The sequence below is a fragment of the Harpia harpyja genome, chromosome 1 (assembly GCF_026419915.1).
Source record: "Harpia harpyja isolate bHarHar1 chromosome 1, bHarHar1 primary haplotype, whole genome shotgun sequence".
Classification (NCBI taxonomy): Eukaryota; Metazoa; Chordata; class Aves; order Accipitriformes; family Accipitridae; genus Harpia; species Harpia harpyja.
In genome coordinates, this window is record NC_068940.1 from 97,938,293 (window position 1) to 98,082,471 (window position 144,179).

The following is a 144,179-nucleotide window of genomic DNA, read 5'->3' on the forward strand; positions in this document are numbered from 1 at the left end:
TTGTTTTGATGTGAAAGACCTTCTTATTTCCAACCTGCCCCAAAGTGCCACTGAGTTATTTCAAAAACAAACCCCCTTTTATCCTGAAAACTATTTTCTCCCAAAAAGTATGGAGCTGTGTTGTCTCTTGGGTCCATTAAATCTCTTTCTGGATGAAAGCTCAGGAATTAAGTCAAGACAGACTTTCATGTCCTCTACATTTTTTTCAACATTTCCAGAGAACGAGTACAGCTTGATGGTCCCAGTGAAAGTGGCAGCACTCATTTCTGGAGCACAGCAGGCTCTCTTCTGAACATTGTGGAACATGGGAAGCCTCCGCTTTGCACTGAGAAATCAAATTTACCTTGAAATTGAAAAGTTGGAGCTGAGCAGCCAGGACCGAAGGGGGAGTTGCATGATGAATTCTGTAGTTTTAAGACTTATTGGTGTGGTATATTACAAATGGGTTGCATTTCCCTTCTAAATTCTGCTTTGGTGTCTGGCTACTAAGTAAACATCTATATGTAATTCGTCTCATAACCCAGCCTTAAAATCCCCCTTATTTTTGAAAAGTCAAGTCCCCCAGGTGAGCTGTCTTGAAGATAAAATGAGAAAGTACAACCTTTCTAATAACTTCTAATATTGTATTTTTATGCTGTTTTTTATAACTCAGGAGAAGTGAACTTTTCTGCTTTTGTGCTGTATAGAATAAAACCACTTGCCAGTTTATTGCAGGTCTGACTCTAACCTATTCTGTAATTAGGATTTTTAAATGATTTTATTTTATTTCTTCTACGTATAATACCCAGCTGATCTCAGGAAAGCAGTTTTCCAGGTAATTCAAATAAAATGTAGTCCCCCTTGTTCTGCCTTTTAGAAGAACGAACCTATCTATCTGAGCAATAGTAAGGTATAATTACATTGAATAGGCTGATTGCAAAGAGACTGTCAGTCCACTGCTGTCTGTTTTGTGAGGCCTTTTAGTGTTGGGAGCCTACAACCAAATTAACATGTTTAAAATGTTGGGTAAGTACCAGATGAAATTTCGGCAACCATGGGCTGGTTCTTCCTTTGCAGGTCCTTCCACTCTACGACTGGAAAGTCACATTAACAATATATAGATAACATTCTTACATACATTAGGCTAAAACTAAGGCCTGCTTGGCTCAAATGTTTGATGTAATAAAGTAATTTGGCTTAATATAGAGCTAATCAAGGCTCCGTCATGATGTGACCCAAGAAAATAACTACCTTCTAACAGTAAGCTCCACAGGCAGTAGGCAATTATGCTTTCTCTCTTGCAAAAATGTGTATTTAGAGTGTAGCAGATAACTGCACTGGATATATTCTTGGTAACCAAGATAATGCCCTTCTTACTTTTCTGCACAAATAATCTGGTTTTGTAAAGCATTCCGATGTAAAAATGATGTTAATAAGTATGCTGCAATAACCTCCAGTGGCAATACCATTGCAATTTATCAAGTAAGAGTCTAAAATGCCTACATCTGCATTTTTGTGATTTTCAAAAGGTCCATTTTGACCTCAAAGTGTTACCCTTGACTAAAATAACCTATCCTTGAGTTTTGCTGAGTTTCCAGAAACTGATGAAAATTTTCATGTGAACTGAGACAGCCTTCTCAAGTCATGCATCTGGTTTGTCTGTCTATTCCCTACAAACAGATAATCTCCTGAAAATGCAGTTCATTATCTAGACTGGAAACCAAAGTGTCCATAGGCTCTGTGGTTGTTGATTTCAGCTGCCAGGAGATCAAAAAAACTGAAAGGTTTGCTGCTTTGAGAGTTTTATTCCTTTTGAGGCTTCTTTAAAGAATAAACTGTTACAAAATCTCCTTGCTGGCAGAAAAAAATATTTAACCCATGAATATTTTTTTTTTCATACTGTATTATAGTGCTGTGATATTTAGGAGCTAACTATGGTTATATATGTTACTAAGCCCTCATACGTATGAACGATATAGTATTCAAAATTATAAAATATTTGAGAATAACATGGTTATGGCAATGGTTTTGTTTTTCTTCCTGACAGTGGAACTATTTTTTGCTTAAAAGCTTTAATTTCTTATGCAGGAGGGAATTTCTCCAGGGAAAATCATACACATTAGTTAGAGGGAAGGAAAAATTTGTACTCATAAATTTTAATGTGTAATTTATTTGCTTGTTTCTGTGGATTAGTCTGAAGAAAAATGTGAAGGGCAAAAGCCAGCATAGCTTGATTAATGGTCCAAAAGGCCTTTCAGGGATTTGGAATCTGGATTAATTAATTAAAAGCATCTAGAATTTTAAGAAGGCCCTTCTAAATGTTTTACCATCAAACAATACCTTTGTAAATTGCATAATAATAATTCTTACCGTATGGTGAACATAACTGTATTCCAAAGGCCTCATTCCAATTTCACTTGCTCTTGTTTAACTCTCTATTCAATACATGGCAGTATATTCTTGTCACGTACAGCAGTAGATGAAATACAAATTGGTCACTAGAGATAAGAAAAACAAAAACATGTGCTACTAACCCCTAGTTCATATAAACAGTACAGTACTAAAAAAAAGTTATAAAATATTTGAAATTAATATGGTTATGGTAATGGCACCTCTTCTGTCTACCTCTATTTATAACAACTAGCTAGGTCCCTAAGAGGTCACTAGCTAGAAGGAAAGTAAGAACTACCTCTAAACTCAAATCAAAGATTACATTTTAGTTAAAGAATTGGCAGCATTGGTTACTCCTGCCAAGTAGAGATTAAAGTTTATTTTGCAGGCTGAAGCTCAACTTGATAGAGTGAGAATATGCAGTAAGGCTCTATCGGAAACAAACCCCAGATAGCTGGTACACCTAACTAGGCATGCCACCTCTTACTAGCACATAATGTTGTGATATGAGGATCTCCTGATTACAAAACCCATATTTTTTTCAGTTATATTTTAAAAAAATGCTATAGATAAGAAACATGTACTCTCAAAGGCATTGTGAGAGAATAATTAATTTAAAGAAATATTTACTGTCTGACTGTGCCTCATTCAATTCCTGTAATAGTATCTAAATCTAATTGTGGGGAGCTTTATTTAGGTTAGAAAAAAAAATTAGCAAACAAACAAATAAAAAGCAAGAAAAAACAAATCTGAACTAAACAAAAAAATCTAGGCAAGAATTTTTCCTGTTTTCACGCAACCTTCAACCCCACCTTATTTAGATAAGCCTACAGCAAACAGGCTAATGTGGAACTTCAGACCCAGTGGAAGGGAAAACAACTCAGAATAAATGTACAAATATAGCATGAGTTGCTAAACTAGAATGATGCATAGATGTCTGAATTGCTTCTGGCACGGGAGCTCATGAATTATATTTCCTCATGAAGAAACCCACGAAGTAATTTGGAATTCTCCCAACAGAGCTATCAGGTACCATATATGTATTGGAAAAAACTTACATGAATATCTGGATATGCCATGATCCTAATCCTCAGAACCAAAGATAACAAATCATATGTGATAAGAAAGCAGATGAAACATAAGAAAACAAACCTCTGAAAAATAAAAGAGAAAGTTGACCACAACAGACTAAGAGTAGTGCTATTTACTACAGCATTTTCAAACCGAAGTAAAGATTTCACATGCAGCAAGGCTTGACTCATCACAGGACATCAACACTGACATCTTGAAACCCTTTCGGTATGACAATATCATAAATTCTGGAAAAAAATACAGTTTCCAGAGAAGCAATCCTTCAGCATGGGTAAATGAGAAAATACAGAGCTCTGTCAACAAAAGGAAACCAGCCAAAATAAATGTTTTCAAAAAACATTTTCAAAAACTCCAACAAGCCCACAACTCTACCATGTGAAGCAAAATCAGTAAAAATCACATTAATAAAAGCAGTACAGAAAAATCCAAGAGGATTTACATGTATAGTAAGGAAATTGATACAAATGTTGAAAGAGGTGGTAGTAAATCACAAGGCCTACTACATTCATCTGTAATATTCTTAAGTTATAAGGGCTAAATAAATTATGAAGCTCAACCTGAGAAAAGTTCGACAATGGAATTAATAAGCCAAATATGCTACAAAAGCAACTTAAAGAGAATAAAGACAAAGCTTAGCAAGAGCAGGGTAGATCTTAACCAGTCTTCAACCACATTTTCAGCCATTAAAGACTATATCAATGATGCACCAAACAACAACAAATACTTAAAATATGCACTACAGATTTTAAGAAAGTATTTGATAGCCTCCTTCTTGGAATACTACATAAGCAAAAAGAAAATAAATATGATATGATGGTTTTATATCAGGGTATAGCTAGCACAGATGAAGTAAACACAGGCAATGACAGACAACATTAGCATTGATGGCAGAGAGGCTCTCTCAACATGGCATTTGGCACTGAATTTATAAGGTTTTAAGATGGAGTCGGATAGATAAAGTGAGAACAGAGTGATCTAACAGCAGAACATTACCTGAGTTTTGCTAATGATACAGCTCTTACATAAGACAATCAGCTAACAGGCAAGCAAAACAGAACACTGTAAAAAAAGATGGGTTAATAAGCAGTCACAAAAACTATATGGAGCACCAAATATTTTCTAATTTTGGCATTGTATTAGAGGGCAATGAGTATTATGACACTTTGCTTTCATGTAGACCCAAGAAATAATCAGACAGAAACTCTATTATGAATTGGGAAGTTGGCTGCATCATTCATTAAATCAAATGAAATTTGGTCACTGCAAATTTAGGAACTCAAGACCTAACTAATCTTTGTTTCAAATATAGTTTCCAAATTTACATCTGGATGTCTCCATAATTTTAAAAGCAAGTGCTTTAGGAAAATGGCAAATATTGAGCAGAGATTAATTTTAACAAATTCATAGGTTTATCCTCAAATTCAATAATTCCACTATGTGCTAAGAATGAAGCTGGAGGGTGCATTACTGCCTGACAGGAAAATGTGGAAAAGGGCCAATGAAAGTAACTTCTGGTGCAGCAAGGTTCAGGGAAACTTAGAGAACATAAATAGGATGAAGAAATGGGAATAGAAAAGCTTTATTTTTTTTTTCTAGCTCTTGTTTGACTGTATGGGAGAAGCCAGATTCAGACAAAAAATAAACCATTGACTATTTTGACACTCAGATCTCTGCAGTTATTGTTACCTTTCATGCCTTGGGGAAAACTCATTTTTGAAAGAAGCTGTTACCTCTCACAAGATTGCTCATTACAGCTCCAAAGTTATTGCTGATTTTCATGAATGCAGTTTCCTTTCACTTTTATAAGTGAGAAATAGTGACCTTGGGTATTTTGAACCTGCATTTATAAAGCTGATGATGCTGACGGAATGAATCACACGCTTGCATTTCCATTTCATTCATATGTCGTTTGAATTGGGTCTTTTTTACACATCATATCCTGAATATAGACCTTGGAAAATTGAATTGCTAGTTGAATTATAGTTCTAAGTGGCACTTTGGAATGCCTATTGAAAGTTCTTAGTTTTTTCTATTCGCCATATGCAGTACTAATTTTTGAAAGTCATTAGGGTTAGCTTATCCTTCTGAAGAACTATTTCTGGAAATGAAGAACTCATCCTCCCTCCCCTCTCCCCACGTGCAGCCCAGAAGAGTTGTTTTCACTAGTGAAGCGATAGATGCCGAGCCCGTGCGTGCCTGAGCCTCGCAGTTACACTCAGCCGGTGGACGGGATCAGTCAGGGAACGCAGACTGGTTCATTGCAGAATTGGCCTTGCAGGTAACCTGCTGGGCAGGTTGATTTCTAGGCACAGGTGAAGAATGCAATTCTCTAAAGCCACTGTGGGCCCACAACTTACTTTGAGCCCTAAAAAACTACAGTTGTTGCTCATTGACAGGAGACCGCTGGGTACATGTTGGGAGGAGGGGGTGCTGGTAACCCCTTCTCCTTCCACCAGAAGCAGAGCCAATGCTCCCACCTTCTCTTGCTGGCAGGCAACTCCTTGTGGCTGTTCTTTAGCTCGCCCCTGATCTCTGGCTTGGATTTTATCACGCTTCCTTCCCTTTTTTTTCATCAGGAATGGACAGGTCTGAGTCCTGGTTCCACAGTCTTGGAGCAGGAAAATGAAAATGAAACGGTGTCTACACTGCTGAGAGGCCCTGAGCTGGCACTGTGGACTGAAAGTATGTCTGTGCATGGAATGCAGATAAGCCCAGGCTTGGCTTTGGTCAGTAGGGGCCAGCCACGTTAAAGGCCTGCTGGAGTATGCCCTCCTGAAACGATTTCCAGCCTGGAGGAAGCATAAGTCCAGCCAGGCCAGAGCAGCAATAGAGGAGCTTCAGAAAGTCCCATCCATCTATACCAGCACGCTGCTGTCTGTATCGCATCTCTGACATAGCAAAGTAGATGAGCACAAGCCTGCTTTTAATTATGTTGGAGTTAAGTCCAAGGTGGTACCACAGCCTCATCTGAAGGCACTCAAGCGTTATGGCTGTATAAGCCCTGTGCCTAGAGCTGGGACCAAATCACTTCAGCATGCTGACTAGAAAGCTAGAGATCTTGTTTTCACTTTCTTTGGGGCTTTGTGTCTCTATATGACTGCTGCCAGCCCTAAGTGCATCAGTTCTTGCTTTGCTAATAAAAATAGTTTAGTGTTTCACTTTGTACTGGAAGAGTCTATGGAATATCTATAAATATATATTCCCTGCTCCTGGGCTAAGTCTCTTCTGAATGTGATTAACCTTGAAAAATATGGAAATTCCCAGTGCTTTTAGACCATAAATCTGTCAGGATGCATCCTTTTTCTCACTTTGTGCTATATGGCTTGAATATGAAAGGATTATTTTTTCATTCTGCCTTTTTCCAATCTGGAAAGACATGATATTTGTTTATTTATTTATTTATTTGAGTGAAAATTCATTTTCCCATTCTTGATATTACTGTTTATTTTATGATTGAGGTTATCATAAAGGGCATCTTTGAAATGTTTTTCTTTCTTCCTGATAGCTTTTTTGATTTTTTTCCCTGTGAAAATATTACTTTTTAGTTGAGTGAATTCTGTTATTTCTATTGTCTTTTCCATTAAGCTTTTTTAAAGTGAAGTGAGGGAGAAGGAATTGGAAGGAAGAAATAGCAGTTCAGCCAGCAAAAAAATTTTCAGAAGCATTGTTGAGCTACCATGACTGTATCTATCATATTTCTATTGTAATCTGTTTATTATTTCCTGGGTCAGGTATGGTCCTTAGAGATAAACAAGTCAATCTTTCTCCATCAGCTGCAACCTGTTCATTATGTTTGTTCATGTATTAATTTAGATATTATAGATTAGAAAAAGGAGAAAAGAGACAGCTTGCTTCAGATAAATTACTTTTAAGGGCAGGTCTAAGTTACAATTCCAGGAAAAAACATTTTTTTAATGTTAGAGTAGGTATTCTAGACCTGTATCAAGGAATTAAAATAAGAATAAGGCCTTACATTTCTTTTTTTTTTAAATGAGATTAATCAATAGTAGAGTATCTCATCCAAAACTTTGCTACATGCTCTAAAACTGAAGGTTCACGGATGATTGGAAACAAATTTATGTTTGTGCTGCTTTCCAATATCAAGTCATGTAGCTTTGGGCCATTTCTAATGTACATGATACGGAACTTCCTTTTTTAGCAAAAAATCTATGAAAGGATTTTGTCATACAAATTAACATCCTAGGCTTTCTGAAAGCAAACACCTTTTTTCTTAAAAACATAAAAATAAAAAGCATCTAAATCAAATCCAAACAAAAGAAAGTATGTGTATGTAATAGATTATTTGTACAATATTTTTATGTATAGACTTCAGTGCATAGCACAAAGGAATCTTGAAGACATTCTGAGCCACTTAGCTCGGGAAATCGGTGAGGTCCCAGTCAACAAAGCAAACCATGCTGGTGGGATCTCATGAGTTGGTATAGGATCTCCTTGTGCAGCTCTCTGAAGGAACTCAACCTTACTAAATATATGATGAAGTTCAGGGTAGTTCTCACATCCAAGCAAACAACAAACATTCGGGACAAAAAAAAAGATCGGTGTAACAAGTATCTGCTTCCTAAATTGCTGACTAGGTATGCATTAAGCATATTCTCATATCAACCTTATATTTTGGTGGGGAGACCAGCCCATCTCTTGTGTAATATGATTTTGAAAATAATAGATGAGACTAAAAAATAACAAAAGAAGTGGGGAAGTAAATATTTTCGGATGTGCCCACTCTGCAGCCAGCATGGAGCATTTGTCCTAATGAATTTGTTAAATGGACACAAAAAAGCAACTAAACAAGCTAAAGTTAGTAATAGGCAGCTGCAGGCTGAAAGCTTGCCCAGTTTCTGAAGAGTGGAAAGGTGAAAGATAGTAGAAACTTTATTCATGTTCTTTGTGTTTGTGTTTCCCTCAAAGAGGGTTTTGAAGAGTGTTAAGAGGAAGAAATATATTCATACATCCTATATTGTCCGCAATTCTGTTGACAGTCTGGCCAGCTGGCAGAAGTCAAGAGCTTTAGGAGTTTTTTCTGTGTGCTGTGTGTCCCAGAACTCTGACTTTCTGCATTTGCATCAATATGGCAAAATCTGTGATCTTCTTATAAACCTTCTTCGAACAAGATTTTGGTTTTGCATCTCAAAACATAGCACCCAAATGATGTTTACCCACTGTAAGTGCAAGAAAACTCTGTACATGTTCTCTTTGGCTTACATCAGGATAATTCAGAGCAAAATTCAGCCAATGTTTTGGGTACTTATTTTTCCAGCTTTTTGGCAAGGCACATCATAGTCTGTTTAGTTAATGCAGTCTTGGTAACAGAAGATCTTGCTTCATCCATTTGCTGTTGAAGGTTGGTGGTGTTCAGGGATTTGACCATTGCTGGATTTACTATGAAGCATTAATGGATTTGTAAAACAGCAAAATGGGAACTGGCTATCCTGCTTCACCAGTAATGATTGCCAAGAGTTTTAACAACCTCTTGAAAAGTAATGAAAATCCATTGTAGTTGTCTTTCCCTAATAGCAAAGATCCGAGTTATATCATTGTTTGCCTGGTCAGAGATTTTGTGAGTCCCAGGGCAATACATGGCCCCATATATTGGAAAATATAGCCCAAGGGAATATAGCAGCACAAGATGTCCACAATCTTCGTGCTCACAAAATAGAGGCAAAAATTTAAATTAAAAAAAAAGAAATAAAAAAGAAGTGGTTGAGGTTTTGCTTCAGTCACTGAATTTCCCATGTAATCAGAATGTCCAGAAAAATGCTTCCCAGGAGTATTTGGGCTGCTTCCTTACACAGGGCATAAGTAGCAGTATAGCTGTCGTTTGGTGCATGGGCAACAGAGTAATTTGTGTTAATGCCATTGTTGTAGATTGTGATTAGAATCCATTTGCTTCTTTGTCTTTTGCAGATAGGAAGTTTGCTCCCCTAAAAGCAACAGAATGAGAAAATGAAAACATCCTCTCCTGCAACACAGAGTGATGTCCGAGAATGGCAATGCTGAGGTCTGTGTGTAGATAGAGTCCAGTCCTCTTGCCATTGCAGAACTGCTCAGATTTACATTAGCATTGTCACTGGAGAAGATTTTGGGGTGGTTAGGAAATCTCTTACCTCTTTTTTTAACTAGTTTTGGTCAAATAGAGGGCCAGATATGCTTTACAGAGGATTTTTTTTTTTTCGTTTTCCATTGTCTGGAATGGAATTCTGCTTCATTTACTTGCATGTCTGCTCCTTGCTGTGTCCCACATTCGTGGTAATACTCCTATATAGACAAAAATTCTGTTGTTATCCAAAATACCTACATTTCTGCATAGGCATTTTCACATTTAAAAATAGAGGAATAGAGCACGCTACTCTGACAGCACTGTGAATGGGAATTGAGTACAAGTAATGCCAGAACCCAAAGCAAGATAACAACTGCATAGACTGTTGGTATTCTTATTATATATTTGTGCAACTAAATTAAAGTCACTGCATGAACCCGTTATTTTCATTAGCTCTGGAAGTGACTGGTTTTTTTCCTTCTATTGAAATATTTTTGTTACAAAAGTTGAGTTGTCAGATCCAAGATTTTCTGTTAAAAAAAGTAGGTTAAATCTTTGTAATCAGAAGCTAAATGTGATTATGATATCGGTCAGAATACTACCTAGAATGTTTGAAGTATTTTTGTAAATTAAGTCTAGAATTCATCTCACTCAGTAATCACCACTTAAAAGGTAGGCATGACACTTAAGCACCCTCCACCTCAGCGATGGGACAAAGGCACCTCCTGAAGAGAAACAGACATCCCAGACTGTTGGGATGAATCACTTCTCCCAAATGCCTGTTTCTATAAATTGCTGGTAGAAGGTGACTGGTAATTTCACTCGAATACTTTTCTCTTAGGTGAAGTGAATCCCATCTAAGATTAATAAATGCAGAGAAATATTGGAGGGGAAAACCCCCCAAACCAGATGTTCTGCAATGCAGGGCATTTGTGTGCCTTTCTACAAGTAAAATTATGCTTTGGATAATAAATGTGCCTATAAGTATCAGGTAGCTATGGGAATTTTTAAAGATTGTATGTTGCCGGAAGGATAACTAGAGACTGACTGCTAGTGCTAGCAGGATGGTAATCTTTCTCTCAACAAAAAAACTTGTAAGTTGCTATTCACACGTGAAACATTCTAGAGGACAACACTGAAGAATCAAATATAATAAAAACTGGATTGAAGTGATATGCTTAACACACTGGGCAGATTTCAGTAGTGAAAAAAAACTAGAGCCCACCAGACCCTGGGAATTTCTGAATGTTCTGTAATAAAGTTCATTTTCACCACATAGCAAATTATTTTCACCACATAGCAAATTATTACAACCTTAAAAGGCAATTTAATTTTTACCTCAGTCTAAAGTGACCCTTTTCCCCCCAACTAGCTTGTTGGCTAGCCTTATTTTTTCACACCTTCTGGGATAAGTAAATACTCAGAAACTGAAGCTTTAGGGATACATCTAAAGATTTAGGAACTTACTAGTTAGATGCCTTAATGCTAAACCGCTAAAGCCTGGTCCCTGAACAGACACCACTGGCACTCATCCTCGTACTGCACCTGAGGATGGATACCCAGCTCTTGTCACACTCACCATACAGACCCCTTGAGCAAACCAGGAGTAAGCTCTGAGGTTACATGTGAAACGTAGCCTGCCTTGCAGTACTTTTCGCAGGCCTGTGCAGAAGCACTGCTACGTACTCAAGTTCTACAGTCTGTAACCATTCTTTGAAGAGGTATGTATAGTTCTCTCTTCCTTTTATTTTTTTTTGCCTGAGTAAAACATTTTTCCTCTCAAAATATAGGTACTCTCCCTACTTATACACCTTTGTACTATAGAGCACACAGTCCTAAGTGAGAGAAGGAAATTCAAGTATGTCTTCAGCTTAACAGCTCCGCTCTGCACCAATCTTTTAGGAAAATGCCCTCACCACAAAGCTACGAGCTGCTCAGAAGGAGTGCTGCAAACTGCTCCAGCTGAATCTGTTCCAATGTTCAGAAAGAGGGTGATTAGGAAATATTATATACTTTTATTTGCTCAAATTATATACCTGGAAAAAAATGAGAAACTCTGGGGCTCAAGATGGTTTCATGAAGGCTACCAAGACAGAAAAAAAAGGGTAATTGTAGTAAGATTAAATTAAGCACACTTACGTTTCACTTCTTTTGATACAGTTTAATCATCTTGGAAAGTCTTGCCTATTTTGTTCCCCAAACTTGTCTGTTTTCCCACCTATATTAACTTGTCTCATGGAAGACACCTACTTCTGCTTCCAAACCTTGTCTTTGATATCTTCAGTACACTCAGGGAAAAAGGAAGGCAAAGTTATTTGAGCTACAAATTGCACAGAAGCAGCTCTGTAACCACAGGGGTGATGTATGTGGTCTGGCCCTGCCTGCCAGGAGTGTGTATGTGTTAAAAGATATGGGTTGATAAGATACAGCTATATAAGATGTTTTACATCAAAAGATACAGGTAAAAGATATTTATATCAACACCTAAAGTTACATGTTATGTTACTATTCTGGAGGCCTGGTGAACTTTGCATCCCATCAAATCAATCTTTAATCAATACTTTAGTACTAGAAAACTGAGAAAATATCATCAGATGTTAAGGAATTTCCTCAACAATTACTTGTTGATATTGCTATCACTGTCCTAACTTTGTCCAGTGTGACTCAGAAGTCCTCATGCCAAGTGATCTTATCTCTTTCCTTACCAGAAAACTTCTATGTTTTTACAGAGGAAAGCAAAGATAAATAGCATTTTCCCTCCCTTTCCTTTGTGAGCATGAAGCTTATTAAGGTATCAGAAGAAATATTAAAAGAAGGCTATTGTCCCACTGTTTGCTGTGTGTTATTGGCAGCTAAATGAGAGGAACAGGAATAACCTATAAACTCAGGAAAAACCCACTGCTTTGACACTCCACTCTCAAGGCATATATTCAAGAGGATTGCTTCTCTCCAAAAAGGATTACAATTTTTCCATTCATATTTCCTGATTCCTAAGAGTTGCTCATGCTAGGGCTATAGCGAGATATCTTAGCCCCTGAGGGCAAGATCTATGTTCAGTGAGATGATTTCATTTTCCCTCATGCTGATCTACAACATGAGAGTGCAATACCAAATATATGGCTCTAAATTTTCAGTTACACAAAATCAATCTGCATACCTGCAGCCAAGAATCATCATATCAACAGCATGAATGCACCAGTGATTTCTGATATCCAATATTTAACAGTTTTGCAGAGTAAGAGTGTAGTCTTCACTGACAGTTTAATAAAAGAAAAAAATATATACCAAATGTAAAACTCAAGTTGTTTTGGAGTAAAGTATCGTTTTTTTACAGAGTGAACTGCCACATCAGATTCATAAGTAACTTCAAAGTCTACCAAAGTAAATCCTCTTCAGGAATGCTGCTCAGCAGCACCAAAAACTGAAAACCTTCCCCTAAAAAGCCTGGGAAAACAAAAGCCCCTGATGTTACCTTAAATATAATGAATACTATAGGTACCTGCTAAAATAAGCTTCCAATATAATCTTGTCAATCACACCAATGATTTGTGCAAATGGCAAATTGCATTTGATTAATGGACAATTTAACTTCCATTTTCTTGAGTGAGTCCAGCAGGAGCTGATCCTCAGTTGACATTCACTTGGTTTCTGCCACTCTCTTACTAACACATTATTCCACAGAATGATAAATGTTGGTGCGCTAATGACTATAAAGACTTTAAAGAAGACTAGTAATATTTCTAGATAGTTGCTGTCTATGCTTTGAACAGGTGTTACTAGTGATCTTTTTTTTAGCTTACAGATTGGAGCTTTGGAGAGGTCTACTTTCAGATGCCCGCACAAATTAGTTTGTGTACTAGCACTGGAGTCTGCAACAAACACTGCTAGTTTGTGGATTATGAGATTATGAGATCAGATATATGAATGGAGAAATTTTGTTTCACTCTTGCCCCCTTTAAGTAATTCCTTATCTTAGAAATAAGTCCACTGTTTTCTCCATGGTCTTCTGTGCCAGATTGCTCCTGAGCCTGCCATTCCTGTCTGCAGGAACTCCCCTAATGCACAGCTGGGCCCTGTTCATGTAGTGTCGCAAAAAAAGAATATCCATTACATCCAGAAAGGAGTGGGATAAATGCAGCTGAAGACCAAAAGCTAGGGTGTTCTTTTTTCGATCACAAATTATTAAAATGAGCTCTTGTGCACAACAAGTAGGAGGATGTCAGACTTCACCTGTTTTTCAAAATCCTGGAGTTGGTGATGAGTTTCCTTCCCAGCCTTTTGCTAGTTGTACATTCATAGTGACTATAGGTGTGACTACTATCCTGAGCTCTTCAGACTCTGCCTATATGTCAGGCTTCCTTGCAGTTTAAGCCAATTTCTAATCAGAGTACAACTGATGTATTTAAATATGAATCACTACATTTGGGCAGAACGAGCATGGAAATCAGTTCATTTACATTTTCCAGGCTACGCAAAAGTCAGTAGACAAGAACACTATTTGTGTAGAGATTCTTGAATTAAATGACTGTGTTAGTCAGCATGTTCCTTAACACGGCATTCAAAAAGTTATTTCTTAGACTGTCTTCCAGCTGTTGTATAATATTCTGATTTCATTTATAATATGTACAGTCACACAAATTCTGTTGACGTCAGTTGTAGTTCACTCCTTATAATCAGTGCATAATACTCTTCTTGTGTTTAACACAGGGAAGTGGAGGAACTATTAATTTTTCTAAAATAATTAAGTTATCATCAAAATATAATGAAGATAAGAAAATTAAACAAACTCTCTTATGAGTCTGAATGAAATTTAAACTGAAAAAAATAGATGACTATTTACATCTGGTTTTTTTCCCAAAAGTAAATAACCTTATTTAAAAAAAAAGAAAGACAGTTCAGCTGGTGCCTTGACAAGTGTGTACATCTGTCACATTATGAGCAACCCCCAAACACTTAAATAAATGAATAATTAAGGACATCGTAAATCTTATGCCACCCACACAATTATGTCTCTTTAGTAATGTATCATTGCATAAAACAATAGACTTGGAACAGATTCCTCTGGTGTAGAAGTAACAGAGTGCTGACATCCAGCTTAAGCTACCTTTGTCCCCCATCAGCCCTTCTCCTGAGCCTAAATCAATGAATTTCACACTGAAATCAATGGAAATCTCTCACTGATGCTAAAAAGCCTCAAAATAATGCAGATCTCTTCATAGATGAAAGACAGGATCTAGCCTATTATTCTTATTCATGGCTATTCTAAGCTTTAAGTAGTAATTTTAATGTGTCCATTAAAAACAAAAAAAAATCTAGTGTGATAGATTGCTATTACAGAAAAAAATGAAATTAAGCCTGGAAAAAAGAAGATATGAAGGTAGTTAATTAATTAACTTTCAAGAAGGGGATCAGAAACAGCACGGTCAATGCAACCCTCATCATGCAAAAGCTTCCACTGGTCATTCATTTAAACCTTTTGCAAAACTGCTTTGATAAGACTGTGCTTTAGGAAGAAATTTCAGTGCTAATGCCAAGACTAAACCACAGACCCTTCTTTTTATTCAAGTCTATTAGAAGATTGAAGAATATCTGTTTTGCAGAATAGCTGTTTTGCAGAAGAGAATCTGAAAAAGTTTTTTTCAAAATATATTTCTTCTTTCTCCAATTTCAAAAAAAGACTACTTTTCATTGTTGGAGAAGACCAAATTTGTATCTTTTGGCATGACCACAGGGATGGTTACATCTTGCAGATAACATCTGTGAGAGCTGCCAAACCTTGTCAGAAGAGAAAATCCAATGACTAGAAGCATTATTTGTTTGACTGACTTTGAAGAACTCAACAATCCATGAGAAGACAGAAACAAAAGACTCATTTGCAAGGTACAGCCTTGGGTATGTGGGCTTTTCTGTGCACTTAGTTTCAGGCCCAGTTAGCCCAGCATATACAGCTGAGAAATTGCAGCCTATTTTCCAACTTCTAAATAGGGAAAGACCTGGGACCTGATCCAAATCTCAGTGAAGTCAATGGGCATCTTTCCACAGACTCCAATGGACTTTGAACCAGGCTCTTTGTTCTGAACACTGTTAGTAAGCAAAGCTGTGAGTATGAGTGGTTGCTCTACTAAGCCTCTTTAGGAAATAAACTTGTCTGTGAGATGTGGCTATGCACATGTGAGTGTGTGGGTGTGTATACAAATTACATACAAATTGGAAAAAAACATTTTCATGAGCAAGCTGCTTTCCTTACATGACTCGCTCCTGTCCCAGCTATTTTTGACTGAAAGTACTATAAACAGAGCAGGACAGATATTTGTATCATTCAGACAATGATTTCTCCTGGGTCAGCATAAGAACAAACAGAATTAAGTCTCCTCTTGAGTGAGGCATGGGATATGACTTGGTCTCCTCATATGCACATGCAACCTAAGCTTTCCTTGACCCCCTTGTTTTTGTTGCCATCTTTTCACAACTAATTGGCATCACCCATACCGGCCTTACATTCTGTCCCCACCTCCAAATGGCCAGTGGCTCCTTGCAATTCCTCCATTCTCTACCACTGCACCCAAATCCCACCCACCCTTTGGAAACTCCTGCCTGTATCCCTGTGTCCTGAATAAACTGTCTGTTTCTCCAGAGCAATTCTAATGACTCAGAAGGGGGTGGGTAAAGCCAATGGGAATTTGCCATTAATTCTCAATGGATTTCCACTGAATCTGCCCATCTCTCCCTTCCAGGCTCCAACTCACTCTCTTTTAGCTGTATCTGCAATGGAAAATCTTTGCAAATGCAGACTTAACCTTGTCCAGCCTATTTATTCCTTCTTTCACTGCCAGGCTCCCTTGATCATCATAGAGTCTAATTATTTTTTGCTCAACGTATTCATACTATGCAAAGGGACAGTTTGAGGACTTTGCATTAACTTAGCTCAGAAAATCATTTTACTATGCCATAAACAAAAAAGAAACATTATCCACACAAGCTATGTGTGAAGAGAGCAGGTCCCCAAATCTGCTGCTGAAAAAAACAGTGATAACCTCCTTGTGTTTGTCTTGCTGAGCTAGTTGGTAGGTACAGTGTTAGCTGCAAATACGTAAGTTTTGAGTTGTAACCTAAAAGGAGATTTTGTTTCAGCCTGAGTTTTGGCTGTAGGAAATAATGCACTGCACTCCACCAAGTATCTTGTAATTCATCCTGAAATCCCCCAGATTCATCAGTTTCACTGCTGTTTCCCATTCTATCCTTTTGTTGTAGAGCTACAGACTGCTCCCATACTGTTAATAGTCCATTCAGTTCTTCTTCTTAATCACTTGTAGATATGTGACTGAAGGTGATGGGTACGACTACGATGCAGGCCACTTCTCAATACGATAAATCAGCCTTTGTCAAGGTCTTCCATACCAGAGATAATTCAGTCAAAGGTACCACAAGACCATTGAGTAGGCAGCAATGCCCCTACTCAAAATTTAGGAGAAAAAGCTCATTTTTGTATAGGATTCAGGGATTTGGGGTTGATTGTCTGGTCAGTGGTGGGGTTTGGACTCTCCTTAGAATCATGTTATGCTCCAAATTTCTGTAATATAAGTTTTGTTTGTTCTTTAAAGACACCTCAGGGAAAAAGGTCTTTCTTGACAAAATTATCTGAGAGAAACCTGGATTCAGTTAAAGTCAATGGGAGTTCTGCCACTGAATTTACTGAGACCAACGTTGCACCTCAAGGACTGTAGATATCTTACAGCCCTGTTGGATCTGTTCTTGTTACATCTGATCAGAAAGTTCTTGTTAGGGAGAACATAGGAGCTAAAGCACTTATCTGTACTGGATCCTCTCCAGTAGCAATTCCCTTTTAGCTTCCAAGCAAGGCATGAAATATAAAAATGAGCACTCTTCTCACCTTCTGGACAGCCTCTCAGCCATCTGTCTGAAAAGCCACTATGTAGAGGCTTGAAAACTGCCTTTTTTTTTTTTTTTTTTTTTCACAAGTAGCTTTGCTTACGGCCTGAAAAGCAAGTTTCACTTGTTGAGTGGAACCACAGGATAGAGACTTTCCACAGTGACCTCTGTTTTGGGGCAAGACTTTTGTTACACTGAGGCTGAAGGGAATATTCAACACTCTAAACCTTAGGCATGTAGCAGGTGCCTAAATCAGGAGCCCAAGTCCAATGTGTCACCTCTGATGGCTCTAGAAGAGGGTGCAATGTGCATAAGTTAGGCACCTACCTCTCTTCATTGACTGTAAAATTCACTGTATTCAAGAGGAAGGGTAAAATTTACTTCCATGCAGGCAACCCAACCAAGAAACAAATCTTGATCTCCTAACAGTGATATTAAATACAGAATGTGGTCAGGAAACCATAAACTGTTGAAAAAGGTCAGGACTGAGAACCACCCAGAAGTCTGAATAGTTCTCAGAACTATTCGAATCCTTTTTATCTGCTAAATTGGGTTGGACAGTCTTGTGAGAACTGGTTTTTTTATGAGTTTTTTTAGTTCTTTCTGCTTCTGGATAAGCTGTAAATAGCCTGAGAAAAGGCTGTCTCATAGTATTTTGGCTATTCCCATTCTAGTCCCAAGAGACTTGGGGCAGTGTGAAAACAAACATGGAAAACAATTTTCGAGATTGCCTAAAAGCTTGAAGTTGAAAGAGAGGTGCACGATAAGAGACTTGAGGACAGAGGAGTAAGGTAGATGATGAGGCCATTTTTTTGATCTGAGATGACTCCTCTAATACAAGAAGTTAGGATGACAGTTGACAAGACCATAAAAATGCAAGAACAGCTCTACTCAGACCAAAGATTTGTCTAGCCTGGTATCTGACCAGCAGCAGGTGCCAAGTTAAAAGTACAAGAACAGGACAGCACATATTCATACCTCCCTGGGGCTGCTCCCAGTGCCTCGTGTTTTACGCCTTTCTTGAGCCGGTGACAGCATTCCAGTGCCGAGCACTGCTTGTTCAGGAGATGGGCCCCGCAGGCCCTTCCCACGGTGTGCAGGGAGATTGCAGTTCCTGCACATCTTTCTACCGGTGAATTCAATGCCCATCTACCAGCAGCTCTCCTCATAAGCCAGAAACAACCGCCGTTGCTCTGAGCTGATCTTTCCCTGTGCAGCAGACAGTTCACAGGGTGTGAGCATCTTACCAGCAAAGAATACTGGGAGGAGATTTGTCTTATTTACACCAGCCTAGAAAACAATTCAAAACCACTGTGGGAAATGAGGGAAGGGTTGAAGGAAAGATGGGAGATGCACCTCCCTCCCATTGACTGCTACTGTCAACAATATCTAATTTCTCCCTGTACTCAGGTCCTGGCTTGTGCGAACAAAACCAGGAGAGCTCTGTCTCCCAGGAGACAGGCATCAACACGGAGAGAGGAAGCTATGGCAATCAGGAGGCAGAATTACCTGTCAGGAAAGTATGCAGTCAGGCATGTGTGTGCGTGTGTTTCCTGCAAACTTTCCTGACACACCGGCCCTATAACATCCATCAGCACAGCTCACCCCAGCCCTACAGCCACCGCTCGCTGCTCCCTGGGAGGGGAAGCATAAGCCTGAGGACAGTGGAGCATCCGTGCCTAGGGCTGAGGGCCACATGGAAAGTGGAAAATTGCATGAAGCATTGTGTTAACAGCAAATCCTGATGCCACAAGAAGCAATTACAGTCTTTTAAATCAGAATTAAGCTTCATGAGGCAGAGAAGAAGGGAGGAAACTGGCTGATGTTAATCCAAAGTTTTTATTACTCTAACATGTTTATTACTGTATAATATATCTGTGTATTATAACAGATTATATTGCTACTAAAACAGAAATCAAAAAAAGTCCTGTCAGTAAAAAGGAGGCAACATTTAACTTACTTGTGTTATAAGTGTACTTTCTATCCTGATGTGTCAAGTGGTCCCCTTGTAGAGAATGGGGTGGGAAAGGACTCCCTTAGTTCCTGTAATTGTTAAAGTAGATGAGAGAGAATATGCAGCCATAAGAGGTATGACTTCTATCCTTGCATAGCTGACTCAAGAAGGTAAGGCCAGCAGAATTAAGAAACTGAATAAACCCCATGGCATTTATAAAATCCCACTCAGCAACACAGTGGGGTGCAGGAATATTCTCCTTACAGACAAATTGTCCTTCCTTTAATGGCTACGCAGCTGGCCAGCAGGGATTACTAACCTCATTAATATCTCATGTTTAGTTCTAGCTTATAAATAGAGCCACAATTATGCATGTACATGGTCTATGCAACTAAGTGTTCTTATCACTGTTTCCCTCCTGTCCTCTTCTCCAGTGTCTCCATTTATTTTATTTGTTTATTGTGTCTGAATTTAGACTGTTAGCTTTACAGATCAGAAACATTTGTTTGCACAGTTAGCATGATAAGATGATCTTGTTCTGACAGGAGCTGTTGTAATACCAATATAATACAAATGCTGCTAATTTGTTAATGTTATTAATCTGCTTGACAAAATCCTTTTGCAGTTGTTTTACTAACAAGGGAATAAGCACTATGGTGAGCAGTATCTGGATTAGAGCACTGGAGACTCAGGCCAGAAGCTACAGTATACTCTCACCTTTTCCCCCTACCTTCCTTAGATGATTTATGCTGCAATTTCAGCTGTCCTTGTAACTGTCTCAGTTCCTTGCGATCTTGGACTAAAGGCAATTGATTGTTCCTGGAATGAGCTCTCTTTATGATCACTTCTCCTGCTCTTGTATGTTGGGGAAGACACCAATGATATAAATGCTTACTGTGAACATAATTCTTTTTTGGTAGATCTGCTGAAATTGAACAATCAGTAGGAAAAAAGACAAAAAGTGGGTTTTTTTTTTCTTTCTTTAATATGAAAAATTTAAACAAAATGTTTTCATCTGTCCATCAAGAAAGTGTTTCATTTGAAAATCAGGTATCGCCCTCAACCGTGATGTAATGAAAAGATGAGTGTGACGTTAGCCTCTGTAAAACTGGAGGTAGGTAATCGCACTTGGTTAGACCCATAAGGTTGACTTCTCTGCGCTTTTTAAAAGGTTCCCACATTCTCCACCATGTTCCTGTCCTGCTCTGTATGAAGTGTAAAATACCAATATTGTCACTGAGACAAAGAGTCACTTTACAGGATGGCTGTTGCCCCTTCCTGTGCGCAACTATGCTTCAGTGACTTCATTTCTGTGATTAGTATTTTATAGTTAGTGGTAGACTATCAACAGGGGAGTGAGATGCTTGGAAAGTAGGAGCAGTGGATGCGGAGCTCTTAAGGAGAAAGGGGAATTTGATGTATGATGTTCTTCATTCCTAGGGTAAAAGCCTAACTGCTGTATCAAAGGCTACAACCTCTTCCAGTACTTTGTGAATCTAACTGATGATTTCTCTATCACTGTTTTGATCAGATTAGCTCTAAAATAATTAGAAAATAAGCCATTAATAACTTTTTGCAGTATGCAATAAATGTACAATGAGAAATAATTTTCATTAACAACTTTTCTCTGAATTCATTCTGCAATTACAAGTGGTTTGGTGTTATTCAAAAGCATAGTTTCTAGTTAATAAATGGCTCACATGGAAAAAATCATCCAATGTTAACATTAGCTACAGATGAACATAATTCTCCCTTAGCTAAGATGTTTTCAGACTGTTGTTGGACTCTTCATGATTTCATGTTACAAATGAAACATGATGATGACGGTGCTGCAGAAAAGTAGTTAAACAAACATCTTGTAGCTGTGAATTTACGCAGGACAGTAAAGCTCAGCTGCATCAACTTCTTTTATAGTATCAGAGTGCAACCCTGAGATTTTGCAGAAGTTTCTTGATATATTCCACATTAACATTTATTTCAGAGGATCTGAAAATGTTTTTTACTTTATACAAAATGGTAGTCAAGACATAGTATGCAACTAATGAAACAGCAACAAATAACCTCTAGCAGTCAGCAATCCAGCAAATCAGTTCTTTTTGCTTCTTTTTTTTTTTTTTTTTTTTTTGAGAAAGGATTACTATACCCTGAAGTTGTGAAAATGCATCTTGCAACAAAACCTTCTCATATTACTTCAGGATATCTATTTAATTCCTCTTTTGCCAGCTTCCCTTCTTCCTACACCCCTTCTTTTGATTTCAGACAGGTTGTGTGAGCAAAATTTTGGGACCAGCTAACAGATGTCTTCATATAAACCTTCACTTAGGGAAAAAAACAAAACATGTTGGCTGTGTCTGTACAAATAGCTTGGCCCATTCTGGAACTCTGGAAAGTGCTTTAAAATGATTTGTAGTTTTTCATAAAAGTCATCAGTTCACTCAAATCTTGAGTCCACCCCTTGAGCTCTTCTTTTTGTTATTACTTGGCCAATGATGAAGACTGAAGTCTTAGCTTGCCATGTGGACATAAAAAGCAGCCAGGATGCTGGCTTTCATGGGAAGAATCCACTTCTCGCTGACACTGTGTACATGTAGTCCTGCTCCTCTGCATCCTCCTCTTCCATCCCTGATTACATTCTCCTTCCGGGGCTCAGGACTGGGACAGGTAGTGAGAGAAAGTGCTTGACGTCCTGCTAGTTGGCACCTGGAGCTGGAGAAAGTGCTGCTCCATTGTGCTTACAAATACAGCACCATTTGCTATCTGTTGCATCTGTGTTCTGCCACGACACTGCAGACACGTTCTTTTTCTTCTCTATATATTTACAAATATTCCATTAGCTTAAAACAAATAATCAAACCCATCCATCAGGCATACATATGTATTCAGGGTTAATGTAGAGGTGGAAAGGGTAAAGGAAATGGATTACTAGAATAACACTGGCCAAACTGACAGTGGTAAGTTAGAAATGTATGACTTCTCCATAAGAATGTGCCTGAAGTCAGCCATTTAAGGTCATGCTTTTGTAGACTTAACTATAGGTTAAAAAGCGTTTTTACTTCCTCAAAGTAAAATGAACAAGGAATTTTCAGGAATTAGCATACCAACCTTTATGGAGAAGTTCCATGGAATTTAATTACAACTAAAAAAATGGGAGGGGAGATTATGTGAATTAATCAGGTTTATAAAACAAATTTTAAAATATAGAATTTTAAAATAATTAAATAATTATGCATAATTTCAAGCTTTTACAAAATTAATTAGATAATCATATCTCAACAGTACTGTTCTCTGGGAAGTTTCAAATAAATTTAGAAAGGTTATTATTCTCTGTTCAAAAAGGATAGAAATATTCAGTATGGATTTTTTTACTGACTAAAAATGTGTGCTTGACAACCTCATTGAGTACACTGGCACTTCACAGATTTGATGACAATGGTTTGAAACCCAGAAATATCAGGTAGAGATCAAACCAGAACGGAGTGAAAACAAAGGAGAGCGGTCTGTGCCATACCCTTGAAACAAGAAGATGCCTGCTTTCTTGAAAGCTTTAGGGATGTTGGTTTTCCAGATTCAATACAAAAAAACCTTATTTTGCTCCTATTTAGAGCTGCCATCTAATCTGGGTTCACCACTGCAGTCTTCAAAAGGCACTGAGCATGTTTAATCATTTATGGAATAAATTTATGCATAACTGTAAAGCTCTTAACATCTAGACTGCAATTTTTTTGTTTCATTTCATTCTTCCTCAAAAAGGTACTTACTGTTTCCAGTTCTCTGTAACTAACTCGCCAATTTCAAATGAAACAAGAGTACATCGAAAGTAGATAAAACTCACTTGATATTGTTTTGTAACTCTAAGAAACAGTTCCAGCACTTTCTGTGTCATACACACCCATAATTATTAACTGTTTAATAAAAAGTGCAAATATACTGCAAATGAACTGGTTTGCTTGCTAAAAGCCCATCAATGTCATGATGATAAGACTAAAGCAGCATTACTAAACATTTTTTCTATATAGCTATTCTGGCAGAAATTAATGTAGTTGGAGTTGATTAATGTGGACCAGCATTTCCCATTTAAGACTCTGAGGTTGCCTACAATGTTTAATAGAATAGAACAGAACAGAACAGAACAGAACAGAACAGAATAGAATAGAATAGAATAGAATAGAATAGAATAGTTCAGTTGGAAGGGACCTACAATGATGATGTAGTCCAACCGCCTGACCAGTTCAGGGCTGACCAAAAGTTAAAGCAGGTTATTAAGGGCATTGCCCAAATGCCTCTTAAACACTGACAGGCATGGCGGGATTGGGGGGTGGGAGTGGTTGGGGGGGGGTGCATATAAGAATTGCATACTAAAACAATCATTCCACTGAGAAATTAGGGGACCTCTGTGGTTTGGAGGATTGTCCTGGCTTCATTCCCAGGTAAATCTTCCAACATCTGGATATGTTGCAAAGTTCTGAAAAATCAGTCAGCAATAGAAACTTGCTAGTATTTCATAGCTAGGTAACTCTCCTGAGATTTTATTTGTACACAGTATGCTGCAATCCATGCCCGCACAGTTTGAGCTGTTCTTTCAATGCAATTGCTCTTTTCTCTTGATGGTGCTGAAAACATTAAGAAGATTTCACTCTTCTCTCAATATACCTGTTGTATGGAAGGAAAAGTAATGGCATGGGAGAGCAGGGGAGAGAGAGTCTGCATGAAGCACAGAAGAAGGAAACAGAAGTAACAGAGAAAAAAATATTCAGGACATAATATAAAAATAATGCATAGTTAGCAAAACCTGGAATCCCGAACACATGCCAGAAGAGCATGCTGAAATGCATGACAAACACTTCAATGATATTAAGAGGATATCTACCTATAGGATATCTACGGATGTTATTTTACCATTTTCACAAATTGAAATGACATCCAGAAGTAAGTTACGTAATGGTTGAAAAATTAAGCTTTCAAAAAGTAAGAAATACAAGATGTGCATAGGTGTCGTGCACAGGTGTTATGGTGAGGTCCAGGAGACCTAAATCTCAGTGAAGACCCTAGTACTGAACTCTGATTATTGCTGGACTAATGAATGGCCCCAACAGAGCTCACTCATCCCACAGAGAGTGGCAGCTCATGGCAGGAAAATGTACGCCTGTGCTCCCCCGTGATTTTCACAAGTCCTTTTTAGCACTAGTGGCAGGGTGCTGAGGCTGGACCCTCCAAGCAGGTGGAACCCACCCTGTAGTCAAGCACCTCCATGCTCAGGATGCAACTGTGGGATCACCGTGATAGCTATTCCCTCACTATTTCATTCCTTATACTTAACACATTTCACCCCATTTATTGTTTCCTTGAATTTCCTTCCTCCCTCTCTCCACACCCCCTTCCTCTTCCCTCTCTCCTTTGTCACCTCCTGTCCTTGCTCCCTGCCTCCCATCTCCTGTTTCCATGAGTGCCTCTCCAGGTAACTGTGACACGCTTTACCAGAAAGCAGCAGGAAAAGCGTAATAGCAGTGATCTTTGCTTGGATACAAAATACCCACATGCTTCTGTCATTCCCGATCTGTTTTCTTAAGCTCCCATTTTCCAGACTTTACCTTACCAGTACGCAGCAAAGCAGCACTGCAGTGCATGGCCTTCACTGCCCACCCAGAGCCAGCTCCCTCCCATGCTGGTCTGGGAGCACTCGCCCACGCACCAGCGGTGGCTGCAATGCTCTATGGACACAGACAAGAGGGCGAGGATCTCTGCCTTTGCTTTGGGTCCGGTCCCCTACCTTTTTTAACTCTCCACCCATAAACTTGTCTTCCCTTGCTCTTCTTAAGATGATTATTATCACAGGTAGCTCTGTCTTGAGACTTCTCAAGCTTATCATGCTAGAGAGGGAAAGACCCTCTCTTTATATGAAGTTTATGCTGGTTTCTTCTCCTTTTCACTGCTTACATTCTGATGAGATGACAAGGTCTACAAATCACTTAGGGACCCTTCGTTATACTGATCACGAGAACATTTTGGCCAAAAGACCTTCCCAGACCTTCCTTATGCCACCTCTGAAACCAGAGCCATGTAAGCTGAATGATGAGGACAATCAAGAGTTTGTGTGTTTGCAACCTGGTGGGCAAGAGTGCCAACAGTGAAAAAGCTGCTGCACACTTGAGGTGTGGGTGTGCTGTAGTTCATTTGGTATTTTCCTATTTGAGAGCGGGTTGCCTTGTCTTTTTCCACCCAGTTCAGTTTTATGGGAGGAAACAAGCCATTGTTTTGAGCTGAAGGCTGAACTACAAGGAAAGGGAGGCTTGAGCTAGGACTTGGTGGTTGTCTGTTTTCTTGCCTTAGGTAACAGAGGAAAGTGGCTTCCTTGTAGCAGGAAAGCATCAATTAATATTTAAAGATGGTGATGAAGGCTTCTTTTTCTACAGTCTCCTCTGTGACTGAGGAGATCATAAGTGTTCAGTCCTGGCTAGTGTAATGCCGGTTTATCTCCCAGATATAGCCCCCACGTACATAAAAACCCATGGAAGGTTGCCTGACTCCTGTCATCAAGGCACCATGGGAGGTGCTGATGTGTTTTGTTGGCTTTAGCCAGGCATGGAGGCTTCCTACAGGAGGTGGCATCCAGTTCCTAGAGGATGACGTGCATGAGTCATGTTGGTAGGCCTGGCCTGAAAGCCTAGGATGTCAGAGAAGTTCTCCCCATGATATCCTTCAAAAGAGCAGTCTCCCTCTTGCTAGTAGTCTGTGGGGACAGAGACGCCCTTGGCGGTACAGTGGAAATAAATGGCATCACAGATGCTGAAGTTCAGCCTGGCTTCCCTCTCTCTCTGCTACAAAAGTCTGGTTGATCATGTCAAAGGCAGGAGGCTGCACCTGCTATGCCAGGCTGCACGGCAGGTCACAGGGTGTGCAACGTGGAGATGAGGGGGTAAGTGCTGGAAAGCCCTCGCAGGACGGTAGAAAGCTAGTGGGATAGACGCCTTTCTGGGAGCATCTGTCTGGCATTCAATGTTGATTTCATTGAGACTGTCTGAAGCATTCTCACCAAAGTGTCTTAAAATTGCAGTTTATAGGTTGCTAGAAAGTACTGTAGGAAGTCCTAAGCAATTAGGCTCCAGGCGTTTCAGCTTGGAACACAAAATTAGATAGTTAGCTTTTGACCTTCATCCCTAGGTTCCTACAAAGGGCTGATAATAATGTAGCACCTCAGCTGGGTGCTGTGAAAATTAATCCATTACATTTGTGAAGTACCCAAACACTCTGAAACTGAGCACATCAGAACAGCCGTTGAGAAAATTGACAAATCTCTGTTCTGAGGAGGGTTTGGATAGCATGAATTAAGTAAGATCTCTAAGGTCACATACTGAATGAAAATAAAAGGAAATATTATATATCTGTGCACTGAATGAGGCATAGATACTGGGGGAAAAATATGATCATGTAATGAAGGTCTGAATTGCAATGCACATGCCAGAAGGCCAACAGAAAGTTACAGACAACCTTAAGTCTTCCATTCTGAAACTTTTGAATGCTTCTCCTCTCCTCTCCTCTCTTGTGCTTTCTTTCTATTGTGGGTTAACCCTGACAGGCAGCTCAGCCCCACACAGCCACTCGCTCACTCCCCCACAGTGGGATGGGGGAAAGAATTGGAAGGGTAAAAGTGAGAAAACTTCTGGTTTCAGATAAAGACAGTTTAACAGGTAAAGCAAAAGCTGAGCACACAAGCAAAGCAAAACATGGAATTCATTCCTACTTCCCATCAGCAGGCAGGTGTTCAGCCATCTCCAGGACAGGAGGGCTCCATCACACATAACAGTGACTTGGGAAGACAAACGCCATCACTCCGAACATCCCCACCTTCCTTCTTCTTCCCCCAGCTTTATATACTGAGCATGACGCCATATGGTCTGGAATATCCCTTTGGTCAGTGGGGGTCAGCTGTCCCAGCTGTGTCCCCTCCCAACTTCTTGTGCACTCCCAGCCTCCTTGCTGAAGAGGCAGCTGTGTAAGCACTACTCAGCAATAGCTAAAAGCTCGATGCGTTATCAACACTGTTTTGGTCAGAAATCTAAAGCACAGCACCATATGAGCTGCTATGAAGAAAATTAACTCTATACCAGCCAAACCCAGTACACTTTCTTTCTTTCTTTTCCTTTCTTTTTCTTTTTTATTTCCATCCTTCCTTTCTCCCCTCTGTTTTTCCATCTTTCTCTTTCTAGAATAGCATTTTTGAATGTCGTACCTTTTCTGCCACAATGAAAGTGACTCCACTTGGAAAAGCCAACACAGAGTTGCTGGGGAAATGGATTTCAAGTACATTTTGCTTTTGTTCTTTTCCATAAGCGAGGTTACATGGGTGAATTACAACTTCCAAGATGCACTGTGGTCTTTATTCTTCTCAAAAGCAGCATGGTATATCATTGGAGAAAAAAAAGAAAATATCAGTTGCAGTGGGATTCCAGTTTCTGGGTGGCAATATGATGATTGTACCAAAGCCAAAATATTGTCCATGTAAATATTTATATTCAAAATTGTGTGAAAAACGGACGTGAAAAATATAAAAACTAGAGATAAGAGATAATAGATTATCTTCTACTAATACTATTTTTCTTAGTTAAAAACCCTAAACATACTCTGTTCAAGGCTACATGTCCTGGGTTCAGCTGGGATGGAGTTAATTTTCTTTCTAGTAGCTGGTACAGTGTTATGTTTTGGATTTAGTATGAGAAGAACACTGATAACACACTGATGTTTTCAGTTGTTGCTAAGTAGAGTTTAGACTAAGTCAAGGATTTTTCAGCAAGAAGGCTGGAGGGGCACAAGAAGTTGGGAGGGGACACAGCCAGGACAGCTGACCAAACTGGCCAAAGGGGTATTCCATACCATGTGACATCATGCCCAGTATATAAACTGGGGGGAGTTGGCCTGGGGGGGGATCGCTGCTCAGGAACTAACTGGGCATCAGTCGGCGAGTGATGAGCAATTGCATTGTGCATCACTTGTTTTGTATGTTCCAATTATTTTGTTATTATCATTGTCATTTAATTATTGTTATTATTATCCTTGTAATTTTATTATTGTTATTATTATCATTATTTTCTTCCTTTCTGTCCTATTAAACCATCTTTATCTCAACCCACAAGTTCTACTTTTTTTTCCCCGATTTCTCTCCCCCATCCCACTGGGAGGGGTGGGGATTAAGTGAGCAGCTGTGTGGTGCTGAGGTGCTGGCTGGGGTTAAACCATGACACCACAGAAGACAGTGCTATGACCGACAGCCAGGTTTCCAGTTCTGCTTCAATATTGGAAAAATGTGTGATGTTCCAGGGAGTTCTTCTGCCTCTGAACAAGATATCAAAAAAAGGAGAAAAGCTTGATGTTGATGCAGAATCTGGGAGACAGATGTTCCATTCCCTCCTTCAGCACAGACTTCCTGCATAACTCTGAACATGTTGTTTGGGTCTCGGTTGCAGGAAAGGCTCTGATAGCCTGATGCAGAGACTTGCAATGCCCAACTCCTAAGTTGCTGGTCTCCAAAGTAGGAGTCAATAACACAAAGATAGGTTCTAGATCTCTCCAATGCACAAAGCACGCACAAACAGGATCGTAACTGGCAAGTTGCATGAAGCAGGGGGCTGCCTGGAATAATCAACAGGCTAGAGTGAGCCTATTTTGAATTCTACCTCATGCTAGGTCCTGGCTCAGGGCTGTAGAGAGGTGCCTCTTAAGACAGCAATAGTCTGGCTAGCTCTATCACCTGGTGTGCCAAATCTCTTTAAAAATGGTTTGGGCGATACGAATTACTTTTACAGCCATTATTGTGCTCACTGCTTTTGTTACCTCTGAGATCCAGATTTAGTTTCTTCCTCTGCTGTATCTCTCGCATCTTTGGAAGTGCCCTAATTAGCAACTATCAGCTATTGTATGACTGGGGAATTCTTTGTCCCCCTAGTGAGGCTCTACTGCTTTGCATAAAGCAGGTGTTCAGGGGGTAAGAGATAAAGTCCCTAATTTTTGAATCTGGAATGACATTTGGAACAACCTCTCCACCAAGGTGCTTTACTCTGTTAAGACCTGAGATGCTACGGGACATTTGCAGAAGCAAAACATGGTGCAGCAAGGAAGCTCATAATCAAGAATGCAGAATCCGTGAGGTTTTGACACCTACAACAGGAAGCAATGGCTGAATTGGAGTTTCGGGGCTCACAGTTTTGTATTTGCCCTTTATATGCCACACAATGGCTTTTTTCTTTTATTGTTATTTTAATAGTTTATTCTTTTGTTGTTTAATCTGTTTGAGTCTCAATCTCTCATCTATGAAACCAGGGGGATGGGCCTACCTCAACTATCAGCTGAGCTCTGAAAGCAAAGGCTGGTCCTACAATTACTCTTTTTGTGGTTGATCCTATTTAGATTTTAAAATTCTAGGAGCCTATACTTTTCTGTAGAATAAAAGGTTTGTACTTTGGAAAATTTTGTTGTGGGTTTCAGTAGCAAGTTTTTAAGCAATTGATTCAATTACATGAGATGCTTATGGAAAACTCAGCTCTTCCTGTAGGATTTGCTTTGCTAGATAATGCAAGCTAAAACACAATTTCCTCTCTCTATAGTATATGGGGTTTAATGAGGTTGCAACTAAAAAGAAAGCTATACTGCTTTTATTCTAATATGAGCAGACTGTAAAGTTTGTCTAGAAAGAATAGTAGAATAGTGACATATCCTAGATCGGAAGTGACATCTTGAGACCAAAGGCAGTGAAACTAGAGCTATTCAGAATAGAAAGGATTTTCTCTCATGCTAACAAAAATGTTCTGGGTTTTCATGGCTCTTTATCATTCATTACTTAACTTCAGGAACTGAACTAACCCTTTAAAAAAATATTTGGCATTCATCACATTTGAAAACAGGTATTAAAAATTTACAACAAACATCTTTATTTTCTCAAAATAATGATTCAACAAAACAAGGTAAGAGTTGATATTTCTGGGTTTTCTTAATTTACAGAGAAAAAAAAAAAAGACAAACAAAACACCCAAAGAATCTTCTACCCAAATCCCCATTTTTTTACAAATGGTATATAGCAGATATTTATCAGCAGTGTGATCACAAAGGGCTCACAGCCTTAAGAAACCCCATATAAACGTTTGCAGACTACCTTTAAGACAGGCCTTCAAATTTGCAGCCAAGTATCTCCAATAAACCCCTTCATCTTAAATCTTAGTATGGGAGTCCATAAGAGATGAGACATTTATTTAAAAGGCTGAGATCTCAGTTGACATATGCTTTACAGGCTATAACTGATGTTTCTTTCCATGTTCAGCAAATGAAAAACATTATAAAGAAATGTGTATACAAATATGAATCTAACATGAAAATTTCAGCTCTAGAAATTGGAGCTATGAAAACAATTTTTATTACTATTTTGAGGTCAGCTGATGTCAAACAGAAATAACCTTAATCAAAATTATGTTGACACAGTATTTCAACAAGTTTATACCACCTTTTTCATCTAGTTATTTTAATACAGCTTGTTTTCATATCTTTGTGCATTTGGGGGCAGGAAGTGGTGGAAAATACTTCACTAGCTGGGGTGGGAAGTGGAGGGTATCTTACATACCAAGTTCATTCACGGGTGTGCCTATGCATATACAATGAAATAAAGAAATAAGAGGCAGTACATGAGAGATACTACAATTTTATTTTAGAAACTGTTAAAAGAAAGTTTATTTTTTGTTTAATTAGCAACTGGCATATACACAAAAGAGAAGAATTGCCTATTTCCTGCCCTACTGGTTTGTTCGAAGATGCAGTAACTGTATTTATTCAGGCTTCCCTCAGTATCTTGAGCAGATGCCACAATGTAATCTCAAGGAAATTTTAAGAAGAGCATCTCTTCATTTTCTGCAGCCTGGGAGACCAAATGCTGCCTTCAGACTCAGGAGAGTGGAATTCAGCCCCTGGCCCACGGACTGACCTCAGGAAAGCCATGTCATCTCTCTGAGAAACTTCAGCTTTGCTGCTTGTTTGGGCTTGCTGGGGTCTTGCGAATGCCGTGCACAGAGGTACAACTTCAACATGAGAAATGACAAGTGCTCCCTCACAGAACAAAGTTTTTCAGGGAGATGGGCTTAAGCCCCATTAGGTGAAGAAGAACGCTGCTCCCCTGCACAGTGATTGGATACTCTTAATTGCAAGGCTCTGGAGCAAAATAGTAATTTTTCCTCTCAGTGGACTCTACCCAAGGGAGGTCCAAGTGATGAAGTGCCTGCCTGACACCCTGAGCTCCGGTGCACACACTGGGGCAACCGAGAAGCCTTAGGTCATAGATCTCTCTTCAGTGTTTTCTAGAGGTTGGTTTCAGCTGTCCCCACTCATACTGTTGGCTGTTGCAGTTCTTCTGAGATGGGACAATTCCCCACATTCACTTCATAGGCACTGGGGAGAGACTATTATTACTTCATAATACCACCGATTAATGGATAGAGACAGGAAAAAGCAATGCACAAGTGTCTGAGAAACGACCAGAAAGATGTTTGTAACTGGGGACAAAGAGAACTGATGCGGCATGGTTTGACCCAGGATGAGTAGGAACAACTAGAAGACAGAGCTCTGTAAGTGGTATGAAAGCTTGTATTTAATGTAATAGAAGAAGTTGCATTGGAGGTATTGAGAAATAAGAATGACTTGATCAAAACATTTGGCATGGCAGAAGTCTATGCATAGGTATACAGTCTGGAGAGAGGTCAAGAAGAAAACCAGACAGCTAAAGAGGAGGATCAGTGATCACAGTAAAAAATGAATTCTCCCAGGACTGCTGTCTTCTACTCTGGCAGGCACTCCCTACAGAGTGCTCAGTGTATTCAGTACCAATTTGGAGGCACTTCTTAAACTTTCTTATGAGACATACTGCACATAAAAGCACAACGGAGAACCTGAACTCTGTCACTTTATAGTCAGGCTTATTTTTAGACAAACAAAATGTTTTAAAGGGGTGCCTTTTTTACATGAATTAAATAGTTGAAGCACTATAGAGCAAGTTGCTAAAATAAAAATTTTGCAATACTCATTCTGTCATAACTTTGTTTGAAGTAGGTGAGTGCAGATCAGGTAGAAAGGCATGAAAGCCATCCAGTGGCTAATATTTTGTCCCATGATCAAGCACCAGTACCAAAGCCTTCAAACAGAGTATCTGGGCTATTTCACTTCATCTGGAATGAGGAATTGAAAACAAAGACCTGTGCTAGCATTCAGGAATGTATTTAGTTTTCTTTGACCCGATACCCAATTATATGTTTTAAAATCTGGGGGATAAATTCTACATCTTCTGTTTGTGGATGGAACTGGTTTATAGCTGTTTATCTGATTTGTTTATAATGCAGTAGGAAGGATTTGGAAATTAGATTTATCTTTCAGAGAAAGTTATTATAGAGGAATGAAGAAGTTTGGAACAGAAATAATAAACAAGTATATGTATTCATCTTAGCAATACTGACCTTGCAAGAAATTAATTTATATTTCTGTTTCTGGGTAATTCCAGAGAAAACTTTACTAAATAATACACAGCTTGTTACTGAAATACATTTTATAAGTATAAATATTTGGAGTTAACTAAACAGTTTGAGCATTTGTATTGGGACCCAATCCAGCCTTGTGGTGTTAAGGCTGCTTAGTCTTCACCTAGCAGCACGTTTTCAGGGTGGGATCCTAAAATCATAGCCGAAGTCTAGAAACACATTGACACATGCTTTTGGAAATCACAGTCTTCCAGGAAAATGAACAGGAGCTGGCAACAATTCTCATCGGGGCAGTCTGCAAGTACCAGGATAGAGCCCAGAATTTTCTGAAATACATTTTTCTTTTGTCCACTAGCAACTGGTGTTGGGGCTTACAGGACTGTTTCCTTTTAAACCTTTCCTTTTAGCCATTCTTTGGCCAATATTTTTTAAACTTAGCCTCTGCCAGATTTTTCTTGATTTAAAAAAAGAAAATTAACTGTGAGAGAGATCCGGATAGTCTTTAGAAATAATACAGTCAAAGCCAGCCATACTGTTGCCATAACCATACATGCCTAATGAGATTCAAGGAAGCGAATAGTCCTTTCTGTATACACAGTTTTTTCCAAGACACCCCATATCTACTTTGCTGCAGTAGCCATACCAGCTCAAACTTGTGAGCAATGTTAAAGTCTGTGAAGAAGTATCCCATGTTCCCATACCAATATGGAAGCAATTGGTTCTTCCTATCAAGTTACTTACTGATTACTGTAGAAAACTACATGTTCCCAAATAACTAACTGGTGTTGCTTAAATTGGTTACTTCCCATTCATTGATAACAGCAACAAGAAGCTTTCCGAAGATGATGTTCACAGCCTATCCCAAATCATTGATGACATTCATATGAGGATAGCTCCCCTTCAGGAGACAATCTTTGAGGATACATATACATACACACCCATGCTCTTGAGCCAGAGGCTTTTCAGTCCCAACAGTATCTGCAAAAGACATTCCTCCTTTGTGTGCTCTATACTTGACCTGGGAGGAAATCCCTTTCTCCCGAGTGTGTTTTTGCCTGTAGCATTACACCTCAGAGTATCATTCTTTTCTTCCTCATGTCCATTTGCAAAGCAGTATATTGGTTTTCCTTTAGAGACCTGTATTTTCTTTTTTGTTTACATTCTGCCTACTTTTTGTTCAATCACTTTGTAATGTTCAGACTGTTTAAGGGATTGTGTTAAATGGACATTCCTCGCCTTTGTTTGGCTTAGGAGAACATGATACACCACAGGAATATCACATGTATGCTGCCAAGAGCTAATAAAGAGCGTCTTGGAAGATCTTTCGGTTCGACCTCTGACACAGGTGAGCCATGCTGCAGACAGTAACTGAGTGCTAATGCAAATTTTGTTTTGGGAGTAGCGAAATACTGCGGGTCATTCCTGATACGTTGCAAGTCTTTGGAGCTCCTGTTGTGAATATTATTTTAAACTTCAAGGATGAGGGGACTCCTAGACTGTATAGAGTTATGTTGTACCTGATTAATTTATGGAATAAGTGGTGTAAGAATCAATCTATTTGCCAAATAAAATATCAATCTAAATGGATCTTTCTGTGCTCGCTAGTTTGGGAACACAGTGTACCACGGACTTGGCTAATACATATTGCTAGTTCCTGTTTCTGCCCCTTAATAAAATCTTTTGAGGTTGATATGATTTCAGTTTTCCATTTCCTCACAATTAAGTGGGCACCAAAAAGTGCTTAAGCAAACTTAAAATGGCAAATATATTCTCATAAAAAAATATTAATAATCTTTCCTGTCAACAATAAATGTGCACTTTAAACCAGTAAACAAGGTATTTACTAATTTGTATACATTTACATAAAGTGTATGAAAATCCAAAGAGCAAATTAAAATTTTAATGTGAAAAAAAATAACTAAAAGGCAGAGTTTTGATGCTGCTTGCCCTTTTCCTGTTCTTTGTTTCTTTATCTTTCAGTTTCTTCTTACACATTTTGGGTACAGCTGTAGAGGAGTAAAATAAACAGGGATTATTTGCCTCATTTGTTCATCTCCCAAGGAATGGCTTCCAATCCCAGATCCTGCACAGCTGCAGGTTACTGAGGATGATTCTAGAGAAGGATTTGCCTTCTTCCTGTTAACTACCTGCAGAAGAACCAGCAGATACATTTGCTTATTGAAACTGCTGGAACATAAAATCTAACACAATCAGTATTCCCATACTAATCCAATACCCTGTCTCTGACAGGAGCAAACAGCAAATATATGGAGAAGAGTGTAAAAACAGGACAGACAGTTGATCTTTTGTAAATATTCTCCCAGAATCAAGTGAATTGGATTTAAAGTGTTTCCTAAGCCAGCAGTAATATCTTTGTATTTAACCCTCTGTGGGTTTTTCTTCCATTACTTTGTTCAATGTCTAACCTGTATAAACTTTTAGGAACGCCAGCATCCTCTGGAAAGGTCAATGCATTGTCTGTGCATTATGTGAAAAAAGTAGCTTGGTAGTTTAATTTCATGTCCTAACTAGTCTTTGTATTGAGAGAGAGTGCCAGCAACCCTTCATTATTCATCTTCATGCCACCCACACATGTCCACTGGAATACCATTTAAAAAATTCTACCATATTAACTCAGTGCCAACCTTCTGCACCAAAGATTTAAGTGAGAAATTGCACACTATTGTTAGCAGCTCAGTTCTTCCACTTGTGAATTCCTTTAGGATCCTTTGGGAATATTGTCAGACCTGGCAGTTACCGTTTTTGTCTTTTTGTTCCATAACTTCTGCCAAAATCTTGACTAGAGGTATTTTCCCGAAACATCGCTTATAAGCAAGGCTCTGCCCAGGTGGGCTCTCTAGACTCCTTCACTGGGATCACAGGTGCAAAGAATCCATTTCATTTTCCTTCTATGGCTTACCTTTTTTAAAATGTTGATGCACCTTGATCCTCTATTGGCTGTACTGACACTCCAGCAGACTTACTGCTTCTGATGTGTTTGAGCAAGATTTTACTATTAGTACTGATACCATTTGGAAGCTCATCTCCTGTTCTATTCTGCTTTGTCACATGTAATATGTGGATTTTTATGATTTTCTGGTTTTCCTCATTTAGGCACATTTTCAGCTTTTGAAAGGTTCTTTCTTTCTTCTAATAACATCCCCTACCCATCTGTTCAGGCATGCTGGATTTCCTTTTGTCTTTCTAAAATGGGATGCACTTGCCCTGAATTCCTGTATGGTATCTTCGAATAGTGTCTTTGCTGCTTGCCAGAGCTTTACCCTTTGACTATCCCTTTCACTGAGCTTCCTCTGTATGCAATTCTTCTTTCTGAAAATAAGAGGAGTGGCATTCTTGTTTACGTATCTCCTACCACAATTGAAAATGACACCAATATGTAGGCCTTACCCAGAGACATCACTTATCCTTTAACCCAAGAGGCTCAGGGGCATCATACTCCATAGAAAGTGACAGACTGTTGAGTATCATCCTATAGACATTTCCATACTTTATCATTCCATGAACATTTGTTGCATTTCATCATTTCATGAGCAACCACCTATTTCTGCAACTCTGTGCTACCTCCTTGAATTTGGTTCTTCCCTTACACATCCTTTCTGCAGCCTCATGTCTGCATCTTTCTTCCCATCAGCATTAACATAATCAATGCACTCAGCCCTTGGCAGAATGGCAAGTCCCTTCATATTTCAGAGTAGCTACAAGAAAATGGAAACACATACCATTCATTTTCAGTAACACATAATTCCTTTCAGAAATAACAGAAAGGCTCTTAGTTTCAAATTCAGTTAGGCAAGTGACCTCTATGAGCAATATATTCAAAATGAAGTAGTAATGAAGTTGCTGTGGCTACTGCAGTCAAAATCATAGCCGCTGGGTATTTTGAAATCCAGATATTGACCAAACATTGTACTCCCCAGGTAAGCTTGACAAGTAGAGTTGGTAAATGACCTTAAGAAGCTGTTGAGGAAAAAAAGAGTGAAATTACTACCATATGCTATCTAATGTACAGCCAGTACAAGGCAGATAGACAGCAGCGCAGAAAGGCCAGATGACAAAACAATAAACAGTGAGAATACGAATAGATGACACTTCAAATCTGAGCCCTGTAATTCATCACCATACTACAACCAAAACGCAAATCAGCAGCATAGGATGATGCCCCATCCCTGGAAGTGTTCAAGGCCAGGCTGGATGGGGCTTTGAGTAACCCGGTCTAGTGAAAGGTGTCCCTGCCCATGGCAGGGGCGTTGGAACTAGGTGATCTTTAACGTCCCTTCCTAGCTCAAACCGTTCCATGAGTCTATGATTCCATGACTCACAGTTAAGGTACAGAACTGCAGCAAAGACTTAAGAGGATGTGTGAGTTGGGGGCTGTTTCAGTAACAGAGAAGAAGTAAATGAGTAACATCAACATGTAAGTTTAGTATTGCATGAAAGCTGGTGTTAGCATTTGATCTTACAATCTTTCACATCTTCCTGTGCCACTATGGACTGAGATACTTCTAGCGAGTAGATGCAGTTAGTTCAAGCATAATGTAATTTGGAGCTCATTTACTTTAGAGCAGTCCATGCAATCAAAGCTCTGTGAGGCAAGCTGTTTCTCAAATAAAAACCAGCAACATTAAAGGTTTGTTACCAATTGGCATATGCAAATGCATTAAGAAAAAGAGGGAAAAAGTGGAATGACTAGGAAGGCAAAGCATGCACTGTGTGTGCTATTGCTATGCTCTATTTGGACAGACCATTAGCATTTCAATCCAGCCTAAAAAAAAAAAAAAAAGTAAACCTTAAAATCTCTGCAGACAATTGCTCATAATCATCTTCTAGGACATTCTGAGCTTGTTCATTTGCTTTGGGTTCCTGTCTGGTTTTAACTGCTTTGTGCCCTGTGTCATCACTAACAACTGTGGAAAGAATATGTAAAATACCATCAAATTTGGAAAAATAGGACATTACATCCACTCCAGTCATTTTGCTCCAATGTAAATCACTACATAAGGTGCAAAGCAATAAAGACTGAGGACCATTTTATTTCCATAGCCTGACCTTAATATAAAATCCTATGACTGGTGAGTCAGTTTCTGTCTGGTATTTTGACATTTGCCTCTCACTAATCATTCTGCACAATTCCATTAAAAACAGTATATATTAAAGCAGGGAAATTACATCTCTTAGGATTAATTTCTAAGTTTCCAACCCAAAATAGCACTGTGACTGAGGAAAAGTTGAACTGGCATTTCAGTTCCGGAGACTTGGTTAGCTGATTGCTGGCATATTTAGTTAGTGCATATCATTCCTCAATATATGAGGTGCCCCACACTATAGCTGCTATAAGATACTTAAAAAAGGAGGAGACGGTGCCATGATTTCTCTGATGATCATAAGCCAAGCTAGCTATGTGCTCACCTCAAAAAGAGGAGTGTGATTTATAGAAATTTTAGGTTTGAGCAGTATTTACATGGTTTCACAGCCAAGTGCTTGATTGTTTTCCCAGCTGAAGCCAATGGGACTACTGTCATTGATCTCAAGATGAACAGGGTTGGGTGACAAATGCAGGATTAAGGTTGACAAGGCAATACTCAGTGTCTCTTGAGGGTTCAATGATTCCAGTCTGAGCTTCCTCAATATCCGCTGCAGCTACACTACACTCAACACCTCTCTAGAATCAGAGCAAGAGATTTCAGAGTTAGATTCTCAGGGCTTAGTTAGCACTCGTTAAAGAATGATTCAGGAAATATGGGGCAAGATCTGGCCCACAGACACACATTTTTCCAGCAAAATGTAAGCATCTAGGGCCTACGAGGACTTTGTTACAACTATTCAAAGCCATAGTTGTTAATATCCATCTTTTGTGTAATACCACAGCAATAAATGCACTTGCCCAGGAAGTGGGAAATGTGGGTTTCCAGGGCCACGTAAGCCTGAAAGAGTTTGAACATACATCTCCTAGCTGTCCAATCCACCAGGCTCTCTGCTCAAAGACATCCTCAATGTGTCCTCTTGAAGCTGGACCATTATGAAGCCATGAATCTGGCTGTCATTTCCTATCCATCTATTTCTAACAACTTTCAAACCAGGTAGCTCATCTCGACCCAAGAGAAAGTATCAAAGATGTAATCTCTAGAGAAGGACAGAGCATACATCTGCTCCTGATACTTCATTTTGCAGACAGATGCCTGCTCACCTGAATGCCTGTCTTTCTTCACCCACTAACACTGGCAGCCTGTGTCACAACTGCCATGCCTTTTCCTGCTTTTCAGATGCCTTCTGTTTAACTTCGGCACCTGAAGTGGGTGGTATTGATTTTGTCTATGGAACATTCCTGTTAATTACAGTGGCTTGTTTCGTCAACATGTATTTCTTTTACCCTCCTGTTATGTGGAAAAATTCTTCATACAAACTTCAGTAATCCATTCCTGATTAGAGTGTCACTCAGATTACATTACAGTGGACAAAGGCTTCACTTACTACCTTATGCTGTTGAATTTTTCTCTTACTGGCGACAGCAATTTTAGAGTGTTTAAAAGTTTGATTACACTAAAGACAAAGTTTCTGCTTTCATATCTCCTGGGTAGACTTGGGGTAAGCAATAGAAATCAAACCCCATATTAGTAAGTACACTGAAATCTTATTTCTCTTCTTTCTAAAATTCTTGCTTTATTTACATCCCATTAGGCTGATGGTTGTTCAAAGTTTTTGACAGAATGATGTTCTGAATTCCTAAAGTATGCCAAGCTTCAGTCTTCCTGAAGTGTTGAACTCCCCCCCCGCCCCATGGTGTAAACAATATTCTATCCTAAAGTTACAAAAACTTAACAATCAAAACAACCTCAGGCTGTAACTTACTCTGACTAAAAATTCACTGTATATTTACTTGGCTGTATTCAAAGATTTAAAATCATGCAAAATTAGCACTCAATCTTTTGACTATATTAATGCAATTTCTTCCCCTCTCCCTTTACCAAGATTAGGGATGGCCTGGATTTTTCATCTCTTTTTTAATCATCCTTTAGTACAAGTCTTAATGTTTCATTTTCCCTTGTTTCTGGAGAAGAGCCCAGTACAGGGTTCCTGATACAAATACTCCCAGATTACCAAAAAATGAAGATCCAGATCCAGCTTTTGTAAATTGGCCTAGAATCTGCTTTGTACCAAGAAAAGGATCCACTGAACAAAAAATCTTCAGAAAGTAGAGCCTGGTAGAAACTTTTTTTTCCCCTCTAGCAAAATTTATGGTTGTTTTGGAAAGCCACAAATGGAAAAATCTATCCAAAAGCTAAATATTTGTATTTCTGACAAAAATAGTCATATTTTTGATGGAAAATAAAATTTTCCACAAAGGTGTGCACTTTGTATAGAAAACTATTTTTTTCTGTGTAATAAGACAAAAAAATGCAGCAACCAATCTTCTGTAGAACAGTGATTCTGATGGAAAAGTTTGGAGAGGGACTATTTACCACAAAGAAGGATAGGGGCTTGGAAAAGACCTCTAGAAAAGCCTGTTCTACTGTGTGTACACAGAGCCACAGTCCAAAATCCTTTTCACTGGTTGATCAAGATCTATCTTGAAAAGCCATTTCCTTCTTTGCCCTCACTGTTAAAATATTTGTCTAGAAGAGCTACCTGGATATCAATCTATGCATTTACCCTCACCTAGGTTAATCAACCTGTTCTTCTGCCAAATTTGCTTTAGTCTACATAGTTCCTTTCCTGGTGACATACTTCATCTCAGGTTATATTTTAGCAGGCTATTGAACCAAGTGTTCTCTAAAATCCTTAGGTCTTCATGTATTTGCTCTGCACCTGCTGAATCCATCTTTCTTGACTGCGGATTGCTAAATTTATATGCAACACCCCAGATAAGATCTGACCAGTCCTTTGCGTGTTACCTAGCCTCATTACTTTTCTAATTCTACAGCAAGTGTCTCTCCCATATATCCTAAGATCACATTTATTTTTCACAGCCATGTCACAATTAATACTCATATTTGTCACACACTGACTTGTACACACAGGACTTCCTGTTATTGCCCTTTAGCTGATGGCAGAAACACTTGTTCATTGTTCTTTAGCACATGACCTTCCATTTAGCTTTATTAAATTTCCAACTTTTTTCCAGTACTTCATTTTCAGTTGATCCAGTTTTGTAGGATATCCAGATACTGCTTACTATTAACACTTGAATCATTAGCAAATTTTGTCAAAAACGAAAATAATTATTAAAAATAATAAAATAGGACCCCAGCCTGATCTCTGAGGAACTTCACTGCTATTTCCTTTTATCCTCCTATTTACACATCAGCATTACATGCCAGGTTCATTTAACCCCATTTTGGCCAAACAGAATTTTTATTAAGCTCCATCATTTCAATTTTAACCAGCAATTTCTATGGCATTGTACCAAAGGCTTTACTGACAGCTATCTAGAATAAATCTAATGTCTTTTCTTTGTGTAGAAATACATTTTCCTACTTTTTCTTAGTAAAGTATTGTATTAAGTGGGTACTGACTCCTCTTGATAAATATTACTTGTATTTTATTCTATTTTTCATTTGTCTTCCCTTCTGCACTTATTCTTCTCTACTTTTCTAAAGCCTTGCCTGCCACTCTATCAGTTCATTTTTTCTGCAGTTTTTGAGTTCTGCCCCTAGGGTTCTGTGGCAAAGTCTATCCTTTACTTTAAACTGTACAAAAAAAATTATCATCATAATAGCTAACCATTACAAAAACCCTAAACCTAATGGGGACAATTTTCCTCTCATTGTATCAGAAAAAAAAAATACTGCAAATTTTCAGAACAAAAAGATTTGATTTCTTCATGTCCAGTAAAAGACTCAAAAATCAGTGATCAAACCTGGAGCTTTGTAGCAAATCATAGTTAAAATGACATTAGCCAAGTATTTTCCATTATGCCAGATACCCAAATTATTTATTTTATATTTAATTTATAAATTTAAAAGATCAAGTTCTATTTCACCTATACATATGAATGTAAAGGATACCTATTAATTTAATGTGTTCAATAAGTATTAATGCCTATAACGGAAATAGGAAAAATAGAATACCCTGGCCAAAAAATTGGAAAGGTTCATTATACTGAAGGGACTTCTCTCACTCTTTTGAAACTATAAAAGACCTGGGAGTCTTACAAATTTGAGGCAGAGAGGACAAAATTGCATACTTTACACTAAGTATTATAGACTACACTCTGTGTCTTTGCTGAACAATGTCCCTGTGCCATATCCTGACTGAAGACTTCACAGTTACAGACATCTTAAACAAGCCATTTGAAAGTCCTGAGCTTAACATACCAAAAAGAAAAGTCTCTTTGTTTTCATAGAATTTCTTTGTATTTCTAATCTGCGGAAACATATTTTTGAGTAGCCAAGCTACTTGCACACCACTCTTCAGAGTTCTTCATATCACTATGTTGTTGGTTAGGAATATGTGTTGCCTGGATGCATTTGGTATGCTGATGTTGGTAAACTGCCATTTCACAGGCCACTCCAGAAAAGCAGTTTGTGGAGCAGTTTGAGCATCATCACTAGAAGATATCCTCTCAGCTACAGCATGAAGCTACTTGTCATGCCTAGAGACAGCAGGGCACTGGTGGGGATGCTGAAATGGAAGAGAATGAAAAAGCTGAGGTGACACTTAAGCACAGCCTTTCCTTAGAAAACCCTTCCTCAGCATAGTATTGCTGCTTTGTCTAAGAAACAAGCATAGGGTTCAAGAGATTATGTAGACATAAGACAATCAGTAGTGACAGCAAAAGTTTGAAATAACTAGAACTTTTTGAACAACCTGCTGGAGCTACAGATAAAATACATTGATTAATTTCTTTTGTTTATTCAGAGAATCTGCATTTCACCTTCTCCTCTTACTGAAGCGACTACAACATTTGGTGCAGGAGGGTCAAGTGTTGGACAGTAGCAACACTGTGCTGCTTCTCAAAGGATGGTGTTGTAGCCATATGTCCCCTGGAACCTGTCCAAGGTCTGAATTCCCATTGGCATGAGCAGGGGACATTCTGTTTGCCTCACTCAGGCACCTTCTTTGTTGTCCTTCCATCTGATCATTGAAAGAGGCTCAATAAGATCATCTATGTTAATAGTTACCGATGCTAAAATTTGGGGGAACTTTAATCTTCTCCAATATAAAAGGTCCAAACAGCACATAGATTAAAGTCACAATTCCTTTTTCGTGGAAACCCTCTCTAATGTCTGTTTCCATGGCTGATGAAATCTCCCCTTAAGTATTTGGACTGCGGAAGAAAGAAAAGCCTAACAAAATGCAGGATGACAGTAGAGAGTGCCTTTGGGAGATTTAGGAATATCTGATGAAGACATAGTGTGTTCGCTAAGTGTGAAGACTTAGGAAGAGCATCCCTTTTGCAAAGAGACTTAGTACAGCATTCCACATAAGTGAAAAATCTCTGTGGTCTCGAAAGCAGGACTCAAAACATGTGATATAGCTTGAGCAGCTCAAGAGACAGCCACCCTTGAAAGGGGCACGTTTTCCAAGATGGCCTGTACACATGCTTTGAGGGAAATCCTTCTAAGTTTTTCACGCGGTTCAGGTATTTCTGGCAACTGTATGTTATGCATTGCATAAACAATAATTTTTAGATGATTGAACAAAATAAAATCTCCTTTTAAACAATGAAAGTAATTTTTTTTTAGTCTTTATACACAACATGAATATTTTATGTGGGTAGAATATTGTATTGGGCTTGTGTGGCAAGGTTTTGGTAGCGAGGGGGTTACAGGGGTGGCTTCTGTAAGAAGCTGCTGGAAGCCTCCCCTATGTCCGACAGAGCCCATACCAGCCGGCTCTAAGATGGACCCGCCGCTGGCCAAGGCTGAGCCAATCAGTGATAGTGGTAGCGCCTCTGTGATAATATATTTAAGAAGGAAAAAAAAGTTGCGGGGCACACAGAAACCACAGCTGGAGAGAGGAGTGAGAACATGTGACAGAACCAACCGTGCAGACCCCCAGGTCAGCGAAGAAGGAGGGGGAGGAGGTGCTCCAGGTGCCGGAGCAGAGATTCCCCTGCAGCCCATGGGGAAGACCATGGTGAGGCAGGCTGTCCCCCTGCAGCCCAGGGAGGTCCACAGTGGAGCAGATATCCACCTGCAGCCCGGGGAGAGAGGACCCCACGCCAGAGCAGGTGGGTTCCCGAAGGAGGCTGTGACCCCGTGGGAAGCCCGCGCTGGAGCAGGCTCCTGGCAGGACCTGCGGATCTGTGGAGAGAGGAGCCCATGGAGCAGGTTTTCTGGCAGGACTTGTGACCCCATGGGGGACCCACACTGGAGCAGTGTGCTCCTGAAGGACTGCACGCCATGGAAGGGACCCACGCTGGAGCAGTTTGTGAAGAACTGCAGCCCATGGGAAGGACCCATGTTGGAGAAGTTCGTGGAGGACTGTCTCCCGTGGGAGGGACCCCACGCTGGAGCAGGGGAAGAGTGTGATGAGTCCTGCCCCTGAAGAGGATGAAGTGGCAGAGACAACGTATGATGAACTGACCATAAACCCCATTCCCCATCCCCCTGCGCTGCTGGGGGGATAGGTAGGGAATCCAGGAGTGAAGTTGTGCCTGGGAGGAAGGGAGGGGTGGAGGGAAGGTGTTTTGAGATTTGGTTTTATTTCTCATTACCCTACTCTGGTTGATTTGTAATAAATGGAGTTAATTTTCCCCAAGTTGAGTCTGTTTTGCCTGTGACGGTAATTGGTGAGTGATCTCTCCTGTCCTTATCTCGACCCACAAGCCCTTTGTTATATTTTCTCTCCCCTGTCCAGCTGAGGCAGGGGGCAGGGGTGACAGAACAGCTTTGGTGGGCACCTGGCATCCAGCCAGGGTCAACCCACCACAAATACAAATTGTCAAAACATCTTGAACTCCACAAACAATTTAAATAGGGATTCAGCTCAAAGGGGATTGATGTCATTGCTTCAGTATGGAAAGCTGTTAGCTGCTTCTCCATGGGCCCGACCAAAATCACATTAGCTACTTATTGCTACTATTTGGACTTCATCCTTTTCCTCCATGTCTGTGCAGTCCTTCTGTGCCTCACGGATACCTCCACAAAATCTTTGTTCTTTCCTTTGAATTTGACAGGCCACTCTTGTAAATGGCATCAAATATACACTGACTGTCTAAATTTATATGACTCCTTGGTTCCTTCATAACCTTATCTGTTCTTTGCTGCGTAAGAGTATCAGTCTCATTTGTATATATGTCTATATATCAACAGCTGTTTTAGTTCCTTTCTTGCTCTTTTTCCCCCCTCTACATCTGCTGTAACAGCGCACTGAACCGTGCTATGTTTAAGCGAAAAGAACTTGAACCACATTTTCTGGGCTTCATCCATCAATAATTTGTATTCTTTTCAGGCAAAAAAAGCACATTTAGCTATACCTAAACAAAAATATTAGTACTTGATGCATCTCTTTCATCTGGTGTCTTTTTCATGTCAAAGAGTCACTGGGAATAGCAACAGAACAAATTGTTGAGAATTAACTGATGATTTTTCTTTTTGCCTGAAAATGCTGATTCATTGAAATCAAAACATCACAAAAGTCTGACTCTGGACAATCTTCTGACAGAACAGATGCAAGTTTCAAAACCTCTTTGCCAGTTCTGGGATATGTGGACTGCCTACTACCCGAGATACATTTCTGCCATTCCACAGAAGGAATAATGATGACAGTTCCCAAGACTGTTTCTACACAGAACATTAACACTAATTTGTTAATTGGTTTCCCAGGCTACTCAGCTACAACAGCCTAATGAATCATTTGCTTGAAGAATCAAACACTGGGTTTTGATGTCTGGCAGCTCCTGTGCCCTCAGCTGCTGGGGCAGTCCAGCTGGTGGACAGTGTGCCTGACAGCTCCACTACACAGGGACTGCTGTTGGGTTTACTGCTGAAGTACCTGAAGAGCCTTGACATGTATGAGTTTCACTCGTGAGAATGACTGTTTTCTTAGCAGGATGCCAGTCATCACAAAGTGCAAGAAATAACTTCTGAAGAGAGAGAAGACAGAAAGGATTTTCCAAAGCCTTGCAATAATGATAAGACATCAGATTCTTTTGGAACATAAGATTAGAGAAATGGGTTTGAGATTGTTATTTTGGAAAGACCTGTAGCTGTTAAGAAATTGCAAGGAGCACCCCCAGAGTGCATGTGTCAATAACCAGGAGCCCAAAGAGGAAACTTGGACACTGGTTTCAGGAATCAAGGGGGTTGCACTGTGCAGTTCTCCATTTCCAAGAGGTTTGACCTGAGAGTCTGCGAGGGAATCTCAGAGCTAGTGGCATAACCAGGTTCTCCTCCAACCCGGCTGTTTCACGAGTAGGTGCAATTTGGCATTTCAGTCCACCTGTTGCATACAGATCAAAGTCAATCTAAAGGGGTACTGTTTTCTGTTACAATGAAGATATTTTCATTACTTGATCATATGCCACCCTATGAGAAGTTTTTCTTTCTACGTTAATGTTTCCCTCTGCTCTCAGCATGCAGGTTATAACACTGCTCGTTATGGTTTGTAGTATTTGTTTTTAATGATATCACAGAGGTTATAATCAGGTCTTTCTTCTCAATATATGAAAAAAGTTTTGCAAATGCATTAAAAAATATGCAAGCTTTTTCCTAGAATTGTCCTTGTTTTGCTTATAGCTGGTTATTTCAGATGGCATAAGGCTGTAGACTGTTATGTTGCCCACTCAGTCCTTTTTAATACATAGTACTTACATTACAGCACATATAAGGCAGTGGAAAGACAACTCTAATTTATTCTCATTCTCAGCTATAAAGCAGCATATAAACTATGCCTTTTCTATGAAAAAAAAGGCATGGGCTAACATGAATGTCACTTAATTATGTATTTTACATCCTTTTGAGGCAAAACCAAGATCCATGCCTGGTGTAAACTGCCAGGCAATAATACGAAGTTGCCTGAAACTGTTGGTCCTCTATCGAGACCTCGAAAAAAAACAGCTTGGGGGGGGGGGGGGGGAAGATTTTTGTAATATAGTTGCTGATCTGCCCAGTGATAAGACTAACCCTGCCAGGGATCACTTCGCTTACCCCACATCTGTGCGTGTGGGTTTTCGTGTCTGTCTGGCTTGGGGGCACCGTGCTCGATTATCTTAATGGTTTCACGGGCAAAAGGCATCCCGGTGCTGGCTCCGGTACCCTCTCGGGACGGGCACCCAGGCTCTGGCTGTGTAATGAAGAGGGGGCTTCCCCGGCACCTGGAGGCACGCAGAGCGGGGCAAATGCCGCCCATAAGCCGGCAGCGGCCCGGGGTGGCGGGGGAGCACCTGCGGGGCGCCGGGATGGGCGGGGGGGGCTGAGGGGAACGGCTCGCACCTCGCACGGGGGGAGCAACCGCGGCGGGCGGAGGGAGGAGGAGAAAAGGAAGCCGAGCAGAGGGGCTGAGGAGAAGCGGGAGGGAAGGGAGCCGGGGTCTAGAGGAGGAGCTGAGCGCAGAGAGGCGGCGGCGGGCAGGGGCTCAGACGGGCCAGCAGCTGACGGCCGCCGGAGCGGCGGGCGGGAGGCGGCGGGGGGCAGGTGCGGGAGCCGCCTACAGCCGCAGGGCGGCGGCCGCCCGCGGGGCGCGGGGGGGCTCGGCTCGGCGCCCCGGCAGCGCGGCGGCGGCGGCCCCCGGGCCCTATGCTGCCGCGGCGGGACCCGGCACCGGCTCGCCGCCTTCGAACGGGGCCCGCGGAGCGGCGCGGGGCGGCGGAGCCCGCCGGCCCCGGCACTTGGCCGGCATGAGGAACCTGCCGATCCTCCTCCTCTCGCTCTGCTGGAGCCTGGGGCCGGTAAGTCACCCCGCGCTCACCCCCGGCCCCGGCCGCGCCGCCGGGAGAAGGGTAAAAACTCGCCCCTCCGGACCGCGGAGGGGGCGACCCCTACGGCTCTGCCCGCCGCCCCCGTCCCTGAGGTGCCTGTGCGGACCCCCCCGGGCTGGCGGTTCCCTCACAGCTTTCCCCCGTTCTCGGGAGCGGGGGGCGCCCAGCCGCGGCTGCAGCAGGTACGGAGACTTCGGCGCCGCCGCACTCACTTCGGGAGACGAGTGACTCCCGCCGCCCGCGCTCACCGCCTGTCCCCGGGCGGGGATCGCGCAGGCGAGAGGGCGCCTCAGCCGCCGCCGGGACCCCCGGCCCAGCTCCCCTCCGCCGCTCCCTGGCCGCACGGGCAGCGGCGGGCCGGGCCGGAGGCGCAGGCGGCGGGGGGCGCCGCCGCCCCGCACCCCCGGGCGCTCCTGAGGGGCCGGGACGGCTCCGCCCCGGCGGGGCAGCGCGGGCCGGGCCCCGGCCCCATCCCCATCCCCATCCCCGGCGGAGCGGCGCGGTGCAGCGCTGCGCTGCGGGGGCCGGCGCCGGGCCGTTCCTCGCCCAGTCCCTTGTTCCCCGCTATTTTCCCCGGCAGCCAGCACTAGTTTGCGAAGAGTTTTCACGGAGCGCTGCCCTGGTACGGTCTAGAGGGTCGCTGGCAATCGTAATACAGGGGAAAAAACCGGGCGTCATTGATTTCTCTTTAATACATGCATCCGGATAACAACGTACAAAGCGTTCAGAATATTAAAGTCATCAAATTTGGGGCGTCTGCTTTTAACATCTTTATATTTTCTAAGCGTTTCTTCAGTTGTTTGTAAAAGTCTGTAACGTTCCTGGAAACGATTTACGAAGAATAAAAAGGTCTGCCCTCTAAATCTTTCTGGGTTTTGTTACTGTGAATTTAAAATAATGGATGATTTCCACCAAAAGTTGGGAAACCATCCTGAAGGTGAATGGAAGCTGCTTGTCACAAGAAATGTTTTTCCAGTCAAACTGCCTTAAAAATTGTTAAGTCACTAAAAATGCAGAGAGACTCCTCAGCTGGATTCCAGCTAACTGTGTACCTTGACAATGCACGACACAGCGCACGCGGTTCTGTTTTCAGTGATTACAAGCAATAACCTCCCCTTGGTAAAGCAGAGGGAAAGATGGATGAGCACCAGCCCTGAAAGGTGGTGAGCACCCTCAAAATCCATTTTGGGGATCTTGATGTGTTTCGGGACGTGGTCAGACCCACACAGCCTTGAACCCTGAATCTCTTTAGCTTGTTGAAGTACATCTGAATGAAACAGGTGTATGTGTTAGAACAAAGCACATTACACTTTGGCATGTGTCCCAGGTTTGAAAACTAATGTTGTGTCACCTTTGGGTACTAACAAATTTATGTTTTCAAAGTAAGCTTTGCTGTTAGATCACTGATACTGGGAAACTTGGAGTTCTTTCGGAAGTATGAGAGAGAGAAGTCACTCATTCGGCAGGTTTCTTAATTGCTGTAGCTTCTTTGATTTATCCCTCATTTAGTTAACATTTCTATTTACTGGAACCTATCTTTCCAAGACCCAGTAATTATAACACTTTTTGATGAGCAGGAGATCTACTCTCAGGTACTGAATGTTTGCAGTTGGAAAAAAAAATAATATTCAAAATCTGTTATGTGAAAGGAAGATGCAATTAAAAACATTATGTATACATGGGACTTTATTTTATATGGGAGCTATCTGGAAAGTAGATAATACATAACAGAAGACAGATATTTTCAGTATAACACTGAACTTTCTGCTATAACTGCTAGAAATCCTAATTTATGTTAAGGATCTGTACAATTCACTTTAAAAACAAAATCTGCCCTGAAAACATATAATTTCAATAGTCAGTATAGAGAAAAGATGGGGAAAGGGAAGTAAGGTTCTGATGTTGTAGATGGTGAAATAAGACATTTGGAGAAGAGACAGATTTTCATGAGTTTTCGTAACAGCTCCTGCTGTTACACTTACGGCTATTACGCTGTATTTTTAAAAGCTGCGCAAGTGGCTTGCCCACAAGGAGACTGCACAATAACCAGGTTCTCAGTCCTAACTATGGGTCATACATTCTGGGTCCATGATCACAGCTTAATTAAGTAAGTATTGCCATTTTAAAAAAAAATATTGTCACATTAATCAGAGATTAGTACCAGATTCTGTTATTAAATGTCTCCTAAAAAAAAGTGAGAGAGAGAAAAGAGAGAGAAGCTTTGAGAGACACCACGCTTTTCTTGGTAACTACAAGTGTGAGGATGACTGAAGTAGTGCATATTCACTTTTTACTTCATCATGTTGTTACTTCATTTGAGCTAATCTCACTGTCCCTTCAGCTCCAGTGACGTTTCCTACTTTCCCATGCGTGACCTACTACAGTCATTTCTCCCATGCAGTCTCTTATGGACTCCGCGTGTTTCTCTGTTAGGCTCTGTCTGCCTCTCTGAATCCAACTGACTTCAGTACAACTTCCTGGTGTCCTGTTTCTCTCCCCAATACTGCTACATCCTTGTCTCTTCTTGTGGACATAAATAATCCTTTCTGAAAACCAAGGAACTGGGGGCAGGGCTAGAAATGAGTAAAGGCAATAGTGCTTTCATTTTTAAAGGAGTGGGGTTTTCTTCCTGTGTAGCACTTGCTTGAATCAAATAATCATGCTCTGGGGCCTTCAGGAGATAAAATATACATGGTGGAAAAGGGAAGAAAAGCAAAATTCACCATGTCAAAGAGAATGCAGTTTGATCAGTTTTCACGTTCTGGGATTCGTATTAAACTTTCAGCTTCCTAACTTACTACAAAAGCAAAAAAAAGCAAATGTGTTTACTTTCCTGCTTCAGTTTAACTCACAGTTTTTCTGGAGGAAAAAGTCACATGAAACAATGTTGGTAAATGCACTAGAAAGTTAAACATTTTCTTGTAAATGACAGTTGGCCTTGAAATGCTACAGGAAGGAGCTAGTGAATGCTCTGGTAGATTATTTTAACATTTTGTTTTGAAAAGCCAATGTGTGAGAAGCTAAAATGGGCAGTGACTGTCTCTGTAAAATGCCTAGCACATACTTGGGCAAAACCAGTGCCAGTTAAAGTTGTGGCTTTCATTATTGGTAGCTGCATCCTTCATAAAGCATTTTAATTCCTCTTTCAATACCCAGGCCTGTTTGTTAATTTGACACAGGTGAATGGTGTTCATCCAGAATGCAGATTTCAGCTGGAGATTCACAAGGAGGAAACAAGGTGCATGGAACTTCTAAGGAATTCAAAGCCAGTGGACTACAAAGGTAAGAAAAGATAAGCTGTAAGGTAGAGACAGCTGGAGTATTCAAGATTTTCTCCCTTTACCTTCTTTGCTGTTGCAGTTGCCCTGTTTGTACTGTGCTTATAATTTTATGTATTTTAGAATTTGTGCAGATTTTGCATTAAAGGTACAGTTGCAGCAAGCATGTTGTGCGAGGTGTGCCAGATGCTAGGCACACACTGGGTGGGACACTAGATGGGAGCAAATGCATTCTCATGTTTTAAGCTGTTGCTGCTAGTGTTTTCTGACCGGCAGAGAAGATGCAGGCTGGTGATGGCAGGACCAGCAGAAAGAACAAGTCTGAGGAAAAGTTGAAAGCCTTGGATCCAAGCATCTCTCTCTAGCTATGGTTGAAAGTAAAGTACTAGTGGCGGGAATGATCTCTGGGTTTCCCAGGCAGAAGATGTTTCAGATAGAAGATCAGATTCACACCCAGAGTACCACAGAGTCATGCAAAGGAAAAACTGGACAGTGTTACATTCAAAAAACAAATTCTCTCTGTTACTTTATTTTCTTTCTACATAGAAAGATAAATATATAGATACCGATATGGCCAATTGTAATTTAATAGACGAAAGAAGGAGAAGGAGATGTAGTTTATTATTTTTTTAATTTTAGATTTTACTAGATTTCCTTGCTATATTTTCATGTGAGTAGAACGTAAGATTATGAAAAAATGACATTTTCTTGTAAGTTGGAGCTGCTGATAAAGCCATTTGTTCAGCAAGCAAAATACAAAGGCGACAGATAAATCCAGACAGCCAAATAAAAAGCAAATCTGTAACATTAAAGTAGCTAGGGCAGAACTTGGTTAAAAGTTTTTGGCTTTTTAGGAAAGTTGGAAGTGTGTATTTATTAATTTATATATTTTTTAATGACAAAGGTATTAATGTTTTATGATTAGTTACCTTTTCTAAACCGTGTGCCAGAACTTGTGAGCAGAAAGCAGTCTCTACACACATGCTGGTGAAAAGGTAAAAGTGCTTCTTGGAGTGCTTCATTTGCATATGTTTTCTGCCCAGCACTCCTCTGGTAACATGTAAAGTACTGAAGGGAAGGGCGGGCTTTCAGCGCGACTTAGATAAAGGGGAAATAAATTTTAGATACAAAGGTAACCAGCCATTTTTCTGTTCAAAATACAATTTTGATTTTTACAAAGTAATGCTACATGTAAAACTAATCGTTAAATTTCCTTTGTTAAATGATCTTTAAATGGATGGAAGTATTTAATTTCAAATTAGTTCTACAAAGCCCTAAGCCTCATCAGTGTCCTGCCTTTTGATATGGTAGTCCAGGTATATATCATCTCAGAATAACTGGGCTCCTTGCAATACTACAGCTCTTGCAGTGCAGTTGTTTTCCTTTGGCTGAACTAGGTGATACATAGTGTATTTGGTTTTTCATATTCTGTCTGTTTTGAATGCACTCTGAAGATGATTATGGTACCTCAGGGACCTGCCATCTGCAGTGCCCTTTGAGCATAAACATGAGTCCCAACTCATGACGCTTTCTCCACCTCTCTTCATGATTTAAATGTGTAACTCCCTCAGTGCATACTCTTAATATCAATTTGTATACAATAATATAATTAAAAGGATCATCAGCAGTTTGTATTTTACTGTAATTTCTCCTTTTCATTATTCCAGATCAGTAATTAGAAAAATTACAATGACAGTGAGTAATTTACGTGGATATCTCTCCAAGCAAAATCTTACTGGAATAATTCATCTACGTTTAGATTTTTTTATTTATATGAGTGGTGAAGAGAGATGGCTGTTACATAAATAATACTGGTGTGAAGCCAGATGGAGAAATAATTGCTAGCTCAGCTTAATGAATTAAATCTTGAATTAATAAATTCGCTATTAGCCATTATATGGCTTTGAAAGTCAAGCTTTCTTCAAGATCCACTTCTGTGATCCAGATGCTGGGCTGCTCCAAGGGTATCCTTGCGATGCACACCAGTTTTATTCTGGGTTCCCTAGGGGAAGAACGAAGTTTTCTGTCAATATTTTCTTCACAGCCTCTTTTCACTGGAAGAGGGGTGCCTCCTGAAGGCAAACTGCTGTGCAAGAACTTCATGTCTTGGAAGGAGACAGTATGTCTGATGGTGTTGATTCAGCCCTGCATGTAGTGATAAAACAGCAGTGGAAGGATTTATACATTTAATTGAATGCCTGGCTGAAACTAAGGGAATATCCATTTTGTAGGAGACTGGAATAAAGCCCCTGTGCTAATGAACTCTTAAAAACTGTATGCTTAATGTTGTAGGAAAATTTATCCTATGCTTCATGTTATAGGTACCTTTACCAAGAACCTGTTCAGAAGAGCCTATGTTAAATACACACATTTGCATTTCCCAAAATACCCATTCTTTATGTGTCCTTATTTTCCTAATAAACTCTCTGTATTCATACAAAGATGGAAGTAGTGTTTTGAGCAGAGACTTCCAGATTGTCACAGTGATACTCTGACTGCTGATAAAGAAGAATTACTAATGAAAATTGGCAAGCTGGAACTAGTCCAAGGCCTAACTCCACACCTAAGATTTGTAGTACATTTGAAACATAATTCATTACAATAAATTCACAAATCCTATTTCACTTTTTCCTGAATGGGAAAGATGGTTATACAGCTCTTGTCATGCTTTTCTAACTTTAGTATGTGCTACCTGCCTAACAAAAGCTGTAATGAAATCTAGTGAAGGTCCTGTCTAGAATTTGGAAATAAAGTTTTGCTGAGATTTTCCACTGGAGGCTTGGGGCTCCATTATCAAAATCAGTGGGAATTTTTTCATTAACTTCTTGGGCACCTGAGAAACCTACGTAACATGCTGCAGAATTTGGCTGGCATGCACAGCTACTGAATTTTCAAGGATCCAATTTTTATGGGACAGAGTTTCTCCTTTGACCTAGATGGCAATTATGTGTTGATTACCTTATCTAATACTTCTCAGCTCCCAGTTAGGGAGACAAAGGAAAGATTTAAAGATTATTGTTTGGTTTTTTTTTTTTTTACATAATAAAATGATCTTATAGTCATCTTACCTAAGCTGCCTCATAACATGGGCTGAAGAATTTCACCGAGTAGTTTTTGTAGTGCACCTAAAATCACTGACCATGAAGTCTATGAAGGACTTGCTTACTTCATGGCTTAATAAAGCAATGGTGTGTTTTGCAAGGAAGCACTGTATAAATACTGTGTAAATATCCTTTGAACAATGCTAAGGATATATTAAAACCCCAGGACCCAGTTTGTCTAAATTCTGCTTATTTGCCAACATCAAACTGTTTGACATCTGGACCTCCTGCTTTGCACCCTTTGGGGGATTTTCAGGCATTAGCACATACTCATCCATTAGTGGAGAGCATTACGCTCCATTTAGGGAAGAAAGTCACTCTCCAAAGATCTGTGGCAGTGCCTTCCTCTCTATAGTGCTCTCTAGCAAATCTAGTTGTTTATTTTATGAAGTCTGCATTAGATTCTGTCTGCATTTGTTTTCTTCTTTCTTCCTATAATTTGACACCTGAGGTATGGATGCACCTTAGCTGGAAGCCTGAGAGGATTTTTTGGGGGCACTTCCTTATTGTTGGAGGGCAGATAAATTGCACTCTAAATAGCTCATAATAGCTACAGCTTTTGAGGTCCTTATGGAAAACGACTAATTTATTTTTTATTTACTACCCATGGCTTGTCTTACAAAAAGTAGAAAGCTCCAATAAAAGTGATTGAAAATACATAAAAATTGTCTCACTGCAAATTTCTGTCTTTGTTCAGTATTTAGAATTTTTCCTTATAAACAAATTGACACATTTCTGTTCACCTTTAAATGAAAAGTGAAATAAAAAATGTTAAAACTCAGTCAGTAGACTTTATAACAGGGTTCTACAACAAAAAGTTCTAAAAAGATTTCATAATGAAAAAATGAAGTCTAGGGGTTTTTGATTCATTTTGGACTGAGTGGCTGCACAGTTAAATGAGTCTTTTCAGCTCTTGCTTTCCAAAATGTGTTTTTGTGAGACCCATATGCCAGACAACATTTTTAATTTTAGATACAACATCTTAACTTTGAGGAAGGGATGTAGACGGAAAGAGAAATGGCTTTGGAAAGAATTTCATAAACCTCTCAGAGAGGCTTTATAATGCAGCTAGTAATGGGAAATTAAAACAGACGGGACTACCAAAATGATACTCTTACTTATTCATAAATTTAAAGCAAGGTTAAGGTTAAGCTGTTAAGGTTATTTCTCCAGTAAGAAAGGTGCCTATTTTGCATTCCAAACCCACACATAGACAGACACACACATCTCTCTGGATCGCGCAAAAGGCCTGACTGTGAGTATAACTAAGCCAACCTGACGATCACTCTCTCCTCCCCATCAGTAAACAGGAGACTTACACGAAGCCAGATGAGGCCTTTCTTTTGCTACGTGAAAAGGAATCTGCTCAAGGTTCCCCCTTTCTTAATCCTCCCAATCTTACCAAGGTCTTCCATCAGGTTTCTTTGGGGGGTTGCAGCTATTTTCTCTGTAAAATGAGTCAGTAGTTCAGACTGCAGTGTTGCTTAGAGTTATCTGAGGTAGCATTAAAAGTAGAATTAAATGAGATGGTTGGATCATGGAACTTTATTTCATGCAGCACCAGTAGCTCTTGAGAGGACAACTTTAGCTTTCTTGAACCTCTGTGCTGCTGCTTTTCTAGCTGTAGTACAGGCATATTGCTACTTTCTGGTTCACACATTTTCTTATGAGGGGAGCTGAAGGGGCTGCTTTGAATGTTTGTTTATTTTGGCTTCCATTAATTGAAGTGTCATCATTAATGACACCACATAAAACTGATCATCCTTATGGTGTTCACTGCCTGGGCTTTGTGGAAGCTATACTTAATTATTTGAGGGCAGAAGAGAGGCAGAGCAGGCTCATCTTTTGAGGAGGCTGAGCGATAGGTGAGAAAGAACCTTGAATGAAAGGAGTTGCCTGCTGAAAAATAACCAACAGGAAATAAATGGTGAAGACCAAGAAAATGTCCTGGTCAGCCTTATTCAAAAATCTCACATAATAAAGGTTACTAAGAGTGACAATAACAAACTTTTTTGGAAAGAAGAGAGGCAACATGTGGCCACAGATACATTCTACAATTTTGAAGGTCTGAAATTTCCACCCCCCCCAAACATAAATAGAAATTCAGCAGTAGACATTAATAAATGGCATTTGGAGCCCTGAAAAAGGAAAGTGCACAGCCATAAGTGAATTTATTGTGTTTTTCAGAAGATTCTGAAAGAAATACTGCCCTGCATAGTTTTGCACTTGAGTCCTGATAAAGACAGCTGTGGCCATGGCAGTCTGCTCTCCATGACATCCAAAGTTCAAATACCACAAGAAAGCAATCTTGAATACCAAAACACTAAAAAAGCTCCAGCTAATACAACAAATAGCACAGGGGTTAGACATAATCCAAACTAACAGAAGTATATGGTCCCAATACTTTACAGAGACTTTTAATATTTTGTGGTGGGGTTTATATGAAGATGGGGAGATTGATATTTATTGGTATTTTTTGAAGAATGTACAGCGTGTCTACATTGGGGCAACACAAAGATGAAGGTACCTCTTACAGCTTTGACCATACATCCATGAATATCTTTGCAGTATAATAGAAAATGGGTGTTCTTATGGTAAGATTAGAGTGCTGTCCAGTCATACAAAAACAAATGCTCGTGTCCAAAGAACATCTGGAGTAATTGGAAAGCAGGATTTACGTCGTGGAAAATTTGGATGGCAATGTATTCACCCTTCTTTTTTAGAGGGTTTTCTTCCAAGTTTTTAGCTGGCAACTTCATATTTCCTTACAGAACCCTAAAAATACGTAAATTACATTAAAATATAAAAATGGCCTATAGATTTTTGATTATCTGATGGGAAGCTATTCTTCAGAAGGGAAGTAAGGCATTTCTTCTGAAATGTTTCATTTAGTGAAAAGCCAGTAATCCCCTAGAAATCTCAGTATTTTTGCCATTCCTGGTAATAGGACTGGCTTTTGAAAACCTATAAACTGCAAACATTTTGGGTGAACATGAGATAAACTTTATTGGTTTCATCATTCTGTTTAGCTAGTTAAATCTGATGTGTACTGTAGATTTCCAAAATTCTACTTGCTGTGTAGTTTTTGTTGACGGGTAATTAAAAAAGTTTACATTCGCATTTCCTCAGTGTTTCTGAATAATCAGGGCTTGCATACACTGCACGATTTCACATCAGTGCTTTGGTTCAACATGGGCATATTGGAGCCGCTTCGTGACCATTTTGCAGCCGGTGTTTTCATTTTCACATGAGGGCAGACTGTCAGCAACTTGGGGAGAGGGTTTGGGGGCCCCTGGGCAGGCAGGGCCTGGCAGGCAGATCCCGTCCCACCCCCAGCCAAGGCAGCCGGAGGGCAGCCATGGGCAGCATCGGGAGCCTCCCCGGGGTAGGGACAGCTGGGGACATTAGCCTGCAGGTGTGGGGTCAGGATCTGGCCTGGTGCAGGGAACCAGGGTCAGACACAGCCCCGGGATGGCCGGGCAGGGCCATAGTGGTGGGTCGGGGCCCGGGCAGAGGCGGGCACGGGCACTGCTGTGACGAAGCTGAAGTGAGGTGCACCCACAGCATCGCTAAAGGCCCAGACCCGAGCTTAGATGGGACCCGGGGCAGGGGCGTGAGGCTCGTCAGGGCCGTTAAGGCCTACCAGTGCACTCAGGGCCCTGACAAAAGTAGACGGCAAATAACTTTAGCAAAGTATCTTGAAGTAACAGCATTTTTGCTACTGTCTTACTCCTGTTACCACTTTAAGCAGTTCTGCTGTGTGTCTGCTTTGCTTCCTATTTGCTAGCTTGCTATTTCCCTAGCCCCTCCTTTTCCTTTCTTTCTTATTACTTGTGTGAAAATACAGAAAGAATTTCAGTCCGTATATGTTCATAAATGCTCCTGCAGCCTAAATTACATGATGTGGCGTTCAGACCTACAGTCCAGAAAACATTGCCCATAAGAGGTGAGATTGCTTCAGCTTTGTCAAGTTAAGTACAAAAATCAAAATGTTTCCCTGTTCGAAATATAAACCCGAGACTAGCTGACAACTTTCTGGCTGATTTTCAAGGCACTCTCTCTTTGTTTCATGTATCATGCATGCCTAGACAGTTTAAAAAATGCTAAACCTCTCTTTGAATTGGCAATTTTTAAAATCCAAATGCAAAGTGCCACCTAGTGGTTAATATGTGGATAAAATGTGTATATAAACAAAACTTTGCAGTACAAACCCAGTGTGTTACACATTTTTATAGATGAAGAAGCACATGTAGGTAAGCAAACTTGTTGCTCAAAGACTGGATCTCAGCAATGTGATGAATGTGGTGGCAATACTTAGGTAAGCTGAAAAAAATGAGAGACAAAATGTAGTTTATAGTCTGTTATGTTTCCTTTCATTATGAAGTATCTGCAAATGCATCATAAGCATTAAAGACCAAACATTCTAATAAAGTGATCTCGTTGAAACTAGCTAAGAATAGCATCTGCAATATCACCTGGAGGAACAGGAGGGAAGAGCAGTAAAGGAGTGACACACTTTTGAGCAAGTCATTGAGCAAAGGTTTTCTGGCAAGATTGATTGTTTCCTTGCATATGCTGCAAATGACAGACCAGAGAAATAAGTGATGCAAATGAAGAGGTTGAAAACAGATTGTTATATGTAGGGTGCAGGAGCGTTCTTCTAGACGCCACAGAAATAGGGATGAAGAACCTTTTTTTTCTTTCTTTTTTTGCCTTTGCTAGCTTTATTATTATGTAAAGAAGAATGTAAAGAGTATGGTAGTAGAGATGCACAGAAAAGTTGAGGAGTTAGACAGATCAAGAGCTGGACTGGTTTTGTATGTGTACATATCAGCGTGAAAGGACAAAGACATTCCAGGCTTGAGAATTTATTGAAGCAGGATGCAAACATAGAGACTAAATCCATTAATGAACATAAAAGGATAAAAATGTACATTAGAATACTTTTGGGTACTCAGAATATTTTTTAAAATATGATAAATAAAGAATATTGCAGACATGAAGTAAACATTGGAGCAATTTAAATTTTATTTGTGAGATATTTTCTATAGAATTATTGGTAAAATTGTTACTAGAACTAAAACTTAAAACCTTATTTAAAACTAAAAATAAAAATGTTTTTTGTCTTACTTGATTAATATCCTTTGGAGACAGTAGGAAACAGGCTTATATATGTGGGAGATGGGTAAAACCTCCAGAGAATAAGAGCGTACATAATGATGTTATGAAATGCAGCAGTGATGGATGACAGTCCAGCAATCCTGACACTGAGTGAATTAATGGCTGGGCAAAGGGTAGTAGGGAGTAGGTGAGTAGAGAGGAGAATATCAAGCTTGATCAAGTTAGATATTCTATGTGCAGACACACATTTAACAGCATTTATTGCACCTTCATTTTCCAACAGTGTATTTATAGCACTGTAGGCTTCTCTGTAGTCACTGGGGAGAAATAGGCAATTGTTGGGAGCAATTAATTAGGCCTATTTTCATGTGGTTTAGGATGAAGTGAATCATTCTCTGTCACCCTCTGACAATATTGCGTATGTCGTTGTTGTAAAAGGATACTATGATGGGTAAAGAGCAATATCTACTTGAAGACCTGTGAGACTCACCAAGGTCTCCAGCTGTGCCACATCTTGAATTTCCAAGATCAGTGGGAAATTAATTGCTAGTTTCAATTGTGCACAATTAAGCTTGTGCTGTACAATAGAGAAAAGTTGTTGGGATGGAAGAGACAAATTGATGCAAGTGTAGGAAGAATGGACTTGTTAATTGTGTCCCACCTCTGCACAAGGGTATGTTTTGCTAAGAGAAGAAAAAGATATATGACTGCAATATTGTCAAAAATCTGTAGTAATAAGAGGAGGAGGAAATGAGGAAGGGTGTGATTTGAAAGCCTGGAAAAGTGCGTATCGTTTAACAGTTGTAGCAGCCTCTAGCAGTGCACTAGTAACACCATCATTTCAGCATTCAGGCCTAGACCAATTTTCAGAAGCACACTGTAGTCATTCAGTGACTGTAAATGCCTCCAGGACATTTCAGCAGTTTTCTCAGATTTCCTGTACCATAATAAATAAGCCTGTAAATATACATAAATTGAGGCTTAATGTTCTTGGAATTCTGATGACAGCCACTCAAGTTTCACTTTCATGATTGTGATGCATTTGAATGCAGTCTAGATGTAGGAAATACATCTTTTGTGTTATTTCATCTATTTGATTTAAGGAGTCTGGAAAAGTATCATTCTTTTTGTGCTGTAGATGCCTGTAAAGTCATAAAATACTGAGGAAAAACTGAGGTAAGAAATACATTCCCCAGAAAACATTAGTGACTTGTAACATTTCGAATGTCAAAAACTTGTATACTGATTTCCTTCCTGCAAGCTAGCTTCAAGATCTGATACAAATTGTGTTGAATAATTTTGGTGGGAATAGGACTTGGACCTCAGTTCTTCTGTCTAATATTTCATGTAATTGAAGCTTGAATAAGAGTTTTGTGGGTTTTTGTGGAAAACTTACTAATGGAGCTCTGAAGTCCACATTGTTCAGCTGCCTTTTTAGCAAAACCTTAGCCCAGTCCATATAACAGTGTATAAAAAATGTATAAAGGCCTCTGAACTGTTTGCAGATTACTGTAGCAAATCCACCATCTTACAGAGAGTATATTGAACAAAAGGGAAAATTTGTGAAAGTCATCAGTTTTTATGAGCGTGCATGAACACTTTAATGACTCATCTCAGCTGTCACTTGTTAGTGGAAATGGTGATGAACTAAAAAGGTCTGAAGTCACACAAGATGCTGATTATTCTTGTGTACTCCAGGGCTTGTTTATGCTGGCTCAGGCAGTACATCCATCAAAGCCAAAAGAGTTTCATTTTGTCACTGTAGTTCTGAGTGCTGGCAGATGAAGAAAATAGTTTCTTTGTCTTTCTGATTACTTGTATGTCACATTGTTGATGTTGTTTCTGGCTTAAAATCAATTGGGAAGGAAGCATGACCTGAATTGACTGAGGTAAACGTTCTTTTACTTTTCATAAGCCCTGGTGTTACATCATGGAGAGTTGGACTTGATTTTGATCCAGTACTGCAACTCAGGAAGCACCTAGGCATGTTTAAGTTCCATTGACTTCAAAGGGTGTGAAGATGACTTGCTCAGATGTAAACCTCTTAAATTATATACAGATGACCAAGTCAACATCATCTCAGAGATATCGTTACTAATGCTGAAAGAAAAGCCACAAGTGCTAGAAGGCAGTACAAGGTAGACAGGTAAAACAGAGCATAGAGAAAACTCATTAATTAATTCATAAAGAAATGTATGAACCAGCTGTAGGGGCAGATACACTAGAAAGGACAAACTCTGCATGATCATTGGGGAAAACAGGAGTGTTTATGGAGTTCAGAGACTATTACTGACTCTGAGTCAGTTGCTAAAAACACTTATTCAAGAGGTAAGGACCAGAAACCTGAAAAGACTGAATTATCAATGGGAACAATAACTTCTCAGCCAACTGTGGAATACAGCTAAAAAGAATGTCACTCTCACAGTTCCTAAGTACGTCTCCCTTACTCTAAGGTAAAGCTAAAAGAAGGAGTCAGATATATTGGCTAGGAGTCAAAGTTACTAAAGGAACCAAAACAATTAGTCCTCTTCAGGTAACTGGAGAACTTGACAAACTGAGGTTAGTCACATAGTATTAAGCAAATAAGGATGGGATTGATTGGAGTAAATACAGATACCTAGAGTCTAGATTCTGCAACTTGATTAACAGCTTCAGGCTCTCTTGGGAAGAAATAAGCATTTTATAGGATGAAATTCTTCTGACCCATTTTAGAAGTTTGCTTTAGAAAGATATTAATTTAAACATGAGTCAACAGTGCACCCTTACGGAGGTGAGGTTTAACCCTATACTGTGCTACATTAGCGAAGTGGTAGATCAAGAGAAGCAATTGTCTGTTTCTATTTGGCACTTGTAAGACTGCATCTCAGCAGAGTACTGTGTCCAGTTTTGGGCTCCTGCGTACAGGAAAGCCATTAATTGGCTCAGCAGAGGGCATGGAGATGGCACTGGAATATGCAGCATATAATGACTAACTGAAAGCTGGGTTTGTTCAGCTTGGAGAAGAGTGATCTGATTGCTGTCTTCATCTACCTAATGGGCTTACAGAGAAGATGGAGCCAGACTCTTCTCAGATGTGAACAGAAAAAAAACCCCAAGAAACACAACAAGAAGCAATCAAAGCAACCTGCAGCAAGGGAGATCCTAATTAGATGCATAGAAAAATTCTTCATGGAGGAAGTTGTGTGTGTGCAGGTTGCCCAGAGAGATTGTGATATCTCCATCTTTGGAGTTTTTTGATGCTTGACTGGAAAAGGCATTGAACTGTGTGTGGGGGGGTGTGTGTGAGAGGTAATGAACATTTAATACATTTTTTGCATACCTCTTTGGAGATTGATACAACATACAAGGCAGTGGAGGATAAGGCGTTACATGTCATGTACCCACACAGATAAACTTTGTGAAGTGTTCCCATTACTAATCCCGTATTTTTGGCATCATCTTTCTGAATATAGAACAGATGCTGCATTTAGAGCTGTATAATCCTAAGAGGAGTGAAGAAAGACCCAGTCCCCATGAACAAGTGACTCCTCTGGAGAATAGCATTTCCTTGCAAAACTGTGTAAAGAGGACTCTACGGAATTGGTGACCAAATGCAGAATTTACCCCATAATCCTCTCATCCTTTTTCATCTCCAAACCCTATTCTTAGTACAGCACAGAGGCTCCCTCCCAACTATCACACTTAGATGTCTTCCAAAGGAAAGCAAGACCCATGGGAATGCTATGCCATTGGCTCTGCTTCATGCTGCAGCTAGAACATACCCCCAGGGGCAATCCAACTGCCGGTCCTGTAACGCATTCTTGGGTTCCCTAGTTTACGTGTACTTTGAAAGTAACTTAAACTTTGAAAGTAGGATGCTAGACGCTAAGTCAACCCAAGCTGTCCAAGTTTAATTGCACTAAGATGGTTTAATACAAATATAGAACTTCTAAATACTCCTTTTGCAGCTTCCTTTAACTCAGGTGGCTTGATTTTGGCTATGACCTCACTAACATGGAGTAAATGAATAGTGAATTGCTAATACTATAAATATTCTGGAGAATAGTATTATACATGGATGTGAGCAGTTCCTAGTCCAAGTTTCATGTTCTCTACTGAAAGGAATAAACTGTCCCTTATACTTTCTAATAATCTTATGGAGATAATACTGGTAGGATAAAAGTTTTGTTTCTTTCTAGCATTAATTACAAATCTAAATTGTCAAGTGTGAATTGCCTTATTTGAAGACATAAATGCCCAGAATTTTGCATGGTTTTTTTTTTCTTTGAGATAACTTGGACTGAGTTAATGAGTAACATTTCCTTATTTCTTTGTCCTCTTAATTCTTCATAAGGCTTATATTCAGAAACCTTCAGAACTGCTTAGAAGGCATGCATCATAAGTAGACACCTTGAAACAAATAGAGCATGGTTGATCCAAGCGGCTGTAGCAGGCTATAGGAAGATATATGCGCATTCACAAGATACTGCTTTTGAGCCACATTTATATAGACATCAGCATGGGCAAAGCCGTAACAAGTAGTTACTATCTACTAGTAACAAGTTGTTACTAGTACTACTATAAAACATGCCTATAAAATTTTATGACCCCCCCTTCCTGAAATCAATATACATTGAAGCATTCTTTGTTCAAATCTCTGTTATTTAATTTAGGAGAGATGATTTTGTAAGTCCATGCCCTTTGTTCCAAAAATTCTCCAGTCATGATGTGCTCCTATCGTATTTGTGATGCCAAGTCCAATGAACTAGTTAAATATTTCTTTGTGATGTTCAATCTGCCTATTACTGCAGATAAGAAAGTTCATTTTGACTGTGATTAAGAGATTCTCAAAATTTTGGAATTGTTAATAATCCATATTAATACTCAGAAGTTATTTCTTAGCATTTCTTATTTTTCTTAGCATGATCCCATCAAAATGATATAGTTTTAATGAGACATTTTGCAAACAATGTTTTAACTGACCTAAAAATAAGCTGGTTAATCAGCAGACTCTTGTGATTCCCATAACATTTTCATAGGAAATACCATCTTGCAACTTTCTTGAAAGAGTCTAATCTTTCTTGAACTACTTATCCAAAGCTTCCAGCAAGTCTCTATGAGGTAAATACAGTAGGATGATTTGGACCAGACTGAGCTTTCAAGTCTGTTACTGCTGGTTTTGTTTCAGGATGTGTTGGAGTTTGGGATAACATCACCTGTTGGCGTCCTGCAAAGATTGGAGAGACTGTCACTGTCCCTTGTCCAAAAGTATTTAGCCTTTTTTCTGGCAAACCAGGTATTTCATTTTAAGGTGTATTTTTGCTGTCTTCTCTTTGGTATTTTATAACATAATGTGCTAAAAAATGGTTTATTTGCATTTTAAGGTTTTTATTTTCTTTTTAAAGAATTAAAATAATAGATTCTTAACACAGTTGTTCATGGTACCTCATGAAAAGACCAAATAATTGTCTTTGTGGTCCATATGGTGTTCTTTGAGTCAGATGCTAAAGATATATTCTGATATAGTGTCACTCGTCAAGGCTGAAGACATTGCTTGCTCTTTTTGACCTATTTGTGTTAATTATTAAGGCAGCTGAGCCTGACTGACATCTTTAACAGTTGTCAGCAGGTCACACGCAGATTGTTCCTTCTGTGCTTAGGAGGGGAGCTCTGCCTTGCCTTCATGAGAATAATGAGCCAACATTAACACTTAATACCTAAAAATTATCACTATTGCAATTTAAGGTAGTTATTATGAAACCTTTGATTCTGCTTTTTAATGGAACTTGAAGAGAGCTCATCAGTGTCTCAGACTGCCGAAACATTTAACTGTTTTAAGTCTACTGTCATCTGCACCATCTTGTCAATACATCATACTGTGGTTTAATTTTGCACTTTGGCTTCTTACTGAGGGTTTTAAAAATAGATGGTGCACACATAGCATTTCACATACGTATCTCAAAATGCAGCAGTAAAAATCTTATCCCCATTGCTCATGTGAGAAATGTTTGTCATGAAGAGCTGGTGGAAGATGCAAAACACAGTAATTTAATTCTGCTTTTGAGGTCTCTGTGGAGAGCTTTTTAACAATATCACTTTTAACATAGAGGCTAACTTGGGGTATCACTAAAATACCTTTATTATCAAAACTGTTGATTAAGTCTTGTTCCAGTAAAACAATCTACAGATGAGCAAAGGTTTTCATTCCTGGAGCTGGTGAATCTTGATTAGTTTATCATGGATAGTCTAAACAGTTTATAAAGGGGAAGGTATGTGTAATGTTCGCTAAATCTTGTGAAATCTATAAAAGTATTCAAATGACTCAAACGAAAATATTAAGGTGTTGTCATGAGACAAGGCAAACTAATAAGTATCAAAAATTCAAAATCTGAATTAAATCACACTGCTTCTATTTGCCAAAAGCTAGAGCACGCACGCTCTCTCTGGAGTTTGGGTGCTTGATATTTAACAGCTGTCAGTATCTTATATTACAATAACATTTTAATTTTCCTATAAACCAACTGCAATAAATATGTAAGTCTGAAACCTTCATAAAGCATTACAAGTCTATCTCACTTGGGCATGGCGTCATCAAGACTGAAAGATCAATTCCTTTTTATAGTTTGCTATATTTTTCACATATACAGCTTTTTTGATAGCTACCCATTTACTTCTTGCTTGTGGAACTAACAGGGTGGTTGTTTAGAGGTACCTGTTCAATTAAGAGGATTTTTAAAATCTTGTCTTTCTATAATTTGCAGACAACTTGCATGGTTGATTCAATTAAGATCTAACTATCTCAGCACCTTTATAATTTGATTATGCTCAGCAATGTATAGTTTATTTAATTCATACACAGCACATTTCAAATTTACTTGATTCTTATGGCAGGAAATTATAAAAATGTCTTTAAACAAGAAATCTAACTCTTTTTATTTAACCAGATTTGTGAGATGTATGTTTTAGTTTTCTCAGGGTTTAAGATGAATTAAAATTCTACTACAAGATGATCTAGACTACCTTATTTTTCATGGAAGTATACCAAATCACAAGTACGCTTTTAAATACCATTAATTCTTTAAAGGATTTCTTAATTTAAATTGTGAATTTTAAAAAGTAGTCTTCTCATCTTTACAACGTTTGGAGGACTGGCTCCTAATTTCTTCTGTGATGGTCAAGGTTATAGTTTAAGCATACCACATAATTAATTCTCTATTGAATGTTAGTAACTTTATATTAAGTGACTTTTTACTGTAAAAGCAATCATATTATCCTATAATGTTTTTTCTGTATTGTACATGATGATGTAAGTATATGAGTATCAGAAAGTTACTCTGTTATTTTTTTATTCAAATGCATGTGTCAAGTTACAGGTTTTAAATGAGGTTGCCATCTGAAATATTTAATTGCATGGAACGACAGTGTAGAAATAAAAAATGTCTTCCATAGAACATTGCCTAACTGTCTTTAAGTTAGAAGGCCTTACAGTATTTATAGTAAAAAATACTTCAGCATCCTGAGTACATGGAGTCTTTTTATTGCAAAATTGGCTTTGACGTAATTTGTGGTTCTGTTAATACATTCCTCTGCTCTGCCTAGTCAGAGAATCTTGATGTACTTTTAAAGTGAAGACTCTTCAGAGTGTATAAATAGGTTACGTTTTCTTTAAAATATGCCATGTCTATGCCAAATGGCAGAAGTGGTCTTGTTGTTTGAGGAGACACTGTGGTTTGAGGTCAAGGCCTTGTTATAAGCTAGAAAGATTTGGTTGTTGGTTGGTCAGCCATTTGTAGGATATTTACAACTTTCCTCTGAAGACTTTATACAAAGAAGAAATTCCAGTAACCAATCAGCAAGATAAAAATCACAAAAGCTTTAGTTTGGAGTGTATGTAAACATGTTTGGTTATTCTTGGCCACAGTTGATCTGTGACACATAAATTTGTTCCTCTGTGGTGAAAAACAGGCATCTTTAAGTCAGTTAAAGAGTACTACAAACCAAAGCAGTATGCTATTATAGATTTCCAGTATCGTGGATATAAAAATTGCTGTAAGAAGGGTGAGAGGAAGTTGCTTATGATTTAACATTGTAAGAGTAATGACTATTCCTTATTCTGACATCAGACTCTTCAGTTTTCTCCTGTTGAAGCTGTTCCATACTGTATGAACATTAGTTCATATTAATTAGATTAAGGAGTAGAATCATGAGTTGCCTGCATCTCATCTGCGTGACTTCATCTGGGAAAAGAGTCAACAACTACTCTCAGTTCCAACCAAAAAATCCTTTCTGAAATTAATAGATGTTCAAAATTCCTTTCCAACTGTACTTGCACATCTCCTGTACATTCCTTGGACTACATTTTTTCAGTGATTGGTTCAAAGAGTGAGATTCAGCATGCATATTTATTTCCTTGTTCTTCAAACTATCACATAATTTGGCCTTTCAAGTGCATTACCAACTCTACCAACATATGCTGTAGCAGTAATTCATCACCATAATATCTAAGAGCTTTTATAACTCTTCAGTAGATCATTTGGTATTGCCTTCTCAGAAAAGCTTAAATAGGAGGTTAGAACAACTCTCACTTAAATTACTTTTCTACCAAATTGCTTTACCTACAAATTATCCCCTTTCTAGAGGGAGCTGAAAGAGTGCCCCCAAAATACTTTAGGTAAAAGAGCAAAATATTTCAGGCTTTTGCAGATGTAACAGAAATAGCTGTTATACCAAAGCAGAAGCCTGCCATCACCTCTTGGAATTACTTTTGTTTTTCTCTAGTGCAAAGGCAACTCAGAGCAAGAGTAAAAGCCAAAGTAATATGATTGAAGAGCACATGAAAGAAAATGGCTGGGTTGCTTTAACAGGACTGCTAGGAAATACAGGACATTAACAGAGAATGACAAAGTTAGGTTGTCTGAAGATTCATTGATGAGGAGACTTTTGAATCTTTCTAATTTAAACTCTCAAATTCTGCTTTACAGGAAATATTAGCAAAAATTGTACAAGTAATGGATGGTCAGATATTTTTCCTGACATCTTAAGTACTTGTGGATATAATGACTATGAAGATGATTATAAGGTAGGAAAAATACTTTTTCTGAATAGAAATAATACTGCATAGAAAATACTTTTTCGATGCTGGTGTTCAATACAGTCATCAGACATATTCTGCCTCTAAATAGTTCCCATTTTACTCTATCATAATTAATGAAAATCTGTAGTAATTTTTGGTAGCATTGATTGCCATATGCTTGGATTGCAAATGTCATATAAGATAAAATCATAAATGTTTGAAACTCAAGGCTATAAACAGTTGGCAATTGCAGTAATGCATCTGTATTTCTAATATTGCAGTGTTACTTGGCTTGTGCACAGTATGTTTTACGTTGTATTATTTCTAGAAGTTTCTGTTATAACAAATCCTAATACTGTAATAATCTGTTAATAATACATGCACCACTTGATTGCTGGTATGTGTTTAAGTAAAATAGAATGAATTTAGGTCATTGGAATTATTGCAGATTTATATTGGACTTTAAATTGCGTTAGCAATTAGAAGTGGTTTGAAAAGCTATCAAGATATCTTAAATACACTATAAATGGAAAAATAAATTTGTTCACTTTGCAGATACTCTTGTTCTTTTTGTTGAGAGAAGTACTTTTTCTATCACGTTTTACATATTGTCTGTCTGTTTTGCTGCTGAGGCTAACAGAGCAAGATTTTGTTTACAAGCATGAGCTCATAGTGTCAGTAAAACTCTTGTTATCATGAACGATGAAGTCCTCTCATGAATAAAGATACTTGGCTGGTGTTTTTTTCTGGTTTTTAGTATGTGTGGAATAGCTCTAGCAGACCTGTTCTGTCTGGTTTACGGAGATGTGCTGGCATTCTAGCTAAGACATGCAGTTCTTGCTATCTCTTTCTGTATTTAAAAGCCCAGCCATTACTGTAGTTGAAAATAGATAATAAAGAAAATGGATAGAATATGTTGTTTTCCCAACTTTTCTGAAGACACGTTCTAAAACATCAGTATCATCTGACAGCTTGGGAATGCACACACATTACTGCTGCAACAGCCATTTTAAGACACTGTCATTCAACCCAGATATTGTCATGTGGAGTGAAAATGGGTCAAGACTTAAAAATTCAAATTAACAAAAGATAACATTTCAAGTAGTGAGAAATACTTAATTAGCAGATGAACTAATATAATAGAAAAACAGTTCTTTTTTGACATACTTATTAGTAATTTGAAGGAGGAGAATGAATTGCAAGTTGATTGTACTTGCAGGAATGAACAAAGAGAAACTGGAAATAGGAAGTAGTAGCAACATTTACGAAAGCCTGGAAAAGAACAAATAATAAACTAGTGAGGATAAAAATTAGAATAGAGCTGTGGAAAGCACATACTGAAAAAATTATTAACAAAAGTACAATAGATAGAATATCATAGATATCTAACATAGTATATGGCATAAATGCATAGCATGTTGCAGAGAGGGAAAGAGGAAGTTCAAGAATTGATTGCATTTCAAGCAGTATGGCCTGAGGGCCCTGTCCTTTTTTCTCAAGTACCAGTGTCATTGCTCAGGGAATATTCTTTGCCTGAAGATCATAAACTGATTATTTCAATGGGACAAGACAGTAATTCTTTTCTAACCTTAAAGTTGGCAAGTCAAAAAATGGATACAATAGTGCTGACTTGTCAGAAGATAAGCTGTTCCTATGCAAATATTAAATTTTTTGTAGTTAAAGAAAGGACAAAATTTATCAGAATAAAATCTGAAAAGGGAAACAGGAAAGCATGTGTTTAAATCCATCTCTTCATGGAAGACAGTATAAAAAATGTAATTATCATGCAGTTGTGAGATTTCAGGAGGCATTTGAGGTTCCGCATCAGCCAAGTGTTACACAGAAGATGTTTTTTTGAATTTGGATCTTAGTGCTCAATGATAGCACCTCAAAACGAAAAGTCTGAACATAAATCAGTATAGTTCATTTTTATTTGACCTAGAATTTCAACAAAAAGAGCTAAAAATGAAATCCTAAGTAATTGGATACAAAATATTTTGAACACAAAAATGTCATGCAACAATATGCTTTGCGGATGATGTATGAGGTTGCCCTCAAAGTTACAGTAACTAAGGAGATCATACTTTTGGAAAGGTGCCAAAATACTTTTCTTATGGTACGTCTTAAGTTTTCATCTGTATGCTTTCTCTGAAGACAATGTTAAAGGATTAGGTAGAAACTGTCTTTGGTGTCGGTTTGGTGCCTGCATCTTCACTGCTGAATGAGTTTCCATTATAGATCCAGTTAAGTATTTATTCCTGTTTTTTTGCTGTCTTTTAGGATATGAACTTGTATCTTTACTTTAAAGGGGACTTATTTCTATACACATTTTATATTTATTTAGAGAGATACATATGCATACACACAGACATACATATCTCTCCAGCTATGCATCTATTTGGGGCAGCTTTGAACATTCTAGAGAAGGTTTAAATGATAGAGATTGGCGAGCAAATACCGAATAGGCACTTTATTAGTAGGTACCAAATTTTTATGCTGAAAATGCACTGAAATGAGAAAACTTATTTAAAAATACCACAAGAATGTCATCTATTATTTCTCTGCTGAAAGAACTTTTCTGTTTCCACAGTTTTCATTGATTTTACTCAGAGTTAAAATGTTCAATTTTTATTCCATGTCAAATGGTATATTAGCAGGTTCTATAAAAAGAAATTATTTGCTTAACATTTTGAAATTAACTGTAAGTTCCTGATACAGCACCCTCAAATTGAATGTTTTATTTCACTTAGATCTTCTGTTAGTATTCTTTAGTGCTCCTGCCTGTATTTACAGGGGACCAGTTTGACAAGTATGACAGTCTCTGAACAGACTTATCTGTATGTTGTTATCACATCAAATTGTAGATCTAAACCTTTATTATATAATTCCAGTCTCTTTCCTATAAGTAAACTAGTTACTGCTAACCTTCAAGATGAAGGTTTAGGTTCATCTCAGTCATTCATGTAAGCGTCTCTTTTTTTTTTTTCCTTTTATATTTCTGTTGAGCTCATGAATAGCTTGATTTGACCATGCTAGAAACACACATCAAGGTGTGTTAACCCAAACCAAGCCTCACTGCAACCTTTCCCTGACATGTTTTGACATCTTCTATCTAGGCTGAACAAACTAGAGACATGTCCTACCTGTCTTCAGAGGGTATTAAACTCTCTGTCATCTTTATTAATATACGGCAAGATGTCTGGTGAATGTAAAGGACTGAAAGGTGTCCACTTGATTTAAAATAATGACTGGGTCAGTTAATACAGCTTTGTCTAATCTTAGTGTGAATTGGCCTGAGATTTATTAGATCACACAAAACCCCCAATATATACAAGTTACAGGCTATGTGATTTGAATGCATAGGGTCATACAAAGACAAATTAATTGAGAGGAAGATCCTCAGGGCTATTAAATGTCGTGATACTGTTGCAGCTTGTGCATATGTAGAAGCATCACCTATGGAAGAAGTATTCCCCTATTTGGCCAGTTTCCTGAAGCATTCACGCTTAGGCTGCGGTCAGAGATAACATACTGGGTGTGCTACCCACTACACAATACAGATAGACTACCCAAGACAAGTGGCGTCAAGGCAGCCGGGCCAGGACTGACACAAACACTGTCTTGAATGTCTGTAGCTACCTTTAGAAAACAGATGCATTACTGCTGTCTGTGAAGTGGATCATTGCACTGGACTAATGGATTGTTTGTATTGAGTCTAAATTGAATCCTTCCCTCTCAACAAAATGTAATGCAGGGCAGTCATCTACCAGTGCTTTTTCTGTGTGCCTGTAAGTCATGCTATATTTATTTACATTACATTCTGCATTTTTCATTACTCTTTTCATGAGACGTGATTAAGAGACCAGTATTCCTTAAAATAAATACAAAATCTTCTTCCATTGACTTCAAGTGAGAAGGACTAGGCCTGAATATAAGCCTATATTGTCTCTCGCAGAGCACAGTAGGAATTTAATTTATTAATTGCAGACTGTCCAAAGACACTGCAGAACATCAGTACGCAGTGAGAATGTTCACATTCATGGATACACATAGGCTGGTACACGTTTACACAGGAAAATATGGAGGTTTGTGCATTTATAAAGTTGTCATCTCTCCCAGTATGGTTAGGGAACTTTCACTAAGAAGGTACTCTTACTGGCAAAATTAATGATGCTACTATTATTAAGGATACTTAAGGCAATGCTGGTCTCATCTTTTTTGGGTGATGTTTAGGTTTATGGTGAATTGAAGGAGAAACATGTCAGAAAAGGGATATCATTAATTACTTGTATAAAGATTATTAAATACTGTGAGGAATTCCAATATTTTTAGTAAATTCTGTTTTTCTCTGCACCATTTAAAAATGTGTAGAAGTGACTGATAAGAAAAAAGTAAATTGTCCACAACATGTAATCCATCTCTTTATCTCAGTTTATATTTATTCTCTTATAAAGTACTACAAGATTTTAGAAATGGCTACTGTGTTGTTTAAGTTAACTTCACAAAAGGAAAGAACTAGGGTTCTTTATTCCACTTTTATTTGCATTTGCTTGTTTCAGTGTTTCTAAAGCACTGAACTTGCTTGCTAGGCCCAGTTCTGATTTTATATTTTTTGTACAGTTTAAGGTTTTCTGACATGTTCTTCTAGTATGTATATTTGGATATTATGTAATGTACTCTGACCCCTGTATCATGAAAATGTAAACCCACAAATTTTAATGTAGTTGTAAGTAATCATATCTGTGAATACTAGACTCTTCTTACATACAGTATTACAGGAATATACTAGCCCACAGAATAAACAAAATGAAGAGTCACTTGGGATGATAATGATCGTAAATACTTTAGTAATGATTAAATGAATAAACAGGTGTGGGTTTTTCTTTTATGTTAAGGGTGACTTCTGGTCAATAGCAAACCTACTTCAGACAAAGAATCAAGCCCTAAAATTTGTTCAGAGCATTTTGTCCTTCAGCACTGAATTACCCTCTAACCCCTAGAGGTCCTTCCAAACCAAGGCTGAGGTTGCAGGATCCACTGGGTAACTGTCAACTTTGCCTAGGAAGCTTTTGTGTTGTCTATTCTGTAAATAAATAGAAGACTTCTGTCTCCTGAACTTAGTAAAAATAACATGAAACTAACTTTAACGGAAACATTAGCAGAAAAAGGTGTCTGTTCTAAGAAAAAAACCCACAAGTGTGCATAAGAATAGATTTTATAAAAAAGTGTATTGAAAATAACACTGATTACCCAAACTTGTACTAATCCAATTTATTTTTATGTGTGTGGTTTTTCATACCCTTTTAAAACCTGTTAACATTAGGTAGCCACAAAAAAAGAGGAAACACCTTAGGATTAGATCTTTATAGTCTGGAAAGCAGTCACAGATTCTGTAAATGTTTCCATAAAACTGTTCTGAAAATCACAAGCCACTGATTTTTGCTGTGCCTGACCACCTATTAAGTTTAGTTTAGTGGTTGTAATTTGAATATTTTCCTCAAAACTTTAAGAGTAAATTGTTGGATTTCAGTTTTGGAATCAGTATTGCTCAGATAATCGTGAATATTTTGCAGAGGCCAGCTGCTGTTACTACTATTGCAAAAGTACAATTTTTGTTAGACTTGCAAAAAATCTCATGTCATTTCCATTTCATAATGGCATTTCAATTTCATATGCATGACTCAAATCAGTTTATGCTTTGAATACAAAAACTAAAGGAGTTTTGATATTCATTGTGTGTTAAAATCTTTTAAAAATATAAGTATAATTTAGGTTTAAATTCTGTTTTGGTCAATCCATACCTTCTTTGCACTCATTTTACTCCTGCCAATCTTGCAAATTTTTTATTAAGTTCAGAGGTTAAAGCTGAAGTTTAATCGAGACCTGGCTAATTATGGTTCACACAGAATAGTAAATAAGAAATAAGATATGTCCATCTTACATAAAACACATTTACTTTTATGTGCTATCAGATTTGGTATTGCTTTGCCTGTTTCTTTTGCAGCAATACAATATAAGGAGTTTGTTTCTAAATTGTACTATGTAAAATATAGAGTAGTGACAAATATTTAATAGCTATAACTAAGTTAATATTAATCTAAAGTAATTTCCTGGATTTCAACTACCACAACACAATGCAGAATTTAATTCTTTGTCTTTATGGGGGTCATGTGTATATTTAATAAACATATAATTTCAGAACACCATTTGAAAATTTTTTTGTTGAGTCACTAGGCATTATAGAGGTCTTACAGGCAAATTAAGACACTTCTATTTACACTCATACAGGAAATTTAAGTGGCAGTATGATTGCAACCTCTTTGATGCTGAGTCTGATAAAGTGCTTCATGCTAATCATCTAAAATTTTTGCTTGTTTTTGAAAATCATAACACCTGAATTTAAATAACTATAATTGTTGATGTATTGGATTCAAAATGTAGTAGTGTTTACTTAATTTTGCAATAGTTTGAGAAGCAGGGTTAATTTTTGATTAGTAGAAAATTTTAAAACATTTAAGATTGCTGACCGTTATAATACTAGACCAGTAAAACAGTCTGGAAGAATGAAATATGTTCATTAGCCACAATTTCAAGTGTAGAATAGGGAATAATTAAAAATCTTTGTCGTATGATAAAATAATTTCAATTGTGTATTTGCTTGTACTAAGTTTGAGCAAAATGACCATGGTCAGTATAAGGTAATGTCAAAGTACTCTTGGCTGATTAGCTTCAGTGCTGACTTAGACCTCCATGAAGCTATTTTATGTTCGTCCATTTGGCAAAAGAATGGCCAGCAGATAGATGCAGTCCTGCTGACACAGCTATTGTGCTGGACTAAAAGTACACAGGATTCTCGTTTTGATTTTAGTCAGACTATTTGTTGTAGGGGTCACGCGTGTGTACAGAATGCCAGACACATTATTTTAAATAATGTGTTTTTTTCTGGAGGAAGACAACCTCTTCTATTCTCCCTAGTGGGTAAAAGTGACAGGAGTCATTTTACATGCAGCCTGCCTGACAATTACTGTCAAGCACAGAGTACATAGCTAGAGGCTAAATTAAAGGCACAGTTACATCAGTGTGGCGTTGTTAGAAAGTTCATGTAGGGTTCCACCTTCTTTTCCTTCATTTAAGAATTCTGAAATCAGATACAAGTAAGACAGGTCCAATTTCAAAAGATTCAGTCAGTAGAGTTTTTCTGAAATCAAATCTAGACAGATTTTTCAAGATGGTACAGAATGATAAAAAAATGAAACAAGTCCAACTTTTTTGTTGGGCGTGTTTCAGCCAACCCAATGCTGTTTGAACCACAACTACTTTCTTTATGCCAAAGTACAAAACACTCTCTTATTATGTAGTCTAATGGCTGAAAAATATTTAAAGTAGTATTTTCAATTCTGTAATATCAACACCTGCCATGCAAGTTTTGTTTATAGATGGCATCAATTTCGGTATGTTTATGCTGTTTAATCCAATTTATGCATCTACGTACACAGTTAGAGTTATTAGACAGCAGTCCAGCTCCCAACTTGAATAATGGGGTTTTATGATGCCTTCAAAAATTGACAAGGTGAAGGACCTTTCAACTTTGAATGCTATGAACATAGTGAATATAGCTGGTGTAGTTCCATCTGCTTCAGGAGGTGACACATGGCTTTATAGATAGAGAGCATGACTCTTGGGAAAATGTAAATATAATGGCTCCTGTATTTCTTGCCAGTGCTATAGAATTGGCCATTAGATGCTTTCTAAGGACTGAGGTCATCTCAGTTGCAAGTTGATAATATCTGAAGCACAAGAGAACTGGAGTAAAGGATGTCTCTCGTGGGAATCCTTTATTGCCTTCAGGGGATTTCTGGACCATTCACCATTCCCTTTAGCAGATGCTTTTACTACTGACTTTGGAAATTCACTTCTTACACATAAAAATAATCTCAGAAATGCTGTTAGATAAATTTGTGTTGAATTCTGAGACTGCCTTCAAATCCATTTAAGCTGCTGTCCTTCTCTTTGAATGTTTATGAACAATTTTTTAAAAGAACATCCTTCTTTTTTTTTTTTTTCATATGTTATTCCTTTTGTCTGTTTATTTAATGCCTTTGCAGATTGACAGGTCAGATCATAATCTAGCCAGGCCAGTCAAGAGCGGACCCAAAAGGAACAATTTGTCCACTTAACCATGAGCACCAAGGGGTTATGAATTAGATATAAACTCTCTAGGACACTGTGAGGGCATTATTACAGACAGATCAGTCAAGAACTTTGTGCAGTATACTTTATTGGTAAAAACAGCAGATAGTATTTTATTCATAGGGAAGGAGGCTGTTAGTCAAAAAATAACTTTCAATGATATGGTTCTTTTTCCCTCTACCTATTTGAGTTTAGATTCACATCTCAGGAAATAGAGGGCACAAGTCAAAAAAAGGCAAGTTATATGGTGAGGTATTAAGAGGAGACATAGCTCTAAGACATTAATTGTAACATAAGAAATGTATTAGAGAAGGGCTTTTAACTCTCAATGTTTTATCGAAACTTTTTGTCAAACAAATGCAAGGTAGGGGTGCTATTAAGAAACAACAAATTTGAAATGGACGTCTTGGTTTTCTTTAACATACTATAAAATCATTCTGCAGTCTTGTGTTCTGCAAGATATCCTTTAAGAGAAATGCACAGGATATTTTGAACAAAAATAACATCTGCAGTTTACTGCAGCTAGAATTGGAGCTGTGCTCATGATGTGCTCTGTGCTCATTTTAGATCCAGTGAGAATGACAGCTCCTTTTAACCAGTGTTTTGCTTTGTACAAATGTAAATTACAACAGAAGAAATGAATTAAAAAGACTAAGTCTCAAACTCTGGCCACCCAAAAACTTTAATCAGTTTAACTATGTGGTTTCGAAGTAAGCTGAATTAACAAACATTGTATTTCATTTTATTTAAATTAGGTTTACTTGAATTACCTTAATTTTTAACTGACTTATAAAGTACACATCATCTGCGTGCATACATAGCTGTACATATATATTAAAGGCCCTGTCTATTGTGAGAATGGTGCAACACAACATGAAAATCCAGAATTTTTATATATTTCCATGGGAACACAGATTTAAAGCATAGCTTAATCAGTAGCTTCTGACACCTGACCTTTCAGTAAATTTCCCTTCAGAAATGCCTCCTCCCTCACTTCACTGTAATTTTTCTGTACCAAACACTACGGGGTTCTTTTTCATTAGTCTTTAGTAACTTTGAGGTACATGCTCATTATGTTACACACTGGTATCACTAGGACCGTGTGCAGTTACCACTAATAATATGACGGCTGCTAATGTACAGACACATCACAAACTGAGATTTTTGAACAGTAAGCAAAAAATATGTACTTTGTGTGACTAGAATTACAACTCAAATGAATTTCATCTGACTAGATTGCATGTTGTGCTCATCTGCATTTAATCCAGCCAGCCTATACCTTCTCTACAGTCAAAGGAGATCAGGTCTTTGAAGCCTGGATGGAAATCATACCATCCTAATTTCTTTGAATTGCTACAAGCGCAGTGAAGCACATGAATCATAGTGTAGAAGGGTCTGTTCTCTTCCATTGACTCCCCCTCTCTCGGGGGACAATGATCTGTTGAGTTGCCTACCTTTTAGAAAGATGATATCGCACTGTTAACATGTATTAAGGTAAATGAGTCTTACCTTATTCATTTCACCTAGTCACCAGTAGTTATTTGAAAAGTTTTAAAAGAATATATTACATTTTTTCTTCATTATATTATTACTGAGAAAACAGGCTTGCATCAGAAATTCCATGAGAGCTGGACCTCAGTTGGAAAAATTACAAACAAAAGCAAAAACAAATACTGGACTTCATATGTTGGCCTTCAAAACAAGATGGAAAAAAAGAATAAAGGAAAAAATCTTAATGGACATAAACCCCAAAGTTTTGTAATGCTTTTACTGCCTGATGGAAAGCTGACCAAATCAGTGGAGAAACTCCTGTGACAGTCGTGTTGTCTAACTTTAGACATCTGTCATCTGCATCTGCACTAGTCTCTCTAGGTTCTGTTTGTATTTAATGAAGAAAAAGTAGGTGTTTTTATTTCACTATCCTTCTAAATTATTTTAGAAGCCTGTCTTAGGATGACATGAATAGTATTCTGCTACTTCTATTCATTGGTTATAAAGAGAATCTTGATACCTAGCTCAGATGGACTCATCCTTGCAAAATTCAGTGGCTATTAGTGAGTCTGTTTCTTTACTGTACTGTCCTGCACTTTATTCTAACTTGTTTTGAGGAAGTAAACAGGAACTCTGCACTCCTGGGCCTGGAAGGCATTTACAGGAAGGCAAAATTGCTTATTCTAAAATCAACTTTGTAGAGGTCTCCAAAAAAATTATCCCACAAAAAAAGGAAAAAATACGCATTTGAATTACATAAATCAGATAAATTTCAGTGTTGTTAATCAGTGTAATGGATTCCAAGAAAAGGGGAAGTAAAAGATATATTGAGTTCAAATTGTTCTTGCCATGAAGCAATGCAGAACGTATAAGCAGAATCAAGGCTTTCCCATGGGAACATTGGTCTGACTGCAATTTCCCAGTAATGACTTCTGGTCCAGAATTGTTCCTATAAACATCTTAGTGCATGCCATCTAAAGACTATAGTGACCATGGATTGTTAGAATCTGTAAATTGGTTGCTTCTCTGTTCTTAATTTATGAAAGTATAATAGGTGCTCTGTCTAGGACAGGAATGAGGGGAGGAAAAGAAAGAAGGAGGAGTGCAATTCATTCTGAAATGAAGATGGGCAAAAATACGGAAAAAGTGAGCAAAGGCAATGCAGACTAAACATAAACAGATATAAATTTGATATACTTGGCACCAAACAATTTACGTATTTCCTAAACAAAACTTCCAAGGCAAGACAAAAAGTAAGGAGAATTTCCAATCTCTCTTTAGATCTGGTATGCTTGGGCCCTTTAAAGGATTATTAACATCATAAAAATACAATACATAGGTGAAAGAATTATATGATAACACAAGTGGTGACTGTTTTATAAGCAGTAAACTTGTCGAATTGCAAATAATTGCATCAGAAGACAAGGGATTTGTTCTTACCCATTCAGAGTAGAAGCCAAATGTGAAACCTTTCACCTTATCCTTCAGGTTTTCTTATCTGGTGGGCACTGACTTGGCTGTGTTCAGAACATCAGAGCAGGTGCTGGAAGAGATTTATAGGGTCTGTCAGTCATGTCTGTGCCAACACAGTCAACCACACCAAATTCTTCCGAGTTGTTTACATTCACATACTTACCACATATTTTAAAACCCGGAAGGCTGAAATTCAACTTGCAAGTCAAAATTCCTAAAGTTAGATATTTACTTGAGATGTAGGTGTCTAATCACTAGTGTGTGGAAACAGGGCTTGATGTGATTGCCTAAACATAGGTATCTAGTGCCATTTGACTTGCCACTGCCATTCCAACAAAGAGGTCCTTTGTCACATCTGCCATGCAGATGTCTTTAGATACCCCAGGGCATCTCAAGTAGCACTATATGACTACATTTAGGCAAGTAGGTACAGTTTGTGCATTATTTCAGTGGAACTTATGTTAACCAAAAGGTGATGTCTGATTCTCTATTTGGTTTTCCTTTATGTATTTGAAAGGAGGCAATGAGTATCAATGAGTTGAGGTATTCTATACTGACGAGCAGAATGCACACTGTTGACTGACTGTGATTTAAGACATTTAAGACATTAAATGCAAAGGTGCTAATACAGCTTAACTGAATCATTATATATGATAGTAAGACATGTAGTATGTTTGCATTTGTGTATGTTGTACAGCTTGGATTAGTCACTCAGAACAATAAGGACATATACCCATAGTACAGTCTTTGAAATCCCCTCCCTGCAGTAGATAGATACAAAAAACCTTTGGGTAAATTAATAGTAAAGGATGTTATGACTCATTTTTGAGAATCATAGAATCATAGAATCGTTTAGGTTGGATAAGACCTTTAAGATCGTCGAGTCCAACTGTTAACCATGCCCAATAAACCACATCCTGAAGGGCCTTGTCTACGCATTTTTTAAACACCTCCAGGGATGGTGACACCACAGCTTCCCTCGGCAGTCTGTTCCAATGCCTGACAACCCTTTCAGTAAAGAAATTATTCCTAATATCCAATCTAAAACTAATGTTATCTTCAGTGTCAGGTAGAAGCCAAGGACTTGAGTGATGAGTTCTCAAAAATGTCAAACATGTTCAAGAATACCTACTTTCTATTGTTGCAAGGAAATGTGCAAGTTGCAATTGCTTCTTGTAGTTGCCGGACTCTTTGCTCTCTCATGTAAATACGGGGATAAGTAGTCACTAGCAACAGAATTGTATAATCAAAATTGTTAATATCTTTATTGTAAGCTAAATGTATTTTATTAATTCAAATATTTTTAAGGATCCCTGCATCAAAATAACAATGTTTCTAGTACTGTCAGCTTTCTTATAATTCCTGTGTGTCCTGTGTGTGCAGAGTTCTTTAAAAGATCTACCAGAAAAGGGTTCAAGGCTGTTGTGGGTTAACCCTGACAGGCAGCTCAGCCCCACACAGACACTTCCTCACTCCCCCACAGTGGGATGGGGGAGGGAATCGGAAGGGTAAAAGTGAGAAAACTCCTGGGTTCAGATAAAGACAGTTTACTAGGTAAAGTAAAAGCTGCGCACACAAGCAAAGCAAAACAAGGAATTCATTCACCACTTCCTGTGGGCAGGCAGGTGTTCAGCCATCTCCAGGACAGCAGGGCTCCATCACACATAACGGTGACTTGGGAAGACAAACGCCACCACTCCAAATGTCCACCCTTCCTTCTTCTTCCCCCAGCTTTATATACTGAGCATGATGCCATATGGTCTGTAATATCCCTTGGGTCAGTGGGGGTCAGCTGTCTCAGCTGTGTCCCCTCCCAACTTCTTGTGCCCCCCCAGCCTCCTCGCTGGTGGGGTGGGGTGAAAAGCAGAAAAGGCCTTGGCTCTGTGTAAGCACTGCTCAGCAGTAATGAAAACATCCCTGTGTTATCAACACTGTTTTCAGCACAAATCTAAACCAGCACCCTACGAGCTGCTGGGAATAAAAGCAACTCTATCCCAGCCAAAACCAGGACAAAGGCCTAGGCCAAATGTCAGCAGTGATAGAGTCAGCACAAGAGAGTTTTTGAATGAAGCAAGGGGGTGATGGGAAGAAGTTTAATGTCCAGCCAGAGGGAACTAATCGTAAGTCTGGAGTATAAAGACCATGTGCCCTGGTTTTCACTGGGATAGAGTTAATTTTCTTTCTAGCAGCTCGTATAGTGTTATGTTTTGGATTTAGTATGAGAATAATCTTGATAACACACTGATGTTTTCAGTTGTTGCTAAGCAGTGTTTATAGTAAGTCAAGGATTTTTCAGCTTCTCATTCCCAGCCAGCAAGAAGGCTGGAGGGGCACAAGAAGTTGGGAGGGGACACAGCCAGGGCAGCTGACCCAAACTGGCCAAAAGGGTATTCCATACCATGTGACATCATGCCCAGTGTATAAACTGGGGGAGAGTTGACTGGGGGCAGCAGATTGCTGGTGGGGAACTAACTGGGCATTGGTCGGCAAGTGGTGAGCAATTGCATTGTGCATCACTTGTTTTGTATATTCCAATCCTTTTATTATTATTATTGTCATTTTATTATTGTTGTTATTACCATTATTAGTTTCTTCCTTTCTTTTCTACTAAACCGTTCTTACCTCAACCCACAGGTTTTACTTTTTTCCCATGATTCCCTCCCCCATCCCACTGGGTGGGGGGAAGTGAGTGAGCAGCTGCGTGATGCTTAGTTGCTGGCTGGGGTTAAACCACAACACCGTGTTACTTACAGTATAGTATACAGTTGGGTCAGTTTAGTCATCTGTTTAACAGCAAATGCATGAGTTGGCATGTGTCAATCATCTCGCACACTTCTTGTCTCAGTTATTTCTGCTCCTTAGGCAAACCTGTCTTTGGAGCAGATCTCACAGCACACTTTGGCTGCTCAGCAGCTGAAAGGGACCTTACAGCTTCGTTAAGATTTTCTAGCACAATGAGAAACCTGAACAGGAGGGAAGAAGTCATTTCTACTGGGCACTGTGAAGGGCTGGGACACAGTTTACATTAGAAGTCCTGGTTTAAGTGCTTTCCTTTTGAAGGCTATTAATAAATACAAATTACAGGAGGCCATTGGTTACTTTAAAACGTCAGGATTTGTTAAGCTACTTGGTAGTTCCCAGGATAAGAAGATGAGAGTGGTGTAAAGTTGTCCCTGTGTCCACTCTTACCAGGTGTTGTGTGCATGGCTTTAGGATACCTGGTGAGACCCCTGTCTCTGCTCTGCAGTAATGTGATGTTGAACATCACTATTACTATTAAAAGGGTATCTCTGCCAATCAATTTTTTCTGTGAAAGTGAACAAGAAATCTTCTACTCAGTGTTTAAACAGCACAGATTTATTGCCATTGCAACTTCTTTTGCAAATGACATTTATCTCCTGCAAATTTACAATATTTACATGGTGGATGTTAAGAATTTTTGATTTAGAGACCATTCAGGCTTCTATTTGTACACTCAGTAGAAATGTACTAGGTAGAAATGGGGTCTGCAAATGCCAACAAGATGATAACAAATAGAACATATTGTGGAACTGCTGTGCATCATTTCTAAGCTTTACACTATATTTGCGGCTCCTGATGTGCACAAGCTCAGGAAATAAAATTCCTTTTCTTCCAGAATACTGTTGATGGGGACATGAGGCTGCCAAATTGTTAAGTCATTTATTGGAGCATCCTTTTTCCTTAATTTTGCAGAGCAGGTCAGGTTGAATGAATGAAGGAGGGTCCCCAAAGTATTTGCAGTGTTTTTGGTGCCATGCGCTGTTGTAATTGCTGCTGAGAAACTGTTTATCACTCTGTTCCCAGAAAATTGCCTGGAGACTGGCTGATGTTCCTTTCGCTATGACAGAAGCCAAATTAAAGAAGCATAGGAGTAGTCTGCAGTGCTTGTCTGTAGGCATAGTTTTTAGAGCGGTCCAAAAATGAGCCAAACTGGAGAGTATAATTCTGCCGTTCTAGCAGGGAATTGAAGGGCAGTTCTTCAGAACTGATTTCGTGTGAAATTATGTTAATTTTGAAAAAATATTTTTAGAATTGTATTTGAAAACAATTTTAGAAACATTGTTCAAGAAACACTGGACTACTTAGAGTCCTATTTAGCAAACACTGGATTCATGTGGAAAACCAGGATCTTTTGGGGGCATCGCAAGGGCAAGCATTTGTACACTCTGGGTATCTACACTTGAATTAGTCACTGTGGGGCCTCTTCATTGTCTGTAGAAATATATTCAGTGAAGTCCATGTCGACTGCTTACATAGATACAAGAAGTGCTCCCTAGAAGGCGCTATGAAGAGACCCTACATTGCCTTAGATGTTTATATTTGCAGTGTAGTCACCTAACACTAGGTGAACTAGAGCCTATGATTTATGCTCACAGAGAGTCCCTAGGAATGCATTGAGGCTCTGCAAATATACAGCAGACTCCTCATAGAGAGCAATAAAGTAATACTTTAGGTTGTACCATTGTAACCAGCCAGGGACACCAATTTAAAAAAAAAAAAAAAAGCCCAATATTTATTCAGGATTTTAACTTTCTTATGGTCATTCTAATAGCACTGGAAACTTCATTAAGTCCATATTTTCCTTCTTTATCTCTGCAGTAAATCAATATGATGTAAAGCAAACAAAACATTAAAATGTTAGCACTGTTGTTAAAAAGGCCATCACAGCTTATTTCTCTAATTAAAAAAAGAGATTTCTGTTTCCTGTGACACCTCGTATACCACTTTTAGCTCCAAAAAAGCATGACAGTTGCTATGAATACACTTAAGATCTATGGCAGTTATGTTTCCCTTATTTTTCCCCTTTAACCATATCTATGATGGTACAGTTGCAAGACTCTTCATTTCGTTTCACATTTCATTTAGTCTTTTCCATATCTGTATAATACATGTTAAGTGAATGTCCAGCTAATGTAATCATGAATCAGGATTGCTAAAGTTACTTCTTTACTTGGCCTTTTAAATGCTATAAAAATAAATATATTAAGTGATTTGCTTTTCCTTTTGCTATCTTAGTTTATTTAAAAATATTGCTTCCTTGCTACTTTTTACAAACATCATTCGAGAAGGTGAGTGATAGAATCATGTGCACTAAATATTGAAATTCTATGTTACACATAGCACATTCTACAGTGCTATTAAAAACTTTAATTTCATAACATAGTAAAAAACTTTACAGTTTTAATATTTTATCTAGCTTGAGTGGAAAATGATGTTAGTCTAATGACTTTGTTGTAGGCATAAATGAAGCAGCAGCTTAATTCTGAGAATATTTAGCATTATTTTTCTTGATGTTGTCATTCAGAATAGGATTTAATGTAATATGTAGCTGGTAAATTTACAGATAACTGCAGTCAATCAGTGGACTGTGCACTCCAGTCTGCTTTTCCTGTGTTGAAAAATTTCCTTTCCAAGTTTTAGCAAATAACTTTACTAAAGAAAGAAAGGGTTGTTTGGGTCACAATTTAATAAAGTATTTGAACATGTACATTAGGAAATTAATGAGAGTTAAACATGTCTTTAAAATTAAACTCATATATAAATGCATTACAAAGTACACTAGAGCAGAAGGACTGAGAGAGATTCTATCTTTCAGAGATAATCCATTCTTTCAAACTGTGGCCCATTCTTCACGGTTTGATTGTGTTTATGGAAGTTGATGAATCTGATACTTTCTTTGACCTCATTGACATGGGATAATCAGCTGAAATTGTACCAGCTTTTGTGTTTAAGTTTTGAGCTCCTGAGGCTGAATTTTCTACTGAGGTCAATTGGCTTGAGATGTTGCATTGCAAAAACATGTTGTAATAAAGATACAACATTCTTATCATATACTGTAGAGCAAAGAGTGAAAATAATGCTATTTATTTAGCCTTCAGAGCTATTTAATGGAAAAATTTATCATTTCATAGTCAATTTTACATATCAGTAAGTGGTTTCTGCATATATATTGTTCTGTGCAGGTCAACTTCTATGTAAGGGTGAAGGCAATTTATACCCTTGGACACAGCGTATCTCTCATTGCTCTTACTACAGGAAGTATAATTCTTTGCCTTTTCAGGTATGTATTTTTCATAAGTAAATATGAGTAACAATAAGATGGTTTTAACTGTTGTCTGATTGCTCAGATACTTAGAAAATGCATTGGTTTTACACTTTTCTCAATTAAACAGCTGATAATAATGTAATGCTAACTTCATTTTTGCTAGCACCAGTCATATTAAAAAATTTCAAAGCACTTTATGAATTTACAGACATTACAGCCCATGTAAGAAAGAATAGTCATTTAGGAATGGATTATATAAAGCATTTTCTATTTGATTGTTAAAATCACCTTGAATTGCTCTTGAAAATTAGTAGGATGCTGGTCTCAACACTGGACAAGTGGGCAACCATATTTTGCAGAAGCTTCTGAGTGGTCTCCAGGGGTACTATAATTGAAGGTAATCATTAATTTCTCCAAGTGGGGTTGTAAAGATTTGGATAATTATGCTGAAGGGTAGTGCTGGGTGTGCAATGTTTCTGTTAGGCAGTGTTAGGAAAGGCAGTACAGTCTGTTGTTTTTGCCTAATTTCTGGGAGTTATCTGAGACTGAAAGCAATCTCCAACTGGTAAAAGAAATTGCAAAATGGTATTATCAGTATCATAGCTTTTCTCAGTCTCTCCACCTTCATGCCTTTATATTTCACTTCTTCCTGTCTAATAGAATAGCCTTTATATTCTCCATCATAAACTTCACACAACTTTTCCATTCCACTCTGCACCAAGAAAAACAAGAAAATGCATCTCTCAGATTTGGTAGAAAAGAAGTACACGTAATTTGTAGAGGACAGCATGTTGTTTGTCAGAGCCTCCTTCCTCTGATGAACTATTCCTATGGCGAGTTCTTAAGCCTTTTAGTCTGCCATCAAATTTTCTCAATATTTAAATATTCAGAGACTATTCAGAGCAGATATATCTCCCATAATTATATTTTGGAAAATCTTTGAAAAAAATGAATCAAGTCACTCATGGTTATCTTCTTTCTACCAGCAAATGCTACAGGCAGATCGTGCATTTTTAAAACTGCTAAAACCTAATAACACATTTAAGACAGTGTGTTATAGACATCTGAATGTTGTCCATCACCAGAAGTCAGTTACAACAAACAGATAAAGAATTTCAGAGATGTACTCAAAACCTTCAACTTCAGTTTAAATATCCAAGGTGAGAATTCCCCAATCTCTCTGTTGAGTCAGTGGGAAGACCCAGGCTCTTTTTCAGGGGGAACATAAGGTCTTCTAAGTCTCCCCCCAAAGAAGCCTGTTTCTCTGTTATCTACAGGGACCGTAGGGGCCTCCTAACCTGGTGAGTTGAATTAGGAACCCAAATAAGTTGTAAAAATACCCTGTTCAATATATAGTTTCCCAAACACATAGCAAGCAGCCAGTTATTACAGAAGGCTGCAGTTGAAGCAATTGTAAATTACCAGTAATAGAAGTGAATGCAAATGGCTGTGTGTGTATGTCTGTTCATCTCTCAGACATGTTGTGGGGCATCCCATACATTATGGTCATTTTTAAGGACAGAGTTTGGAAAATAAGAATGTTTCTGTAAGTTTTAACTTTTCGCTACTCAGCTGGTAACACCTTCTGTCGAAGAAACATAGTTTGCCCTGAAAGGTCCCGGGGTTCTTTATAGAGAATGTCAATGTACATATAAAGATCAGTCACTCACCCCTGAAACACATTCACCTTTGAATGTAACCAGCAAACATTCACCTTGCTGTGTTTAAAAAGGAGAGCAAAGAACAACTCTTCTAAGTGAAACTAAAGGAGATTTAGTAGTTAAGTAGTGAGTTAAAAATCAGAAGTTACTAACGCAGTAGGGTTGTCAAAATCCTGCCTTCATCCAGCAGGATTAGGAATTGAACTCTGGATACTAGTAACATGAGAGGTTATTAAAATTGTGCATTGCTGGATTTGTATCTGTACGCTTCAAATTATACTGCATTTAATCCTGAATATGTGCAGTACTTTTAATGAAAGAAAGCATGGAATAACGTGGAGTTTAATTTAATTGTAGGTAATGTGTTCATGACAAGGAAGTGGAAATTGTTTTTTAAGTATTATGACTTGGCTTCTGCAGTCCATTATATATTGTTATGTACTGTCTGGCAGAACAGATACAGCCTCAGGGCTTTGCAGTTGTTCACAATATCAGCTATAAGCACATGAAAGGCAGAACTGTTGGGTGGGGAAAGGAGAGTTGTTTCTGAAAGTTTCCATGCAGCTGCAATATTCTGTTTTGCATTTCTTCCAAAGAACTGGACTTGATTTTAATCTTTACAGAAACATTATATGGGTCCCCATTATTAATATCTGTAAAGGACACATTTAGAAGCATTGTAAAAGGAAAGGATTTTATATTTAGCTAATCTTTTAATCTCAAAACAAAGACATAAAACATGAATATCTGTAAATACCTTGCCAGACTAAGCTGACAGCATTTTTCAAGTTACTATGGTGCCACTCTCCACATAATACACTGTGTACTTACTATAATTAAAGCTAATTGGTAACTTTCGGGCACAATATTTTCCTGTTGGAGGGTGCCAGTTTGTCAGGCACATTCTTGCTTCTGCAAACTTAATTTATAAACAGCAAAGCTAATAATTTTGATTTAGTCAAAAGACATTGCTTTACCCTTCTTAGAATGCAAGTTTCTATTTCTTCATTTTGAATGTCTAAGTTTTAATAAATCATAAAGTTTTGGAAAAGTAGAAATCAAAATGATTAAAAATAAAAAATATTTTTCGGATATTTTAAAAAGTTGGTTTGTTCCAACTCAGTGAAAATAAATTGTAGAACGTATTTCTATGTAACACTTGATATTCTAGATCTTACTATAGATCTTAACTATACTTCCTTTGGGGTTACTCCTGTGTAACAAAACCTTCCAAAAAAATGTCTGTTTCTCTGACATGTGTTTCTTACAAAGGAGAAAAATGTGAATCTCCATCATTTCTCTAAGGTGTGCTCTCATGTGCATCAACTGTCTGTAAATGTTCCTCATATGGTAGTTTTGTATCATGAGTCATATCAAAGGAATGAGCATGATAGCTTTCGTTTCATTGTTAAAGAACAGCATTTCTTTGTTATTCTGAACCATCATACATATCTCAAATAAAAATACTTTCTTGCCCACTACCTCCAGAATGTTGGTTTGACAGCCTTGTATATATCCAACATTTATTATTTCAGCTACTAAATGGGATGAAGAACTAATCATCTGAATTAGTTACTAAGAAAAATCTTTTCCTCCCATTTGCAGCTGGCATGTATCTCTGAATTCCATAGGAATATGCGATGCAGTCCAACGTAAGAGTGGTATTTAAGTTTTTCTCAGAACCTGTTTCAGCAAAGGACATTCATAGCCACAGAAATCACTGCATTTTTGACAACTGCTTTAAGTTCAGCCTGATACTACATCCTTTGCCAAACTGGGGGCTAGCAAGGTGGATGTGTTATTTATTTCCCTACACTCACTGTAACTACCCTTGCTTTAATAGTTTCAGAATGGATTATTTAGTGTTCTTCGGTAAAAATCAAAATGTGAAGACTACTTGGAAGCTGCCACTGCACACTACTGTAACATCCTATTGCATCTTCATTCTTTCATTGCTTGTATTTGCTAAAATGCCCTGCCTTCTGGCTTATTTCCAGGTGCAGTTCAAGGTGCTGGTTTTGACCAAAAAAACCTTTTAGCAGTTGGTTTCTGGGGATTTGCTATAAAAACTTCTTGTTAAATGGGAAGATCTTGAAGGGAATGTCTATTAAGTGAAAAACCCTCAACTTATAAATTGCTTCCCCTGAGCACTCATTCACTTACTTGGAGTATTCAATTTGTCATTTGTTTGTCAGGCTTTCACATGGCTGCTGGACTAAAGAAGAGAAGTTTTGCGTTTTACTGGGTAGAAAAGATAGGCGATCTAATGTTTTGAATGCATTTTTTAATGGTTCCTGCATACACTCACATAGGATGAAAAGCCACTACATAGCAAAATGCAGGAGTTAGTTAAATAAAAAATTAAAGCAGAAAATAATAGGTGAGACCATGTCTGACATATATCCAGGATAATCAAAGTTTTATTTGCAAGAAAAACACTGGGATGAGTGTGCACACAGAAGGATATAATAATCTATGTTTATTGTCATCTTATGTTAAAGTTGGGATAAATATCACTGGGATCTTTTGGTCTGTGATACTGAAAAGGAGTAAGGGATACTTTATTTGTATATTTTGGACAGCATATAATGATGATGATGATGAGGATGATGATGATGATGATAAATGAAAAGAGCAAGGCAGCACTGACAATATGATAGAGGAGGAAAGGGTAGGCTCTTACTCAAGGTTCATATTACTAAGAAATGCCCAGAGAGTAATAGAAGTCTGTTCAAGAGCTTTCTGTCTCAAAATCTAAAATGCCTGTTTTTAAATCTCTTCTTAGAAAACTTCATTGTACTCGGAACTACATCCATCTGAACCTGTTCCTCTCTTTCATTCTAAGAGCAGTCTCTGTTTTAGTCAAGGATGATATTCTCTATTCCAGCTCCAACACAGCTCACTGTCCGGAGGATCAAACCTCATGGGTAATAAACCTCATTTGCTAGCTGATATAATACTATTGTATCACTGAATATTCCTCCCTCATCCTTTTAAATATTTAGGAATACCAAACTGTCAGTGTAGACAGTTAGGTAGAGAATATCATGACTAGCAAAATGGTCTATTAGAAGTAGCCAGAGAAAAAAGGTTGCAGCACAAATAAGAGAAGTTAATGTTGTTTTGCATGTCCATGAAGGTACAACATGTCATCTGCCAAAACAAATCATGACCAGCTATAGCTCAGAATAAATATGGCCACAGCATTAATCAGCTGGGAGAGTTTAAGGCAAACAGGAGTGCCATCAGGTGGGAACGATTAAAGGCAGATCATCTGGAAATGTTCCAGCAGCTTTATCAGGGGTCCAGGAATTGGACAGGTATCAATGGAGGGAGAGAAATGAGGCAGGGAATTAAATATTTGCAGGAGTTGTCTTTATTAACTCCTCTGTAATTTCTGGCTATGACAGAAGTGTCATCTGCATTCTTGGCAAGCTGATATGTTTCCTGAATTTTCATGCACAGGAGTTAAAAAAATCTCAAGTCTTGCTGTTAAAAGACTGACCACTGTATGATATTCCCCATTCTCTGCTTCCGTTGTTTCAGTCAAAAGTGCTGCAGAAGAACCCTACAAATATTGCTGAATGCCTTCTGAATTTAATTTACTACAGTTTAAGCTTGTGAGAAAAAAAAAATAGAAGGAAGATATTTTTATATTGATGAAGCCCTATTGTCCCAAAGCATAAAGTTCTTAGCAGTGACTGCCAAGCTGTATGTATGAATTTGTAATCTGAGATATTTCTAATGAAGATAAATAGGCTCTGAGTTAGTAGACCCAAAGTAGGCAAAGTAGTTAGTAGGCAGACTGCCAGGGGTAATCAAAAGTTCTTAAGTCCTTGAAAGATTAGTCAATGGACTCTCAAAATACTACTTGATTTCTGCAATTTCTTTTATTCTGCAGTTGTTCTTAGCTGCAAAGCCTCATACTTTCCTATTTGAATATGTCCGGTTTTGTGGACTGTTGAGTAATTTCTGTTGCATTATATGTGGGATGATCTGACACCAGCATGGCAAGGCTGTTTTGTCTTGCATTGGCTGGATGCTACCTTTCTTACGTAACAGCATGTGGGGTTTGTCCCTTTTGTCACACGTGTGTGATATTCCACAGTTCTGCTGCACACACAGAAGTCTAAAAGCACACAATTTGAAATGCAATGTAAGTAGGTCCTGGATCTGAATGACACACAGCCATAATTTTGCTAACTTTACTGAAAGATACCTTTGCTCTTCAGCATCTGGAAATACAGATATAGGATTAGCTGCAGGAGGAAGGGCAAATATTTTGATGTGAGGTTCTGATACATAAATTGAGAATATAATGCAGGAGAGTATTGGAATTTAAAAGAGATTACAAAAATTTTAGACTTTGACTGCTAATCTGGTTGTAAGTAGTCATGAGCATAAAAGCAAATTTCAGCTTGCATTTTGAAATGTTTAATTTTCTCCATGTTAAATTTTCTGGCCCATTACTGGTTTGCAATGGATATTCCTTCAGTGGATACAAAGTCCAGAGGTAAAATTAGTCTTACCAATGAGATGACTGAATTAAGCTGTTTCTCTGGGCTTCTGTCTTTCTCACTGGACAGTTTATCTCATCTGCTTTAAGACTTTCTCTGGACATGCCTGCCTCTCTTCATGAGCAGTATAAGGAGCTATTTGGCTAGTAGGTAGCTAGCTTTCACCAGAAACGTTGCTTATAGGCAGCTAAAATTAGTTGAAATGAGTTCAAGCCTTCGGGCTCTTACTTAGTTGTCTATATAGGCATGTACACAGGCATAAATATAGGCATGTATATTACTTGGGATGCGCTGAGATATCTGAGACACCACAAGGGACTGATGGATACAAAGAAGTATCTCTCGGAGGTCTATGCCCTTCTGGCTTAGCAGCTGGTGACTGGGGTCCCTGAGGGCATCTCACTTCATCATAGACAGCTATGTTTAGACAGAGGAACCAGTCTCTAAATGAGTAAGTTACCTACTTAGGTATTTGGTGTACCTGGAAATTTAACAGAAACAGTGGAGGTATGAAGGGTATTTAAAATGGGGAATGGAGTAAAGCAGGCCATGTTTAGTTCATTTTGTTTAGTCTGTTACATTCACCATATCATCACATTTCTCAGCTCAGTCTCAGCAGAAACATTTTTATGTTCAATTCTCACATCCCAGATTCCTGCTGGGAAGTACCAAAGTAGCAGCAGCCAGCACTGTGAAACATCAGCAGCACAGACATCTGAAAATTAATTCTGAAGAGCAGCACACAGACTATAAGTATATTGGGACTTCATTTTATGACACATGCTTATGTATTTTGTTAATTAAGAAACACTAAAGCGTTTTCTAAAAGGAAAAAATAATTTTTAAAAGTCCAGTCAACTTTTTCTTCTAAGTCTGCTTAGAGTATTCATCATGTAAAGTTTTATTTTTCACTCCCGTTTAGCCTTGAAAAATTCATAAAGCAGTTTCTTTGTTAATTTTTACAATGTTAGGAAGCCAGCTGGGATTTTAGTATATTTATTAGCCACCCAGTAGATGGTCATTTAATCTAATAGTCATTCATTAACTAACTATTGCAAATGTGTGCATTTATTGATAACCACTACCTTTTACAATATTTATGCTATGAAGTTTTCAAAATTTCTGAGTGAATTTGCTATGAGAGCCATCTAAATAATTATTTCTAATTAATTTTCTTTTTATATATACAGTAACATTTACAATGTCTCAATTTGCTTGACTGAAAAAAAAAATTCTACTGGACCTGGATTACTAGTATTACATGCAGAGTTAAGACATATGGGATATATTAATAACAGAATAATACAGCATTTTTCCTGCAACAACTTTGATCCTTGTTCTTATATTTCAGGTGGGCTGCAAGGCTATTTTGGTGTTTTTTCAGTATGGTGTTATGGCAAACTTTTACTGGCTCTTAGTTGAAGGACTTTACCTCCACATCCTCCTTGTGCTAATATTCTCCCCCAACAGACACTTCACAATCTACCTGCTGATTGGATGGGGTAAGAACTTCAACATCTTCCAATAATATTCTTTTTTCTGTATGTATGTATTAGTCAGGTTCAATATTTCATACCAAGGTAGTCACGCCGTTTCTGTTGGATGACTCCTCAGACTCACTAGTTCCTCAGTTCAGCTCCAGCATAGGTTAGAGTCGCTGTACCATGGGAGAGAGCAGGCACAAAACTGCTAAAGTATAACTGCTAGCTTGCTCCTTGGCATGGCTCTGACCTGTGCCAATCTGCACAACGCCCAGGGCTTGTTCAGGATATGGGATGGTGCAAGGACTGCCACCGCAAAACATATGATTCACGCTGTCCTAATTTGGGAGGAAAAAGAAAGTTTAGCTGCACAGCCACAGGCTATGCTATGCTATTTGCCTTTTTGAAAAGCCCAATAATATTGTCCATCTGGTTTTAAATACATGAATTCCTTTCATTTCCAGAAAATACAATGATATTTATATGGAGCACTTTAAAGCTTCCAATAATAGGTGGTCATAAAACATTTAGGTATTGCTGGGAAATGGGAACAAACCAGTGTGTGGGAATGGTTCCTTATGAAATGATTTACACTTTGGTTTTATATTGTAGTCCTTGGAAGTGCATTGGGAATGCATTACATGTATCTGTCTCCCTCCCTGTAGGTCACTCTGACAGCTTGGAAAAAAACTAATAAAGGCATGTTCTTTGTGTTAGTTATTATGGCTGCATTTTTATAAGAAATAAACCCACTTCCCTGCAGTCCCTACATTGCTTACATCACATAGCTCATCAGATGGGCCTCTCCCTCCATTCACTAAACTGTTTACTCTATGCTGTATATTTGGGGAATAATTGGTAACTAGCAGGCTGAACAACTTTTTTTGTGTGTGTGTGTGGACTTATATTTTTGTGATCATCCTCTAAACCTCTTTTGGATTTTTCAGGAATTCCTACCATATTCATTATTACGTGGACAGTGACACGGATCATTTTAGAGGACACTGGGTAAGTGTGTCGGGGAGAGAAAGCTTAAAGCCTCCAACTGTGCCAATACAATCCTTGCCTTGGATATGGTGGTGTTCACACAAAGGTAGTTTGCTGTTCTGAAGGGGATGAGCACAGAACTGAAATTTCAGATATGGCAATAAAGGGACAGGTGTTTAGGAGCTCTTAATCATGCTGTTTATGCTTGCTGTTTATTCGAAAAACTCTAAGGGCAGGAGAGGGCAGGAAATAGGTTATGACTAACATTACTGCTTGAGACCCACATTTAGCACTACCTGCTTTGGAAGTCAAAATAACACTTAAAATGGCAGTGGGGGGGTCCTTGGGTTCAGTGCTGCAATACAGTGCAGTAAGATGCTGGGCATTCTAATTTGCTAACTAGCAACTCAAAAGATTGAAATCTAGATAACTTTGGGTATATCTAAATTACATTCCCAGAAGTGAAGCAATCTGATGTAAACATATGTAAGATGCATGTAGTCAGATAAAACTATTACTAACTAGAGCTACGCCTGGCTCCTGGCATGGAAAGGGGAACTGAGATAAGAATTTTGTAGGAAGATCAGACTTGCTGCTCCTGCTGGCCCCAGGGAGTGGTAGAGCATTCCCAGCTAGTGGGACAAACAGTTTTCAGAGTCTTTTTTTTCAACCTGACTAATATTTTTCAATCAATTCTGTAATTAAACTGAAAAATCATGTCCTACATAATTTCTAAGTTTTCTTTGCAAGACCACTAGCATGTAAACTGAAGGCTAACTACTTTTTCCTTTGTCATTATGATCACAGTTAGAGGAACTCTGAAGGGTATTGCCCTTGCTTAAGATTAATCTTTCAGAGCACTTATTCTCAGAGTATTTGGACCAAAAGTGCTGAGCCCACAGTAAAACCAAATTTTCAGTTTTTCAGACAAAGTTTCAGGTTCAGTTTCCCATTTTCCTAAACCAGTACTAGCCCATGTGTAACCTAAATATCCCACAAGGAATTATGTCATTTCAATCATATCTGTCAGTTGCTTTAGATCTTCCTGCTACCCAGAGGCTGGTGCTTATTGGAAAAGCTAAGCGCTTATTGGAAAAGTGTCCTTACACAAAGTGAAACTAAGCTTGGTTTCCCTAAAGGCCAGTGTCCTCCATGATGTCTAATGGTACAGTCTAGTGTGCCTGATGTTTTAGCTGATTTGAATATGCGTATTAGCACTAGGGAAGTAAAATTAAAAGCAGAAAAAGATTGAATGCCAAATTTGAGGCCAGAATTTGAGGTATTATTTTAGTGTACTTTGACTTGTATATAAGAAATACTTCTCCTCATAGGTCTTGCTTGCCAGATGATATTAATGTCAACATCATTTTCCCTCTTTTTTTTTTATAGTTGCTGGGATACAAATGAGCATGGTGGTCCCTGGTGGGTTATACGAATACCAATTTTAATTTCTATTATAGTAAGTAAACTTTGAAGCATGAATTATAGATCAGTTCAGCATTGTGCAGTGCACATAGCCATTATTCTTTACTGCTAGTTACAGATAGGCAAGAATTCTGTTTTAATGAAAAGAAATTGCGCTGTAGGAGAAATGTTAAACAGATGCCAAGGCCATCAAAATTTGTTGCCTTCAGAATTTATCTGCCTCCTATTAAATGTGCAGTTGCTTTTGTTTGTATGTTGTTCTTTATTTCTTTAACATCTTTCCTGTTTATAAGCCTGGGGGAAGCAAAAATCTAATTACACTTTTCAATGAATTGCAGATTTGATTTTGCGTGTAAATAGATAGCCCTGCAATTGAGACTCTGATATTATTGCAGCTATAAAAATCTATGGCTGTGTATATCTTTCTTTAATTGGTAGCTTACTGAAATATATATTGAACATGAATTATTTGCAAAAGAATACCATTTGAGAATGTTTCATGGGGCTTTTCCTGTGTGGAACTCATTAGAACTACTGAAGTAGCATAATAAAATTCCGGTTCACTGTGATGACTATGTAATTAACTTTGGGCATAATATACTATGGTTATGTGTCCATTTCTGAAAACAGTCACAATGCAAATTAATACATTTCAGATACACTTGCTTTATTTTTAACATTTTAGACAGAAAAATTAGGGCATTATTAGATTACACAAGATTTCAAGAGTCCACATGACGCTTCTGTTGTCTGGATGTTCAATTTAAACAGCTACCTTGTAGACAGCTGAGACTTCATGTGCCAGAAAGCAGAGCTTCTCCAAAGAAGTCCTAGACCTGGAAATGGAAGTTATCCAAGTGCTCATTGGCAGACTTTGATTGCACCTGGATCTTAGCAAAGACTGGGAAATGGTTGTGAGTTAAGAAAATGGAGTACTGGTCAGTCAGCAAGTATATCATAAAACATGGAATCACTGTTTGAAGCGAAGGAACAGTCATTCTTTTTTTTTTTTTAATGGTTCTGTTACTGATTTGATACAAAGTGATTGTAAGACATAGGGAACCATTTTGCAAATGACCTTTTTTGGCTTGCCGGGTGCATATGTTTAGGATCTGCTGTCTCCTTCCAGATATGTTTCTTCTCTTAAACAACACATTTTAGGGATGTAAGCAACTAAAGATGGCCAAGTGATTCTGCAGTGTGTACTGTGTGAAGCCACTTACTTCTCCAATTAGATGATTCTTCAGCTGTTTGATCAACTACATTTTGCATTTGGGAAGTTAAGCTGTGAAAGGGAGTTATAAAAGCAGTGATACTCACCCTGTCTTGTTGGATAAGTAACGTATCTTGTTGGAGCATCGAACTACAACCAGCATGTTCATTGTGGCAGCTACGATGCTATGCAAACTTACTACTGTGCAAAGTAGAATGTGCATACACAGAGCAAGAAGAGCTAATGAAATGTCATGTAAAATTGGTCATTGATGAGTGAAAACCACTACATCCATGAGAACATAATTTTGAATATAAATACACCATGATAAGCCTCAATATTTCCTGTTAACTTCTAGAAAAAATAGAAGTTGAAGATTCAAATCTTTGAATAATGAGGTCAGTGCTGCCTGCCATTCAACAATGAAAATAGAGCATTGCAAGTTCTTTGGATAGGTCTTGTGAAAGAGTTATGATATTTCTCAATAAAAGTATGGTCTATTTACGTCATACTCACACAGTGCCTTCAGTCTGCTTGAGAATGTAGGAAGACTGGAAGACTCACAGAGATTGGTGACAAGGATGACCACCAATAACAAATGGCTTCAGTAGCAGGAAGGACATCTGTGAAAGTAGCGAATGAGGTGAACACAGGAAAACTCTGAAAGAAGCTGAATTTCAGGAAAATAAAGGAGAGCAGAACATATAAGCTGAGGACTCTTACCGACTGTCTTATGTAGTGGCATGAAAGAAGCCCAGAGTATGGCTGATATAGAAAATCTTTAAGAGGAGGAGGAGGTGTGAAGAAAAGAAGAGTAGAATGGAGTCTGATTGTGAGAATGATGCCATGAATATGCTTTTGAAAGACATAGGAAATCAAGCAAAGGTTTTGAGGAGCAATGGTTTAACTACATTAGATTTAGCAGGAAGTCTGCTCAGTCTTCATGCCGTATTCACTCTCTTCCATTGAGTTGTGTTAACTCCAAACCTTTTCACTGCTTAGAAGATTATACTTTCTGTAAGGTTATTATCCAACAGTAAACAGTATTGTGAGAGTAAGTTCTGAAGTCACTTCTCAAAGTGGGAATGGCTTCAGTTAATTCAGTGTGTCAGAAACATTCCCTGGCATCTCCTTCTGACAATTTTGGCTTGAGAAAAGTTATTTGGCAGGCTTCCACGCTTCATGCTGTACAAATTTCAGAGTTATTTAATTGGGGGTGACTATTCCAAACAGTTAATGTGGTGTTACCCATATTCCCTATTTAGCAGATGCCTCCACAGCTGCCTTCTCCATACTTCCACTTGCATAAACTGCTCTCATTTGGGAAGGAGTGGTGTTCAGGTGGAGACAGTACTTCTGTCACATCAAAGTAACAGAAATGTTCATCTTGTTATCTCACATTGCAGGTAGTGTAAGGAACTAAACAGCAAGAAAGAAACAACATGACAGTTTAAATGATACATGCTCAGGCAACATGTTTAGACTCAAAAACTTATTGTCAGAAGAAGTCAACCAGTAGAAACGAGTACCAGCAGCATCTTGCTGTTACTCCACTAAAGAGGCATCATTTGTCATCACTTTCTTGCAGTTTCTCTGCATTCACGTTAGTTTCTCATGTTCCTGTTCTTGGATGTTCATTGAACAGTATACATACTCTGGTTTATTTAAAGACATTATGCTCAAACGATTTTATGGGATTGAAAAGCTACAATACTAAAAGTAAAATTCCAGGGCAGTACTTGTTTCATATTTTATTGAAACATGCTATTCTAAATCAGGTATATACTTTAAAGGATTTTAACAAATGATCAATTCAATAATAATCTTAGAGAAATTCATTTGCTCCACTGTAGTAAGTCAGTGGCAGTTGCCACCTTTAGATCTTAATACCCAGTTTCAGCTGGCTGGATTTACAAGTTCAGTAGTGCCAAGGAGTGTTACAAACTCCAGACAAGAATGTATGGTTTTCATTAACCCAAGACTGTGCTTAAAGATAGAAAGGTGTGTGTTTGAAAACACACGTAAAAGTAATACATGAATGTCAGTCACGAATGTCAGTCACCTGAGTGTAGTTTTGCAGGTGGTTTGATGCTTCAGAAACCAAATGGATGACAGTTTATTCTGTTACAGTAGAAACTAGGGGTGCCTGTGAAGAACAAGAAATTATTCTGCCAATCCCTTTGCAAATACAAACTAAAGATTTTTCCTTCTCCTATTTTGTGGCTAACAAATACACAATGAAATGGAAGCTGTCTCCTTGTCCACTAATACTGGCTTCAGTGCCTATGGCAAACTAAATGTGTATCCCTTGGTTTGTACACTCTGCTGTGGTAAGTCTGTAGTTACAGTCAGTAATAACAGGCTTCTGCCTGTTACTTTATAGGAGACTTGCATGAAGAAAAACTTCTAAGTAAGTAAGTAATCATCTGCCTGAAAAATGTATGTTAAATTCAGTAAAGGCCTATATTTTTTAACATTTCTTTTTTATTCTTCTTTTTTCAAAAATATTAGATATAATTTTCCTAATTTTTTACTTAATCCCTGTCAGTTTCTGTCACTTCCCTTCACCTGTCATTTCAAACAAAATATTAAATACAGAGAGGCATGTAGTTGCTATGATCATGGTTTATTTATTAACATCACAAATTGTACTGGGTATGTCAGAGAAGACACAGAAATTCATTGAACTTGAAAAGCGTACAGCCAAATTGTTAAGAATGGAAAAAGAAGAGTTAGAGCAACACACCAAGGCAGAGACTGAAGATTTATAGCAGTGAGGAAGGCACTCTCTGGTTGCGTACCCGACCTCCTGATTTTGGCCTTTGGGATGGCATTAGTTAAAAACAATAAAATGCTCATTTTCACAGTGATAGAAATTTTTCCCTAGGTTGATTTCATCTAAAATGTGTGCATTTCATGCAGCTGTTTATGTAGCTGTAGCTGTAGATTTTACCTCACATTGTTGCCATGAAGGTGTGGATTCCAAGTGTTCCCTCACTTTAGTACGGGCATGCTATATTTAGTGTGCAGTTTTCTAGACCGCGCCAAACAGTCTCACGCCAGAAGGGCTGGTGAACACAAGATGTCAAAAACCAAGGATGAAGAAATAATGGGAGTGAGACTTAGGATCTACTGAGTTTTATACTTCAATTGTTAGGTTGATCGGGCTCTGATCATAGCTTTTTTTATGCAAGTGCCTTTATATGAAATAATACTACTGTTCTATCTCAGAGGGCTGTCACGAGAATTAAACTGCAAGGATTCAGTTCCTTCAGTGATAATGTCTGCATCACTACCCAAGACAGATACTTGTGAGAGGCCCTTTCTATGCTCGATTGGAGCGGACAGATCACCTGTGCAAAAATCTTCTCTTCCCCTAATTCAGACAAAAATATTAAAAGCCATGGCGAGAGGCAAGAGAGGGTCAAAACTGTGTATGGGACTCACATTTTCCTTTGGGCTTCCAGTCGTGAATCCACATGACGATTTAGGGCAATGCTTGATTACACCAAATCACATCCAATGTCCTATCCTGCTAGGAAGCCTGTCTTCAGCTGAGATTTTGGAAGGAGGGCATTTCTGACAACTGGCAGCTTCAAAGACTTTTGCCAGCCAGACTAGAACTGGTGGCCATGCAGAGGTGCGCTGGACATAACAAACCTAGTGAGGTAGAAAACAGACAATAGGTTTGACAGTGTAGGGCTGGATGTGTTCTGGCAGGAGGTACACAGCACCCACTGCTGAGTTGATTTGTCTGACTTGATAAGCACTTCTTTGTGCTGTGTACTGAGTGGAGAAGTCAGAAATCACCATTATATTTGTTTTCTTTGCAGGTGAATTTTGTACTTTTCATTAGTATTATAAGAATTTTACTGCAGAAGTTAAGATCTCCAGATGTTGGAGGAAATGACCAGTCACAGTACAAGTGAGTCATATATTTAGATATTATATACAGAACCAAAATAATGTCTGTAAGATTTCCTCTGCTGAAACCTGCTACCAACAATTGCTGTGATACCATAATTACATTTAATTCAGAAGTACTTTTAGATATGGTTTAACAAAGATCTTATCACTATGCTGAAATAGAGGTGAACATAATTTTTTTTGTCAGGCATGAAACTCAATAAAAAATAATGCAGTTTCATAAAGAACAACAAGCTATTCTTGAATTTGAGTTTAATCCGTGAATGAATATGCTGATACAAAAAATATGGGGAGTAATATCTTTCTTTTAACATATAAATATTTCATTTCAGCATAACAAAGGTTTCAAGATCAAAACACTTTGCGTAAACCTCCTTAAAAACATTTTCTTTTAATTTTTCATTTCTAAAATACTTTTTGTTGTAATATTTACATATATTTTAAGAACTGGAAAGAAGTTATATTGTTCCCAAAAAGTAAAAAATGAAATATGAAGTTTTATGTTGATTTAAAATAGCATCTTTATTTTTCTAGAGGAAAACAAGTGTTTCTGATTTAGACAAACTTCATTTCTGTTTAGGCTTTCTTCTTTTGTGTTTTGGTTTGAACATCAAATCCTAACATCCATTGTTTCCACAGCTTTAGAATCAAGGAATGTTGGGGGCAACTTAAATACATTGCTAAAATTGGATTTGTTCTTTATTATATTGCCATATCAGTTATTGTTGTTTATTGTAATAGCTGCTGAATACTGTAATCCAGAATCAAGGGTCTGTTGTAGTAGGTCTTATTTTAAAGCCCAGATATAGACACTGAGTTTGACACTTCAGGATGTTAATATGATATTTCAGTGACAAAAACTAACGTGAACACTGAAAATTCAAAACCATGCAGGTCTTCGAAAATGTGCTCCTGGATAACTCCTTTTGTTCATTTAAGAATTACTGAATTCCTGTCCTAAAAGCAGATAAAACATGATGTGCTAAAGTAAAGCATATCTTTAAAGCCAAGAGAACTAGGACCTTCTGTGTTTTGTAAACAATGTGACACATTTGATGCAAAAAGTGAAGAATTCTGATGTGCCACGGAAAAGGCGACACAACTAGATTGACATAAGGCTTTGCTTCATAGAGCTGCAAGGGTCTTTTTTTGTGTTTGCTGCTTGAATTAACTAAACATATAGGAGAACCAAACCAACCTGGATGAAATTATGCAGTTGCCACATTATTATTTAGCACAATGACTGGCCTATGGGCAGGAAATCCCCTCAAGTTTACTTCTTGTGACAGGAACTTTTCTTAGTTTCCGTGTGGTATTTTATGTATTTTATGAGAATGAGGCATTCCCTTCCTATCAATCCCATCATTTTTCACAGTTTACTGTAGCGCTTCACAGTATAAAATGTTCATTAATAGCAACCTTTTCCTTCATTATTCAGCCCTGTGAATTCTTTGCTTTTAGCATTTGATTACCTGATTAAGTTTGGACTGGATGGTCTTTAGCCGATACCCATGGGAACAGTAGATTAACCTCCTCAAGAAATACCACATCTACAGAGCAAATTAAAGGTCTGGAAGGCTTGTTTTTCAAAATGCAAATGTATTTTCTAAAATACAGAGAAGAATAAAGCTATTTTGTCTGCCCTTTTCCTTCACTAAAATGTAAGTGCAGTATAGAGAAAGTAACATCTGCTAGACAAAAATTATTAAAACAAGAATGGAGTGAAAGTGAAGTAGGAGTCTAAAATGAATACTACTCATGCAAGTCACCATTTTTCTTCCCTTCCTCTGTCCCACTTGCTTGTACCTGGTTCCATCCTTTTTGTTGCTGATTTTACTTTGGCAGTGGGTAAGGTTAAATTCAAATAAAATCAGTTTTCCGTTTCACTTGGGAAACCAGGAATTTTGCTGCCATCATCATCTCCTGCATTTGTAAATTAATTTCTTCTGCTAAGGAAATACTATTTGTCCGGTTTACTGGTATCACCTTTAGATATGAGTGGTTTACTATTCTTGAGAGACTTTGCTGTCAGAACTGATTATTTCCACATAAACAGATGCAGCCTCTGGGACATTATGAACAAAGGAAGGCCATGAAGACTGACACAGAAAAAATAAAACTGCTTGAAATACCTTCACTTTTCTGTTAAAATAGGTGAATTCACAACAGCATCCTTTCATTGTTGAATCAAGTTACATTCATCAAGACAGTGATGAATTATGGGACTCAACATTATAACTTCTTGAATTTTATCTGATACCAGACATCCATAATCATGCATGACTGGCCCTGTATAATATATAAAACTGATGTTATTAGAGTGAAATAAGTGACAGATAAGGGATAATTAGCAATTCATCATTTCAGTGGTTTCACAGGCAGTTTGTCAGAGCTGCTCTTGCTTAATAATTAAGATTTCTCCTTCCTTAACTTCAGTAGTGTCTTGTGCTAAAATGTAATTGACAACATTAAAAATTAGTTAATGGTATATGCTTAATACCGTCAGTATAGTTATGAGATTTTAGTATTTGAGGGTAAATCTGAAATTGCTCATGAAAATCTCACAGTTGAAATTATGCTGGATTACATTTCCTAGGTACTGTTTGCATACTGTGCATGTGCAATGTACAGGATAACCATACAGTTGCACATTTAAAGGAAATTAACATCAATTCATTTCAAAAGAGGGATTTTACCTTCCATGCAAGAGGATCTGTTAGTATGACTTTTCAGGAAGGCATTATTCCTTTCTACTCTGAACCCTTTATGTCAGGGAAAAAATACCTTGAGAGATCTGATGGCAGCTCATGACACTTTGTCAAATGGGGTCCTGTGGAGTAACACAGTAAAACCCCACCCTCAAACTGTGCCATGAAACCAGGATGGGAACTGGATGTGTGTCAAAGAAAGAGACACAGCAGTGGGCAGGTCCTACACCCTGCTGCTGTCCAGAGGGCAACTGGAAAAGGGACTTTTGGTTTAGAGAGGCCATGCAGCCTTTTACCAGCTTTTGGAAGAATGCAACATCAGCAAGATCAAGTATTACATGGAATTGCACACCTTAATTTATGAGGTTACTATGTGCCTAATATCATAGCAAGACTGAAAGGAAAACAATTTGCAATAAATGTCTCTTGGTAAGACTGTTTATAAATCTGAAGTCATACGAGGTTTATGTAAATGACATTGCATCAGGTTCTTATCTTAGTAAAACAAGAGCTTATCGTTAAACTCCAGCTTTTTCTCTTTTATTTACCCAGGAGACTTGCAAAATCCACATTGTTGCTTATTCCACTATTTGGAGTTCACTACACAGTGTTTGCTCTCTTTCCTGACCGCAGTTCCAATAATTATAAAATAATCTTTGAGTTGTGTTTGGGATCTTTTCAGGTAAATTTTAAAGTTTTTATTCAAAAGAAGTTTTATTGGCCTAGGTTGGTGCTGCCTACTAACTAAGGAATATTGTCTCTTTCCAGGGGTTGATTGTTGCAGTCCTGTATTGTTTTTTGAACAGTGAAGTAAGTCTCACCTTTCCTACTGAGGATGTTAAATATTGTTTTCAGCAAATGTATAAGTGCCCTTATAATTCCACTCTGAAACATGAAGCTATTTTAGAAGATGTTTGCATTCCTATTTATAAAATATATATGTGGCAGTTTCTATGCAACAGGAGAAATTAGTGTATTTGGGTGAAGAGTTAAGACCTGTTTGAAATCTAATTCCTTGCAAACCAAGATGTTAGTAAGTGTGTCTTCTGTTATTTAATGTGATCTAATTCTAGCTGTTAGAAGCAATGTGGATTGTGCAAGTGAGGTGCAACAGGTCTAGAAATGTATCCAAAACTTGAAACACCATTTAGTAAGTATTTAGGGGTAATCTTCTGACAGAATCTAACCCCCAGAACAGCAGCAGATTTTTCAGGAATGCTCAGCATGTAGCAGCTTTCCTAATCTCAACTGAAGAAGATGCAAGGAATTCCTTTTGATGTCAGCCATTTTTTCAAGGTCGAATATACATTAAACAGCATGCAGAGTCTGACAGGAGGAATCTGTCTGAAGAAGACATCTGCTTGCACAGGGAATTGACACTCAGGTCTCCTGAGTGTTATTCTGGTCTTTGATATTCATGAGGTGCCTGATTTTGGGCTATCATTTGATTCTATGCTTTAAGTACGTGTGATTAATAGCTAGATGCCAAAAGCTAATGTTGCCGCACAAGTGATACAAAACTGATTTTGAAAGAGGCCTTGGGGCATCTCCTCACAGACAGTGCAGACCCAGTCTTTGCCTCAGTTTTGTAATCTTTGTAAAAACTGATTTGATACTCTAAAGGGAAGGGATACCATCCAGAGGGACCTTGACAGGCTTTGAGGAGTGGGCCCATGCAAAGCTCATGAAGTTCAACAAGGCCAAGTGCAAGGTCCTGCACATGGGTCGGGGCAATCCCCAATACCAATACAGACTGGGGGATGAATGGATTGAGGGCAGCCCTACAGAGAAGGACTTGGGGATACTGGGGGATGAAAAATCGGACATGAGCCGGCAACATGTGCTTGCAGCTGAGAAAGCCAATTGTATCCTGCATCAAAAGATGCATGGCCACTAGGTCGAGAGAGGTGATTGTCCACAGTACAAGAGTGACATGGACCTGTTAGAATGAGTCCAGAGGAGGGCCACAAAAATTATCAGAGGGCTGGAACACCTCTCTTATGAAGACAGGCTGAGAGAGTTGGGATTGTTCAGCCTGGAGAAGAGAAGGCTCCAGGGAGACCTTATAGCAGCCTTCCAGTACCTAAAGGGGACCTACAAGAGAGCTGGAGAGGGACTATTTACAAGGGCATGTAGTGATGGGACAAGGGGAAATGGCTTTAAACTGAAAGAGGGTAGATTTAGATTGCATGTAAGGAAGAAATTTTTTCTGTGAAGGTGGTGAGGCACTGGAAGAGGTTTCCCAGAGACGTTGTGGCTGCCCCATCCCTGGCAGTGTTCAAGGCCAGGTTGGATGGGGCTTTGAGCAACCTGGCCTAGTGGAAGGTGTCCCTGCCTGTGGCAGGGGGGTTGGACTAGATGGTCTTTAAAAGTCCCTACCAACCCAAACCATTCTATGACTCTGTTCCTAGAGGTCCCCATCTGACAGCAAATAAATGCAGAAAAGTTCCTCACATAAAAGAACATTTTCAGCTCATCGTCTGCATTTTGTTTTTAACACAGGTGCAAGGGGAGCTGAAAAGAAAATGGCGGAGTTTGTGCTGGAAGCAGACAGCAGGCAGAGATTACAGACTCCACAGCTCTTCGATTTCTCGAAATGGATCAGAAAGCATTTCTCAGCTCCACCGGAATTCAAGGGCGCAGTCATTTATGCAGACAGAGACCACCATGATATAAATCAGCTAGGTCCCCCAAAACATGAAAAACTGTGGGATATATCATTCATTATGCAGCTTGATGTGATATTTTATAAAATTTACAGTTTAGTGCTTTGCTTTTCTACATGTTGGTATTTGGGAAATTGGTTTGTGCAGCCAACCAGTTAGTAACAGAAACACCTGCCCCGTGGATACTTTCTGGGGTTTTTTAATGGTATTCATATTAATTCTGATGTTCTCTTGCTGTTTACTAGCCGTAACTATTCAACAACTCATTTACTGTAATGGTCCCTTTACCTTCCGACATGTCTACAAGATAGATGTATGGTATCCTGTTCAATGCAGACTGCTTTGGTACATATTGAAAAGGTTAAGATGGGAAACAAGAAAATTTCTCACACTTTATTTATACTTAAGGAAACATTTCTTTCCTTAAGGATTAGGAAATTCTTTCCTAATTATGGAAAATAAAATAAAAATAAAGAAATGTAAGACTATAATTAACTGCACTGGGAGTTTAGTGTGCTAATCCATGAAATCATTAACATTATTTATACAGAGGGAAAAAAGGTAGTACTTCTCAGCTAATTGTATAAATTTCAAAGATTACTTTCTACACAGTTTGATCCCAATCCTGTTCTTCCTTTCAAAAGTGCCTGGTTTTATGTTTACATGCAGAAAGTAGGGCTACCTTTGCAGTCCATACAGAAAAGGCTACTGTAATAGTTTTGATTAAAACAGCATTTTCCAGTAGTGCTATTGTAATCACCAGTTATTCTCTTCTGTTTAAAATTAGAGATTTGTGTTGATCTTTTATTAAACAATTTTCTGAAGAGGTGCTTTTTTGCTAGAGCAGTCTGGCATAAGATAAACAGCCTTGGATAGCATATTACCCATAGAAAATATCATTTTTATATACTATTTTCATTGAAATATGTCTCTAGAACTACATAGTTGGCAGCTAAAACAAGGAATATTGCAATAAAGTTACAACTACCATTTAAGGAATAATGTAAATTCTTTTAGTTTAATTCTATTCTGTAGCTATCATCTGAGCTGATTTAAAATTTACTCCTGACCATGACTCCAGCAAAAATAATTAGACAGAATCCCTAAAAATTACCATAAAAGGCATAAATAGAAGAAATTCTCAACAGCGCCAAGCCTCTTATGTAGACATTTTGTAAAAAAAAAAATGACATAGAACTAACAGATTCTTATAAATACACACAGAACATTTGCACTCTTTAAAAGAAATAAACCCAATGATGTTTACTTCCCATGTCATGTTTAATCATGCCCACTCTAAATAGCAAGTGGGAATAATATATATTTGCATGAGTACCTCTGATCCATGAAAGCAATTGCCCTGATATTTCAGATAACAGATTGTATGGAGCTAGCAGAACCTAAGGTCCATAACATTGCCAGGGAAAGGGAAGAACAGCAGCAAGGGCATGTCTTGGCAGGCATACATGTACATTCTTGAAAATATTACCAGTACTGGGAATGTTGTTGACAGCCATCAAAGTGTCCATATACCTCTTGGTTTGATTTAATTTAGCTATTTATCAGTCAAACACAATTTATTTTAATGGGATTACCCTGGAGTGATGCAAAGTTATGTCAAACCAAAGACAGAAAAGGCCCTGTGGTTCACATAAGTACTGCAGAACAGGTACCTGTGAGTGTTACATGACACCAACCTTTACAGAGTAGGAATCATTTGAGTTAAACAATAATCACTTGATGAATTTTTACTTTGCCAAATTTTACTTTAAAAAAGCTATTGATCACCTTCAGTCATTCAGGGTGTTTTCTGCTCTCACTTGGTGAAGTAATTATGAGATTCTGGAGTGAAGTAGGCTACCCAATGACAGCCCCATATGGTCAAAAGATACACCCCTACACATGTATTTAAACCAAATATATTCCCAAAGGCTTTAGACTCGGAAACCACTGCTAAACTTTATTATTATTCCTGGGTCTCTGAACAACCTTATCAACAAACTCAACTGCAAATATGTGAAGACACATTGGAGCTTTGGGGGCTGCTCCTATACCTAAATAAATTTAGGCTTCTTTGTCTGAAGTGGCATTGGGACTGCTCAGCTCCCTGAGATGTGACTTTCAGGATGTACTTTTTTCCCCAAATTTCTAGGGTAGAACAAGCATTCAGGCATACTCATCTTTATGTTCAAAGGAGGTTCTTTGAGTGAGTTGGCACACAGACAGAATGATGGTATAGAAATAGAGATGTCAAGCAATCAGTTCCATCAGTCTGTTCTGCATGATGCATCACCAGTTGTAAATGTTTATAATTCATTGTATCCTAGAGAAAACTATCTTTGTTCTAATTAGGTGAGCATGGAGAAAATCTGCATTTTAATGATTTCTGAATTATAAAACAGAAAAGCTTAAATAAGAAAATACATTTTAAGTTGCAATGAAACAGCATAGTTTCCTTTAACAGGGCGCAGATGCATTTGGACTTGATTCTACTTTTCATGTAGGGAGTAATGCCATATGAGACAATGAAGTTGCACCAGTGGGAGAACATAGATGGTATCACTAGGTTTGTAAAGGACTATGTGGGCATGCAAAGAATGGCATACAAGGGAGAGAGGTGCTGCATATATTTTTCTTTCAAACCAGTGAAAAATGCAGTACTTTGTAGAACCTTATCCCTCTATTAAAAATCATAGAATCTAAATACAGAAAATATGTTTTCTGTGAGATGGTTTAACATCCTAATGCCTTGTGCAAGCATTTCATGTCAGTAAAGGCCCAGAGGGCACTGTGCTCACTTGTTTTCACTCCCAGAAAATTATGATTTCTAAATAATTTTATGGAAAGTTACAGCATCAATACCATCATCACCTGTTTGACTTTCAGCTGCCTTTTCACACACCGATACACATCATATTAAAATGTATATAAATGCTGCAGAACAGTTCGACAAATCTAGTGCTTGATCAATGTTTTGCATCTTTACAACACCCAGAAACAAGGTAGTTTCTCATGGCTTTGTCTTTCATTGCATTTTGCACAGGGGGGTGGAGTTAAATACTCCTGCTGTGTGCTGTGGTGACTCTGAGTCAAAAGAACAATGCAAGAAAACATCATTTGGCCGCCTGTCATCCCTAAACCTAGTTCTTGCTCAGTCCTAGCAGCATCAGGGGAGGAGGTAGAGGCAGCAAGAGAAGCATATGCTTTCCCAGCACAGCCTTGTCAGATAGTGCTCCTCCCTTTCTTTATTCCTTTACTGCCTTTCTCCCTTTGGTTGCATCAGGGTCCAAACTGAGTTGTAAAGTCTTCAGAGCAGGAAACTGTCTTTTGGTACCCACTGAAAAGCTAGCAGCGCATCACGTAAAGCTACTGAACAAGAATGGTAATACAATTCACTCTCATATTGTGGTTACTTGTTGTACTTTACTTTCCTCGGAGCTGCCAGGGCAGCACCATTCATTCTGAGTGATTTTTATCAGCGTTTCCTTCTGCTGATGCCTGAGGGACACAGTGGCAGATTACTCCCCAGTTACTAACCATGATCAAAATTTAAATATATAGCGAGTGTTGACTTAAATTTTCCTCTGCAGAGTCGATTTCAGCTAGGTGCTCAATAAACTCAGGTGAAATTCATCTGCCCTAGTTTCAGTATCTAAAGGCTGGATGTCTGTGTCTAAGCTAAAGACTCTTTTTAAGTGCCTTCCATAGTGATCACAGAGAAATAGGCACTAGTTGAAGATGATTCATCCCATGTTCAGCTGGGCACCCGAAGTAGGTAAGCTGAATCGCCTTCTTCTCTATACTTACTATAAAATGAGTCCAGGGTAGCTGGCTAGTACTTAGATTTCTCACTCTACATCTAAAATTAGGTAAAATGAATCTCTCCAGAAGAGGCCATTCAGTTATCTGGCTAATATTACCCAGTTACTCCTTTGTAAGCCAAGTAACTTGGGCTGGCCAAAGTTATCCTGCAAGAAATGTGCAGGGTGATTCAAAAGTTCAGGCAATGGGGGATCCCTCAGTTCATTTGGTAGAGCGTCTCTGTGGCTGACTGCCTTCCGTGATAAAGCCAATAGCCTTATGTCCTGTTTTGATTTGCCTGGCTTCAGCTTTCAACAATTGTTTCTTGTTTTGGGTTAGGTGTTTGGCTTTTTGTCTTTTGTAGAGGGGTCATATGCTAAAACAAAGTGCTTTAGACTACCAGAAATTTTCTTTATGATGTGAAGTCTCTTCAAAATCACTCCTTAAATCATGTCTTGATTTCCTTTCTGAGAAACTAAACATCAAATATTTCAAATTCTGACAGCGAGGCATTTTTTTCAAATACTCTTCCTGATTCTCTTCTGTGCCCCATTCCATTCATAATAGCTCCGGCCAAGAGAAGCAAAGAAAATATTGCAGTATCTCCTCCTCCAGGAGTGCACACACCATTGACCATATTTCTCACTCCCACTTGCAGCTCACCCGGTCATACCTTTGAAATCTTTGACTTTACGTAGTCATTTTAACTGACCAGGAACTGGCTAGTGACATGCAATGAGATTATTGCTGGCATGTTTTTTGCCATGTAAATTAGTACCTTTTTAAAATATGTTGGCCTTGGCGTCTGGGTCAAGTGCATTAACGTGCTTTTCAAAATAACCTTAGACGTATGGAGAGCACCCTTTTAGCCACTGAAAGCAGTGCTGGCTTTCATGAAATGTTAAGAATTTGACATGTATTTAAGTAGTCCATGCACTGCATGCTGGAGTGCATGAAAGCCCAACAGATTGCACCTGAATGGCATGGTGATGGGTGTTGCAGGGAGCCAGCTGAGGAATTACCCAGTTTAAGCATACGTTGGAATTGTACTGTAGCAGCAATAACTAATTGGTGGCAAAAAGCACTACAAAAAGCCTTCTCAGTCAAGTTGGAGGCAGCCTGCCCCACTCTGTAGCATCTACTTCATGGCCTGATGCACCCCAGACAGGCTTCTCTGCCTTTAACATGATGAAGGGGAAAGCAACACGTATAGACCCTTAGCAAACCAGTGAATCTGTCTGGGGTGGCTTTATGAAATAAGGCATTGCCAAGTGCAAGTCTCACACTCCATGCGGAAGGACTAAGATGAGTCATTTGCATTATTTGTCTCCTATTTTTGTGAGTTCTAAAAAACGTCTTCTGTTGACTGTGAATTTGTCCATTTCAGCAAAGCGATTGTGAATAAAGTCCAAATTCACTTTATACAGGATTTTTTCAGACATCTCTAATGAAAAATCAGGCATTAAATGCATCTGATAAAAAGGAAGAACCAGCAAGTAACCTGTAGAGAAAGCTGCTATGTATATAAGGGTTATTGTCCAAGCAATTACTGTCTCTGCATAGTGATACAGGAAATACTTTTAGTAAAAGTACCTTCATGTTACCATGAGTGCCTATATAACCTGTGGGCTGTCGGTACTACCCTGACATAACCAAATAGCAGAGATTAGTATGCAGTGCTATTCTGTTGATGAATAAATAAATAAATAATGTGTTCTAACATGTATGTTGCGAGAGTACATCAGGATAACGTTTAAAAGGAGCATTCTGTGATACGGTTTAACCACACTGTGGTAAACCTGGTTCTGCCCAATGATAAGAGTATGTAGTTAAATCTAACTAAGTCAGTAACATTTCCATTGTCAGCTAAACCAGTGACTGAAATGTCCCAACCCCCTTTATTCCTCAAAGCACTCTAATAAGTTTATGATAACCTGCAGCTGTTATTTCCTGGCACATTAGTATGATTATTGCTTTGAAATTCTCTTTTGTCATCTTTCTCAGTAACTTTTTATCTGTCAAGTACAGTAAAATTTAACGATGATGTAAATGAATGTGATATTATTTTTTACAAAATGTACAGACTATGATGTTGTATAAATAATGGGTGTAAATAGATCTCCTTTTCATACTGTAATTCACTATACTTCTGGTTTTGCTCTTCCATTCTTTTCTGTTTTCAGTTTTTAATGTCACATACCTAACGCCTTCTCTGAGATATGTTATGTATAAAGCTGTGAACAAATAAGCGTTTACATCTTTATGCTATTAGAGATAATAGTAGTTAATAACACCATAATGGACTGAAGAGGAATCAGAGAATAAAAATTTTAAAAGTTTTGCAGAGAAATTCTGTTATTTATGTTTCCAAAAAAATGTGTAAAATGATGCAGTTTTCTTACTGATTCAGTGGGTCAGGGCTATACTGTAGGATGTGGCTGAGTTAATATTTCATTTTTTAATTCAACAGCTGTAAGACACACATGTCAAAGAAAACCAGCCCCTACATGAGATAATCCACTGAGGAATACGTAGCTTATGCAACCTAGATGTGCTTACAGGGGTGTGAGAATGGCACACACATAGAGCAGACCCAGGTGTATGTCAACACCTCCATGGCCAGCAGCTATTTTTGACTTACTATGTTTTGCTTAAATTCATTGTCCAGGGATCTGTTGGAAGTACAGTGTAATGGAGCTAGAACAAAGGAAAGCTATGAAATCTTTTCTGTAGAGGGAACACCATATATCATGTATTTCTTCCCTAAAAGATCTGCATCTATTAATATATCTGTAATGTATATTTTTTAGAAAATCTGATGCACTGATAAACCAGATTTTCAAAACTGAAAATGGTCCTCCTGCTTTGGCAGCTCAGGGCTCCTCAACAATGTAATTAAAACTGAATTGCATTGCACAGAAAGCGAAAGTTTGAGGCTGGTCCTGCCATGGGAATGGGCCCAGGGAAGAGACACACTGGGGCGAGACTGGCAGTGGTGTGTTGCTGGTGGGGCCAGCGAGGGAAGCGAGCACACATGGAGGAGAGGTGGCACCTCATGGGGCAGCGTACCTCCCCTGGCAGCAACACGGAGCAGGGACAAAGGGTGGAGTGCTGTTTTGCTGTCTCTCATGGAGCAGAGAAGCTGTCCCCTGCTGTGTGTATCTATATATATCACGGAAGCTACATCACCAAGAGGTGTCTTCTGACCCTTTGAGAGACCTGAGCTCATCCTCTCCCACCTTATGTGTGTGCCTGTATGAGCTGCGTATCGGTCTAAACCCTTTTCCAATCAATTACATGACTGCAAAGCACTTCAGTGTCCTTGCCCACATGCATGCCCTCTCTCCTCCATTGCTAATTGGGTGGCCCCACAACCAGATCACCTTGACATCTGCAGGTGAGCTGCTTTAGGGCTGATGAGCCTGAACGTGGAGGAGAGCCAGGCTACGGGTCAGCAGGGGCACTGGCAACTGGACCAATTCCCATCAGTGCTGGCAACAGTGCCGGCAGGTTTCCATGGCAAGTCTGAGTCCTGTCAAATGCAAAAAATGGATCCCTTACAAAAATTCTGGATAATTTTAACACTATCAAAGCTGACAGACTCCTGTAGCTAGAGAAATGTCTGTCCCTAGAATAAAAGCAAAAGTCAGTGTATTGGGGAGGGGAGAGAGTAGGGGAGCCTGCACTCAGGAAGCAGCTTAGAGAAGCAAACGCTTCTATTGTAACTTCTGCATGGTTATGCTAGGCAGTATTGGCTGCAGGAGTCTCTTTTAGCTCGTAACCACTGGCCCACAGGCAGGCTTGAATACAGCACAAAGCTCCCGGTCTTCTCTGATTGTACCAAAGAGCTTCTAACTGGGACATTTGAAAAGGTAAAGGAGGTTAGTGCCTTGGATGGTGAAAGAGTCAGAAAGACTGGCTGCCTTCCCCTCCTCTTTGAAAGAGAGCTGAACCAAAGAGCTATAGTAGACAGCAAAAGAAAAGGTATGTGTGTGTGTGTGTGTGTGTGTTTATGTATGTGAGTGTGTAAATTTCGCTGTGGACTGTAGAATGAGGTTGCTTTTATAGGACATGTTGTTTTCCCTTGGCAGTGCGTAAACAATCTAGCTCCCAATTCCAGTTCCATTTGCTTGTACCCAGACAGAGGTTGGCCCTTAGCTGGCAGAGTGACAGTCTAAAAGGGGATTTACACAGACCACAAGGAGGAACCGGGTGCTGGAGGAACCGAGAGCCTGTGTTCATGAAAAGCAGCAATCTACACTGCTAGCTGCAGTCTGCGGTAGAAAGGCAGAGCCTGTGTGTAGCCTCCCTGCAACACTGCATTGTCAGTGGACTTTGGGGGGTGACTTACTGCAGTGGCTCTGTAGCAGGCTAGAGGTCATTCTAGTTTGCAAAGGGGATTCCTTGGACTGCACGATGCTATTGAGTTAATACAAAGTTCCAAATAATCAGACCCTATGCATCCAACTGAATAAACTAAAATGCTTTCTATTAAGTTCTACTATTTATAATTGACTGTATTTTAATCATAGAATCATTTAGGTTGGAAAAGACCTTCAAGATCATCGAGTCCAACCATTAACCATGCCCACTAAACCATGTTCTGGAGTACCTTGTCTACGCGCTTTTTGAATACCTCCAGGGATGGTGACTCAACCACTTCCCTGGGCAGCCCATTCCAATGTCTGACAACCCTTTCAGTAAAGAAATTTTTCCTAATATCCAATCTAAACCTCCCCTGCTGCAACTTGAGGCCATGTCCTCTTGTCCTATCTCCAGCCACCTGACAGAAGAGACCAACACCCACCTCACTACAACCCCCTTTCAGGTAGCTGTAGAGAGGGATGAGGTCTCCCCTCAGCCTCCTTTTCTCCAGGCTAAACAGCCCCAGTTCCCTCAGCCGCTCCTCATAAGACTTGTGCTCCAGGCCCCTCACCAACTTGGCTGCTCTCCTCTGGACACGCTCCAGCACCTCAATGTCTTTCCTGTAGCGAGGGGCCCAAAACCGAACACAGTACTCGAGGTGCGGCCTCACCAGGGCCGAGTACAGGGGAAACAACCACCTCCCTGCTCCTGCTGGCCACACTATTTCTGACACATGCCAGGATGCCGTTGGCCTTCTTGGCCACCTGGGCACACTGCGGGCTCATATTCAGCCGGCTGCCAACCAGCACCCCCAGGTCTTTTTCTGCCAGGCAGCTTTCCAGCCACTCTTCCCCAAGCCTGTAGTGTTGTGTGGGGTTGCTGTGACCCAAGTGCAGGACCCGGCACTTGGCCTTGTTGAACCTCATACAATTGGCCTCAGCCCACCGATCCAGCCTGTCCAGATCCCTCTGTAGAGCCTTCCTACCCTCAAGCAGATCGACCCTCCCTCCCAACTTGGTGTCATCTGCAAACTTGCTGAGGGTGCACTCGATCCCCTCGTCCAAATCATTGATAAAGATATTAAATAGAATGGGGCCCAACACCGAGCCCTGGGGAACACCACTTGTGACTCACTGCCAACTGGATTTCACCCCATTCACCACAACCCTCTGGGCTCGTCCATCCAGCCAGTTTTTTACCCAGCAAAGAGTACACTTGTCTAAGCCATGAGGCTCCAGCTTCTCAAGGCATATGCCATGAGAGACAGTGTCAAAGGCCTTGCTGAAGTCCAGGTAGACAACATCCACAGCCTTTCCCTCATCCACTAGGCGGGTCACCTGGTCATAGAAGGAGATCAGGTTGGTCAAGCAGGACCTGCCTTTCGTAAACCCACGCTGACTGGGCCCACTCCCCTGCTTGTCCTCGACTTGCCATGTGAGTGCTCTCAAGACAAACCGTTCCATAATCTTCCCCAGTACCAAGGTCAGGCTGACAGGCCTGTAGTTTCCCAGATCCGCCCTCTGACCCTTCTTGTAAATGGGAGTCACATTGGCAAGCCTCCAGTCCTCTGGGACCTCCCCTGTTGACCAGGATCGCTGATAGATGATGGAGAGTAGCTTGGCAAGCACCTCCGCCAGTTCCCTCAGTACTCTTGGATGGGTCCCATCTGGTCCCATAGATTTGTGAGTGTCCAGATGGCGTAGTAGGTCACTAACTATTTCCTTCTGGATTAAGGGGGGTATATTCTGCTCTTCATCCTCGCCTTCCAACTCAGGGGGCAGAGTACCCTGAGGATAACTGGTATCCCTATTAAAGACTGAGGCAAAGAAGGCATTAAGTACCTCAGCCTTTTCCTCATCTCTGGTGGCAACATTCCCTTCTGTATCCATTAAAGGATAGATATTCTCCTTGGGATTCTTTTTACTGTTAACATATTTGTAAAAACATTTTTTGTTGTCCCTTACAACAGTGGCCAGATTTAGTTCTAGCTGAGCTTTTGCCTTTCTAACTTGCTCTCTGTATGACCTAACAAGATCCCTGTACTCCTCCCAAGTTGCCTGCCCTTTCTTCCAGAGATGATAAACTCTCCTTTTTTTCTTGACTGCTAGCAAAAGCTCCCCGTTCAGCCAGGCCGGTCATTTTTCTCGGTGGTTCGACTTGCGGCACATGGGAATAGCCTGGTCCTAAGCCATTAAGATTTCCTTCTTAAAGAATGTCCATCCCTCCTGGACCCCTTTGCCCTTCAGGACTGTCTCCCAAGGGACTCTCTCAACCAGTGCCTTGAAGAGGCCAAAGTTTGCCCTCCAGAAGTCCATAGTGGTGGTTTTGCTAACCCCCTTCCTTGCCTCACCATGAATTGAGAATTCTATCATTTCATGGTCGCTAAGCCCAAGATGGCCTCCGACTATCACACCTCCCATCAGTCCTTCCCTGTTTGTAAACAACAGATCTAGCAAGGCTCCTCCCCTGGTTGGCTCACCTACCAGCTGTGTCAGGAAGTTATCTTCCACACACTCCAGGAACCTCCTAGATTGTTTACTCTCTGCTGTGTTGTATACCCTCATCTTTCCGTAACAACGTAGGCTGGGATATATTCAGAGTTAGCTGACATGCAATTTAGGTTGAACTATGTATCAAACCATTTAATAAGTAAGTAAGTGTATGTTGTATCAAACTATTTATATATTTTTCACATAGGAAAAAGAAATATTTTTCTAGTAATATCCTACAGAATATAGTCAGTGCCCTAGGATATTCAATTAAATATGAATATTGGATTTGGAAGACAAAAGAAATCAAAATGAAGAGCTGTGCTTTATGTTGAAGCCTTTCTGTATTTCAGAGCCAGTGCCTTTGTAATTGAGACTGCTTCTCAACACAATCCTGTTAAACTGTGACACTCTCTGTTCAGAAAGGCTTTATTTAGCAATAGCCCTCAGCCACTGCTTATCCCTGGTTTCCTGCTTACATTCTTCACCTGCTCTTAATTAGTGCCTTAGCTTTGGCTGCCTGTCTCTGTAGGATATGAAAAAATACTCTGCAAATAATGAGGGAATCAGTAAGCAAGTTTATAACAGTATAATTAATAATGGATCCTGACTACTAGGGGACATTTTGTTATACAGAGCTGTATTCAGGAGAAGCAATTTGAAAATTAAAATACAATGTAATACAGAAAATTGTGCTGTAGAGGATGATTGTGTCTTAGCCAGGTGATGAATTGGACAATTTAATCATTCCTGCAGATTCTAGCTTCTGTTATTCAGATAAGTACCCAAACCATATGGCCTGTTTTAAAAAACACTTAACTTGACCTTATTACTCAACAACAAAAACATGAAGAAAAATACTGTTTCCCTCAAATACACAACATCTTTAAAGAATCATTTTCATTTTGCCTATAAAGACCATAACATCCTGTTTCTTGGATTAGGACAATAATTCATCAATTTAGACACTGGAAAGTACCATTTTGTCTTTTAACGTATAGAATTAATATTGTTAATGAGCTTTTAAAAAATCCTTTAAAAGCCCAGCATATGCCTTACTCAGGCTATAGCTCTGCTTACTCATCCTGATGCCCCAAACATGAGCTGACTCCAGCTTGGAAGACACAGGCAATACTGGTTTTTTGTCATTTAAGCCCAGTTCATTTCTACCTAACTTTAAACATGGTTAAGTGTTCTATTTATAAATCTCCTTTTTGGCTGAAAGCAAAGCCAAAAATCCAGCCCGAGCACTGATCCTGCCTCTGGGATATCTCACGTCCTGCCCCAAGGGAGGGCTGCACGAAGGACCTGCCTGACGCCTGCAAGGGGCTGCAGCAGGGAGACCCGTGTCCCTGCAATGGCTTCAGCAAGCCCCGACAGTGCTGCTGCCCCTCGCGCACACGTTTCCCTCTCATTGGCAGTCTGCCAGGGTTGTGCTATAGATAGGTTGAGGTTTTCCCATTCTTTCAGCTGCTTATGGAATATGAATCTTAATTTAAACTGAGCGATCACTAGTTTTATTCTCCCACTCCCATGACATTCAGTAGGAAGATGTTTACAACCTTCTCTAGCTTCACTGCAGTGAAATATTGAATTTATAGCAATGCTTTGAAACAGCTTAATGAGGAGGGGGAGGGTTTTGTTTAAAAGGATTAATGTTGAGTAACAACTGTTCTTGTATGCACAAATGTTAGCAGAAGGAGTTTTTTATGGTTCTGCTACCTATGCAAATTTCCATACAGCAGTCAAATATTGACTGGCATCACATAAACTGAGGCTGGAAGTTAGAAAGTTGTTTGTAATCACCAGAGGAGTGAGGTTTTGAAAAAGTCTCGTGGCATCTAAGGAAAATTCCACTTTTAGATTCCTGTTTGTATGGCTTAGAGGGAGTAATGTGGTATGAGTCTAAAACAGCAGGGCATTAGACCTCATGACCCATGCACTTATACTTCCTACACTCCCATAAGACTCTGGGATCTTAACTGCATTAATATGTGCAAAGTTTTGGGAAGAAATAGAAGTTAGAAAAAAATTATAACCTTTTCCAAATCTGAGAGTTTAAACATGTAAATGAATCACAAAAATCATTAGGTTTTGATCCTTTGTCAATTGCTGTCATAAAACTCTCTATTATTAATGCTATTTCAGTCACTTGTTTCAGCTGTAGATTCAGTCTGACATGGCTCCTTTGTTCCTGGATGAACAGAAACTGCTGTTGACGTAGATACTTTGGAAGAATGTGAGTACTATAAAGAGATTTTTAGTCTAAGTTCATCTTCTCCCTCTATTGTGCTCTGCATTGATCCCTAGCCTAGAAAAGTTCATCCAATTACCTATTCATATACTGATCCATGAATAGTACCACTGTACTTCTATATATGTTCTCCAAATGTCTGGGCTGAATAGTTTATTTCCTCTGAGTTGTAATCATTCATCTCACATTTGGCAACGTTTTTGAGTGGTTTTAACTTTCCTCATTGTTTTGGGTTTGTGGGGGGGGATTTTATAGTGGGGGAGGGGCCGCAGGGGTGGCTCCTTTGAGAAGCTGCTAGAAGCTTCCCTGGCTCCGAGTCACACCTGCCTCTGGCCAAGGCTGAGCCCATCAGCGACGGTGGTATCGCCTCTGGGAGAACAGATTTATGAAGGGGAACCTGCAGCAGGGGAGGACATTGGCATGTGAGAGAAACCCCTCTGCAGATAATGAGGTCAGTGAAGGAGGAGAGGGAGGAGGAGCGCAGGAGGAGGGGATGCCCCTGCAGCCCGTGGTGAGATGGCAGGCTGTCCCCCCCAGCCCATGGAGGGGAGCCGGGGAGCAGATGCCCACCTGCTGCCCTGCAGCGGGGAGAGAGGAGCCCACGCCGGAGCAGGGGGATGCCCCCGAAGATGGCTGTGACTCCATGGGAAAGCCCGCACTGGAGCAGTCCGTGCCTGAAGGACTGCAGCCCGTGAAAGGGACCCATGCTGGAGCAGTTTTTGAAGGACTGCAGCCCGTGGGAAGGACTCATGTTGGAGAAGTTCATGGAGAACTGTCTCCCATGGGAGGGACCCCACGCTGGAGCAGGGGACGAGTGAGGAGTCCTGCCCCTGAGGAGGAAGGAGCGGCAGAGACAAGGTGTGATGAACTGACCACAACCCCCATTCCCCGTCCCCCTGCGCTGCTGCGGGGGAGGAGGTAGAGAATCCAGGAATGGACTTGAGCCTGGGAAGGAGGAGGGGAGAGGGGAAAAGGTGTTCCAAGGTTTGGGTTTACTTCCCATTATGGCTGTTTTGATTTGATTAGTAGTAAATTAAATTGATATTGTTTTTTCCCCAAGTTGAGTATGTTTTTTGCCTGTGACCATAAGTGGTGAGTGATCCCTCCCTGTCCTTGTCTCAACCCACAAGCTTTTCTTTCATGGCGCTTTGTTGCTGGCTGGGCTTAAACCATGACACTCATGCAATGTGTCATCAGGTTTAAAAAATACTGGTTTCTTTGGACAATCAGGATACTGAAGTATTTGGTTGGCTCATAGGGTGGAAAGTGGCTTCTGACCTTCACAACTAACTTGCAGTCGACTGCTTTAGTACATGTTAAAAATTCAGATTAACTCAAAATGATAAATTAAAAGAGAAACATACAGAAGAAGGATGTGAAGTTGAGGAATAAAATGGGGTCAAAGCTAGATCTTACTTTGAGGAAATAAGTTTATACTCTAGGAATATGCAAGAGCAAAGGGAAGTTTGGTTTGGAGGGGGCGCATGTAGTACAAGGTGGGTGGAAAAAGGGTTGTGATAGGAAGTCAGGAGCTTCGCTGAAGATCCCATTTGAGTCAATCACTCCCTGGGGACCATTTTCATGGGGAACTGTGAATGGTCTTCCAAAAAACTTTCAGTTGTATGTGCATGAAGCTAAACTAGAAGGTAAATTTTCAGAAACATGCACTGCATATAAAACCTGAGCAGTTTTGCTCCAGATTGCAGCTAAGTTATATAGGCTGAAAAGTTGAGGTATTCAGGTACAATCCACCTATCAACTGATGATCTATATTTTTTATCCTCCTAAATAGGAATTTTACATATTTTAGGTGACATGAAGGCCATTTTTTGGCTGTCTACATATGACAAAATGAAAACTTTTCTGTGTAAAGGATAGAGTTGGGGTTGTTCAGCCTGGAGAAGAGAAGGCTCCAGGGATGCCTTATTGTATAAGAAAGATGGGGAAAGAGTTTTTAGCAGGGCCTGTTGCAACAGGACAAAAGGTAATGGTTTTAAACTAAAAGAGGGGAGATTTAGACTGGTGTTGTGGTCTAACCACAGCCAGCAACTAAGCACCACACAGCCACTCGCTCACCCCCCTCCCCCACCCAGTGGGATGGGGGAGAGAATCAGGAAAAAAAAGTTAAACTCATGGGTTGAGATAAAGACAGTTTAATAGGACAGAAAGGAAGAAAATAATAATGATAATGATGATGATAATGATAATAATAATAGAATTGGAATATACAAAGCAAGTGATGCACAATGCAATTGCTCAGTTAGTCCCCGAGCGGCGATCTCCCCTCGCCGGCCAACTGTCCCCAGTCTATATACTGGGCATGACGTCACATGGTGTGGAATATCCCGTTGGCCAGTTTGGGTCAGCTGCCCTGGCTGTGTCCCCTCCCAACTTCTTGTGCCCCTCCAGCCTTCTTGCTGGCTGGGCATGAGAAGCTGAAAAATCCTTGCCTTAGTATAAACACTACTTAGCCACAACTGAAAACATCAGTGTGTTATCAACATTCTTCTCATACTGAATCCAAGACATAACACTACACCAGCTACTAGAAGGAAAATTAACTCTATCCCAGCCAAAACCAGGACAACTAGATATAAGGAAGAAAATTTTTACAATGAGGGTGTGTGAGAGATTAAAAGCGTTAAACAAGCGTCTCAAACATGGGGGGGAGGGGGGGGCAAGTTCTGCTTAAAGACAAACCCTGCACAGCAAGGAACCAAGGTGAAAAGCCCATCAGCTCAGACATCAGCAACAGGAGGGGGAGGGCATGCTGGAGGGTGCCCAGCTCCCTGTTCTGATAAGCTGTTCTGGTACAAAGATCAAACAATGGCCACGTCTGCAGGGAAGGAGAAGTTACTCCCCAAATGACCTCCAAGCCCAAAGGCTCACAAACTGCTCATTAGCCTACTAAGTTCGGATGCCCGCCTGAAGGAGAGGCAAGGATGATAAAAGGACACAAACTGAAGCCCCGGGTGCGCAAGCCCACCGGGACTGGACCCCTGGGCTGACTGAACCAATGCTGGACCCAGGACCGGTGAAATCTTTCTCTCTTCCTTTTTCTCTCTCTGTCTTCTTCTCTCTTTCCTTTTCCTTTTCCACAATCCCTACACCTCATCCCTTTAAGATGTAAACCGTTGACCAAGTCTGAGACTAAGAGTGGATCCAGCTGCCCCTGGGCCCTTCTCTGAGGAGGAGTCTGGAAAGCAAGGGGGTCTGCTCTGAACCTCGTGACTCAGCGGATTGGATCTCCTTATTCCCTGAATTGATGTATATGGTTACCCCGGGTTACACGGTTTACAGAAGTAGTCTTATGCCAGTTCCTATTGTGAGAAACCCTGCCACCTACTACCAAGCCTCCCCAGTTCAGTTTGCTTCTGTCACGAATAAAATCTTTAACTGATCGTTTGGTGTCATTTCACCTTAATTTAGCCCAGGGGAATTTTGAATTAAACACGACTCCCTGGTCTGTCCAGTCTGGGTCATGACAGGGTGGTGGAACACTGGAACAGGTTGCCCAGAGAGGCTGTAGATGCCCCATCCCTGGAAACATTCAAGGGCAGGTTGGAGAGGGATCGGAGCAACCTGATCTAGTTGAAGATGTCCCTGCTCATTGCAGGGGGGGTTGGACTAGATGACCTTTAAAGGTCCCTTCCAACCCAAACCATTCTATGATTCTAACACTGATTCATCTGCTATGACAGAAAAGGCAAAAGCCTTTCACACCACCAGACCAAGAAAGCATTTTTACAACAATAGGCAAATAAGTTATTACATTTGGGAGGCATTTAACATAAATCATGATTCTTGGTCTCATCACCAAATTTAAACACTGTGGTATTAACTATGTCAGCTGAATGATTATGTTTGCTGTGATTTGCAAACCAAAATCAGTAATGGAAAAATAAAATTCTCTAGGCTTTCATATGGCTTGAAGTATTTCCACTGTATCTGAGACTTTTTTCTAGACCGAGCACGGCTTTATTCTTCCATTCTCCCAAACCAACACACAATAGTTTTGGCTTTCACTCTTTCACTAGTGTCCAGGTTGTACCTGTTTAATTGCAAATGATTCACTAATGGTACAATCATCTCAGTAGCCAGCAAGCTGCTTACCATCAAAGTATAGCTCAAAACCAGCTAAGCAGAATGTGAGATTTTGATGATGACTCATTAAGCTGCCCTTTAGTTTTCTACTTGAGAATAGTTAACATTTTGTTTCTTTATTAATACAACTTAAAGTTTGCCATCTGCCTTTGTAAAGCCATAAATGTCAGACATGCAGAGTCAAATTCCTGCAAGGTAACCTATTGCCTATCCCAACATCAACTATGTCTCTGCTATTCCTGACATATTTATTTAATCTGTTCTTCATGTCCCTCAGCAAGAGGGACTAAACAACCTTCCCAGGGCAGAAATCCCATCAGGGAAGGTTTTTGTCACAAGCTGTGGCTGGTGAAAGACCTATGCTTTGTGTACAGCCTTTGCTCAAGTGCTTGTTCTTCCCCTGCTTATGCTTCATGTTTTCAATTAAGTAAATTATATATGATCTTGAGAATCCTTTACCAATACTTACTCATCTTATAGCATCTGTTTGTAACTCATATTTTGCATTTCCCCAGGATGCAGTTTATTCTTTTGCAATACTGTGAATACTTTATGATGATGTACATATTTCCCTTCAATTTATATGTATGTACATTACTTTTTTGCTGGCATTGGCCTGCACATTATTATTGTGTCAGAATTGTTATGGCAGGAGTGTAGTGATATGTTTGAGTTACAGCCTCACCATGATGATACTGCTCGATTCAGGGTTAAACATGGTACATTGTCCTTTAAGGAGGACCATTACTCAATAGCTTCACTATGCAAGCCTGATTACTTTGTGTAAACCATACATGCTTTGCTAACAACTATGCCCTTGAAGAGGGAACTAAAGACTGATAAAAGGAAGTCATCGAAGGCCAGATGATTGCCAAAAAAGCATGAACTAAGGGAAAGGTAAAGGCAGAAGGGGGAGATCATGACCACCGACTCAATTCAAGGCTGGAAGAACTTGCCCCCCCCGCCCCGGAGCATGCGTGCTAATTTACATCGCAAAAGAGGTGAATTAAAATATAACTGGCCAATAGTAGATGAGATGGTGACTATTAACCAATGAATGTAAATTTAGACAGGTTTTTACTAAGCATGTAACAGAATAAATACATTGGTTTTCTTTGGTGTGTTGTGCCAGCTTTGTGGAGTTACCACCTGGCACCCATCTCTGCGCAGACAATGAAATAAATATCTCGGCTCTGTGTGGAAGATTGGCTTATTGCACACCAGGTACCAAACCCCACTTGTGGGACAACAGGATGAGAACAAGATCACAGCTACAGCTGAGGTGAGACCCCTCAGAGCAGGAAGCTGAGACTGAAACATTAAGCCAAGGGGCCATTGGACAGCAGTGCAGACAGCTCCAAACTTGCAGCATGACCTCCCATTTTTGAGTTCCAGTGGGATCCTGGCTCATACATCAAAATGTCTCAGTATCATTGCTCAAGATTTCTGTTTATTATTTCAGATATCTTCTTGCAAATGTTTGTTTTAACTCCTGACATGGTGTTTCAAGTACTGAGGTGACTGTTAATTACGGCTCTGACGTATGGCTTGAGAATATGATGGGAGTTACTTAAATCAAGATGGCTTTTATCATAGTTAATTACTAAGAACTTGAGAGTTTTGATGTAGCACTACTTGGAATAGATTTTGCCAGGCCTATAACTATGTTACAGTGGAAGGAGAGAGCTTGAGTATATTAAAAACAGTTTCAGATTTTGAAGATATAGGACACACTGTGCTGTTCATGAGACATAAGTGTGACCAGCCAAGATGCAGAGGGCCAGTAGGCCAGATTTTGTTTCTTCTTTTCTTGGTGAATAATAGCTCGGAACTAGCTTCTAACTGAATTTCAACTGGCATTAAACAAGTAAACACTCATGCAAGTCCATCTAGGTCCCACTATCACTTAAAAATCAGCCATTGTAATGTAGGTGAGGAATTCAGACAAGTGGAGACATGAGCCCAGTAGATTTTCCTTCTAACCTCCAGTGCAATCCTATTTTTAAAACTGTTGTATGTTCTGAATGGATAATAAGAATAGTAATCTATATGAGTACTTGTAGAGCTGAGTAATTCTGAATGACATTTACAGTAATTCCTGCTTCTTCCTACAGCCTTGTTTCTCATACATAGTTTCTTCCATCTCTTCTCCCCCCCACAGCAATATTGTTTGTGATTTATCACATGCTGTTTTAATACCAAATTAACAAACCCCAGAGGTGATGACTGGACACTGAAAAAAATAGAATGTAAATCACTGACATAGGACACTGAATTAGTGCAGAAGTTTCTGTGCAATTAATGATTGTACTTGAGAATGATACAGTGTATTTAAAGTACTTAAGGATCTGCAGTAAGTCTCACACCATCCAAATGAGATAATTGTTGTTAAAGTCATGTCTTTGATGGGGAAAAGTAAGAAAGCTAGAACTTGTGACATTTTCCAGGTCAACATCAATATCAGTGACTGAAAAACAGAGGTTTGCCTACAGATAAAACTATTGTTCCAGGAATAAACAACTATGTGGACTTACAAGTGAGGGCTGACTTTCTATTTGTCTGTATACTGTCAGATTCTTATAAATTTACTTCAAATACCATTTTACTCCACAAATCATTCAACTGGATTCTATGAGATGTCCCTGCACAGGGAAATAGTCGGTGTAAAACAATGATAAAGACAGCAACTATCTGTTATAAACTGAGTATTGTCTATATGTTTACTAGTTTTCAAGGGGGGTTTTTTGTCTGTTTACCTATTTACAAACATTTCTGAATGCATTGCTATATCATAGATTGTACAGCGGGGCATACTAGATCAAATCAATGATCTTACAGTCACCTATACCAAATGCTTCAGGAAAAAACACATCTAAACATTGTTAGTGAACAAGCTCTGCTTGGTTTCTTCCTAACCCAAAGTGTTCATGATCTACACCCAGACACATGCAACACCCAGCTCCCTGTGTTGAATTTTAACTATTCCATAACACTCCCCCAGGACTTATTTTTTTCCCACTGCCACCCCACTATAGACCATCCTTTCTAAAGGGCAACTTTCATTTCAGCTATGGCTGTTGAGCTGACCCGTGCATTTTCTAAGTAAGTACAATGTTTCCATGCCATATAATACAAGACTTCCAGTAGTCTAAAGTTTCCAAACTAAAACATTGCATTTCCTTATTGACTTCTAGCCTCTGGGCTCAAGCATTTCTCTGTGTTGTTACATGCTGCTTAGCTGCACACCAAGAGATTTTCTTGCTATTGCTGATCACTGGAAGATGTTCCTTCCCCTTCCCCAGCCCTTAAGATAGCAATTTCCAGGCTGCTTACGCAGGTGAAAGCACTGTGATGTACCAATGTTTTTTTTCATGATTTCCACTCCCAGAGGAATGGAAAGCTTCATCACACATCAAATTTCTCGGACTCTACTGTTTCAAAAACCTTACAGATTTGCAAGAACAGATAAAATTGCAAAATATCAGTAGACTGTATTTAATAACAAAAACCTTCCTTGCTCTCATCCCCATTTCAACAAAGGTGGAATTAACTCTGTGATGTTAAGATGAAGTTTTAAAATTGTCCAAAGCAGCAACTTCTTCCTGCCTTCCCTTGCTTTTCTCACTCTGTAAGGACAGGACCCAAAAGCCAGAATTTTCATGCGCTCACGTAAGCTAGAAAGCCTTGTTGTGCCCATTTGTCTGTTATAAACTTTGCTGCTTTCTTTCTTGCTGTTGCAAGGGAACACCTATGATACTCCTTTTTCCAATAAGGAAAATTTTCTCCTTGAAATTGTGTAATATTGCCCATTTTATACTTTTATTCACATTTTTCTGCTTTCATCTGTCATGTCCTTTTGAAAATGCTCTAGTAAAACCTAGTAAAACCTATCATCATCATATGAATAATTTTCAAAGCATATTTTTTGCCAGATTCAAAGCTATTTTCTCCCTGTGGGCTGTAAAAAGATCTAAAGATGATATCACAGGTGGTGAAACTGGAACAAAGCTACTTAATTTGACTAATATCCCTTTCCCTAATACATAGTGTTTAGGACCCCATTCCATTCATATCCTATTCCATTCATGAATAAATCATGGGTATCTTGGCAGTTTTTGTGGTTTCAGCTCACAGTATTTATTTCTGAGGGTGACACCCAGAATTTAAATAATGCAGCATACCCTGTGTATTGCCAGCTCTGAGTGATTTCATGTAAGGAAGTGCAGCTTACTTCTATATGGAGCTGGAAAGAGCAATTGAACTGGTTTTGTTGGAAAGGAGTAAGTCTGTGATCAGGCAGTTAATTAAGCAATCAATGTGTTTTGTTTGTGATACTGCAGGGGCTGTCAATTCACACTATTTGTTAGATTAGTTTCACTAGAGTGGAGTTGAGAGCAAAGGGGTTGGTTTCTGTCTCTTTCCTGGAAACCAGCAGCGATAGCTGGTGCAGAGCAATCTTCAAGTTCCTGGTCCAGCAGGCAAGGGAAGGGAATCGCAGTATTTTAGCATAGACGTGACGTGTGCTGCTAATCGATCTGACCTTCTCTCTCTGATACCTTGGCAAAGACATGATTCTGTCTCTATCATATCTATCCCCAAAAGAAAATCACCCTGCGAAATATGGTTATTTTTTAGCTTAGAGCAGTTCCCAGCTCTGTTTCACCATGCTGCCTGGCAAATGGTTAATTTGGTACACTGAGGTGCAGGCAAAGGAATGGGGGTGGGAAAAGGGGGTCAGAGGCTGCTTAAACCAGAAAGAAAGACTTGCCACGCTGTGCCCATGTGTGGGTATAGTATAAGATCAAGCCTGTGGCCTTTCAGAGGAGCTACAGGTTGAGTTTTCTTAGAGCAGGAGCAATTGGTAAAGTATGAATGTAGGGAAATTTTAGTAGCTTGAACATAAGGGACTGAAGAATGAAGGATGAAGAGAGAAATCAAAGAAAGTTAACTTATCAAGTGAAAGATAAGATTATGCCAATATTTCATGTTTAAAATCTGCAGTGCATGAATAATTTAGACTCCTACAAAGAAACAGAATAAGTTCCAGGTGTAGACACCCTGTAATGTGTGATGAAATGCACAGTGATGAAATATAATTTATATTAATCTTTTGCAGCTCTATACTGTCTCAAACAAGTGTGTCAAAGTGCTTGAAAAATATCAGCTAAAAAATTCTCCCAGTTTATTAACCTGATAGAACTAACCACTTTTTTTCTAGGAGGAAAACTGAATATTTCAGATATGCTTAGTTCATGCAGGAAGTATGTGGCAGTCCAGGATATAGTCCAGACCTTCTGAATCCCAGCCCTGCTATCTGGCTATGAATTCAGCTTTCCTTAGACTTGACTTGTTTTGAGTCACATCTCATACTCCGAAATAGTCTCCTCCCCCGCCAAACTTTTAATTCAAAAAGGATTAAGAGTACTATTTGGGGGTTGATTTAGGAACGATTGGTGAAAAAATGCATGGAGACAAGTCTCAAATTTACCAGCAGACAGGCTGGCTTGACACCGATAAGGAAGAGAGCACACAGAAACTTCAAGAATAGATGTTTTTGAAAGTTTTAAATTGACATGTTGCAGGGTTGCATGTAAAGTGTACTAAGATGAAGCATGCTGTCCTTAACACCACCTACTCCTTTTCTGGATGACGACAAAGTCAAATCAGCCATTTGATTGCCAATTTTCTCCTTTTCGAGAAACGTGCAAGCTTACTAAAGCTTTTGTAGACTGCCCTGGGCTATTGTGAAATCATTCTGGAGAGATAGATTGCACAATGTGATTTTCTTGAGAGCTGAAAATTCTTAGTCTCTGTTCCCTCCTTACCTATGATCAGAGTATCAGCATGATGGAGTCTCTCAAATACTATGTTCTTCAGAGCTTTGGAAAACAAGTAAGACCATAACATTGCAATGTATCCTGCAGTCCAGACTGCAACCACCCCAGAATCCCCTCTATATTAGGTTCCTTGATCTTTTACTTCTCTTCTTACTCATTTTTTCAAATGTTAATTGATCTAGATTATTTTCCACTAAAGCTTGATTTTGTGTTTACAAACCCCACAGATGTTTTGAGTTTTATGACACACTTCTTAGAATTTAAAGGTCTAGGCAGATGCACCCCAAATCCTGGCTGACTCATAGTCCCATCCTGCTCTTTTAGCACCATTTTAAGTTAAAACTGATCTTTCCTGAGCACAGTTTACTACAGCTGTATAAAGCTTTCCACTTGGAAACCTGCATTTTCCCAAATCATTTCTTATTTCTACAGGAAATACCTTACCAAATGCCTTCTGGGACTGCAAGTTCTTCCCCAGAGTAGCAATGGCAGTTCATAGTCAATGATGTCACTAATACACCAGTGTTTCATTTTCTCATTCATTCTCATAGAAACATAGAAATGTGGTTGGAAAAGATCTCTGGATCCCCTGTCAAGTCCTCCTCTCAGAGGGAAACTGTTGCCACCCTGGATGATAACAGCTTTAGCTTTGCCTAGCCAAGCCTTGGAACCTCCAAGGATGGCACTTTGTTTCATAGCCAAAGTTTATGATAGCAGCCCTTTGCTCAATGGGCTTCCATCTCATGTTATGCTTAATCTCATTTCTAATATTTTGATCCTCAAGTACCATGTAACTATATTTTCTTTATACAACAAAGCCCTCTACAAGGATGATTTTTCTTGACTTTGTGTCATCAGCAGGTTTCATTAGTAAATTCCTACATTTCTGGACCAAGGCCTTATGAATTTAATTCACGATTACTGTTAAATAAGACTAGTCTCAAGACTGATTCCGGAGGAATTCCTCTGATATCTCCCTCCACCCTAAATAGGATTGCCTGTCATTTCAGCTTTTTTTCTACACTGCTTATAGTAATCGCCTTCTTCTCTGCCTAACTCACATTTTTAGACAGTCACATGCCAAATGTTTTGCACTAATTCAGGTACATATAGCACTCTCTTTGCCTAAGAGATCAGCTGTTATCAGACAAGGATATTGGATTTTCCAGCACAGTTAGCTGTAGCAAACTCATATTTGATTTCCTCCCATTTTCTATTTATTCCATTCCTTAGGTTAATTTTTCCTTTAAAAAGGCACTTTGCATCCCATTCAGGTCACACTACTCTTGTAGCTGTCTGTGTGATGTCCTTTCCTTCCATATATATATAGTTATAATGCCTGCTATTCTCTAGACATGTGATACAAATTTGGTGCTTTGGACAATAGACTTCTTGCTAGTTTTGTGTGCCAGTTAGTGATATGAATTTGTAGTTGGTAGTGTTAATGGCAAGTGATACTCTGACTATGGGCTGACTCCCATGGTGCTGATGAATGAATTCAATCGATTTAACGCAGTTATTCAAATCTGTTTCTCAGAAACATGTATGGCTACATGCTGGTAACTATTTAAATGACTAGAAATACATTTGTGTTTCTTTTCTGGCCAGAAAGGGGCCATTTTTTAAGTCTCTAGCTCCAAATTCTTGTTTCTAGAAACCAGTGGAGATGTGCCTGAAATGTGTACTATTGTAAATGAGGGCAGAGTTAGTTTACCAGTTCCCATGCAGCTATGGCAATGGGAGCATTTTGCTGGAATACTTGAAGTGTGGCAATGCTTCTGACCCTCTGAGCTGCACACCAGGTATTTCATGGCATCAAGAGCCATGAGTAATATTCCACATATGCTGTATAACTAAAAAGAACAGGATCTCAAAAATTATGTGAATGGATGAGATGATAACAGCTTCTATGGCTTCCCCTATTTCCATCCAGTTTGAGGCTTTTCATGGTCCTGTGACAACATTATAACTAGTCTCACTGGCTGTGGCTGGCTCATTTCTATCCAAAAGCTACTCAGTTTATCTACCAGGCCTCCTGGCAGTCCCATGGGGCTGTCCTGGCATGCAAACACACTCAAAGAAGTGAAGCTAGAGAACAGTCATAATTTTTGAAAGTTCAGGTTATCATTTTAAAAGTTAATTGAAATAATATTTGAATGTCAACTTGTCCTCCTTTTCTGCTTGCTTCAACTGGAAAATATACAGAGCTTTACCTGTCTCCAAAAGGAGCAAAGTCAAAGGCACATATAACTGAAAGTATACCTGGAAGTATGCACCTAGCATGATTCTCCATGACAGTGCAGCCTTGCAAGGCAGAATGGGAGAAATTGCAGGGCAACACAACACCAGCTAGTGTCTGAGCTCATCAAGGTACCCTTCATGCATCTCACAGAACCTCCTTTGCCTTTCTGGTCTCAGTGCCTTTTCTCTGCTGGTCATAGCTGACCTTGCCAGTTGTGCTGGACTGGTAGCACAGTGCAGAGGACTTGGCAAGCTGTCTCTGAAAGGGACATGTTCCAGCCTGAGGAAAGCAGGAGTTCATCATTGAAGACTTGGTTAATAATGACTTGCTCATAAAGAACAAAAATGGAAGTAGAATAGCTTGGAAACTCATGAGCATTTTGAAATGGCAGGAGCCATGTTACCCGGCATCTGAAATACATTTAAATTACTATAAATGTTGTGGATCAATGATCACTAAACTGCGTACTGGAAGGAAACTGGTGATATAAAAAGTAATGAGAAAAGTCAGAACTGAACATTAGTAATTTTCTTCATAAAAAGCAAGTTTCCATGACTCACTCATATACTATCAATTACATGTGTTTAGAGGCTGAATTTTAAGATTAAAATAGTCAACTAAATTTAACTGTGCCATTATCTTTATGTTCTTGCAGAAATGTTTTGCCCTGGCAATTGCTGAGAACAGCAAAGTGATTGTGAGCATAGGTTATGATAACATCCACCCATAAACTGCATTTACTACTTATATAAATGTGTGGATAACGTTGAGGGTTTTTTCCATTCTTCTAAATATTTGCTTGCCAAGGTGACACTGTTTAATTCACATCTCCAAAGAGCTTTATTTTTACAGATGAATTTTTAGTCTTTTCATAAAGATGTTATTTATGTGCAATGTGAACTGAACTTCCTAATATCCTGGACTGCGATGTTTAGAGATTACTACAGCCATACCAGCTCACATTAGGCATGATGATTTTCACTTCCTCCATCTTGGTTTGTATTCACCTGTTAATAACTTCTTTGAGAATAAGAACATAAATGCCATACTGTATCAATCTAGGGATAAGCCCAGGTGATTAGTCTGTCTCTGGCAGGAATTTGTGATGGATGCAGGGGGAAAAGTGATGGGAAGAAAACTATGGATAAAATTATTCTTTCCTGCGTGTGTTCTCCCAGTTTGCAGCTTACAGTAGTCTGGAAATATCTTGAGTCAAAGTTGCATCCACCAACTGCTTACTACTTAATATTCACTGTTAGGTTTGTCCTCCCTGAATTGGACTGAACACGATTATATCTTTTTGACTGACACAGCATCCTCAAAGTCTGAGTACTACAATTTCATTATGCATTGTCTGAAAAAAAAGCAATAATTTTTATTTTAACACTGTAACCTAATAATTTAGTTGTGTGTCCCTTAAGTTTTATATTATGAGAAGTTGTGAATAATGCTTCCCTTGTTGCCCCATTCATGAGTTGACTCTAGGGTACCTCTCTGCAGTCATCACTCTTCTCAGGATAGTGCTAGGATATTGTCCTGGTTTTGGCTGGGATAGAGTTAATATTCTTCATAGCAGCCCATAGTGTGCTGTTTTGGATTTGTGACCAAAACAGTGTTGATGGTAACACACTGATGTTGTAGCTATTGCTGAGCAGTGCTTACCCAGAGCCAAGGCCTTTTCTGCTTCTCACCCCACCCCACCAGTGAGGAGGCTGGGGGGGCACGAGAGGTTGGGAGGGGACACAGCTGGGACAGCTGACCCCCACTGACCAAAGGGATATTCCAGATCATATGACGTCATGTGCAGTATATAAAGCTGGGGGAAGAAGAAGGAAGGGCGGACATTTGGAGTGATGGCGTTTGTCTTCCCAAGTCACCGTTATGTGTGATGGAGCCCTGCTGTCCTGGAGATGGCTGAACACCTGCCTGCCCATGGGAAGTGGTGAATGAATTCCTTGTTTTGCTTTGTTTGTGTGCGCAGCTTTTGCTTTACCTAGTAAACTGTCTTATCTGAGCCCAGGAATTTTCTCACTTTTACCCTTCTGTTGCTCTCACCCTTCTCACTGTGGGAGAGTGAGCGAGTGGCTGTATGGGGCTGAGCTGCCTGTCAGAGTTAACCCGCAACAGCTATTTAATCTGTCCCGATATGGTAGATGCTCTGTCCCTCTGATCATGTTCTTCTTCTCTCTTTATATCATCTCTAGCTTTGCTACATCCTTTTTCCAATAGGAATCGGAGCTGCACACAGCGATAAAGTGGGTACACCATTGATTTCTATGACAACTTAGTGATGATTTCTGTTTGTTAAGGAATACGTATTAAAGGATCTTAATTAAAGGTCCTTACTTAATACTCTCTTTGACTTTTGACCACTGAGCACCAAGACAGCATTTTCATGAAATTAGCTAAAGGCACCTTTGTGAGTGGCTATGGCTCATGTATATGTGGCTATAGCCATATATACATACAGCTAGGGGTTTTATTCCCCATCTGCAGTCTTTTGTCAGGAGCAGCTTCCAGAATAAAACTGACTTAAAGCAAAATGAACCTTAGAAAATAATACATCAGAAATTTCTGAACCCCATCCATAATGTATTCAATTTCGTCTTTTCAGAACGCCCTACCTTGAAAGCATTACAGCACAGAAGTCCTATGGATTTACATGAAATATCTGAGAAAAAAAGAATTATTGAATATGAATCTGAATCCTAGCAGCAGAATATTCTTTTCTGTAACATTTGGTCTCTCTTTTCATTATATGGGATAGCAGGAGTATTTTGAGTTGATTGAAAAGTAATTTATAATCAATGGAAAACATAAAAAGCTGAATTTAATATCCATTTCTTTTCACATCCATCTCCCAATGAGTCTCGCTTTTTTTCTTACATTTTTGCCCTGTCTTAGGAAATACTGCAATTACAGTCAAGTAAAATCAATGCAGCCCTTAATTAGAATAATTTGATTCCAAAGGGGGGGCGGGGGGGAGTAACCCAATAACTAAAACCAGTTACTTCAGCTACAGATTTTTGGTATGGCTGGATTTGGAGAGCTTGTAACAGAATGCCTCTTCCTTCAATAGAAATGGTTTTATCTAAATGAATAAAAATAAAAAATTTCTAATTCTCAACTATTAGCTATAAGTCCTTTTCACTAACTGTCACGATCAGAAATGGTTGAGAGATGGTGAGAGGAATTTCAGTAAAAAGCAAGTCATCCTTATGAGTTTATCATGGATTATCAGAACAGCTTATAAAATGGGAAAATATGAACAGGTGAATAATCTCATAGAATTTATGTTAATTAAATTGGGTGAGTAAAAATAATCTAATGAAGGACTTTTCTAGAGAGACACAGATTAACTGGTTGTTAGGTGTTTTAAACCTAACAGAAATCCTGCTATTTTTCTCTTTACAAATATGTAGTTATTAATAATGGGTAATAAGATATGGCTATGTCTTATCTTCAGGAACATCTGACAGCCTAAAGCAAGGCTTCCCAAACTCAGTTTAACTGAATGATGTGATCAGTCTGAAAAATATTATGGTACATATGTGTCTGTGGTTGCTTCCCCTCTCTGCCAAGTCCTGATGTGTCTTGAGCAACAGCTACCTTTGGAGCCACTAAACTGCAAAAGCCAGCACTGATGTGGGTGAGGACATACTTCTTTAATCACTGCTGTTTTGACTAGCCAGTGTCCATCTTGCCAAATCCTCCCAAAGTCTGGTTTAATAATGAAAATAATGGTTTTTTTCTATTCTTTTTCTGTCTTCATCTTTTCTTTCATGTTACAGAATCTTTCCTTGCTCTTTGTTTTTTTCTCTATTTAATACCAATTTGATGGTCATTCCAACACAGGCTTCCTATAGCTACTCTGACTTTGCCTTTTTCATAATTCCAGTGCACATATACAATTATAATACTCCATAATTTCAAAACTTGTGAAAACAAACCTGCAATGATGGAAAGGTCATTTTTCTGCAGGAGCATTGAGGGGGAGGAATACAGACTTTAATTTCACCTTTTTATATAGTTGGCATAACAGTTAATAGAATTTTATTTGAGGACACTTCAGTCATTTGTTGCTGTTATTTAACTGTTTCTTGCATATTTTGCCATTGCACTTAGAACAATTCAACTTTTAACAAGATGAGATTTTAGTACCGTACACTCAAATGACTTTAAATTCTCTGACACAAAACATTCTATTTCTTCTTCCGTGCTTTTGCAATTAATATTTCTTTTAAAAGCCAGATTTTAAGAAGGTAATGGGTTATTTTCCTCTAGAGTATTCCCCAGTCCAGAGATAAGAAGCATGGCACTCAGATCAGCGTTTCTCAGGGGAAGCGTGTCTTCCTTGCAGTCCCTAAAGGACCTAACTTAAACCACACTATGGCCATGGAAGTGTTTTGTCCTCGGGTTCATCTCAGGCATAAATGATTTGCTGCTATCAGTGAAGCAGGGTTGTGATTTTCCCCGCACTAGATGATTTTATAATGTCTCTGCCAGTGTGATGAAAACCCTCAAAGCAACTTTAACCTGGCAGTTTTAATTTGTCTTTTAGTCACTTGACTCTCTGAGGTAGTTCTTTCATTTCTGTGGGGTTTAGCAGTGGTTGAGCTATTTGTGAAACAAATACGAATGCTATAGTGGTGTCTTAAAATGTGGTTATCTGGGATTCCTCTGGTGCTCTTAGTCTTTTTCACGTCTAATTCTTCAAGTCTTTAAATCTTGAAAAATATCACCGAAAAACACTGTTTCTTCCCACCTGCCCCTGCAGGCCTGGTCTCCAGGCAGAGGGTCGGGGCCCTGCAGTGTGGCAGCTCCCTGTGGACTGCCCGGCAGGCAGGGTCCAGCCCACCCCCAGCCGGGAAAGCTGGGGGGACAGCAGGGGCAGCCCCAGCCCCGGGCACCGGGCACCCTGCCTGGGGACGGGGACAGCCAGGAGCTGCTCCCCCCAGCCCAGGGACAGGGACACCCACAGCCCCGGGCAGCAGCAGCAAAACCCTGACACAGGGCCGCTTGCGGAGACATGACAGCCTGGGTTTTCTGGATTTAGTAAGGATTACTCTTGAACAATGCCAGATAAAAAATTTCCCTCTTAATATAAAGTATTTGTAGTGTTGTTCATTAAGAACCACTCACAACGTTCAAGGCCCATTCTCAGTTGCCCATTAATCTTGTATTATGCACATAGCAAGAGTTCCCATGTGTGGGTTTGCTTGATGAAGTTTTCCATCAAAATGCAATGTGTTTGTGAATGTATTCTCAGCAGACGTGTATCTATGAATATTAGCACGTGGTTACTCCAAAAGAAATCTATGAAATGCCTCATCTGCTGAGCGCTTCGGTGAACAAAGTCAAGGCATAAATTGTCAAAGTAAATAAATCCATTCAGATAAATCCAAATCTGCCTGCTCTGACAGTTTTTAAACAAAGCCTGTATTTGTGCAGTGTCTTGTGGTCTGCAGTTGTGTTTGTTGTGTGCCATTTGTAAGGCAGGTAATTAAGCTGCTTCATGGATAGTCTCAAAATTTGCCCAATGTATTTAAAACAAAGCTTGGGTTTATGATCGTTTCATATCTCAGCTTTAATAAGATTACTGTGAGATCATCAAGGGAAGAAAACCCATAATTAATTTTTTGAAATTATTTCATCAGCTGCCCAAAGAAAACAAGCGGAATGTATGGATTGTTAATCTCACACTCAGTATCTCATACATAAACTGATGCATCCCAGCAATCAAAGTCCCGGTAAAACACATCAGTTTGTAGGGACACCAGGGATAACTGATGATGAAGATCTATGCAACGCCAGCTGAGTTGCTGCCAGGTTGCTACAGAGCTGTTTAAGTTAATTTAATGGCACAATATCCCTGTTTCAGTGTATTCAGTGAATTAGTATTGAATTAGTTCAAGTTACAAGGAAGTGCCTCAGAAGCCAAGCAGCATGAGATAATTACCATTATGTGCTGACAGGATAATCTCATTTTTTTCATAGACCTTGACTAAGCAAATCACTCATGTGCCTGCTTCCCTGGCAAAACATCTATATTTGATTAAGAATCCCATACACATGAAGCATGTGCCTGAGATAGAGTATGAGCAGTCATCACCTGTTTTTCAAGAGATTTAAACAGACTTTGGATCAAGTCCCAGACTGCAGTGGTCTAGTTCCTTACAACACTCTCTTAACTGATAAGAACCTGAAAAGGTCCTGAAATTTTATAAGAGCTACATAACTCAACAGAGTGAAGAAAGGACATACAACACTCCATAAGGTTAAGTATTAGTGTGCTACTTTCTGGTCCTGCACTGTATTATTATATATTGCTAAAAATATTATCTTCCATTGGTTCAATTTTCCAATTCTTTGTGCTCATCGTTTGGTACTAAAAGTAACACTCAAGAAGAGGCTGAAGTGTTCTTTGAGCACAAATGTTCAGTGTACATGCCACTCAGACTGCGATTTTTTCAAGCGGACTAGAGAAGTCAGATCATAGTTATAATACAAGCTTTTGGGTGTGCTAGTGCACAGTTTACATATGCAAATAGCCACTTGCATAGTTTACATGACTCAAGGTTGAAGGCCTTTGAAAATGTTGCTTTCATAGAGCCTAAAATGAAAGAAGAATCAGAGAGAGTTGCAGAATGACATAAAGAGCTTTTCACTAATAGTAATTGTGGTATTGTTATTTCTACCACAGTCAAATAGCAAATGCAAAAGTTATTTCTTTTGTTATTCTTCATATTAGATATACTGCTAACACAATACTGAGTGTATGTGTGAAACAAATCATTTCACACATAGCAGTCATTTAAGTGCCCATTTATTTAATCTTAGTAAGAAGTACAACCCATATCTTCATGCTGTTGAATTAAGTTGATTTCATTTGTCTGTTCATCTTGCTGCTTTTATGTTTGAGGTTTCTGACATCCAGAGATGGATGTCTTTAGGCAAGATGCACTGTTTAGTGTTCTATAGTGAAATAGCACAGACCTACATATATGTCAGCAATAGCATAAGGAGCACTATACAAAGAATATCAGAAGTTAATTTCCTCCAAATTTTGTTTAATGAGTTATTTGAAAATGTTTGATATATTGTTAGTAAAGGCTTATACGTATGTGAAATGCTTCTTTAGTCAGTTCTGGTCTTTTTTGTGTATCCTATGAGGCTGTCTGTCAGCTCTTATTAACATCTACACTAAAGGTTTTGTATGTCTTAGTTTTGAAGTTTTATAATTTACAGGGAAAACTGACCTTTGACATTTGTTTCTGCAGAATGGACTACAACCAAATAAGATGGGCAGTATAGTTTAATGCAATGTAGTTATACTCAGTATTAAATGCCTTTTGGTTAATATGCTAACAAGCACTCCATGCAGTCTTAGAACAGTGACAGAGATAAGAAACTTGTATCCATAGCAGCTATTCACAGTAACCAGTCTCTGTTTCTGCTTACTGTCTCTTGTAAGGAAACCGCATAAAATGTTCTTCTCAGCAGGGAGGAAAGAAACTAGTATCCCACTTGCTGCTTTTGTTAATAGGAAAGTGGAGTGATTAATCATTAAAGAACAAAATGTAATGTATTTTGTGGGAACAATGATGCTATCAGTAAGAGCAACACAAAGGACACCTACACAAGTAACAAATCCATGTTAAGCAATGTTGGGGATTATGACATTTGGGATAAAAATCAAAACTGAATTCCTAACAGTTTTCAAATCTGTTAATGTTTTTCAGTTTTCTAACTTGTCTGTAAGTGTCTTGAGGTACAAAGAACATCTTCTACCACCTCTGAAACCAAACTCTCAAACACTTTTAGCAGTATTTATTCCCTCTTTAAAAGAGCGGGTTTACCCTGCAAAGCCACAACATTCCAATGATCATATTCAGCTTGCCACTTTATTCTGCTGCTCAGTCCTAGAAGCATATTTCAATACCATACTGTTAATGTGTCTTTTGGCTTTGTCTTTTCATTATTTCTTTCAATCAGACAGAGTGTTCTATGATTATTTCTACAATGGCAGACCAAACACACAAAAACCACAGGCACTTAGAGAAGCAGCAGAAGATACGCCAGGACAGTAACTTTCAGTGCAAGAACCTAAGTTGTTAATTTAGTTCTTTAGGTTGGAATCATGAAGATAGGCCAATGCTCCCTTGTTCTTTAACCTAAACTGCAGACTGAGATGTGAATCACCTTCTGAAAAGCTGCTTTCAAATAGCCATCTAGACAGAGGGAAAGGACTCTTTTCTCATTCTCTGCAAGAGAATTTTCTCATTTGCTTTTGCAAGGCACAAAGTCTAATAGAGAAAGTAAGATGGAGACTGATGTTTTAGAAGTTATCAGAGCTCTAGTCCTGACTCCCACTGCTGCTCATGTTTTTCGTACTAAAGACCATTAACTAAAATACATAGGTGATTGGGTGTTGCCATACCCAAGCCCCTTCTCCCAGAAAGACTACTCATCAACAAGCATCACTTTGGTGTCTGTGACTCTCCCTTGCCATTTCAGTCTAATGGCTTAGCTTCACTAGCTGGGATGAAGGGCTGCCACATTTTATAATCTGCTGTTAGTCGTTAAGCAAGAGAACGATAGCACTTACGTATGTGACTGAATTGTCTAAATAATTGTTTAACTAAAATCAAGTCAGTGCTGTACAAAATAGGTTCCCAGTGTTACTGTTACAGCTTCTTCTATAGCTGGCCAGGGACAGGAATGACAGAAAGACTGTGACTCTAGGACTATGTCCTTTCTGTTGTCCTCATGAAAACAGGAACCACTTGACCCATCTTTTTCTTCATGGGCATTATAGATCTTCAAAGAAATTCTGTGTTTATCAATATGCATTGGACTCATTTCCATCCTCCAATTTTACTAGTTTCTTTTACACTCAGGACCACCATGTCCTTGAGCAATAATATCTGCAGCTGGATAGAACAAGTCACAGGGTTTAGAGCAGGTACTAGCTTAACACGTTTTCTTCCTTTCCTAGAAACCATTGGCTTTGGAGTCTCCAAAGCGTGGAAAGACATCAGACATACCTATTCACTATACTGATCTGTGAATGCTTAAGAGACTGGTTTAAATTCTAGCAGCCTGGGAAATGGTTGTGTTATCTATCTGAAAAGATAGAGTAGTTTCAGTAAGTTTACAATGGAACAGACATATCTTTTAGTTGTAATATTCTCTGGGAAAGCACTTCAAAGAGCTAATTCCTGGAAGAATAGCATGAAGTCACAGGCGATAAATCCATCTAATGTTTATAAAATATGTAGAGTTTTGAAACTACTGAATAAAATATACTCACAGAAAATCAGACTGAAAGAAAACCTTTTGTTCTTGGCCTCACAGTTTGGCAGTCCAAATGAAATGTGGGGTGAGGGACACTCCCACTGTACCAAGGGCAGGAGGCAAACATTTCACTAGTGTAGGAGTGGGCTGTCCAGAGTCATGTCTAGGGTATAGATCAAGGAGAAGATGAGGGAGTGAATAATTGTCCACAATAGTCCAATACTGGATGTATGAGACCAAAACACAGTGGCCATAACTGTAAGGTACTAGCCATTGGAATGCTTTTCATTACAGACTCTCATAGGAATCTTCTTTCTGAAGATCTTTTTTTCTGTTGCTGACTCTGAGGCTGTCTAGGCAGCAGTCAGCTTTCAAAATCACTGTTTCAGCATGTTGTTTTGGTAGTTTTTTGTTGTTGGGGTTTTTTTAACTATAAAAATCTTTATGCTTCTTAATAACATGAAAATAACAATTGAGTTTGGTCACTACCAGGCAAGTCATGTCTCCTGGTGAGAAGCTGCACCTTCTCAGCGACTTTGTTGATCAAGCCATTTGGCAAGGAGTCTGGCGGTATGACCCTGGAGAGACATAAATATGTTATCAGATGCCAGTGGATGACTGAGACCACAGAGAAAAGACTCATCCTTCCAGATACATAGGTTCCACTGATGACAGGAAGACACTTTAGAGAAGACAGCAGCTGAGAAGGTGTGTACTAAATCACAAAAAATTCTGATGGAATGTTAAACTTGCAACATATCGTCAATGACTGCATTGCAGTGGACTCCAACCTGCACCACTCCAAACTGTGGCACTTCTTTTTCACAGAACACCCAACAGCCAGCTCATGTGCTCTTCCTGAATCAGGATACCCCACACTTAGCAAGGAGGTTGTAGCACATACCCTATAGTGATGGGATAAAATATGTTATCCATCAAGGCCATGCAAATTTCTGTGCATTGAGGTAAAGTATCAATATCTCAAATACAATTTCCATAAACAGCTACAGAAATACCAGCCTTTAAGCTTTTGATGCTGAGTGCCGTTCTACTTTTATTTATATATATGTATATATAACTGTATATTCACAATATACACACATACGCTCCCTTTAACAATGGAAAAACACCACCTACATGCAACAGATGGTTTCTTAATTCGTTTATGTTTAGTAAAATATCTATTTAAATAAATAGTAAAGCCTATTGAGTCATAATTTCTTCAAGATAAAAAACCAGGTTGCAGCATAATCTCTATTAATTAATGGAAATATTAATAAAATAACACAGAATCTTTAATAGCAGAAAAATAATTGAACCTAGTAATCAGTTGTAATTAAGTGAAGAGCCACATAAAAGATTTCATCTTGGAAATAACTTTTACATAGAAAACAGATAAGAGTAAGTAAAAAAATCAAAAGAAAGAGAAACTCAGTACACAGCTCACAATTCAAGAATGTTTTCTGCAATAATCAGTGATAAATGTTTCTTCAGAGTTATCTATCTCTGCAGGAGGGAAAAACATCTAATGAAATATATGCTGTTGTACAGAAAATTAACGAGTGAGTGAATTCACTGACTAGAGAACATGCCACATATAAAAATGAATCAGCATACAGATACATCAACACCATGATATTGGCATTAGCATATATACAAGAAAAGAAGGAGAATTTCTCAGTGATATCCACACTGAACTTTAAAAAAAAAAAAACATCCCAGAAAGAAGATTAGGAAATTTGTTCTAGTTCTAGAGAGTTCTGCCTTGTCATTTTTTTGGTCTTAATTTGACTGGTTTGGTAAACAGATCATAGTATCATGGAACCTCCAACCTCTGTAAGAAACCTCAGGACATCAACTGACTTGCAATCTCTGTCCTCAAGGATCAGCTGAATCTAAACCATTACTTCAGCATTGCGGTGGCGTGAAGACTGAAGGACGTCTCCTGATAAACATTGCTAAAAAATTTCTGAAGCATATTGCCTCATCTGTACTAAAAATCTTCCATTAATGGCAATTCATAGTCACCTGAAACAACACGCTTAGCAGCCTTTTTCTTTTTATTCTGAAATGTTCAATAACTTTCAGGCTATTAGTCCCCTGATAAACTATTTTCTGCTATAATGAAGATAGCAGTTTACACTCAGAAATGACTGCCATTAAATTACATTTAAGGAGTCCAGTGTACAGTTCATTTATACTTCATTCTCAATTTTTATATAAATACCATGTGGCAACTGCAATAGAGGAGATGGAAGCCCTTTCTTAGATTGTGCCACATTGTCATCTCATAATATTTCCCAGGACATCATAGTTCTGCTTGCTTTTTTAAAACTCAGTAGAAGAGGGAAAAAGGGAACAAGTGATATCATCTTAAATTTCTCACAGCTTAATTACTTTCACTGACATTTACATGGCAATACTTTTCATACATTTCAGTTTCCTAAATACAGGACTGTTTGAGAAAATCACTTAAATAATCATTAGATCATTATTGCCATTCAAAGAGAAAGCATTTAAAATGTCATCGCACCGCTTATGCCATAAATAAAGCACTGAAAAACTGAGTACAGTTTTATGAGGGCCGAGCAGTATTTTGCAGTTAGTGTGCTTTTCTGGCAATGAAATGTAAGAGGACAGCCCCATTATAGTCAGAGGTAGCTTCATGTTTTATAGGAGTATGTTCTGTGTTACTGCCCTAGCTTGACTATTTTCTAATTTAAACTAAACTAGTCAGTGCCTTTTTAATGACTGTTCTCTATTTGTTATACTTTACAGTTAGCTCTTGGATGTAACAGACATATCATATACCTCCCACAGCACTTGAAGAAATACTACGCTTCCTGTGCAGTCTTCCAGAGTACACAGCTCTGTAGCCACAAGCTGAGGACACATTTTGTCTTTTTGCTTGCTTCACTTAGCTTTGAGGATTTCTCTTCAGAGTTAGAGCTTGGCTAGTCAGTACCACCAACTCACCCACTGGCTTCTCCTCTGCACCGAAGATGCTTCATGCATTTTTTCTCTCATGCTCGTGTAGAGATTATGTTTGCATTTCACATTGATTATCAAGTCAGCAGGTTATGCTGTGAAAAAGTGCTCCATTGGGTAGCATTTACTATCATTTCAAGTAATATTAAATACTAATTTCTTCATTGTGCTCTTCCTCTGTTTTTCTCTCATGTACTTGTTTAAAGAGGTGGCAAGAAATAATACTCATTTGGCAAGATGACAGCTTCCAACATTTTTCATGGCTGATGGTAGAAAGCAAAGAGAAATTTCCATGTGTGTATTTTGCCCAGAAAGATGCATCTGCATTCCTGGTGAGAGCAGAGTTGATTTCCGTTGACTCTATCTATCTCCAGCCACTGACTGCGGGTGCTGCTAGCTGTTCCCTCTGACACAGGGTCCGGGCTGGGGTTATCATGCTCCCTGCTCAGTTTCCCTCTCCATGGTCGGGATAAACTCAGCTGTATTTCCTCCCAATGTGTGCAAAAGCCTAAGCCCAAGCTGACAAATTTAGCTCATATCTTGCAAGTGCCCTGGGTTTCAGAGTAAATCTGAACCTGAATGTGTTTGCATGTTAATGGTGTGAATGTTAAATGAGGCTGGGCTTTAGACCAGGTCTAGACATACATTTAACCAATGGTGTAAGTATATGGGAGAGGAAGAGGAGCAGAGAGTCTGGGCTGAG

The 144,179-nt window shown here is 39.0% G+C and overlaps 1 protein-coding gene across 2 annotated transcripts; it reads left to right on the plus strand.

Moving 5' to 3' along the window:
• Positions 1 to 47,021: 47,021 nt before the first annotated feature.
• Positions 47,022 to 107,372, plus strand: VIPR2 (vasoactive intestinal peptide receptor 2). 2 transcript variants are annotated; one of them, XM_052806590.1, is made up of 13 exons: positions 47,022 to 47,075; positions 50,921 to 51,023; positions 64,409 to 64,516; positions 68,202 to 68,299; positions 85,432 to 85,529; positions 89,961 to 90,102; positions 93,044 to 93,194; positions 94,121 to 94,181; positions 95,550 to 95,619; positions 100,632 to 100,723; positions 103,986 to 104,115; positions 104,202 to 104,243; positions 105,936 to 107,372. In XM_052806590.1, the coding sequence occupies exons 1-13, from the start codon at positions 47,037 to 47,039 to the stop codon at positions 106,107 to 106,109; spliced, it is 1,308 nt and encodes a 435-aa protein (XP_052662550.1). In that variant the 5' UTR covers positions 47,022 to 47,036; the 3' UTR covers positions 106,110 to 107,372. The 2 variants fall into 2 exon arrangements, with proteins under 2 accessions (XP_052662550.1, XP_052662544.1); XM_052806584.1 differs by lacking the exon at positions 47,022 to 47,075 and adding an exon at positions 47,225 to 47,711.
• Positions 107,373 to 144,179: the final 36,807 nt, after the last annotated feature.

Excerpts from the sequence above, each read along its gene's own strand:
- VIPR2 (XM_052806584.1), top strand. The coding sequence starts at position 47,661 with ATGAGGAACCTGCCGATCCTCCTCCTCTCGCTCTGCTGGAGCCTGGGG. Across the intron at positions 93,195-94,120 it reads CTACCTGCTGATTGGATGGG|GAATTCCTACCATATTCATT; the intron begins GTAAGAACTTCA and ends TGGATTTTTCAG. Across the intron at positions 94,182-95,549 it reads ATCATTTTAGAGGACACTGG|TTGCTGGGATACAAATGAGC; the intron begins GTAAGTGTGTCG and ends TTTTTTTTATAG.